The sequence below is a fragment of the Magnolia sinica genome, chromosome 2 (genome assembly GCF_029962835.1).
Source record: "Magnolia sinica isolate HGM2019 chromosome 2, MsV1, whole genome shotgun sequence".
NCBI classification, from domain to species: domain Eukaryota; kingdom Viridiplantae; phylum Streptophyta; class Magnoliopsida; order Magnoliales; family Magnoliaceae; genus Magnolia; species Magnolia sinica.
In genome coordinates, this window is record NC_080574.1 from 79,706,561 (window position 1) to 79,850,739 (window position 144,179).

Sequence of the window (144,179 nt, forward strand, 5' to 3'; positions counted from 1 at the left end):
CCTCAAAATTCAGATCTTGAGAGGTTGATACAAATGTTGTTCTAAGGACAACCTTACACCAAAAACCAGAGTTTATGGTAGGACAACCTTATTTCTAGAAAGATCTTTGTATCAAATCTCAAACCGAAGAGGAATACAGAAATAAATACAAACTGAATTAAAATAAATTGTAATTACAAATGTATTGTTCTAGGGACAGCCATACACCATAAAAATGGCAGGGCAACCTTGCTGGAACAACTTTTAAAAGAAATAGAAAATCAAGCTGATAAAGAAATAGCAGAAAATAAATTCTAAACTATTACAATATTCTCACAAAGCTTGAATTAAATAATTACAACATTCACCACCATACATACATCCCACAAAAGAATAATTAAAAATCAGAAGAATAAATCATTCAACCATAACACAAGGGATTATAGTGGTTAGCCTGTGTGTTCACCAACTGTTAAACAACAGCCACACAAAATGCTACTCCACTCCTAATATCCTCACAAAGGGGATATTAGCGTTCACTAAAAATAGGTTTTCCCAGGTTCACCCAAAACCTTTACAATTGTGTCTTTGTATGTGGGCTTACACAATTAAAAAAATCCCACTTCTGAGTTTTCCTGGCTCTCCTTAGATAACCAATACAACAAGATTTTTCTGGCAAATCTTGAAAGAAACCAAAACAAAAAGAAATTTATAATTAAATGTAAAATACCTGATTATCTCCTTCGTTGTAGCAGCCCGGTAGAACTAAGTCAGAGTAGATGATTGAATGTCCAAGTTCAATGTCCAGTACTCAATTACAATGGTTCTAATTCTAATAGATTTTAAATTAAACCGAATAGGGCTTGCCTTAATTGATTTTGATTCAAAAGAAAGGGAATAATAATTCCTCTTATCAAATCAGATTGGAATAGCAGAAACAAAATCAATTAAAATAAAGCTAAGGAAAGAGAATATTAAATAAGCACACTTAGCTTAGATGGAGCACAGAATTATCTCTCAGAAGTTCGACGAAGATTGGCTTGAATAGATTAATTAATTTGATGATTTCTTCTGAGATTCGTGCACTATTTATGAGTGAGCAGATCGCGTTTTCGACTGGTTTAGGGAGCTCTTCGACTAGTCGAAGCAATAACAGATATTTGAAAGATCTGGCGGGATAAGCTCTAACTGTTCTACGACTGGTCGAAGGTCTCCTTCGACTGGTCGTAGGTCACCTACGACTGGTCGTAGGTTTCCTTCGACTGGTCAAAGAACCTATAACATATCGTTGTATTTCGAGTCGAAGATTTACGACTGGTCGAAGATGCAGTCGATACTGTTCCTACGACTGGTCGAACAAATTCCTAGACTAGTCGAAGCCTAACAGATTTTATCCGGAATTTATAACAAACTCACGACTGATCGAGGAATTTCTTAGACTGGTCGAAGCAAGTCTAGGACTAGTCGAAGAAGGCCTAGGACTAGTCGAAGAACAGACCAAACTCATGTAAAATAACATTCGACTTATGTATCCAGAATGACCTACTTCTAAGGTCAACCTATGGTCAGTCAAACCTCAACTATGAAGTATGGACATTGAAACATTAGGAACAAGTGACCTTGAAGTATGAGCCTTGAAGTCTTGATGTAGTTGAACTCTTGATGAAGCTCAACCTTGAAAGAGTCTTGAGTTCTTTACAAATTGCCTTATACTCTTCTTGAAGTCTTGCAGCTTGAGTCTTGTCTTGTGAGCAATTCTTGCATTCAAGATTGACCCTTGTACTTGTGAGCTTTGCTTGATGTGAGCTTAGCTTGTTCATGAATGTTGATCCTTGAGAGAGCTTCACTTATGCAAGTTATATATAACATAACAGTGATTTTGGCACCACAAATTTGACAACAGACATGGATATAAACTATAGCACTTACACTTTATAGAAAAGGGAGCTAGGTGGGGCCCATTATAGAAAAAATGTGCAAGGCTAGCTAAGTGGGTCCCACCACATGATGAAAGGCTAATAAATGCTACGATGATAAGTTAAGAGGTACACGTCAGAATTATGCATGAGACGCGGTGTTGGAACCGCGGTACCAATGCGGTCGTAATGGCATAGGTTTCAAGTCGATCCGAGTCGGGTCTACGTGATCGGACTTAAAGATGATCGCAAATGCAATCCACAAGTCGCGGGTTATCGAGATGCAATCGGTATGATCGCGGGACCTAAAGGAATGAAATGGATATTTGGGTAGGGTCTTACACTGGGACTAATAATCACTTAGTTAATTATGCATATCCTAGGATAAGTTGCGATTTGGCATTAGAGTCGCTTGAGAGGGAGTGTTGGCATTTACAAAATAGGCATTGAAGTCACTTGTGAGGGAGTGTTGGATTGTAAGGAGCATACATCATTTCATCATGATATTAATATGTTTACCAAGTAGATTGGAAAAATGTTTGTTTATTATGCCATCATTACTTGCGCTTAGTTGTGTTGTTAACATGTGTAACTTGCTTAGTAGTTGTGTGTTAAGGGTAACATACTTGATTGTATTACGTGTATGAATTTGTATTTATTCTGAACTTGCTAATCACTAAAATGTCTCGAGTAACAATCTTGAGGATATTTCTTCACTATGTTGGCGTTTGACGCCTCTTTTTGACATATGCAGTAACTTAGGAAAAAGACTAGTTTGTGGTGCACTAGGGGTGCCCGGTAGATCTCTAACTTCTTTGTGCTTGGTAGTTGTTTTTCTATTCTCATTGTAATTATTATGGTTCGTATAATCCTCACATGGGTGGTCACCACTTTTAGAATTATAACTTTTGGGTGTTGCCCTATATTTTTATATTTTGTTATCTCTACCTTGCTTTGGTTTCGTTAATTTAAAATGCATTATTCTAATTATTTGTGTGTGAAATGAATGTGAATCTGAGTGAGGACACATATTCATCTTAGTAAGTTAACACATGGGAACTCGGGATCAGATTTTATGTACTCAGCTGTCAATTTTAGGTCATTACAACTTAAATTCGAATGAGGACACATGTACATCTTATTAAGTTAACACCTGGGAACTTAGGATCAGAGTTTATGTAGTCAGGTGCTAATTTTCTGGCGTTACAACTACTCAGGATTGCGTGTGTTTGGTTATGAAGCTTACTCTCATGTACCGTCAGTTGAGAGAGAAACTAGATCAAAAAGCCAAAAAGTATATCTTTGTTAGCTATGGTGGTAATGTGAAAGGGTATAAGCTATATGACTGGGTCACACAGAAAATCATCATTAGTCGTGACGTCAAATTCGACGAAGGATCCTTATTCTGTAAGGTTGAGCAAGAGGAATCAAAAAAGTTAGTTGTAAATGTGAAGGTAGATACAGATGATACTCAGGTCGATACAGATATGTAGACAAAAGTACAGGAGCAGGTGGAGCAGCCACCTGTGAGAAGGAATCCGTCGTGAGATTGTAGGTTACCGGTGAGATACATGGATGACTCGAATGTCACTTATGCCCTTATAATGGATGAGGGGAATTCGTCTACTCTTCAGGAGGCTCTTGATGAGCCTGATGCTGAAAAGTGAAAAGCAGTAATGGACGATGAGATGGACTCTTTGTACAAGAACAAGACATGGGAGCTTTTAGAGCTTCTCATTAGCCGGAAAGCAGTTGGGTGCAAGTGGATCTTCAAGAAGAAACATGATAGGTATAAGACAAGGTTGGTTGCGAAGGGTTACGCTCAGAGAGAAGGTGTATACTTTACTGAGATATTCGCGCCGGTTGTGAAGCAAGTATCCTTTAGATTCGTGTTGGCGCTGGTTGCCCAATACGATCTCGAACTGGAAAAGATGGATGTGAAGATTGCCTTCCTGTATTGGGAATTGGAAGAGCAGATCTACATGAAACAACCAGAAGGTAACAAAATAAAAGGGGTAGAGAACAAGGTTTACAGGTTAAAGAGGTCGTTATACTACCTGAAATAGTGGCTTAAGCAGTGATACAAAAAGTTTGATTCTGTCATGTTGAGTTAGAATTTACTAGGAGTGAATATGATCACTAAGTGATTATAAATTCATCATCCTAGTGTTGTACGTTGATGACATGCTTATTGTTAGTCACAGTATGTTTGAAATTGACTTACTGAAGACTTAGCTATTAGGGACATTCGAGATGAAAGATCTGGGCGCTGCAAAGAAAGTTGTCAGCATTGATATACGCAGAGATAGGGAGAGGAGCAGTCTTTGGTTATCTCAGGCAGAATGCCTTAAGAAGATGTTTATCAAGTATGGAATGGACAAGGTAAAGCTAGTCAGTGTTCCCCACATGCCTCACTTCAAGCCGTTTTCAGAATAATGTCTTAAAACCGATGAAGATAAGAGGGATATATTTCGTGTGCCTTATTTAAATGAGGTTGGTATCTTGATGTATGACATGGTCTGTACTAAACTGGATATTTCACATACGGTTGGTGATGTTAGCAAATACATGTCTTACACTGGAAAGCAACACTAGAAAGCAATTAAATGGCTACTTTGATACATTCGAGGTATGCAGGACTACATCTTATCTTTTGAGAAATCGGGGGCTAAGTTAGTTGGGTATGTGGATTTAGATTACACAAGTAGTGTGTTCACAACCCCAAGTGTAGGGCTGCGCTATAGTAATAATCTCGATGAGACTGAGGTCGAATCCATAGGGACTTACTTTGTAGTATTCTAAATTAACTAGAATTGGAACTAAAATCTAAGATCGGAGGATTTAGAGAGAAATTTTTATGAATTAAATCTATTAAAGTAATGAAAACTAGAGTGCCAAGGATCCACTTATAGTTATTAAGATGATACTTCATTTGATTCAATAAAAGCACAACTGGAATTAAAGTCCTATTCTATCTAGTCGAATGATGGAGCAATTAAAACATAATGTAGTGATGAACTTTATTGGATTAGTTCACGCATGAAACACTAATCCCATGATCGCAAGGAATTCATGCATCAACCATGCCCCTAGATGATAGTGGATCACGAATTTTACAGATCACATGATTGCAAAATAGGTAAGAAGATATTAAAAGCTTCTTGAGCATCTACTGTAATTTCAGTCATAATAAATCATAGAAAATTGAAAATATTCCTTTATTCAAACCAATAATCAATAGAAGTTTGACATAAACTTGAATTAACATAAAATAATCATCAAAATAAACTACGGCTTCACCTCTTAGCTCTAGCTAAGAGATTAGCTAACAAAAGACATGATTGAAACTAAAACCCTTAAAGAAAACATGAAAAACTAACTAGAAGAATAAGATTGGGGAAGAAGGAAGGACTCCTTGAAGTTCTCCTACACCTTGCTCTACTCTTCTAACCTTAATTCGTGTTTAGAGTCCCTTGGAGAACCCCAATTTATAGGCTTTGTCTGGCCGACTTTGAAAATTGCCTCAAATTTACGCACTCTATGCGCCTTTGATGTTATCAAATGTGTGAAAACCAGTTGAGTTCGAATTTGGAAGTTGTGCTCTTTTTTGCACTACATAAGTCGTCCATGTCATTGCCCGACCTTTGATGTCATCGAACAAGCTTCAATGTCATCGAAAATGGTCCAGAACTGTCCAGCGAGTTGAGCTTAAAAATCCTGAAATTCTCAATGTCATCGAACTGGCTTTGATGACATCGAACCTTATCTTCGATGGAATCAAGGGGTCTTCGATGAATCAAAAATTACACCTTTTAGTCTAGTAACCAAACTTGATTTCCTTTGATTTTCCGATGTGATCGAGCCTCATTCAATGGCGTCAAAGTGTGTTTGATGTCATCGACAGTCAAGTTCAATAACTTCTGAATTATGCACTTTGCAAACTCTACTTTCTTCATTCTTCACTTAGTTTTTTTTTTTAGATCTTAGACTCTTGAAATCTTCATTCTTGGCCTCCAAAGATCCATTTCTTGCTTTGGTAATTCTTGAGCATTAAATCCATGCTTTTATCATCCTTTTCACCTTAAGCTCTTGAAATCACATCGCAAGACAAACATGCATAAATATATCGATTAAGTTCTATTATGTTTATAAAACCAAAGTATAAACGAGGGAAAATATGTAATATTTAACACTCAACACAGTGTGGATAGTAAAATATCGATTTCGAGTTACTTATTTGCGCTAGTGGGTGGAGTGATCAGTTGGATATCGAAGCTTTAATCTATGGTGGATCTTTCCATGACCGAAGCCAAGTATATGACAATGACGAAGGCATTTAAGGAAGGTGTTTAGTTTAGAGGAATGATAAATTAGTTGGGGCTTTAGCAGGAAGCCGTTCCCGTTAATCGTGACAATGAAAATGCTATTAAGTTAGCTACAAATTCTGTTTATCACTCACATACTAAACATATTGATGTTCGTCACCATTTTATCTGATAGGTGCTTGAGGAAGGAGGCGTGACTCTGGAGAAGATTCACATGAGCGTGAATCCAGTGGACATGCTCACTAAGGTGGTTCCCACAGAGAAGTTCAAGTTTTGTGTAACTTCTTTGGGCTTGGCGAAGGCGTAAAAGGAAGACGGAGTATGCATGAGAAGTGATGGTGGAACTATGATGCAAGGTAGGATTAAAGAAGAAGAAAAATGAGCTATGAAGAATGATGATTGAAGACATTGTCGAGATTGTTGATTGATGACTTAAATCTATAAATCAATAGGTATGTTGATGATAGGTTCGATGCCATCGTAAAAATCTAGATTTTCTCATGTTAGTTATTGGACACTCTAGGTGTCTTGCTCGATGCCGTTTGGTCTTTAATTCGATGCCATCAAAGTGGGTTCGATGCCATTGACAGTCTACCAATGCCATTGAAGTCCCATTAAAGGTGTGATCGAACGATAGCACAAAAATATGCAGAATTGTGTAAGTGCGGGATTTTTATGAGATTTTTACGGGATTTCTCTCTTATTCTAATTGTGATTCTCCTAGAGGCTATAAATAGGGGTGTAATTGGGTTAAGACATACATCAGGAGCTTTCTAATTCCTTTATAGAGTTTCAAGGGCTTGTTAGGGGAGATTCGAGGCTTGTTTTAACCAGGTATTCTCTCTATCTCTTATAATTTCTTATTTCATATTGATTACTGTCAGTTTGTGCCTTGTTTTTTTTTTTCGAAAGGATTTTTCCATGTTAAATTTGGAGTCTTTGTGATTGAGCTTGATTGTTGCTATTGGAGTACTTTGCTTGATTCATCTTTGTGTGCTTCCCTGATCCCCCAACACCACACTGTCCATACAGCGTATGGAGTCTGATGCGGTGTGGCCAATGGCTTAACGTGATGTTTATTTTCCATAGAACCTATTGATAAGATTACACAGACTTAGATTAAGGGAAAACACAAATATAAGCTTGATCTAAAAACCCTAGTGGGCCCCACCATTGAAAGTAGTGGGGACAATCATACCCACCGCAATGTATGTGGCATGAAGCCATGCTCTCCATCTAGTGGTGGATCCCACAGTGGCACATATGTGCACTCATATCTTGGATAATCTTGGAGTTTTAGATGCACTCTTAGACGTACAAAGGGTTACATTTAATTTAATCTAATCTGATCATTTCCTCACTAAAAGATTTATTTTAGGGACCATAAAACTATCTTATGAGAATTAATGGAATGGATTTTATGATTTATGAGTGTGGGGCCCACATTGGCAGTGTGTGCTCACACCTTAGAAAACACCACATTAGAGAAATTTTTTCTCTCATTGATTGCGGTAAGGAATGAAAATGAAGAGGCATTTCAAATATGGAAACTTTAAAGGGTCTTCGCACCTCCTTTTAGCCCCTATCAACTATCTCTTTGTAAGCAAACCTATATCTATGTGGACCCTACATTTCGACTCCAGATCTAAATAATCCAATTGCTTTCTTTCTATCATATAGAGGCATGACCTAAATTTTGAAATTTTTCAATAAGTAGGATAATCACAATTGCAATAATAATGGTGGACCTTACACTAGGTCGTATCGAAGTTGCACCAAGCTTAGCCGAAGATATCTTTGCCTGTAGCCGAATTTCATCCAAATATGTCTGAAGTCTCTGTCTCCCTTAGGTCACATCAAACCCGAACATGGCTTCGGTCAGACATAAGTGTTGAGCCGAATTTCCTTCAAAAATCACACTTTCTTGCTAAACTGTTCTGTGCACCGAACCAACCTCAGGTGGGACCGAACGGTTTGTTATTTCTGTTGATGACTTTGTGATTTTTCAAGCCTTTTCTTCATCCTTTATTCTTGGTTTTCTTGGATCTTTGGAACTTGAATTCTTTATTAATGTCCTTTGAATCTCTAATTCTTCAGTAATCATTCTTTTGAGCTTTAATTCATTCTTTTAAGCATGATTTCATTTTTAGGTCCAAAATCACATCTCTTGTAGAAAACATATATAATTAAATCAAATTAGAACTTAATTGTAAGGAAAGCTACTGTAATTGAAATTATAAAAATGTAATATTTAGGCGTTATCACAGCCCCAACTATCATTTTGCTAGTCTCGTGCAAAACATGTGAAAGATATTTTGAAAATAAATGAATAAATTTCCTATAAACTTAAGCATTTCTAAAAAGAATCCAGATTATAAAAATCCAAAATACATTAATGAAGAGCATAAATTTCACCTAAACTCTAGAACTTAGTAAATATCTTAATTAAGTTCAAAGCATTAATCTTATAATTGGAAAAATTCCAAATATTGAGTTCCAAGGGTGCATAGTAAAATCTAGAGTCAAAACCAAAATTTGTCTTACAGGTCACATTTTATTCATCTAGCTTTTGATTTTTCCATTGACAACATTCACACTATTTTTAATCTTTTTTTTTTGTTAACAGTCCTTTCATGAAACTTTGATAAGTAGCCCTTTTCGACAAAAAAACTATTTTTTAGCTAGTTATTACCTTTTTCTTTCTTTTTTTGTTTTGAACAGGATGGACAAGTTCCCTAGGTTTGGATCTTAGCATTCTTAATAATCATTAAGTTAACAATTCAGTATAAAAATTAAACTTCAATGTGTAAGCTAGATGTGACATGTGAAATTATGACTCAATCAATGTTTAAAACTTTTATATCAAAGATTAATAGCTTCAAACTTAACTTTGAAATATATCGAATAACTAAAATTCAAGTTTAAAAATTTTTCAACATTAAGCATCTTATCATTCTAATCTCTCGATTATCTTCAAAATCACTTAAATTCATAGAAAATTTTGAAAATTTTGAAAATTTTAGTTAAAAAATTCGGCATAAATCTGAAGAATTTCCAAAGGAAACCTACCCCCAACCTAAATTCTATATTTTCCACAATGTATAAACATATGGAACAAGAGAAAAATGAGAGCAATGAAAATAAAGAGTAGATGAAAAGTACTTGGAAGGCAACAAACAAATAAGCTAGTGTGAACTTCCAATTAATTGCTGTTTTAACAACTAAACTAATCCTAGGAAAATAAATAAAAACTCATAATCCTAAACTAGGAAAGCAAGGGGAAACTACTCATTCTGGACAGATAGGTTTCTCCTCTGGCCAGTATCTCGATAAATTTCTCAAAAAGTTTCTCAACAAAATCATCCACAAGCCCATTCTATAGTAGTCAGTAGGCTTGGATGTCCTGGAGTATTAATGTGCAGAGAAATTCATACACCTCAGTATAAAATCTTCTCTTGTTGCCCTGGGGCATCTATCTTTTATAAAATTTGTCAATATTAGTGCACCACAATAAATAAGAGACTATAAACAATTGAATTTCAATAAAGTTCTTAGTCAGTGTAGTCTCCATAAAATTCGAAGTTTCAGACTTTGGTTCAAAATCCAACTCGTCCACCGTTAATGGTAAACATTTAAAATTGGTGGAATGAGGTTTTTCAGAATAAATTTCTTCCTGGTCAGTTTTAGGCACTAGGATAGAGTTCCATAAGGCATTCATTATGTCTCTTATAATATGGTCATTTGAATATGCAAAGTGAGCCAAGCATACTTCTAAAGGCTTGGAAATTTTAGTCGGGAGAGGCTCATCATCTTTAAATATGTCAATCAAATTCACCTCATGAATCAAATCCTCATCCTCTTGAGGTTTATGCAAATTGTACACACTCAACTTTAAGGTTATATTTCCAAAGGAGATCTTCATGATCTCATTCCAGCAATTGATTATGACATTAGCAATAGCCAAGAATGGTTAGTCTAGAATGACAGGGATTTGAGTGCTCACATTTATAACTAGGTGTGTATCCAAGAAAATAGAGTCTACCAGGTAGTAGAACTTATCCACTTGAACCAACACATCTTCCACCACTCCTCTTGGTATTCTAGTCAAGTGTCAGCTAATTGTAATGTTGTCTTGGTGGATTTTAACTCACCGAGGTCTAATTGCTCGTATATCGAGTATGGTATCAGATTAACACTTGCCTTGAGATTTAAAAGTGCTTTATCAACTTGGAAGTTTCCTATGATACATGAGATCGTAGGACTTTCGGAATCCTTATATTTCGAGGGAGTATTTTGATTTATAATGACACTCACCTATTCTGTCGAGAAGTCTTTCTTATGCACGTTCAGCTTACGCTTTACTGCACATAGATCCTTTTAAGAATTTGGCATAAGATGGGAACTATCTAATTGCATCCAACAAGGGGATGCTAATATTGATTTGTTAGAAAAGCTTTAAAATGTCATGATTTTCACTTAGCCATTTTGATGAGAAAACACGTTAGGATAATGTGGCCACAGGATTGTATTCATGCTCTGGCTCTTTGTAATGTAGAGCATTGCTAGATTCACCATCATCCTTTGAATTAATGGATTCCTCAGGTTTCTCAACCTTCTTAAGAGTCTCCTTGTCAGTCTCTTTACCACTTCTCAGGATGGTGATGGATTTAACATATTCCACATTTTGGGTTGAAGAATTTTGATTATTTATCTTGAATTGTCCCTTAGGGTTACACTAAGGTTGGGCTAGAAAGGTCCATTTCTCCCTAATACTTAGATGTGTCTCAATTCTTGAAATCCTCGAGGGTTCTCTTTGATGGGGGTACAGTAGATGGACCCTGAGGATTATTAGGTGCATTTGTAGTCGGTTCCTTCCTCCAACTAAGATTTGGATGATTTCACCAATCGGGAGTATATGTGTTGAAATTTGGTGCATTGAAGGGGTGTTGATACGCGTTCATAGAATTCACTTGAGAGTACAACGCCTTAAACGCGAGGATTATAGGACAATACTTTGTTAGGTGAACATTGCTCTCATAAATACAATAGACGATTTCAGTGACTTCTATGGGTCGGGTCACTTCTTTCCTAAATTCGAAGGCCTTAATCTTCCTTGTGAGATCTGCCAACCTTGCACTAACATCGTCCTTCTCTTTGAGCACATGTACTCCTCTCTCTTTTTGTATTGCCTTAGGATTACTATCTTGATTGGATGTGTCCCGTGATTGGGCATTTTTAGCTAGCATGTCCAGGTAATCCCAAGTATCTTCTGGATCCTTGTTCATAAATTCGTCGTTACACATCATCTATACGAATTGGCGCATGTTTGAGTTTAGTCCATCATAGAAAAATCTAATAATCCACCAAATCTCTTAGCCATGGTGTGGGCAAGCGAGAGGTATGTCCTTAAACCATTCTCAATATTGGAAAAAGGTTTTGTTTCCTTTTTGGGAGAAGTTCATAATGTCACACCTGATAGTGTTGGTTTTATGAGCTAGAAAAACTTTTTAAGAAACTCCTAGGTCATCTCGGCACATGTGCTAATGGATCTCGGCCTTAAGGAGTGAAGCCATGCTTTGGCCTTCTCCTTGAGAGAGAATGGGAATAACTTCAATTTAATCGCATCAGAAGGAACATTATTGAAGTGTATGGTTGCGACAATCTCTTCAAATTCTTTTATGTGTAAGTATGGATTTTCTGAATCAAGTCCATAGAATTTAGAGAGTAATTAGATCATCCCTGGTTTAAAATTCACGTTTCCTGCATTGGTTGGAAAAATCATATAGGAAGGTGTACTTGTTCTCCTTAGTTGTAAATAATCATGTAAAGTTTAAACCAGTGGAACTTGTTGTACTCTTTCTCATCACACACCATCCTAGCCAGTGGTGTGTTACGCATATGATTCTCATCGAAGTGTTGTTCAGTTTTGACCATATTCTTAGATGATGTTTCAGGAGTATTTAGGTATTTTTCTAACTCATCGATGGATTGCGAGCCCGTCAACTAACCTCCTTCACTCAGAAGTCTTAATGTATGGTCCCTTACCCACTTAGGCATGAACCACACAAAGCTCTAATTCTAACCCTAAGTCTTAAGTCCTACAATGACTAAGAAAGCAAGTAGAGGGAGTAGAAAGGATGTTTGATTCTACAGAATCCTTTAATAATTTATATTCTTTTGACCTAAGTATAGAATCACATTGGAAAAACAACATTTGATTCTAGAGAGCAATGAAAAAAGATATTTTGATTTCTAACCATCATTACTGTAATACATATAGGTCAACATGATCACGACCATCTATAAGAATGATTAAGATAAGTCATACATAATTTTTTTGTTTCAACCAATTAAGAAGTAAGAAATCATAAGAAAGTACAACATGATTTAATGTTGAAGAGAATATCTATCAGGTAATATCTTATAACGAACATGATAAAATAACTGACCGCTTCTAAATGATTCTTAAAGCCCCCATTAATTTAAATACATAAAATGAGATCCAAGTAAATCTTAAATAAAAGAGGACTAATATAATTTGAATCGTAAATAAGGATTTGTATCAAAAATTGTAGGATTCAAATTGTTGATATAAAAATCTAGCTTCTCCAATCGAGCATTGGTGGCTAGCACCGAGCCCTATGAACCTGCACAAGTGAAGGACAAAGGAGGCCCTGGTTAGAGCAGGGGACCCTCTGATGCTAAAGTCAGGCTAGGAATCTGGGTCTAAGTAGTGTAGCTAGTAGTTTAGAGTGCCAAATGTTGCGTACTTATTCTAATTACTTCATCTCTTATTTATACCTGTGGATCAACGGGAGCGTGGCCGTCAATCTCAGCACGATCTCTTCCATCATGCAGGAGTTATATGTGCACTGATGTCGGCCGTTATCCTAAGATCGTGCGCCAGACAAGTTTCCAATGTTCCTTATTGGGATTGATCCCTCACCTTGATACTCGACCATGTTACGCATCCGAGCCAATCTTAGTCCACGACCATCCAAGCCTATGAGCAAGTTGATCTTGCTCGGATCTTAGACTCATATTGGCATCGAGTACTAGATCTCTGGCTCTGGCCCACGGGTCGGACGCGTAATACCTTCTTTCGAGTCCTGGACTGATGTCAAAGCTCGGACCCAAGATCCAGGGCCGTAGTTCTTCGGATGAGAGTTACAGATCCAGGGTCGTAGTTCTTCGGATGAGAGTTCCAGACGTTAGTGTGGCCTACTCTGCCTCTCTTCCACAACCCTAGTTTTGGAACCATAGTTCGAAAGCACGGTTGGCTCGGATGTAGTGTTATTACTCTAAGGCTCTACTCGTCGGCTTCCCCAAGTCGGCCTTTATTGGGTTCGGCTCAGATTTTCCCATAACAGAAGCCCTCGGCTCCCTGTGTTCGAGTTTGGACTCAGGGAGTAAATGCCTGGGAAAATGAACTGCCTCCTTATTCATGATGATGGGTCAGCTAAGTCGAAACGAATCATCTTGATAATTTCACTTCGGGATTCGCATGCTGTACATCAGTTGCAGCTTTTCGAGTTCTGGCCGCTGGATGGTGGACGCGTGGTGATGTTGAGGATTTGAATCAATAGGATGAGTAGGCTGCTGTTGCGTGTCCATTAAGACGCGAGAGGCTGCCTATGTAATAAATGCTGTTCAGTACCGATGGCATTCAGCTCGGAGAGAGTCGGCCCGGACGAATTACCTGCTTCCACAAGTTCGACCAGGTTCGTGACCGAGCCGCTTTAGCTTCGAAGACAGTTGTCTGTCATGATTGCATTTGGTTTGCAGCGGCTATAAAAACCTCTCCCAGTCCTCATTTGAAGTCCCCTACTTCATTTGTATTCCTCTACGCTCCATTTTCTCTGAGAGTTTGCACAACGAGAAGCTTTCTGGAAGGCCGTTCTTTGTGAGTTCTCCTTTCCAAACTCCTTTTCCATTTCTTTTTAGAATACTATGTCGAACGGCTCGGACGAGGTCCAAGAGGTCCGAGCGATGAATGAGGATTCCTGTCACACTCCAAACTCAGAAACCGGGCTCACAGAATTCCCAATCACCGAATCCGGTGCCGACAGCCTCTGTAGTACCTCATTCTTGGCTCCCAGCACCCATACACCAGATTCTGATCTTGGGATCCTATAAGGAGGATTTTTCAACATGAATTTCTTTATAGACAAGCATAATGACAACTTTACCCAAATCACAAAGACAACATCATCATCACATATCCACTAATATAAACAGTTGAATACAGTGCAGAAAGGGAAATACATATATCGATAATGAAAGCTCCAAAAGATAGCTGCACGCTCCAAGCTCAGTGCTGTTGTGACCTAACACCACTTGCACGCATCTATTGTGCATAAGCTTATAGAAAGCTTATAGGGTGGTGAACGTGTGTGCGCAAGCAGGTGCCAAGTATTCAATACAATGCCATAAATCATACAATGTTAGAAACACTGACAAGTTCATGAGTCATACTATAACAGAGTAAGCAGAAATACTAACAAGTCCATGAGTCATACAATAATCAGAATATGCAGAAATACTAACAAGTCCATGAGTTATACAATATCAGAGTATGCAGAAATACTAACAAGTCCATGAGTCATACAATATCGGTGTATGTAATGTAGATCGACTATGCAATGCAGGGTCCTGTAAACTAAATGCCATGTGTTGGGGATGCAATACAATATGCAGTGGGAAAGAAATGACTAAGCTAGGGCGTGATGTCGGGATGATAGTACGTAGTATCGCAGGCTGTGGGGTCCATCACAAGGGACTTCTATCCAAACCAGTCCTATATCTAAATTTGGATAGCTAGACCCAATGTGGTCAACTCCTGATCTTAGGTTAGTCGCGCGCCTAACCGAAATCCTGGCCATTGCGAAGATACACATATAAAATTAGTTGCGCACCACAAGCTCGAGTGGATAGTGAATGAATGAATGAATGATTAAAATGATGAGTATGCAACTCCTGCTCAATAAGTCCACATATCAGTACCATACTTCTTTGGGATCATCACCGGAATCTAGTACACTCTACGCCACCTGCCGCCCATCAAGCGTACAACTGGGTAAGTGGAAGAGACCTCACTATCCGCCTACCAATATCGGCCTGACTCATCGATAGCAGACCCATTTATGAGCTGGTCAGACTCAGCCTAACATTGCCTACTCCCTCGTGCGGGTAGGGCCACACCCCATTCCAACCGACCACGACATAGTGGGAGACGTGGCCTACTACTATACGGCCCTCATGCGCTCATGTATTTTCACTCGGTTTAGACGTTGGAGCGTCCTCTGGTATCAAGAGGGTTTAAGGACTTTCACCCAGGGACATCTATGGCCCACACGTAGAAAAAGATTTCCAGTGTCCCATCTCACCATCCACGATATGCCTGTGGAGGCTACGACCCTGATGTCACTAGGGTGTATGGTAGTCATATCACAAAATGCGAGATGCATGAGTCATACCATCTAAACATGCATCAAACCTAAGCGTACCACACGCACATGTGGGGCAACTCCGTCTCTCAGGGAGTCCTATAAACAATCAGCCCAATGACACATGCTATGCTCAGTCACTCCTCATAACAAGCATGCAGATGATGCGTATGGGCATGTATCATGATGTAATACTATACATGTTCTCAGTGTGTCCTACTTGACTAAGTACACTTAACATGACTATCAGATAAGGCAGACAATAATAAACCATGATTGGCTTTCACCGGTATGTCACATACCAAGATTATGAACTAAACGACATGCTTCTTCTATAACTATAGGAATCCATTCGGCATGTCCCACGTTAGCCTTTTAAGGTATTGATATATCATATATTCCAAGACGAGGTCCACTGGAAGGACGACGGATCTTCCCTATACATCGAGATAGGCTCTACATAGAGGATATACTAAATCTAGTACCACATATTCTCCCATATATGGTAAGAGGTAATGGTGTACTAGCATCAAGGGTAGGCCTCACACTTGTCCCAAAGAAGTAAATAGATGGTGTGATGATATATACATGACATTGAGGTCCTAGCAACTGGATACAAGGATAAAATATGTCTCATGGGGCGATTCAAGTGGGTATACAGCAATTGGGCTTCCTCACTTCCTTTATCATGACAACTGGGCTTTCCTATGAGGGCCTGATACGAATATAAGGTGGCCCTTGGTTAGATCCACACATCCAGGACTATGTAACCCTACAAACGGTCTTGCTCATCATGTAAGTGGGCCTCAGGTTTGGATCACTAAGCTTAGACAAACGCATGCATCTAGGTGGGCCACATTCCCTACGGAAGGCTCGGTATGAACATAAGATGGGCTCCAAGGCTTAGTGGTCCTAGAGGGTATGGTAGAAAGCATCATTATCAAATGGGAGTCTAACGGATTGGAATAGCCTAATCAAGGGAAAGATGGGTAATATAATCATCAATAGGGGCCCAACAGTTTGGGTTAGCCCATTAAGGGGAGATGAGGATGGGCCTAACAACGGGCCCTAGAGAGAGTTACAATGTGGACATTTAACCATCATTGCTCTTACAAAGTGGACATTAAACCATCATTGCTCCCAAGACATGGCCCATTTAATATCAACTAAGAACATGGATGGGCATCATAAACATCATTACATACATCCTGGTGCAATTACACATCACAATGGGCCTCATATACATCACCTTGGGCCTTACACAAGGGCTTTATATACATCTCATTGAGCCTCACTCGTGGGCCTCATATAGATCACATTGGGCCTCATACTTGGGCCTCAAATACATTACAATGGGCCGCATCACATGTGCCTAATACACATCACAATGGGCCGCATCACATGAACCAATATACATCACAATGGGCCATATCACATGTACCTTGTCACGCCTCAAACTCAGAAATCGGGCTCACAGAATTTTTGATCACCGAAACCAGTGCCGATAGCCTCTGTAGTACCCCATTCTCAGCTCCCAGCATTATACGCCAGATTCTGATCCTGAGATCCTACAAGGAGGATTTTCCAACGTATATTTATCTCGTAAGAAGCATAACCATAAGGTTACCCAAATCACAAAGGTAACATCATCATCACATATCCACTAATATAAACAGTTGAATACAGTGCCGAAAGGAAAATATAAGGTAAATGTCAAAAGCTCTAGAAGCTCTGCCACACGCTCTGCCTCAGCTCGATCGCTTCCTATCGTCACTTGCATGCATCTATCGTACACAAGCTTATAGAAAGCTGAGAGGGTGATGTAGGTGTGTGCGCAAGATAAGTGCCAAGCACATAAATATTAGTGTAAGTAAAATACTAACAAGGCTATAAGTTATTCAATATCAGAGTAATGCGGAAACATGCTGGTAAGTCCATAAGTACATCGGCCTTATCCAGGCTATATAAATGCAGAAACATAGCGACCCAAATGCCATATGTCATGGATGTAATGTAATATGCAGATCCTGGCTAGTCCATAATACCATTAACCTCATTCAGAATATATAATATATGAGCATAGTAAACCAAATACTATGTACTGAGAATGCAATGCAATATGCTGTGCGAATGAAATGACCAAGCTAGAGCGTGAAGTCAGGATGATAACACATAGTATCGCAAGCCATGGGGTCCATTACAAGGGACTTCTATCCAAACCAGTCCCATACCTAAATTTGGATAGCTAGACTCAATGTGGTAAACTCCTGATCTCAGGTAAGTCACGCACCTAACCGAAATCCTAGCCATTTTGAAGGTACACATTAAATTAGTTGTGCATCACTAGCCCGAGTGGATAGTGAATGAATGAATGAATGAGTAAAATGCTGAGTATGCAACTCCTACTCAATAAGTCCACATATCAATACCATACATCTCTGAGATCATCACCGGGGTCTAGTACACTCTACGCCACCTGCTGCCCCATCAAGCACACAACTAGGTAAGTGGAAGAGACCTCACTATTCACCTACCAATATTGGGCCTAGCTTGTCGATAGTAGACTCATTTATGAGCTAGTCAGACTCAGCCTAACATTGCACACTCCCTCAGGCAGGTAAGACCACACCCCTCCCAACCGACCACGACAAGTGGGGGATACAGCCTGTGAGACTCGTATCCTAGCCCATACCATTCTATAGGCTTCCGTAGTCCTCCCGGTCGAATTTTGATGACCCGCGATCTATTATCGGTGTTTGCCCGTGATCTTGAGTCGTGTTCCATATATCAGAGTCAGCTCGACCCAATACTTATACCAGTGTGCCTCGCCGTCGCCGCAGTTCTGATGCCGCGTCTCGCACGCCGAGGCAATGCCCAGGCCAGGAGAAGTGGGCCCATGTTCAGTTCGAGGAAAAAATGCCGTGCATTGTAATCCCAAGAGAATGTCCCATCAATCATATCAAAAGTCAAGTACTCCATCCCATCAAGTCAAGTACAAGCAACCATCACCCTCTGACATCACCCTTACCTAAAGTCAACTCTCTCCCTTACACAAGTACACCCATCCATCCCTCTCTCCCATCACTCCTCTCCCATCATCTCTCTCTCTCATTCTCTCTCTCATTTTTCCTCCCAAGCAACCAATGTCCAAGCTCCCCATGAGAGAGCTAGTGTGGTCCACCTTCCTACCTCCCATCTCCACCATTCAAAGTCCATCTCAACCATTGGAATCATTTCCTTGGAGCTCTAGAGACTATAGGCGGAAGAAGGAAGAGAAGATCAAAGGTGGGTGTTTCTATAGGCCTAGATTTCATTCATTTGATGAAGGGCCAAGTGAGGCCTACTGATTGATGGTATGGATCTCACTTTAGACCCTAGGTGTGGCCGATGGCCCACCTTGATTCTCATAATCATTCCATAATGGGGCCAATATCCATGGACCCCATCATGATGTTTACTTTCTAGTTTGAATGAGGTCATCTAGACCTTCCATTTTGGTGGAGAAGGAATCTTCACCGTTGAATCTTGATTTAGTGGGCCCATATGTATTGGGACCCACTTGATGTATGATTGAGTGCAAGGGAGGGCCCATAGTGTCGGGGTCCCTCCATCACACATGTCTATTTCTCTCTCTCTCTCTCTCTTTCATATTTCTTTGGTGTGATGATGTGGCCATGCAACCCACCCGAATGGAGCCCATCTTGATGTATGTATTACCCATGCCATCCAACCTTTTTGGTGGCCCACCTGTAACATGTCTATAGGTGGGGTCTACCTTAAATGCATGTGTTATGCCCAAACCATCCAGTGTCTAGGGACACTGGACGTGAACTGAAAACAAAAATATCACCTTGATTTCAAACTTTTGGGTGGTCTACTTGTGTAGGCCCCACCTTAATGTAAAGTTTAATTCATCCCGTCCATCTCATTCCCCATTTTATTTTAGGCGTTGAGCCGAAAAATGAAGCAAATCCGACTATCTGGCGGGCCATAGCATAAAAAATAGTGGATTTACCGTTGAAATCCACTTTAATTTTTCCACACAGTGAAACATGCTGAATATTGGGCTCATTTAGATTGTCTTGAGCCATAGGATCGAATGGGTGGGGTGGATTCTTTGCATTTAAAAAAAAAAGCATGCAACAGGGCTATTGCTGTCGGCTCGCTGGAGGCAGGGACATGATCCCAGCCGTGGGCCCCACGCGATGTGTGTTAAACATCACACCTTGCATATGGTGGGCCCCTTTTTGCTGTGAGCCCCACCCTAAAAATCCAGCCGTACTCATGCTCAGGTGGCCCATGTCACAGGAAAACAGTGTGGTTGAACGGCTGCCACTGAAACCCTGTTTGGGTTCACAGAAGTTTTGGATCATTATGAAATTTATTTTTCCTCTTTATCCAGGTCTGTGTGACCTTGTTAACAGATTGGATGGCAGATAAACGTTAAGGTGGGCCTCACATGGGACCCACTGAAGTAAGTGTTTTGCCCACTCCATCCCCACGTGTGGGAGGTGGGATGGTTGGTGGACCTCACTCCAGCTATATGGCTGCTACGATGACATTACCAAGGTCTGTGGGTCCTGCCTTAATTTACGTGGTATATATCCACACCGTCCAGATCATGTGGACACCACCTGATGCATGTGTCCTTCATGCCGTCCACCCAACTAGCCCAACAGGTGGGGGCCTTCATTAATGATGTGTTGTAAACACATCGTCCCTTCATGGGACATCACGTGATTTATGAGTTTATCCACACCGCCCAATGTCTGAGACCGTGGGACCCACCCTGCACGTTTTGCACGTGTAGGGTGTGGGGCCTACCACGTGGGATGTGTTATATCCTCACCGTCCAGGGAGTGGACGGTGGGAAGCTGATTGGCCATTGTGCCTTATAACAACTATATAGCTGCTGCATTAACGCATGATTAGTGGGTTTGATTATGTGGTACGTGTTTTATCCACACCGTGTATCCATAGGCCACACATGATATATATGTTTTACCCATGCTACATAGTAGCTGTGGGACCCACACACGTGTGGACTCCACATGATACATGTGTTCATCCCAACCGTCCATCTGTTCATCTAGCTGATGGGCATGGGTCCACCATGGTGTAAATGTTTTATCCACTCTGTCCAGTCCATGGATGTGGACCACCACCACTGTGATATATGAGTTTCATCCTACCGTTCATCTGTGGCCCACCATGATATGTGTTATATCCTAACTGTCCATCTAGAAAGTGCAGTCACATGGCTGCTGGTTGATGCTAGTCAGCTCTGTGGGATACCATGATGTATGTGTTATTTCCATCTGACGGGCTACGTCGGGCACACCGTGATGCATTTGTGATCCACATCGTCCATCTATCAAGTAAACCACATTGCATAAGCAGCAAGAGATTGAATAGAAAATAAACATTATGGTGGGCCCTGTGGATTTTAAACAGTGGAAATCGTTATCTCCACTGCTATTTAGGGTGTGGTCCAGATGATCTTTCGATATGATTCATTTTTTGGGTAAATGATCTACAAAAATAGATGTATGGTGTAGATAGTTCACCTAAAACAGTGGGCCTGATTGGATGTAATTGAGGCCACCATTGTGTATTTGAAGCCCATTGGTGTGGCCCACATGTTATGTGTATTATGCCCATTTGAACGGCCCATTGTGATGTGTATTAGGTCCATTTGGTGAGGCCCACATTGATGAGTATATATGGCCCACGTAAGGAGACCCACCGTGATGTGTTCATGACTTTTGGCGAGGCCGATGTGGTTTATATAAGAGGCCCATGTGATGTATTTGAGGTTCAGGTGCAGGGCCCACTTGTTGTATATTTAAGGCCCGATGTGATGTGTGATTTTGCCATGAGGTATGTAATGATGTTCATGTGGGCCACTCATTGGGAGCAATGTTAGTTAAATGTCCACATTGATGGGCAATGATGGTTGAATGTCCACATTGTGACCTTCCCTTGAGCCTTGTCAGGCCCATTCTCATCGATGCCGATTGTCGAGGCTGATTATCGTGACTGATTGCCGATTCTGATTATCGATCGGTTTCGATTGTTGTGGCCGATTGCTGATTTTGATTATCGAGGCCAATTATCGATTGATTTTGGTTGTTGTGGCCGATTGCCGATTCTGATTATCGAGGCCGATTAATGATCGATTTCGATTTTTGTGGCTGATCGCCGATTTCGATTATCTAGGTCGATTATCGATCGATTTCGATTATTGTGGTCGATTGCCAATTTCGATTATTATGGCCAATTGCCGATTCTGATTATCGAGGTCGATTATCGATCGATTTCGATTATTGTGGCCGATTGCCGATTCTGATTATTGAGGTCGATTATCGATCGATTTTGATTGTTGTGGCCAATTGCTGATTACGATTATCGAGGCCGATTATTGATCGATTCCGATTATTGTGGCCGATTGCTGATTTCGATTATGGAGGCCGATTATCGATCGATTTCGATTGTTGTGGCCGATTGCCGATTCCAATTATCAAGGCCGATTATCAATCGATTTTGATTGTTGTGGCCGATTGTCGATTCTGATCATCGAGGCCAATTATTGATGATTCCGATAGTTGTGGCCGATTGCCGATTATTGATCGATTTCAATTATTATGGTCGATTGCTGATTCCGATTATCGATCGATTCTGATTGTTGTGGCCGATTGCCGATTCCGATTATCAAGGCCAATTATATTCCTATTGTTGTGGTCGATTGCCGATTCCGATTATCGAGGCTGATTATCGATCAATTTCGATTGTTGTAGTCGATTGCTGATTTCGATTATTGATCGATTCTGATTGTTGTGACTGATTACCGATTCTGACTATTGAGGCCGATTATCGATCAATTCCGATTGTTGTGGCCGATTACCGATTCCGATTATCAGGGCCGTTTATCGATCGATTCCGATTGTTGTGGCCGATTGCCGATTCCGATCATTGAGGCTGATTATTGATCGATTCCGATTGTTGTGGCCAATTGTTGATTCCGATTATCGAGGTCGAGTGTTGAGGCCTAATGTGATGTATATATGGCCCATATTCGAGGCCCATGTGATGTACATTTGGCCCGTGTTTGAGGCCCAATGTCATGTATATGCGACTCATATTTGAGGCCCATTGTGATGTGTATTTAGCCTATGTTTAAGGCCCAATGTAATGTATATGAGGCCTATGTGATGAGGTCCATTTTGATGCATTGAGGGCCAGGCGATGAGCCCATTGTGATGTATATTAGGCCCATGTGAGAGGCCCATCGTGATGTTGCTCTTGAGTGAGTCCCATAATGTTGTATATTTGGTCCTTGTGTGAGGCCATGGGGACACTATATGTTAGGCTCTATGTGGGCCATTCTTTGGGGGCAATGTTGATTAAATGTTTACATTGTCGAGGTCAATTATCGATGCCGGTTATTGATACCGATTATGAGTATGTGACAGCATAGCATCATGATACATGCCCATACACATCATCTGCATGTCTGTTATGAGATATAGTTAATCATTGCATATGTCATTGGGCAGGTTGATATGAGACTCCCTAACAGGCAGAGATTGTCTCACATGAGCGCACAGTATGTGCAGGATTGATGCATGACTGAATTGTATGACTCATGCATCTTGCATTGTGTGCCCTAGCGACATTAGGGCCATAGCCTCCACAGGCATATCATGGATGGTCAGATGGGACACCGAAAATGTTTGGTTCTAACATACGGGCGCTATAGATGTCCCTGGGTGAAAATTCCTAAACCTCCGTGGCCAGGGGACGCCACAACGTCGAGACCGAGTGGATATATATGAGCGCATGAGGGCCGAATACCAGGAGGCCGCGTCTCCCACTGTGTCGTGGTCGGTTGGGAGGGGGTGTGACCTTACCCGCCTGAGTGAGGGGGCAATATCTAGGTTGAGTTTGACTAGCTTGAGGAATGGGTCCGCTATTGATTAGCCGAGCTCGATATTGGCAGGTGGATAGTGATGTCTCTTCCACTTATCAAGTTGTGCGCTCGGATAGGGGCAGCAAGTTGGTGTAGAGTGTAATAGACCGCAGTGATAATCCCAGGGAGAAACCGTACTAATATGTAGACTTATCGAGTAAGAGTTGCATATTCATTCATTCACTATCCACTCAGGTTGGTGGTGTGCAACTAATTGTTGTGTACTTTTGTAATGACAAGGATTTCGGTTGGGCATGCAACTAACCTGAGATCAGGGGTTTACCACATTGAGTCTGACTATCCAAATTTAAGTATGGGACTAGTTTGGATAGAAGTCCCTTGTGATGGACTCCATAGCCTGCGATACTACGTACTATCATCCCGACTTCACACTCCAGCATGGTCATTCCATTCGCACTTCATATCACATTACATCCGCAGCATATGACATTTTGGGTTACTATGTTTATGCATTTATACGGCCTAGAAACGACTAACGGTATTCGTGGACTCATCAGGATTTGCATATTGCATTGCATCATCGGCATCTGATATTTGGCTTACTGTCTCCGCATTGTATAGCTGATTTATATTACTTCATCAGTATATGATATTGCATAGCTGATCAATATTGCATCATCGGCATCTGATATTTGGCTTTCTGCATCACATAGCCTGGATAAGGCTGATGGTATTTATGGGCCTATCAGTTTGTTTTCGCATTACTCTGATATCGTATGATTTATGAACTTACCAGTATTTCTGATATTGTATGATTTATGAGCTTGTCAGTATTTCTACTTACTCTGATTACTCTGATGTTGCTTACTTAGCACTTACCTTGTGCACACACTTTCACCACCCACTAAGCTTTCTATAAGCTTATGCACGATAGATGCGTGCAGGTGGCGTCAGGTTACAGCAGCGTTGAGCTTGGAGCTTGCAGCGGACCTCGAGAGTTTTGATTTTGTCATATGTATTTTCCTTTCAGCACTGTATTCAAATGATTATATTAGTGGATATGTGATGATGATGTTGCCTTTGTGATTTGGGTATACTTGTGGTTATGCTTATTACAAGTTAAATGTACATTAGAGAATCCTCTTTGTAGGATCCCAGGATCGGAATCTGGCATATGGACGCTAGGAGCCGAGAATGGGGTACTATGGAGGCTATCGACACCGGATTCGGAGATCGGGATTTCGGTGAATCTGATTTCCAGATTTAGGGCGTGACACAGCCTACTGGTATACGGCCCTCATGCGCTCATATATATCCACTCGGTCTAAACGTTGAATCATCCTCTGGTACCAAGAGGGTTTAGGGACTTTCACCTAAGGACATTTATAACACCCTATAACGCGTTGAAAATCGGCACCCGAGTACAAAGACTCTGATCCCGAGTTCCTGGGTGTTAACCTAATGATAATGCACATGTGTCCTTATTCAGATTGAAATTCATTTTATACACAGATAATCAGAGTAGCGTAATTCGAATTAGCGGATCCAAAACAAAGTAGAGATAACAATAGATTTAGAAATATAGGCCTTAGAGTTAAAAGTATAGTTCCAATTGTGATGATCATTCAAAATGGGATTATACAGACCACAATCCATAATATACATACCCAAGACAGTTAAAGTGTAAAGCCTTCAATTTACACTCGATTCTTCAAAACATAACAGCGTTGGCACAACCCAATATGAGCTTACCTATCTGAGGCCTCGATAGAACCTGCATCGATAATATCTCTGGTTGGTGTTTTAAAACACCGTCCCAGGTGGGAGTGAGTAGCTGACTCAGTGGTTCCATTAGTTCTAAGTTGCACATGCTATCGACACAATCAACGCAATTAATGATAAATAAGAAATTAAACAATTTCTAAATACTCTTGTTAAATGTGCATATGAAGATATGACATGATGCATGCCCTTTATAAACAACACTCCCTCACACGCGACTCTGACCACCTGTTGCACAAATGACAACATTTCCTCATCACACGATAACGACGCCTATTCACCACATTCTAATATAATGCGATGCAATGAATGATCATGTTAGCCAAGCAATTATTAAGTTCAATTCATCTAGCATATTTGCAAAGCTAGGATACCGACGTTATATTATGAGTCCTTATCCGGATCACATGGCTCGTTGCCATACATAGCGACTCCTTACCAGTGTCCCTTGATCCAAATTTAGGTGTCACCCGTTTATGTTAAAAATTAATAATTCCAAAGGTACGGTATGATACCTAAATGTATAATGATCAACCTGGTATGGATCGTCACCCAATATCGGGTATGATCACTTAGTTTCGAGGTACGGGCTTGTCACATAAAACTAAAAACACATAAAGGAAAGGGCTTGTCAGCCAATTCCATTCACGCCCGAGTCGTTCGAACGGTACTCTAGCACGCAACCATCGGCTGGGTAATTTGATGGGGATCGTTTGAACAATAGTTTGTCACCTCCATCAGTGCTCACTGTTCACTATGGGGAGGCTCGTCACCCCAGTATAGGCTGACAACTCAGACACGGTGTCCCATACCACCATGTGTCACGCCCCGAACTCGGGAACCGGGCTCACAAAATTTCCGATCGCCAAACCCGGCACCGACAGCCTCCGTAGAACCCCATTCTCGGCTCCCGGCACCCATTCACTAGGTTCCGATCCTGGAATACTACAAGGAGGATTTATAATCATCAGTCTGATTCATAATGAGCATAACAAAAGTATAACCCACGAACAATAAACACAAGAACACCACCACAAAATCCACTATGATCAAAAACTTTTTAGTACAATGCGACAGAAGGGAAAATACAATGTAATACAAAAGATAGAAACTCCAAAGCTCGACTGCACGCTCCAACTCTGACAAGGCTACAACTGCGTCCTGGCGTCACCTGCATGCATCAATCATGCATAAGCTTATAGGAAGCTTAGAGGGTGGTGTAAGTGTGTGCACAATATAAGCGTGCTCAGAACGCAAGGTCAGAGTAATGCGGAATCATGGTGATGAGTACATGAATGCAATCAGCCGTACCAAGGTTATACGGTGTAAGATATGAATGTCATCGGCCATAACACGGCCATGCGATGCGAGATGTAACTCAAGCATTCCAATCCTCATCATATATTAGTACAGTTCTCATTCTGGATAATCACCGGGGTTCAATACACTCCAAATGACACTGTCACTCTCCTAGCCGCACAGTCCAAGTGAGTGTAAGAAACCTCACTATCCACCTGGCCAATAGTCTGCCAATACCTATCCGGCACATCGATAGCAGACCCATTCACGAGCTGGTCAAACTCAGCCTAGTATTGCCCCCTACCCTCGGGCGAGTAAGGCCACACCCCTTTCCAACCGACCACGACACAGTGGGAGACGCGGCCTCCTGGTATTCGGCCCTCATGCGCTCATATATCCACTCGGTCTTGACGTTGGAGTCATCCTCTGGTACCATCAGGTTTAGGGATTTTCACCCATGGACATCTATGGCGCCCGTATGCTAGAACCAAATATTTCTGGTATCCAATCCTGCCATCCACGATGTGTCTGTGGAGGCTATGGCCCCGATGTCGCTAGGGCATACAGTAACTACAATCACACAAATGTAAGTGCATGAATCACACTATCAGTCATGCAACAGTCCTGCGTGTACCATGCACTTATATGGGGCAACTCCGCCTATCAGGGAGCCCATAATCAGTCTGCCCGAAGGCATATGCTATGATCGGTCACTCCTCACATCAGGCATACATATGATGCGAATGATCATGAGTCATGGATCTATACTAAACGTATATAAAGAGATGGGCTCTGTGCATAACGGAGATGGGCCTAGACGGCCTACTTACCACAAGTATGGGCCTATCAGTGGGCCTTAGGGAGAGTTATAATGCGGACATTTAACCAACATTATCCATTCAATGTGGACGTCAAACCAGCATTGCTCCCAAGGCGTGGCCCACTACAACAATCAACAGATGAACCATGGTAGAATCACGTTATAATGGGCCTTATAATATGGGCCCTATACAAATCAAGGTGGGCCTCAACAAGGACCACCAATTCATCAAGATGGGCCTCCACAATGGGCCTTAAATTATCTCCAAAATGGTTGGACAGTTGGATGAAACACATGCATCATGTGGAGCCCACACTAATGGAGGGTTTGGTTTACAATACATACACATGTGGGGCCCACCATAATGCTTATTTTCCACCCAGCCTAGGGCCCAATATAATGTTTATTTTCCACCCAGCTTAGGGCCCAACATAATGTTTATTTTCCACCCAACTGTTCATAAAGCCACGTGGACCCAGGTAGGGCCTACTGTGATGTTTATTTGCCATCCAAACAGTTCACGTGGACCATGGGCCACGGTAGCGTTTATTGCCATCCAATCTATTCATAAAATCATGTGGACTAGGGGAGGGCCCACTGGACTGGGGCCCACTGCCATCTAACCGTTCGTAATGTCACGTGGACCAAGGCAGGGCCCACCGTGATTTTTATTCGTCATCCAATCTGTTGCAAGGTCCCGTGAACTAGGGCCCACGGTATTGTTTATTTGCCATTCAACCGTTAAGGAGCCCCCAAATCTAGGGCCCACCGTGATGTGGTCCACGATCCAGCCCACCCATTTTGTGTGTCCCACTGGACTAACGGTCCATACCAAATTTTAGTAACATGGAGACTAACGCATAATGGGTCCATGACCTCACATAAGGGCCTAATACACATTATAATGGGCCTCTCATGGGCCGCATCACATGGGCTTAATACACATCACAATGGGCCGCATCACATGGGCCTCACTCATGGGTCACATATACATCATAACGGGCCACATCCCATGGGCCTCATGTACATCACAATGGGCCCCAACACATGGGCTGGGTATACATCATATTGGGCCTCAAACATGGGCCTCATGTACATCACAATAAGCCTTAAAGATGGGCCGCATGCTCATTATAATGGGCCTAATACACGGGCCTCATATACATCACAATGGGCCCCAACATAGGGGCCAGGTATACATTACATTGGGCCTCAAATATGGTCTCAAATACATCACAATGGGCCGCAACACATGGGCCAGGTATACATCTTATTGGGCTGCACATATGGGCCACACATACATCATATTGGGCCTCGCCAAATGGGCCATAAATACACCACAATGTGGGGTCCACAGTGTAAGACCCGTATCCTAATCTGTACCATTCCATGGACTCCCGCGATCCTCCCTGACAAATTTTGGCAAACCGTGACCTATAATCGGCATTTACGCGCGACCCTAAGTCGCATCTGGTAGATCTGAGTTGACTTGACCCAAGACCTGTACCCTAGCAACCGCGCTGTCACCGCAGTTCCAATGCCGCGTCTTGTGCATTGATGCGATACCCAGCCAGGAGTTGTGAGCCTGCGCATAGTTTGAAAAAACACCACGTATTTACAAAGCCAAGGAGAATCTTTACCAAACATCACATCAATCTATCAAGCCATTGCGATGTGTGATTCCACCATGATGTATGTAATGATGTTTATGGCGAGCCTTACCTTGGGAGCAATGATGGTTTGACATCCACATTATAAGGGCAATGATGGTTAAAGGTCCGCGTTGTAACTCTCCCTAGGGCCCATTTTAGGCCCATACTTGTAGTGTGTAGGCCATCTGGACCCATCTTCGTTATGAATAGAGTTCATCACCATATAATATGCTTAGTATAGCTCCATGATTCATGCTCATACGCATCATATGTATGCTTGATATGAGGAGTGATTGATCATAGCATATGCCTTTGGGCAGATTATTTATGTGGCTCCCTGATAGATGGAGTTGCCTTACATGAGTGCGCGGTACGTGTAGGATTACTGCATGATTGACAGTGTGATTCATGCACCTCGCATTTGTATGACATGATTACTATACGCCCTAGCGACATCAGGGCTGTGGCCTCCACAGGCATATTGTGGATGGTAGGATCCGACACCGAAAATACTGTTACTAGCATTGGGGCGCCATAGATGTCCCTAGGTGAAAATCCCTAAACCCGATGGTACCAGAGGATGTCTCCAACGTCGAGACTGAGTAGATACATGAGCGCACGAGGGCCGAATACCAGGAAGCCGCTCTCCCACTGTGTCATGGTTGGTTGGAAGGGGGTGAGGCCTTACCCACCTGAGGGTAGGGGACATTGCTAGGTTGAGTATGACTAGCTTGTAAATGGGTTTGCTATCGATGTGCTGGATACGTATTGGCAGGCTATTAGCTAAGTGGATAGTGAGGTTTCTTACGCTCACTTGGACTGCGCGCCTGAGAAAGGAGCAGTGTCATTTGGAGTGTATTAAACCCCGGTGATTGTCCAGCATGAGAACTGTACTGATATTTGATGCTCTAGTAATGAGCTGCATTGATATTTGGATTTGGATGAGACTGGTATGCTTGAGTTGCATCTCGCATCTCATGGCCTTGGTATGGCCGACATCATTCACGCCTTGCATCGCATGGTCTTGATATGGCTGATTACATTCATGCCTTACATTGCATAGCCTTAGTACGACTGATAGTATTCATGGTTTCACTAGCATATTCTGCATTAATCTAATATTACATTCTAAGCACGCTTATATTGTGCACACACTTACACCACCCTCTAAGCTTTCTATAAGCTTATTCACGATTGATACGTGTAAGTGATGCAGGACGCAGTCGTAGCTTAGCTGCAGCAAGAGCATACAGTCGAGCTTCAGGAGTTTTCATTATTATTATCATTGTATTTCCCTTCATGCGCATTATACCTTAAAGTTTTTGCTCATAGTAGATTTTGTGATGGTTATTGTTCGTGGGTTATGTTTATGGTTATGCTTATTACGAATCAAATTCATGTTAAAAATCCTCCTTGTAAGATCCCAGGATCGGAACCTGGTGTATGGGTCCCGGGAGCCTAGAATGGGGTACTACGGAGGCTGTTGATGCCGGATTTGGTGATCAGGAATTTTGTGAGCCCGATTTCTGAGTTTAGGGCGTGATATGGAACGTCCAAACCAAACTAGTGCAGATTCATCCAAATACATTCTTTCTGCTATTTTCTAGATTCATCCAGATACATCCTCCTTAGTATTTTCTAGATTCATCCTTATCCATCCTCCCTAGCATTTTTCAGGTTCATCCATATCCATTCTCCCTGGTAGCTAAGGATGGTGGCCATTGGTTTTCCAAAGCTTTGAAAATAGGTATTCTGTGGTTTTTGTAAAAAGTAATTAATGTTATTGCCATTGTCTCACATTGAATCATCTAGAATGAGGGAATTTTAGTCTTTTTACAAGGTATCAAATATCTATATAAAGGGTTCTAATGTTGTAAGTTAAATGTAATCAAATTGCAAAACAATTCAATTCAGAAAGTTTTATCCTTTCTCTATGGTGTGTATTGTCCTAAGGATTTGTAAAGCCAACATTTAGTGTAGAAACTGTAAGTTGGATTGGTCATTTAAATCCCTAAATCTGGAAAGTTGGTATTGTTTGTCAGTTGTTGCGTCTTTCAAGTGCACTGCGGTTTAATACAAAATGGGGGTTCAGAGATGGATGCTGTAGATGTAAAGCATGCTAAGAAATGTAGATTCGTGGTTGCCTCTAGCAGTTTTGATGGTTATGATACACCCCATCAACCTTTGAATATAAAGAAAGGATCGTCTATTTCCAGTGCACTGTGGCTCCCCTTCTCCTAGAATTTAATTGATCCATGCATTTTATATTGACGTTGGTACAAAACTTTAATGAAATAAAGAATAGTTTACAAAATTCTGCTTGATTAAGAAGAAATGTTACGTTTCCAGCACCCGATTCAAGGACGCGTAGCTGCGACCCATGATTCGGTGACGTCGGTGGGACCTGATCGTGGCCCACCTCAATGTATGCTTTATATATCTACACCCACCATCCACTTTTTTTTATTATTATTTTACATTCATTGTCTAAAAAATGAAGAAGATACAAATCTTAGGTGGACCACATCACATGAAACATTGATCATCGAATGACCACTATGAAAAACTTCCTAGTGTCCACGGCTACTTTTATTTGTCATCCAACCTATTGTTGATGAGGTCACACAGAGCACATGAAGGGAAAATACACATATTAGTTAGATCCAGAACCTTTGTATCCCACATAAAATTTTTAATAGTCAATGATTACTATTTCTTGTGGTGTAGTCAACCTGAGATTTACGTCTGTTTCATTTTTTTTTCATTTCTTAAAATGAGCTGGAAAAACAAATATATGACATAGATAGACAATACATACATCAAAGTGTGCCCCATGATAATGTCCCACTCACATCCTGGTATATGGGGTTGCAACAAAGTTGCATTACTTTTTCAAGACTAGATTACATGGTGTAGCAATCAGCACTCATGTCGGTGTTATGTACTAATACAAAATCTCCATGGGCACACTATGTTAGATGTGTCTTATCCATGTTGTCCAACCATTTTCACCTCATATTAGGGCATGAGCCCAAAAAATGAGGTAGATCCAAAATCTCAAGTGGATCACACCGAAACAATAGTGATTGAAAACTCACCATTAAAAACTTCCTAAGGCCCACTGTAATATTTATTTGCCATCCAACCTCTTGATAAAGTCACAAAGTCATGGATGAAGGTAAAATACAAATATCAGCTTGATCCAAACTTTTGTAGAGCCACCGAGAAGTTTTTAATGGTGGGTGTCCAATCACCGGTTTCTTGTGGGTAGTCTACCTGAGATCAAAATCTACCTCGATTTTGTGCTTATGCACTAAAATGATCCATAAAATGGATGGACAACATGAATAATATGCATACATCATGGTAGGGCCTACAATACTTTTCCAGTAGCATGCAGTCGTCCATGGTGCATGCTACCCTAGGCAATCTAAGTATCATCCCCCACAACCACCTACAATAACAAATGGTTAATTGGTGTATCAAGTGGGACTCAATGTGATATTTATATAAAATAAACCCTAACCACTACGTTTTTGACACCATGTTATGCCATGGGCCCAAAAATCAATTCGATTTATCATTCATGTTGACTTAGATATAATGTAAAGTGCTCTCTTTGCCAATATTTCCATTGGCGTGGCCCAAGTGATTCATGTCTAGTTACAATTTTTTAGGGCACATGCCTTAGCTTTTTTTTTTTTTTTTTTTTTTGCAATTTAGTGGTTCAAGTGGATTTCATACAAGTATCATGGTGAACCCTTTAAAAATCAAGGATATACATCTCTCTCCCAACCATTTCCTTTAGTGTGGCACACGAGAATCACATGTCAATACGATTTTTTGTCTTTATGCCCAATATGAGACTTAATAACAAATGGTCATAGTGGATCTTATAAAAACATTATGGTGGGCCTTAGTTCAATCAGTCAATTCCTTTCAAGCCTATTGTTGGAGCTCCTAGTTCGAACCTAGACTCATAAATATCCCGCTGAGCTAAATCCCAACTAGGTTACAACCACTGGAGTAGCCACGAGTTAACTCACCAAACCGCTGAGTTGTTTTTGAACAAAACCCTCCTCCATGCAAGTCGGGTTAGTATGATTGTGAGCTTTGATTTAGAATCAGTGTCATAGCTTTTGAATCGGCTCAAATTCAAGCATTAATTGGGTTGAGTTAACTCGTTTGCAGTAACTGTAGGAGTTGTCTGAGTAACCTCCAATTTCCTATTGGATAGGAAAGCTAAATTCAGCTTATGAATTATCAACAATCGTTGATCTAAGCCCTATCTATTGATTGTGCTCCATTTTGCCAAGAAACGGCCATGATCGATGCTGGTGTTGTTTAAGATTTTAAAAAGGGTCCAGTCCATCGAATCACAAATCAACGGTCGTGATCAATGCTGGTTTTATTGGAAGATCTAATCCATGGGATCGGGAGTTGATGGTTACAATCGATGCTGGTATTTTTTGAGATTTTGAAAAGGATTTCAGTCCATCGGATCATAATAATTAGTTAGCGACGACTCTGGTCAAATATAACACCATTTTTACCCACAAACAAAAGCCCTCAAGTGAGGTAACTAGTGGAAAGAAGAAAGTCAATCTCCCGTCCCCTCAGAAAATCCACCCTCTAGCATACACAGTATTGGTACAATTTTTTGGCGACATGCCTTTTTTTTAAAAAAAAAAAAATCTGAGTGGTTGGAGTGGATTTCATATATAGAAGTATCATAGAACCCCATCACTTATTCACTTTACTTAGGAGAACCCCATCACTTTATCTAATAGAACTTCGTCAATTTGTTTAATAGAACTATGTCACTTTTTCCAGTAATCCCTTACTTTGTGTAGTGGAATCCCATCACTTTTTCTGATAACCCTGTCATTTTGTCCTGTAACTCTGCCACTTTAGCTTGTGGAACTCTGTCAGTTTGTCTGGTAACCCTATCACTTTACCTAATAGAACCTTGTCAAATTGTTTGGTAAAACTCGTCATTTTATCTAATAAAACCTCATCACTTTGGCTAGTGTAACCACACCACTTTTTTTACAATTCCATCACTTTGTCTAGTGGAACCCGTCATTATGTCTTTTAATCATGTCAATTTTTCTAGTTGAATCCCGTCACTCTGTCCGACAACCATGTCACTTTGTCTAATGAAACCAGTACACTTTTTTCAGCAACCCCGTCACTTTATTTAGTAAAACCTCACCACTTTGTTGGGCAACCCGGTCACTTTATCTAATAAAACCCATCACTTTGTCTACTGTAACCACGACACTTTATCTCATAGTCCCATCACTTTGTGTTGGAGCATAAAAAATTATCATTATTATTATCATCAGAATAGAAATGAAGAAGAAAGAAATTGAAGAAAAAGTCGAAGAAGGTAACAATAAGTCTCGTCGGTATATGAGTTGCGCAGGAGCAACAGAACTTCACAGAGATTATGAGTTGTGCTGGACCGCGTAACTCATCACAGTTGTGCAGGTTCACACAACTCGTACTTGGTAAATACACATGAGTAGTGTCGTAATGCGAAGTGGGTCCCATAACACATGATTCGAGGGTTCACACGTGTGAAAGCCTATAAATACACCCTACCCCTTCATGTGAGGCATTGTATTGGTTAGAGAGAAGACTTTGATACCTCTGATAGGTATTGGAGAGAGCAAGGAGAGATGCACAACTGGAATGATTAGCGCAGGCCCGCGCAACTAAGCCGATGCAACTCAATAAGTAGTTACGCGAGTAGGCCAAAGAAGGGCTCATGAATCATAGTTATTCTACTTTCATGATATTGCAGTTCTTTGAAGAATTTTAGTATTCCTTTACATTATTCAGAAGAATAAATAGATCAAGATCCACATAACTCTTCTCTTATGAAGACTTGAATGATAGGAGACGAAATGCTGCCGAAATCAATATTAAGCTCATTTGATTCTTGTATTCTTTGACCATTAAATATTTTATCATGGAATCAAAGGATGAGAAGGATGTAAAATGAATTCAGAATAAATGAATAAAATGTGATGATTGTTCTCTTCATTCTTTCTTGGTTATTATTTAGTAAGATAGTCTCCAAATCAAATACTTTCGTTTCTTGTCGAAACAAAATGGTGACTTTGTTGGGGAATAACTTTATTATCTTACTTGATATTAATTTAGAAAATATTTAGAGAATTTCATCATAGTTTGGTGTCATATAGACGCCAAAATGGCAACTCTCAACAGGAACTTCCTCCCTTTCATCTCCAAGATAAAGTACATCCTTACTTAGATATTAATTGATATCATTCTATGTCCTCTAACAGAACTACGATACAATACATACGTTTAAATTGCAACCAATGGCAACCGCTTTAAGAGAAATAATTTTCTACTTCACTTCAATCAGATTCGTATTGGAGTATACCTGTAATCAATCTCAGGGTTCGAAGAATCAGTAGATCCCAAAGATGTCAGCACTAACTAAAAACAACACTTCACGAGCTGTCGCTGGAGTGATATCTGTATCACCACCACACAAGGTAGAGGAAATGAATGGATTGTTGTTTCCAATTGGAGGTCGAAGACCCAATCTCGTGCAACCGCTAAACTAACTCCGTTACAAATGATTAGGGGTCCCGGTGACAAGAAATGTGGCTAGAAAGAATCCTGCACTTACTTCTCTAGCACTTTACTTAGGGAGATCCCCCTACTCCCAAACATTGCAAGATTTCCCAACCTTGTCCATCGCAAACGTCTAATGGACAAGAAAAGAAAAGGGCATATCACCTGTAGAAGACTCACCATCCTCTATATCTCCACAAGTGATGCCTCTACAAGTTACATCGCAATCAGTCGAATCCTGTGGAAACACAAGAGAACTTAACAAGATCCCTCTCTTATCAAGCCGTATCACTTAAATACGCTCATATCCCACTCCAACAATAGCTTTGCAAAGAGTGGAGAAGCCACTATATACATGGCAGGAACAAGTCAGGGTCCACTACCGAATGTTGATGAGTGTATGGCCGAAATGGTGCAAACTCAAAGGAATCTAATGGAAGAATGTTGGAGTCTTTGAGAAGCCTTAGCCACTCCTGCTCACAACATAACTCAAGTTGTGGATCCACCAATGATGGCCGCTATGAATGGACATGAGCGAAAGCTTGAAGGTTCGCAATTGCCAAGAGCAGGATCACATGGCTCAGTCCTGTTATGAGAACGATAACCCAAGAGGAAATGCAACAAGTGATTACAAAAATACTAAGAGAACATGACCATATCGGGTTCCGTTATAGAACGCCATATCTGAGAGAAGTTGAGGATATACCATTCCCTGCTAATTTCAAACACCCCAACATTCAAAAATTCAATGGGGATGGATCTTCGGAAGGAACACCTCATGCACTTTAACACCACAACAGGTAATTTCTCCACTGTCTCACAATACTGTTTACGACTGTTTGGTTCTTCTTTAACAGGAAAAATATTCTGATGGTAATCCAATCTGACATCGGAGTCAATACGAACTGGGAACAAATGTAAAACACTTTTATGTCAAACTTCTTCTTATTAGATCGAGAAGTCAGTATCACAGAACTAGCTTTTGTACGGAAAATGGAAGGCGAGCCTGTTGAAAAATTCATAGACAGATGGAAGACATTAAGAGCTTCATGCAAACAGTTACCTGAAGAAAAGAACAGGTGAAGATGTGCCTAAATTGCATGGAAATGAGAATTTCGTTCAGACTCACAAGTGCCAACATAGGGACCTTACGAGACCTCGCTATAAAGGCACATGCATTGGGGCTAATGGCTAAGAAAATGCTAGCATTTAGAATGAAGATGATCAAATAGATCAGGGGTAAATATCAATGATCGGGAAAAGAAAAGAGCCACATTTCACAATGGACAGGAAATAAGGAGAAGAGAAAATTCAGATCGTTATAAAGGCTGTGTAAATGATAAGCGACCTCGATTATATGATTCTCACAAAGGATATGTCTTCAAAAAAGAAGATATTTTGCAGATGATGGAACAATTATTAATTGCTGGAACTATCAAATTACCTCAGCCCAAATATCCAGAGGAAACCAAAATGATGAAAGAAAAGAATTATTGTTGTTATCATCGTTTCTGGGACATCCTACAGAAGACTGCTTCACATCGAAAGATATATTACAAAAAATGATAAAGCAAGGTGAGATAGTAATAAAAAAAGATTAAAAGTAAGACAAAAAAGTAAGTATAAATGTGGTGTCTGCAAGGGATCCATCAAAGATATGGAAAGATAAAAGGAAAACCTTTATGACATGAAAACCACCATATGTTATATCTCCTACGACAAGTTCCGTTAAAAATATTCATTATTATTTTTCACTACTTTCTAAGTCATCCACTGAAGAGATCAATCCAAATGGCCTAGTTTCTATCTACCAAAGAGAAGATAAACCAATTAAAGAATTCATCAATCGATGGAGAATTCTAGGGGCATCATGCCCATGACTTACGGAAGAAGAAGAACTAGTCAAGCTATGTATAAAAGGCATAAGACCAGAAATTGCATTGGGTCTTATTGGTCCGAATATACAAACCTTTCAAGATCTAATTGTAAAAGCTTGCAATCTAGAAAAGCTCAGTGTAAAGGTGTTCAAATTTTATATGAACCGGCTATTTTAAGATTTTAAAAGGACTTCGACTGATAATGTCAAGGAAGAAAGAGAAATGAAGAACTATCAAGTTGAACAAAGTAACTCTAATGAAGGAAATATAAGTAGTTCTACAACAGAGAAAGTAAAGAAAAGATTCAGACGATTCAAGAACTGTGAAAAAAATACATTTGAAGAAGATGATTTACTTCCCATGATGAATCAGTTATTAGCTGCAGAGAAAATCAAACTGCCATGGCCGAAATGTCCTAAGGAAATGAAGAAAATGATTACTGCTATTATCATCATTTTCTTGGACATCGAACTGAGAATTGCTTCATCTTGAAGAAAATTTTACAAGAAATAATGGACAATAGTGAAATAGTTATAAGGAAAACATATGATATAAGAGAAAAAGTAATGGCACGCAATCCCGATTAAAGATAGTCATGAACATTTGATATGGACATGACTCTTCATATCTTTGTAATTAGAATGCGGAGCTATAAGTATGCATGACAATGCTTGCTCTATTAAAATATATCATCCCTGAAGATGACTGCAATTTTTGATTCTAAAGATTATCAGCATAATTCTTCCCAATTAAAAGGGGGTAAGACAAGTAGAATAAAAAAAAAAAACATCAAAAGGCAAGGCCATGTAATCTTCTCCATATGTGAATAAAAGGCAAATCCTCAAGTATAACAAAATTGAACTTATCGCTGATTATCGCCAAGCATCGATAATTATCACTAAAATTAAACTTATCGTTGAGTATCGCCAAGATTAATATTATCACCAGCCATCATTAAACGCCGATGATTATTGTCAAATTGATATTATCGCCATTGCTAACTGTCGCTGACCATTATTACAAAAGCCATTATCGTCGAATTGATGTTATTGCCAAGTTGATACACCACTTTAAACATAAATATTATTAAGAATACTATCAGCAATGGCAATATATCATTTATCGACCTATCATTTATGGCAACGGAGAGCATGCCTATATGGCCAACTACACATAAGTCCTACATCAGTGATGACAATTGTAATCGGAGATACATCAAATATTATGTGGGCAGTAGTGAGAAGCCAATTGCCCTAAAAAGCCCGCGAAGGCCATCACATGCTTAGACCCATACAGGCAGCAGAGTGAGTCTATACGGCCAACCATGCGTGAGAGAAATGCTCTCCCGTGAATGGGTCCAACTTTATAGAGGAAGAAAAAGAGGGCTGCAGTGTGCACTCTTTGGCTCATCCATAGATAGGCTAACCATACATAAGACGCCCCAGATTCCTGGCTTAATTTCAGTGGAAACTCATCGGGATGGGCCTCTAAAACGAGTTACCCCCTCATCGATGGACTTGCAACCTTGGATTTGGTACCCTTAAGGTAGCCTTGCGAGTCCTGTGAACTCTAGAGAGTTACTATGGCCAAGCCTATGCTAAAACCTACCGAGTTCACAGCCCTAGTAGCTTCACTGGGCCCCTTTGATGGATTGAGATTTGTGAACTCCCTGGCTGCAATGGTTCAGCAAACTCATAAGAGTTACAGAGACCACTTGCATAAGACCTAACTCCAACTATGTAAGAGTCTAAAAAACTGTGATTGCTCCACTACTCAAGAGCTTAAATTGTGTGTGAAGTGAAGTCAAGTCAAGTCGAGTAAAGTTAAGTCAAGTTAAGTCAAGTCAAGTCAAGTCATGTCAATTCATGTCCACTCAAAATATGTTTAGTCAAATGTATATTAGCTCCACTTCTTAAGAGCTTAAATTGTGTAGCATCAAAATTCTGCAGATACATATCATCTATTTTACTTAAGATATGCTCAAATATGCAATTGCTTGATATAATAAAATAAATCATGAAAATCTCAAACACTGATTAAACAACATACAGAATTGCATTTCTTTTAAATCAGGTTCAAATTACAGTGATAGCAAGTCTGTTCAAAATACTTGCTACTTTCTATTCAAAAGTTAAATCCTTCAAGATCAACTACGAGTCTTCAATTATAATATGTTTATCCTTCTGAAGAGAGCGATGGCATTTCTCTTGCTTTCTTGATGATGAAGGAATGTTATCTCGTAAAATTCGCAAGGATGGAGGAAGATGAAATCGCGAAGAGTCATCATTTTCTTCTGGTTGAGCTGAGAATTCAGATACATTCTTCGAATTCATTAAAGGAATACCAAATGCTATCCATCCTTCAAGGGTATCGGCATGTTTCACTTTATAAACAGTATCTTCTGAAGAAATCTTTATGCAAAGTTGCCCTGGAGAAGAAGTATGATCTATTTCTTCAAAGTAACCTATACCTTGGTATTTTTGATAATTGCTTACACGCGGTGGAGGAATCCATATAGCATGATCTATTGGACACTAAGTAGTATTGATGAGCCCACCAATGCATCCAACAATAAGAAGCATGAATTGGATAATTATAGCGAGGAACTATGAAGCGTGATCCAGTATAAACGTTCAAAAGCTGCTTCCATATCAAGACCCAATTATATGGCCCAATGCCATAACTCTTCATTGACTTTGTGACGATATCACAAGTCTCCAGTACAGTCTGATCAAATCCAAATTGATGAGCAATTCTGCTGGATAATATAGTTCACGCCAGAATGTGTTACCTTTCCTCAATGGAAGAGTAACAGACCTGATAGAAACAAGGAATGAATATTTGCCAGAAGAGTTAGAATCATCATCAGTCACTTCTATGTCCTCCGGAAAGTTAGTAAACAGAAACTGAAAGAAGTCTATAGGATCACTATGCTTTATTTTTCTGGTGACCCAACCATTCGATCTTTCGATCATCTTTCTCAATTGATAATGTTGAAGCAGAAGCCGATGAGGATTTGAATAGGCTCTTTCAGAATCAACAAAGGTCCAAGGAAAATATGCTCCTAACTAGCCTATGAAGAAATGCCAAGGAGTATAAACTGGAAAAGACTTGACGGTTGAACCTCTAGAGCCAGAAATGACATCACTAAGCACGATATATGCAGCAAAGGATTGGACGAGCCAATGAATATTTCTGACCCTCTGTTATTGCACCTGCGATCATGAAGAAAGTCAGTCTAATGATTTCTATTTATTTCAAGTTTGGAAATATCACTAAGCTCAGCCAATAAGCTAAGAAAGCAGCTAATTCATAAGAAGAATTATATTTGGTAGTGCTCTTAACATTTTCGTGAATAATCTTAAGGTCTCGATGATTTTGGCCTGCAAAGCTATTAAGATAAAGATACAGTTCTTAAAATAAGATGATATGAATGTATATAAGATGAATATTTTGAAGGAATGGAGAAAATAGGAAAATATACTGTAATTTTTAGGAGAAATGAGCCAACCAGTCAAGGGAACTAATTTTGTCAGGCTATGGAAAATTAGCCATTTCTCTGAAGAGTTCAAGAGTGGTCTTTGAAACTTCAGATCTATCATTTCCTGCAGAAGTGAGAGCAAATTCTTCGTTCAAAGGAATATATGCATTAAAGATATTGCCCACGATAGGAAGACTCACAAGGTTACACTGGTTTCATCTAAAGGAAGGTGGAATGAATTGATAATCGGAGACCAATGGTTGAGAAAACCTCTAAAGATAGCTGCATCTCCACAAAAATGTTTTGATGTGGCTATAATCACATAAAAAAGGTCAATCTGCTCTAAGATGGTAGCATATTTTCGAGCAATGGCTCGAGCCCAAGCACTATAGAAATCACGAGGAGACAAAAGACCTTTTACCAAGATTTTTTCTGTATTATAGGTTGATCTTTTAGCAAAGAAGTGTTGTTGAGCGGTCTCAAAATAATGAGTAGGAGAGGGTTACTGAGGATCATAGCATGGGTGTAGGATACATTCTCTTATAGATATCCTTCTAAAAATCTTGGTTCCATTATAATCCAGTTGTCTGCGGAAACAAGATTGTTTCGGATCATTTGGTTAGCTAGCTTGCTGCGAAGAATCGACCAATGGCGTTGCATATTTATAGGAATGATGATAATTTCATTCTTAGAAGGATTATAGAATTCAAAAGTTTCTTCGTAAATTTCTACAGTCCTAAGAATTTAGAGTAACTTGTCTGGCTTTTAGATAAGATGCATGATTCTTCTTTCTTAAAGATGTAGCTTTATTGGTGAAAGTTTTCGATTGTTTTGACATACTCTTAATTAAATCAAGAAGATGAAATGAAAGGACACCAAGAAGAATATTTGGCAGAGTTTCAGAATTTGCAGAAATTGTACTAAGTATAAAGAGTTGTGTGGATAGTAAGTTGTGTGGGCAAAGGATTTGCGTGAACAGCAAGAGTTGTGCAGGTAGAGAGAGTTGCGCGAAAGGGTGAGTTACGGGGAGAGGAGCTCTGCACGAGGAAAATGATGAAATGAAGAAATTTTTCTAAGTGCTACTATTTATAGGTTGGTCAGACCCTGAAAAAGGTGAGCTTAATAGTCCTAGAGAGGGGGGTGAATAGGACTATGCCAAATAAAAATTAAAGTGCTGAAATAATAAATAAATCAGAAAACTCAATTGCACTAGTATTGAAAAATTGATTCAAACTAGATCGTAGGACAACCTACATCGGAAACAAAGTTTAGGTAGGACAACCTTATTTCACGAACAATTATAAGAATCAAGATTTGAAACCAAGCAAGAGAAAATAAAGATATCTATTACAAACATTCACCACTTTTGCATAAATAAAATTACAACCATTCTCTACAAATGCAAAAAGTAAACATTCACCACAACACCAAGAGTTATAGTAGTTCGATGTGTACAACAACTGTTCTTAAACAGCCACACCTACTCCACTCCTAATAATTACTATCCACGTGATATTAGCTTTTACTATAAATAAGGTTTTCACAAGGTCACCTTAAAACCTGATACAGTTATGATTTTAAAGGGCTATCATAAACAGAAAACCTCTCACTGAGATTTGCTGGCTATCTTAGAAAAACCAACAAATGAGATTTTCTAGTTATCTCAATAAAACCAAAATATAAAAGATAGAATATACTTATCTTCACCTTAAAAACATATCTCTTGATGTAGCCTATAGAACCGCTTCTCTTGAAGTAGATTGTTTAATGTCCAGTCATATAAACAAGGGTTCTAGGTTCTAGATTGATTTTAAATAGATTCAAACCAAAGGCTACTTATTTGAATTCCTCAAGATCTCAAAGAAGAGTATCTACTCTCTTTAGAGAATAAGATTTATAAAATGGAAAATTTAGGAATTAAAACAAAAAAGCTATTAAAGAAATATTAAAAATACCATGCAATAGCTTGATAATAATGGGGACTTCTCTCTCTCTTGATGAAGGCTTTTATCAACTTGAATTGGTAATTTCGGATTGAGAGAAGGCCTCTATTTATACACTGAAAAGTTATTACTTCGACTCATCTAAGACATTCTTCGACTCGTCTAAGGTCTAACAAATTTTCAAATTTTGAGCGTGATCGGATAAAACAGAACTCTGACTGGTCGAGGGCCCTGTGCGACTGGTCGAGCATGGGCTTCGACTAGTCGAGGGTGCCAAATTTTAGTTGCAGGACTTCGACCGACCACTCCTCGACTGGTCGAGGGTGCCAAATTTTAGTTGCGGGACTTTGACCGAGCACCCCTCGACTGGTCGAGTAGCCTGCTCGACTGGTCGAGAAAGTAACGGAAAAATCCATTTTTCTGAGTTTAAATTTGGAGTGGTTGAAGATTTCTTAGACTGGTTGAGCCACAACTTAGATTAGTCGAACCTTAGCTTAGACTAGTTGAACTTTAGCCTAATATAAGTATAAAAACCCATATAAGTTTGTATCTTGAAAGAACCCAAGTCTAAGGTCTTTCTAGGGTCTGTTATACCTGAAAAGACTAAACATTAAAGTAGATGAGATGTTTGAACTTCATGAAACTTACTCTTCTACTTGATTCTTTAAGAGAACTTGTAGTTGAGGATGGAGCTTGATCTTCTAGTTGAAGTGTAGTAAAACTTGAACTCACTCATCTTGAACTTAGTAAAGCTTAAACTTTCCATCTTGACCTACTTCAAGACTTGAACTTCAGTAGAGTCTTGAACTTAGTAGATTTTGAACTATCTTAACTTGAAGTAAGGTCTTGAACTTTCCATCTTGATCCATATTAGACGGACCACTCCATCAGTTGTTTTGTCTAAGTGAAATTTGCCAAACAAAGGCGTACTTATACAATATAACACTTACAGACCCAACAGAGAATTGTGCAGGATCTGATTAGAGTTGTGCAGGTCTACGCAACTCGACTCTCAGATAGGAATTTTGATCCTTCAATTCAACCTGATGATCGGTCAAATCTTAGATCAAGGGGGCATCTGTTGGAGCATAAAAAATTATCATTATTATTATCATCGGAATAAAAATGAAGAAGAAAGAAATGGAAGAAAAATTCAAAGAAGGAAATGTAAGTGTTATGGTTATTTGCTCCTTTGATTGTCAAATTTTGTTGTGCCAAAACCATAGTCTGTGTCTTGTGTAGCACACTGATATATATGTTCAAGGCAATGCATCACATGTACAAGGATAATGCTTCAAGTCATGAACAAAGTTCTCCATCAAGAACTGCAAGATCAAGTACATTGTTCTCTCCTTTAAGCTTTAAAGTTCTAAGTTGTAAAGCAACATTGAGAGACAAGTCAACTATTCTCAAGACTCAAGGTGATGTACAACTCAAGTACTGCAAATTCAAGCTTCAAAAGATCTCAAGTTCAAGCTCCATTATGTGTTGAGATCTCAAGCTTCGTGTACTTCAAAGACCGTTTATCATTTGAAGAAAAGAAGGTTCAATGTTCATACTTCATATCCAATGTATGGAAGACCTTAGATTGACCTTAGGTTAGGTCATTTTGAATACATAATTCCAATTGAATTACTTCATAAATGTTTGGTTTGTTCTTTGACTAGTCCTGGACTCTATTCGACTAGTCCTAGCATTGGCTCGACCAGTCCAAGAAATTCCACAACCAGTCCTAAGTTGTTATAAATTTTCAAAATTTTTTGGTTGAGCTACGACCAGTCCTGGAGTCTGCTCGACCGGTTGTGTGAACAGTGCACAACTTGTTTACGACCAGTCCAACAGCTACGACTCAAACTCTAGCAACCATTCCAGGTTCCACACGACCAGTCGTGGACAGGTCACGACCAGTCGTGGAGGTCCCTCGACCGGTCGTGCATGGCCTATGACCAGTCGGGAATGGTTTTATCAAATCGCGCTCAAAATTTTAAAAATCAGTTCATCCTATGACTGGTTGTAGTATCCATAGGACCAGTCGTAGACGTGATTTCTTCATCTATAAATAGAGCACGAAATTCAGAGTTTGATATTCAATTCAAGTAAAATCAAGGCATCACTCTGAGAGATAAGTTTGTAATCTTCTTAAGTTAGATTGTGTATATTTAAATATTCTCTTTTTATTAGCTTTTTATATTTGATTTTGTTTCTGCATTCTAATCAGATTTAAAAGAGGAATTGTGATATTCCACTTCTTGGAATCAAAATCAAATAGAGCTAGCCCAACTTGATTTAATTTAAAATCAATATAGAACCTAGAACCATTTCATAAGAGAGTATTGGACATTGAACTTCTATTTGAACTTCTACTCCGATTTAGTTCTTCTGGGCTGCAACAAAAGGAGAAATCCAGGTATTTTACATTTGTGTAAATCTTCTGTTTTTGGTTTCTTTTGAGATTGAGCCAAAAAAATCTCATTATTTTGGTTATCTGAGGAGATCCAGAAAACTCAGTGTGAGGTTTTTGAATTGTGTAAGCCCACTTGAAAGACACAATTGTGAGGGTTTTAGGTGAACCTGAGAAAAACCTATTTCATAGTAAACGCTAATATCCACTGTGTGAGGATATTAGGAGTGGAGTAGCAAGCTGTATGGCTGTTGTTTAACAGTTGGTGTACACACAGGCGAACCACTATAAGTCTTTGTGTTTTGTGGATGTGTGGTTTATTTTCTATATCTTTTATCATTCAATATTGTGGAATGTATTTGTGGATGTGAATGTTGTAATCTTTTACATTTCAAGCATTGTGGGGAATGTTGTAATACTTAGATTTCATTTTCTTACTATTTATTTATTTATTCCTCTATATCAAGTTTGAGTTAATGATACAAAGACCTTTCTAGGAATCAGGTTGTCCTACCATAAACTTTGGTTTTTGGTGTAAGGTTGTCCTTAGAACAACATTTGTATCAATCTCTCAATACTCATACATTTGACGTTGCTTTACATTTCAGTATTGTGAATTGATTATAGTGCTATATTTCTTTTATTTGTTTAAATTCTGCTGTTATCATTTTAATTTGGCATAGTCCTATTCACCCCCCCTCTAAGACACATAGCTTGGCCTTTTCAGGTAACAATAAGTTGCGCGGGAGCAATAGAACTTCACAGAGATTATGAGTTACTGTAACGTCTCGAAAAAATCCGTACAAAGACTTGCTTACCACCTCAGGCAGAAATCACTAAGGACCGAATCCTTTATAAATTAAATGAAAATTAATTAAGTACTAAACTGAATTAATTAGTAGATTAGCTTGAACTGCTTTCTATATGAACTGAATCACTAACTCTACATTACCTAAAAATCTAGGATCAATCTCAAAACCCAATTGCTCTTGGGAGCATCTTGAAACTCCGTATCGGACCTAGACTGCGCGTCAAAAGTTCGATTACCGCAAAACTATATGGTTATAACTGCCTTATTGGGCTTGACAACCATCTCAGAAATCAAGTCCCAATAATATCCAGAAACACACAACTTGAGCTCGGAGTGAAGTGTGTGAGAAACGTGAATATTTATGAAAAATGAACTCGAACTTAAGTGAATTGGGCCGTTTACTTGCAGGTCAAATTTAAGGTTTTAGACCATCTGATTCTGACCCAACTACACCCTTGGATCAGGGAAATTTCCCTATGCATGTCAGTGTACTTGTGGCCCGGATCGAGTAACGATGACCGTTGAACTGAAACTGGTCCTCCACGGTCGATCTGTAAATTCGATCAGACCGAAAAATTAACTTGACATAGATCCACTATCAGGGAACTTTCTCTAGACCGTATGCAGGAAATGAACCTCCAGATGAGCTCCGTTGGCCCGAAATAGCAACCCTTTGACTATATCCTAAGTATATCATGGCCTTGGGGCCATGAACATCAATTCTGGGCCTATATAAGGGGCTTAACCCACCCCTCTCTCATTCCATACGAATTTACAAAACCCTAGGAGAGAGACGAGAGAAAGGAGAAGGAGAAAGTGAGGAGAAGTGAGAGAGTTGGGGTTTGCTGCCGAGATTCGATCCCATTGTTCCACATGCCGAATCATCCCTCCTGTATCACTACACTAGCGATTCCGATTCCACTTTTAGGTAAGAAATCTAAATCCTAATCTGTTTTAGGTATCTAAGTAGATGAATCAACAAAATAGCTAACCTATTTCGTGATTCAAGTAGCCATTGTGCCGTAGACGAAGGCATAATGTTTGAACTGATTTCGGTACGAGTTTTTCGATGAAAGGTGTGAACTATAAATGTTTAGGTTATAGTTTTCAAGGCTTTCAATGCCATTTAATGATTTATGACTAACTTGATTGCTGTCACATGTGCTTAGATATGATGCTTTCCGTATATTACACATATATGTAAACTATGTTGATTTTAATGCATTCCATGTGTTTGTTAAAATGTTTGAATGAATATGGAATTAGGATTTGTGCTTGCCATGATTTTTGATTGAGAATACATGATTGTTGTACGTGTGGCGAATCCTTTGTGAAAGGATTTGCTATAATACATGTTATAGCTACTTTATTACATGTATGTTGATATGTGTAGTATAAGTGTTTGATAAAATGCCTGAATGAGAAAATGCTTGTTGAAATATATTTAATTAGGGTGTTGAGATATGATTCTCAATCCTCTTATCTATAGTTACAATTTCCTTCATATAACCTATCTTACTACTACGTGATTTATGGATGAACTGCCTACGTATAATAACATGTGCACCATGTGTTTGTTGAAATGCTCAAATGAGATTTACATTTAGATTTGTTATCACATGTTGTCTTGGACTATTACATGTGAATGCTATTATTTTGGAGTGTGATTGGGGCTACGATGTAGTCCAGGCAATCGGTAATGATTTTTGAATCAGTGGCCAAGGTCGTTTTGCCACACAAGACACGTTCGATGAATTTAAGTCATACGTTATTTGTCGACAGTGGTTAAGCCATGTGGAGTGCTCATGCACTCCATGTTGATTAAGTCAACGTGCGCTCGTACCACTCGAGCCTGTTAAGTAACCTAATTGGCCTAATGTATATTCATCATGTAAGGACACTACTGTTTGAATCTAAGGTACGAACTTACTAGTGAAAAGCCCGTTTAACCTTGGTACCACGATCCGCCAAGACTCATGAGCCGGGCATGGTGGTATGGACACCGTGGTCGAGCTGTCGGCCTACGCTGGGGTGACGAGCCTCCCCGTAGTAACCAGTGAGGAACCCAAACTTGTGAGTTGAATACGGTGGTATGAGACACTGTATTCGAGCTGTCGGCCTATGATCAGGTGACGAGCCTCTCGTAGTGATCTCGAGTATACACTAAGACTATGCTAAGGTGACGAGCCTTTCCGTAGTAACCTTAAGTATAAACTAAGCTTGCACTGAGGTGACGAGCCTCTCCGTAGTGACCTAGAACTGTCTATTGTATGTGATTGACTAGGATTGATGACCCTAGATGGATCATTGTTTGGGTCAATGATATAAAAGGGAGGTACCTTAGCTTCCCAAACCTACTGTATAAATAGGTCCAATTAAGAACTTGGCTAATCATGTACATGCACTACATTACATGTGCCTTTGGCGTTGGAGTTGAGCACAGCGGGAGCGTTGCATGCACGATCGTGAGATGATGTCGCAGAGGGAGTGCAGGCGAGGGCATATATCATTAATACATATCATCCTTGCATTAACCAGAGTTTTAGGAATACTTGTTGTATTGCTTTATCATTATTGCTTGACTGAATTGATAACATGTTAACCTTTACTTTATAGCTCCACTGAGTTGATCACTCACTCCCACTCTGGGATGGTGTTTTAAAACACCAACCAGAGTCTATTGTAGTTTCAGGTGATGTCGAGGCTTGTGAGGCGAAGCCTAACTTCTATGACGACGAGGAGGAGTTCTCCTACTTGCAACTTTCTAGTAGGTCTATGTAGACCTGGAGTTGCATCATCGGGGCTACAGGGATATGGATTGATGACATTACACTTCATCATTTTATATATTTTGAAACTAAACATGTAATTATTTAACCTAGTATCATGTTCATACTCTAGGGACCTTCAACCACTTATATGCTTTATTTACTTATCAGTCTTCTGCTTGCGTATTCCAATTATCTCTAGAGTATGATATGCTATTTTGGTATAATCTCATTCATGTTTAATGCACTAATACGGACAACATTTAATCATCATTATCTATGTTGCATAAGTGATGCGTTGGAACTCGGGAGTTGGGCATCTGCTCGACCCTCGATTTTTGGGGCATTACAAGTTGGTATCAGAGCATGATTTGGATTAAACAGGACCTGTGTTATGGTCACACGATGCACACTGATGCACTTTGACTTAGGAGGGAGCGTCAAAATGTAGAAACAGTCGTAGGATTCCCAGTTTCGCCGATAAGTAAAACTGAACATTGAAATGGGATCCATAGGTATCTAAGATCATATGAGGTGATCCCAATCCTTTTCCAAACTGTCAATTGATAGGTTTAGATTATGATTGAACATTTTCCACACTCAAATAACTCGAAGAGCATAAATATACGTAAGATGGTCTCCGAAAATGACTCAAATGGACTCGGGAGCCTAAATGGTACAAATCAGGGGTAATCAAGGTGGACCCCATGCATTTTCGACACCCCGGGAGGCAGATGCCATCACCCTTGAGGTGAGCCATTGCCCCCCTATCCAGCGAATGACAATGACATCGTCCCAACGGCGAGGCCTCACCTTCCGTGGACAGCGGACAGCGGGCCTGTCGGGCCACGCTGGGCCGGTCGGGCCAGCACTTCTACACGCTAATGAGGCCCACAAAATCATGTGGGACTGCTTATATCCATTCCATTTGCTTCATTTCCTTCTCTTACACCCCTCTAAGCTTTCCAAATCCTCCAAAATTCCATCTTTCTCTCTCAAATCTCTCCCCTATCCTCACATCATCTTCATTTTCTTCATTCCATACACACCTCCCACCATTCCTTTCAAACCCATCTCTTATCTCCCTCATTTCCTCCCATTTAGGTACACAAATACTACTTTATGTCTCAAAAATCTTAAAGTCCAACAACCCGTTCTATCCCTCCACTTTATTTTACTAAAATGGTTCTTTTCGAGTTCGTGGCGGCGATTTTCTTACTTTCCACACTTCTTTCTCTCATGGGGAAGAAGAGAGCTTCCACGGATGAAGCTGGGCCTAGCCGCCCTACCCGTTCAAGAAGGCAGAAAGGCGGCGAAGCAGGTTCAAGCGTCAATCGAGAGGTCAGTACGAGACGGGATCTCAATCCTCAGCTTCCTCTCGAGAGAGCTCTATTTGCGGATATGACACATGGAAGATTTCAAGGCCATAGGGTCCTCTTTGAAGCACACGTGGACGAGAAAATGTTTGGGCTTTATCCGGTGATAGATCTCCTATTGGATGCCGGATGGGGTCCCATATTTGAGGGTAAGTCTCTTGCGAATGAAAGCACTGTCCGAGCTTTCTACGCCCATATCCGAGAGCCACTACTGGAGCCTCTATAGTTCTCTATCCTCGTGGGAAGGCGGAAAGCCATTGTCAATGTGGGCTTGATAGCCCGAATCATGGGGATGCCCCTTAGTGAGGTTCATGCTAGCGAGAAGAACCTCAGGAGTGCATGTGAAAAGGATCACTGCACGAGATTTCTTTGTGGCCGACTAGTCCACTGAAATCTAGACAATTACCTCCTGGCATCCAAGATGACTATTGACTTTCACGTGCTCCACCACATCTTCATGCATGACATGTATCCTAGGTGGAGCAATCGCAGCGAATGCATGTGTCTGATAGTAGACTTCCTATACCAAGCTAGGTAAGGAGACAAACTATGCCTGCCTACGTATGTACTACTATAGATAGTTCAGACCACACGCTCTCCTAGGACAACCATTTCGTTCCCATTCAGCCAGCTTATATGCAAGCTTGCTCATGAATTCGGCTACAGACTTGGCTCAGAAAGGCTTGCGCCGATCCATTTCATCAATGACACTACTCTCAACAACATGAATATGGGGCCACGACAATATCAAGCTCGACTCGATGAGAGTGAGGATGAGATGGAAAGTGAATAAGCAGGGAGTGATGAAAAAGGCAGAGATGAGATAGAGGAAGAAGGTGAGGAAGAGGAAGAAGAGGAGACCCAAGACACTAATGAGGGCTCTCCACCTGTTACATATGAGCGCGACAGTGATCGAGCTGCTACATAAGCCCGCTTGGCTTAGATTGAGGAGGGCCAGGTCACCCTACGATAAGAGGTCAGTGAGACTCGAGCAAAGCTTGAAGAGGGTTAGGCCTCCATGAATCAGAAATTAAAGAAGGTGTCTCGCACCTTGAGGGCTATCTTGTGTTACCTATAGGACAAGGGTGCTCCTCCTCCATCACCAGATTCTGATGACTAGTCACATGTGTAGTCGTCTTTTAGTTTGTTTAGCTGTTAGTCTTCCTTTATACTAGCCTTAGTAGACTTGTTTAGGTGTTGGTATGTTTGGTGGTTAAAGCTTGTTTAAATTAGCTCACATGCGTTTCCTGTCATGATTTATGTAAAGCTATATTTTATGTATTATGACAAATTTTATTAAATGAAATGCATGCAACTCCTTTTGCTATGAAATGTGTAGAATGCTTGAGAAATTGAGCATTGTTATGCAAAATCTTACACATGTTGCACCCTATGTTGTATATAGGGAATGCCACCTAAGGCCACACAGAATATGGCACGTCTTACACTTGGTGACTCGATTGATGGGACGCCTCCCCTCAACAATAGCCATACGGACCCCACTTTGGGCCTGAATTATGAGACTATGCTGGAGTCTCAGCCAGCTACTGGCCCCACAAATGGGCTGACACCTGTTGCACCACCGGTTCCTGAGTAGAACTGTACGTCTACTCAATGCCTCACATACCTTAGGCATCTTCTCCCCCTAATAAGCTGGAGTAGATGATGCTCCTTATGCAGTAGCAGCAGCAGATTTGGACCACTATCGCTGGGGCCCTTACCCAGAATATGAGCGCAGTTCCACCTGCACCACCTGTGCACCCTATTGGAAACGTGGGTGCTAGTGGCTTGTTTGAGCGATTTCAGCGCTTTCGACCTCCTACATTTGTGGGTACTCATAGACTTTAGGAGGTTGAGTATTGGCTTGACCGCATCTTTAAGATGCTGAAGCCGCTGCACTGCACTAAGGCAGAGCAGGTCGAGTTGGTCACCTACATGTTCGAAAAGGAGGCCAGTCTCTGGTGGGATAGCCCCCTTAGGACAGTTGCTGCTGGTTATGTATGGACATGGGAGGCTTTTGAAACTCGCTTCCATGAGAAGTATTTCCCTCTCACCTACTATAATGAGAAGGAGAGAGAGTTCCTTCACCTCCAACAGGAAGGGATGACAGTGGCAGAATACGAGAATAGGTTCACGGAGCTAGCCAGATATGCTCCTTTGATCCTAGCAAACGAGCCGATGAATATGTGGTGATTTTCTGAGGGTTTGTGGCCTAAGATCCGCTTGAAGATGTGTTGCGTTAGCATTAACAATTATGCTGAGCTAGTGAGCATGTCCCTACGAGCTGAGCAGGATGGGGATAGGCTATCCCGCACATATGCACCTATGGTTCTTAGGCCTTGACCAAACTTGTCGAGCCAACCGTTCCTCGGCAAGAGGCTGCGAGCAGATTCTCCTCCTCGGCTTATGACTCCGCTGACACAGTCGAGACGACTTGATATTTGGTGCACCTATTGTAAGAGGTCGGGCTATACAGATACCTACTGTTTCACCAGGATGAGCGACAACGGCTTTATGCCTCCTTAGAGGATCAACCGGCAGATGCCACTAGCTATCTCAGCTCCACCTCTACGTTCTGTACTACCAGCACAACTTTCTTACAGGCCACCTGCACCTCGATCTAGGCCACCTCAATGGCCTATGGCACCATAGCTGAACCGTTCTCAACATGCGCGAGTACATGCGCTTGCAGCTAAAGTGTCTGAGTCTGCAGCTATAGTGTCTTTAGCCTTCGAGGTCACTACCCTACATCCTAGGTACACCTGTATTTCTGTTGGTGGACATTGAGTCCACTATTTCGATGATATCATGTTCTACAGTTAAGCGCTTTGTGCTGAATACGACCCCTATGGTTGGGGTGAGAGTTATCGCAGCAGCAGGAACTTTTACAGATGCCACTAAGTTGTGTAAGGGTTGCTTGATAGATTTAGGGAGTAGAGCGATATGCATTGACTTGATTGTCACAATGATATACCATTACGACGTTATCCTTGGCATGGATTGGCTTACTGAAATGAGGGCCGAGATCGACTGTGAGACCTGACTGGTGACGACACACGGACCTGAAAACACAACTTTCACATTCCCCGTTCGAGTCAGTTGCCCCTTCTGAGTCCTTTACTATTCTGTCCTATTGAAAGATCATAATGGTCCAATGCTTGGAAACACGCCCGTAGTCCAAGACTTCTGAAAAGTGTTTAAGACAATACCGGGGTTACCTCCTCAGCGCGAGATCGATTTTACTATCGACCTTGTGCCTGGTATGACACCCATTTCCTTACCCACATATCACATGCCTCCATGTGAAATGGAGGAATTGAGGAGACAGATTGATGACCTGTTAGAGTCAGGTTTCATACGACCTAGCGTGTCTCCTTAGGGATCACCTGTGCAGTTTATGAAGAAGAAAGATGGTTCGTTGCGATTGTGTATTGATTATCGTAGGTTGCACCAAGTGACAGTGAAGAAGAGGTATCCTTTGCCCAGTATAGATGATCCGTTCGACTAGTTGAAAGGGGCACAGTATTTCTTGAAGATTAACTTACAGTCAGCGTACCGGCAATTGCACGTTAGGGATGAGGACATATAGAAGACAACATTCAGAACCAGTTTTAGGCACTATGAGTTCCTTGTGATGTCATTTGGACTCACGAATGCACCAGTCGTGTTCATGGATCTAATGAACTGGGTGTTTCGGCCGTATCTGTACCGATTCGTCATCGTGTTCATAGATAACATTCTGATATACTCTAAGAGTCAGGAGGATCACGAGGAACACTTGCGAGCAGTCTTTGATACTCTAAAGAACAACCAGTTGTTTGCCCAGTACAAGAAGTGTGACTTCTGAAAGGAAGAAGTCAAGTTCCTGGGACATGTCATGTCCAAGGAAGGCATAGCTGTGGACCTTGCTAGGGTGACCGCAGTTCAGGACTGGGAGCAACTCGGTTCGGTTACTGAAGTGAGGAGTTTTCTTAGCCTAGCAGGCTACTACCGTCATTCATTAGAGACTTTTCCAAGATAGCTAGACAGTTGTCTCAGCTCACTCAGAAGGATCTTAAGTTTGCCTGGAATGAGAAGGCAGAAGCAGCTTTTCAGGAACTGAAGGACAAGTTGACGTCTACCCCTGTGCTAGTATTGCCAGAGCAAGGGGTCAAGTATACGATATACACCAACGCGTCTCGTGTTGGTTTGGGTTGTGTCCTTATGCAAAAGGACAGGGTGATCGCCTATGCATCACGACAGTGAAGGAAACACGAGGAAAACTACCCTACGCACGACCTAGAGTTAGCAGCGGTCATCTTTGCATTAAAGCTCTAGAGACATTACCTCTACGGAGAGGAGTTTGAGCTCTTTTACGACCACAAGAGCCTCAGATATATATATTCACACAGAGGGACTTCAATATGAGGCAGCGACAGTGGATGAAAATCTTAAAAGACTTCAAGTTCGAGGTCTCCTACCATCCCGGCAAGGCCAACCTTGTGGTAGACACACTGAGCCGTAAGAAGACTATAGCATTTGCGGCTCCGCTGATGATAGACGAATGGAACATGGTAGAGTTTATGCGAGACTTTTAGCAAAAGCTTACGGTAGAGGAACCGTTCGAGAGCATCACACACATTCGGGTACAGCCACTTATCGATGACCGGATTATTGTGGCTCAGAAGGATGATGAACTATTGGCAAAGATGAGAGAGCAGGTGAGTGAAAGTGAAGACTTAGAATGGAGAGTTAGTACAGATGGGGGTTTATGTTATCGTGGCCACCTATGCATCCCAAACCTTCATGACTTGAGAAAGGAAGTCCTCAAAGTTGCTCACAATTCGAAGATGGCGATGCATCTTAGTAGTATGAAGATGTATCAAGACATGAAACGATCGTACTGGTGAGACAACATGAAGGCCCACATAGCAGACTATGTATCCAGTTGTCTCACGTGCTAGCAGGTCAAGGCTGAACACCGCCGACCTCCTGGACTGCTTTAGCCCATGCCCACAATGGAATGGAAATGAGATTTAATCTCTATGGATTTCATCTCAGGGTTACCGAAGATGAGGAAAGGACATGACTCCATTTGGGTGATTGTGGACTGGTTAACAAAATTGGCTCATTTTCTCCCTATTAGAGTCTCAAACTCAGCAGACGATTTGGCCAGGTTGTACATCAAGGAGATAGTGCGTCTGCATGGAGTGCCTATAGAGATCGTGTTGGACCGAGACACGCAATTCACATCTATCTTCTGGACTCGTATCCAGAAAGCAATGGGTGTAAAACTAAAGTTCAGTACCGCGTTCTACCCACAGACGGATGGGCAGACAGAACGGGTGAATCAAGTGTTGGAAGACATGTTGCGAGCTTGTGTGCTTGATTTCAAGGACAGATGGGATGACTGTATTCCTTATGCCAAGTTCGCTTATAACAACAGCTTTCAGGCAAGTATTGGCATGACCCCCTACGAAGCACTGTATGGATGTCTATGTAGAGCACTGCATTGCTGGGCAGAGGTTGGTGAGAAGAGTTTGATTGGCCCAGAGTTAGTACAGGCAACCTTAGAGAAGATCGACATTATCAAGTGTCGACTTCTTGCAGCATAGAGCAGACAGAAGAGCTACGCTGATACGAGACGGCGACTGCTAGAGTTTGAAGTTGGGGATCATGTGTTTCTTAAGGTTTCCTCAATGAAGGGAGTCCTCCGGTTTGGGAAGAAAGGGAAGCTCACACCGAGATTCATTAGCCCATTCTAGATACTAGACCGAGTGGGTGTGGTTGCATACCGCCTTGCTTTGCCCACACTACTCGTAGGCGTGCACAACATATTTCATGTATCGATGCTGAAGAAATACATTCCTGACCCTTCCCACATTATCAAATGGGAGCAGGTACAGTTGAGTGAGGTTGCTACGTATGTACCGCGACCGACACCTATTCTAGACCACCAAGAACATGTACTGCGTAGTAAGGTTATCCTGCTTGTGAAGGTACTGTGGACCCACCACACTGAAGAAGAGGCTACTTGGGAAATAGAAGCCGAGGTTCGCAAGAACTACCCTCAAATTCTCGAGTATGAAAAGGTACTAATTTCGAGGATGAAATTTTTTCTTTAAGGGGGGTAGATTGTAATGTCTTGAAAAAATTTGTACAAAGACCCGAGTACTACCTTAGGCAGAAATCACTGAGGACTAAATCCTTTAGAAATTAGATAAAAATTAATTAAGTATTAAACTGAATTAATTGGTAGATTAGCTTGAATTGCTTTCTATATGAACTGCACGACCCAAAACCAGTAGAATCGCTAACTTTACAATACCTTAAAACCTATGATCAATCTCAAAACCCAGTTGCTCTCAAGAGCATCTTGAAACTCCGTATCAGACTTGGACCGGGCGTCGAAAGTCCGATTACCGCGAAACTATACGGTTATAACTGCCTTACTGGGCTTGACAACCATCTCAAAAATCAACTCCCAATAATATCTAGAAATGCATAACTTGAGCCTGGAGCGAAGTGTGTGAGAAACATGAATATCTATAGAAAATGAACTCGAACTTAAGTGAATTGGGCCGTTCACTTGCAGGCCAAATTTAAGGTTTCAGACCGTTCGATTATGACCCAACTACACCCTTGGATCAGGGAAACTTCCCTACGCATGTCAGTGTACTTGTGGCCCTGATTGAGTAACGATGATTGTTGAACCAAAACTGGTCCTCCACGGTCGATCTATAAATCCGATCGGACCAAAAAATTAACCTAACATAGATCCATTGTTAAGGAACTTTCTCTGGATTGTATGCAAGAAATGGACCTCAAAATGAGCTTCGTTGGCCTGAAACAGCCACTCTTTGGCTATATCCTAAGTATACCATGACCCTGGGGCCATTGACATCAGTTCTGGGCCTATATAAGGGCCTTAACCAACCCCTCTCTCATTCCATACGAATTTATAAAACCCTAGGAGAGAGAAGAGAGAAAAGAGAAGGAGAAAGTAAGGAGAAGTGAGAGAGAGTTGGGGTTTGTTGCCGAGATTCGATCCCATCATTCCACGTGCCGAATCATCCCCCCTATGTCGCTACACCGACGATTTCGATTTTACTTTTAGGTAAGAAATCCAAACCCTAATCTGTTTTAGGTATCTAAGTAGATGAATCGATGAAATAGCTAACTTATTTTGTGATTCAGGTAGCCGTTGTGCCGTAGACGAAGGCATAATGTTTGAACTAAGTTCGGTATGAGTTTACTGACGAAAGGTGCGGACTATAAATGTTTAGGTAATGGTTTTCAAGGCTTTCAATGTTAGTTACTAATTTATGACTGACTTGATTATTGTCACAAGTGCTTAGATACGATGTTTTCCGTATATTACACATATATGTAAATTATGTTGATTTTAATGCATTCCATGTGTTTGTTAAAATGTTTGAATAAATATGGAATTAGGATTTATGCATGTCATGATTTTTTATTGAGAATACATGATTGTTGTATGTGTGACGAATCCTTTGTGAAAGGGTTTACTATAATACCTGTTATAGCTACTTTATTACATGTATGTTGATATGTGTAGTCTAAGTGTTTGATAAAATGCCTGAATGAGAAAATTCTTATTGAAATATTTAATTAAGGTGTTGATATATGATTCTCTATCCCCTTATCTATAGTTACAATTTCTTTCATATAACTTATCTTACTACTACGTGATTTATGGATGAAATGCTTATGTATAATAACATGTGCACTATGTGTTTGTTGAAATGCTCAAATGAGATTTACATTTAGATTTGTTATCACATGATGTCTGGACTATCACATGTGAATGCTATTGTTTTAGAGTATGATTGGGGCTACGATGTAGTCCAGGCAATCGGTAATGATTTTTGAATCAGTGGCCAAGGTCGTTTTGCCACACAAGACAGGTTCGATGAATTTAAGTCATACGCTATTTGTCGACAGTGGTTAAGCCATGTGGAGTGCTCATGCACTCCATGTTGATTAAGTCAACATGCGCTCATACTAGTCGAGCCTGTCAAGTAACCCGATTGGCCTAATATATGTTCACCATGTATGGACGCTACTGGATGAATCTAAGGTACCAACTTACTAGTGAAAAGCCCGTTTAACCATGGTACCATGATCCGCCAAGACTCATGAGCCAGACATAGTGGTATGGGACACCATGGTTGAGCTGTCAGCCTATGCTGGGGTGACGAGCCTCCCAATAGTGACTAGTGAGCAATCCAAACTCGTGAGCTGAATACGGTGGTATGCGACACTGTATTCGAGTTGTCGGCCTACGATTAGGTGACGAGCCTCTCGTAGTGACCTCGAGTATACACTAGGACTACGCTAAGGTGACGAGTCTTTTCGTAGTAATCTCGAGTATAAACTAGGCCTGCGCTGAGGTGACGAGCCTCTCCTTAGTGACCTAGAACTACCTATCGTTATGTGATTAACTTGGATTGATGACCCTAGATGGATCATTGTTTGAGTCAATGATATAAAAGGGAGGTACCTTAGCTTCCCAAACCTGCTATATGAATAGGTTTAATTAAGAACTTAGCTAATCACGTTTATGCACCTTATTGCATGTGCCTTTGGCGTTGGAGTTGAGCACAGCAAGAGTGTTGCATGCACGACCGTAAGATGATGTCGCAGAGGGAGTGCAGGCGAGGGCATACATCATTAATACATATCATCCTTGCATTAACCAGAGTATTTAGGAATGTTTGTTGTATTGCTTTATCATTACTGCTTGACTGAATTGATAACATGTTAACCTTTATTTTATAACTCCACTGAGTTGATCGCTCACTCCCACTCTGGGACGGTGTTTTAAAACACCAACCAGGCTCTGTTGTAGTTTCAGGTGACGTCAAGGCTTACGAGGCAGAGCTTGACTTCTATGACGAAGAGGAGTTCTCCTACTTGCAACTCTCTAGCGGGTCTATGTAGACCTGGAGTTAACGTCACCGGGGCTACAAGGATATGGATTAGATGACATTACACTTCATCATTTTATATATTTTAGAACTAAACACGTAATTATTTAACCTGGTATCATGTTCATACTCTGGGGACCTACAACCACTTGTATGCTTTATATACTTATCACAGTCTTCCACTTGCGTAATCCAATTGTCTCTGGAGTATGATATACTGTTTTGGTATAATCTCATTCATGTTTAATGCACTAATACAGACAATATTTAATCATCATTATCTTGTTGCATAAGTGATGCGTTAGAACTCGGGAGTTGGGCATCTACTCGACTCTCGATTTTCAGGGCATTACAGTTACACTGGGCCGCGCAACTCATAATAGTTGCACAGGTTCGCGCAACTCGTACTTGGTAGATACACATCAGTAGTGTCGTAATGCGAAGTGGCTACCATGACACATGATTCGAGGGCTCACACGTGCGAAAGCCTATAAATACCCCCACCCCTTCATTTAAGGCGTTGCATTGGTTTGAGAGAAGACTCCGATACCTTTGACGGGTATTGGAGAGAGCAAGGAGAGATGCACAACTGGAATGAGTTGCGTAGTCCTACGAATGAGTTGCATAGCCTAAAGAAGGGCTCATGAATCATAGTTATTTTGCTTTCATGATATTGCAGTTCTTTGAAGAATTTTAGTATTCCTTTACATTATTCAGAAGAATATACAAATTAAGATTCGTACAACTCTTCTCTTATGAAGACTTGAATGATATGAGCCGAAATGCTACCGAAATCGATATTAAGCTCATTTGATCCTTGTATTCCTTGACCATTAAATATTTTATCTTGGAATCAAAGGATGAGAAGGATGTAAAATGAATTCAGAATAAATGAATAAAATGTGATGATTGTTCTCTTCATTCTTTCTTTGTTATTATTTAGTAAGATAGTCCCCAAATTAAATACTTTCATTTCTTGTTGAAACACTTTGTCTAGTAAAATCTTGTCTCTTTGTCTAGCAACTTCATCACTTTGTCTAGTGAATCATGTCGCTTTGTCCGTTAATCTCGTCACTTTGCCAAATAAGACCCCATCACTTTATCTGATGGGACCACATTACTTTGTCTGGAAACCCTGTCCCTTTATCTACTAGATTCCATCACTTTAACCCATAATCCTGTCACTTTATCTGGCAGAACTTTGTCACTTTGTCCAACAATCTCGTCACTTTGTCCAGCAACCTTGTTAATTTTTCTAGCAACCTCGTCAATTTGTCTTGCAGAATCCCGTCACTTTATCTAGTGGAATCTTGTCACTTTATCTGGTAACCCTATCACTTTGTCTAGTGGAACTCCTTTATCCAGTAATCTAGTCACTTTGTCTAGTGGAACCCATCATTTTGTCTGGTAGAACCTCTTAAATGTATACGGAGTTTACTTAGGAAAAAATATTTGTATGGGACATATCTATTGACTTAGATTGGGCCCACCGTTATGTTTTTGTAAGATCCACTATGACCATTTGTTATTAAGATTGGGTATAAAGATAAAAATCAGATCAAACCATATTCTTGTTGGCCGCACTAAAAGAAATGGTTGGGAGAGATGTATGCCCTTGATTTTTAAAGGGTCCACCATGATAGTTGTATGAAATCCACTTCAACCACTAAATTGCATAAAAAAAACTTAGGCCTATGCCCTAAAATTGTTACTGGACATGAATCACTTGAGCCACACCAATGAAATACTTTGGTAAAGCCCTTTACATTATGTCCAAGTCAATGTGAATCATAAATGAAACTGATTTTTGGGCCCATGGACTAACATGGGGTGAAAAACCTAGTGGTTGGGGTTTATTTTACATAAATATCACAGTAAGTCTCACCTAATCCACCAATTAACCATTTGCTCTTGAAGGTGGCCGTTGTTCACAACCCCAAGTGTAGGGTTACGATGTAGTAATAATCTTGGTGAGACCAAGGTAGAATCTACAGGGACTAATCTCGTGTGTATTCTGAAAGCAAATATAAGTAGAACTAGAAGAAGATGTAAATCTAAATCTGAAATTAAAAGGAGTAATTGTGAGAGATTTAATTAGAAACTTAAGAAATTCAAAGATGGGAACTAGGGTTTCCAAATATCCACTTGTAGCAATCAAGGTGATACTATGCTTGATTTAAGGACATAATTGGAATTAGGGTCCTATCTTATCCAGTTGGAAGATATCTCAATTAAGATCAAATGCCTAGGAGACAATGACAAACAACAAGATATACCAATTACGCAACCAATCATAAGAGAATTAAGAAGATTAGAAGGGATTCTATCATTCAACCATGCCCAAAGGACGATGGAGAATAACAGGATTTTCTAATTTCACAATCTCAAAGCATGAAAAGAAAATACTCAAAACTATTGCAGATCTATTGTAATTTGAGTCACAACAAACCATTAAAAACTGAAAGTATTCCTTAAATATCAAATTAGAATCAAAGAAAATTTAACATAAATATAAATCAAAGCAATAGAAACATCCCATCACGCTACAAGCTTCACCTCTTAGCCCTAATTAAGAGGTTTAGCCAACCATAGACATGATTGAACCAAACTCTTTTAAATAAAACATGAAAACAACTAAGGAGGAAGAAGAAAAACTCCCGGATGGTAGCTTCACCCTTTTACTCCACTCCTTAAACCCTAGAAGATGCCTAGGAACATCCTAGGGACTCTTATTTATAGTTGTACAACTCCAACTTTCGCACCGAGTTGGAAAAATCAGGAAACCGCCTCAAATTTACATAGTCTGTGCAACATCTGTGTAACTCTCGACTAGTCGAGGACAGCCTTCGACTGGTCGAGAGTCACCATCGACTAGTTAAGGATCGCGTGAAATTAGAAGTTCATGTTGCTGGAGTGCGAGTCGAAATGTCTTCAACTAGTTGAGGAAAAGCTTCGACTGGTTGAGCGAGAGCTTCGATTAGTCGAGAATTATGCAAATTCTCTTCAAATCTTCGATTTTCTTCATTCCTCACTTGGTTTTCTTAGATCTTTAGCATGTGAATTCTTCATTTTTAGTCTTTTAAGATCCAACCTTTGGCTTGGTGATTCTTGAGCATTAAATCCATGCTTTTAACATTCTTTTCAATCCAAGCTATCAGATTCACCTTGCAACAAAGACATGTATAAAATAGACCATTAAGCATTATCATGTTCATAAAACCAAGATATAAATGGGGGATAATATGCAATATTTGACCCTTAACAACTATAAGGGATGACACTCAGATTGCCTAGGGTAGCATGCACTGTGGACAGTTGTGTGCTACTAGAAAAGCTTTGTAGGCCCTACCATGATGTATGTGTATTATTCATATTATCCATCCATTTTTATAGATCATTTTAGTGCATGAGCACAAACACGGGGTTGATCTAGATCTCAGGTAGACCACACCACAAGAAATGGGTGATTAGATGGCCACCATAAAAAAAAAAAAAAAAAAAAAACTTAGTGGCTACAAAAGTTTTGGATCAAGCTCATGTTTGTGTTTTCTCTTCATTCATGACTTTGTGACTTTATCAAGAGGTTGGATGGCAAATACACATTACAGTGGCCCTTAGGAAGTTTTTAATGGTGAGGTTTCTTAATGGTGTGATCCATTTGAGATTTGGATCTACCTTATTTTTGTGCTCATGCTCTAATATGAGGTGAAAAATGGATGGACAACATGGATAAGAAACATCTATCATGGTGGCCCCATGGAGATTGTTTAGTATCACACAATACAGACATGGGTGTTGCTTGCTACACTATGCAATTTGGTTTTCAATTACTTAATGGTGTGATCCACTTGAGATTTGAATCTACCTTATTTTTGTGCTCATGCTCTTATATGAGGTGAAAAATGGATGGACAACATGGATAAGAAACATCTATCATGATGGCCCCAAGGAGATTGTTTAGTATCACACAATACCGACATGGGTGTTGCTTGCTACACTATGAAATTTGGTTTTGAAAAAGTAATGCAACTTTGTTGCAACCCCATATCCTAGGATGTGAGTGAGACCTAAGCATGGGGCACACTTTGATGTATGTATTATATATTTATGGTGCTTATATGTTTTGCTAGTTCATTTTAAGGAATGGAAAAAAAAATGAAAATTGATACAAATCTCAGTTGACCACACTACAACAAATAGTGGTCACTGTTAAAATTTTATGTGGGATACAAAGGTCCTGGATCTAGCTGATATTTGTATTTTCCCTTCACGTGCTCTGTGTGACCTCATCAACAACAAGTTGGATGACAAATAAACAAAGCCGTAGACTCTAGGAAGTTTTCCATAGTGGTCGTTCAGTGACCAATGTTTCCTGTGATGTGGTCCACCTAAGATTTGTATCTTCTTCATTTTTTGGACAATGAATGTAAAAAAAAAAAAAAAAAAAAAAAAAAAGAACGGATGGATGGTGTAGATATATAAAGCATACATCGAGGTAGGCCAAGGTCAGGTCCCACCAACGTCAGTGCAGGAAACGTAATCTTTTTTCTTAATCAAGCAGTATTTTTTTTTTTGTTAGCTTGTTAGAACACCCCACTGTCAGTTCACACTTCACTGTTAGCCACCCCCACTAGGGAATCGATACCAAGACCTCAGTTTTGCAACAAGGTATCTTTCACTCAGTCTACCACTTGAGCTATGGATCAGGGTGTAATCAAGCAGAATTTTGTAAATCGTTCCTTATTTCGTTAAAGCGTTGTGCTGACTTCAGCGAAAATGGCTTGGACTAATTAAATTCCGCGACACTGGGAGCCACAGTGCGCTAGAAACAGAGGATCCGCACAAGTCCCTTGATTTCATAACCCGCAGGCTATTTCCAGAGGTGCAGTATAGCATCTGGATCGATGGAAAGATGGAGCTTATAGTTGATCCACTACTTTTTCTTGAAAGGTAGTGTGATCTTTGCCATTTTTCAACTTCAACATTTACATTACTGAGGTGGACAAATGCATTGCATTGGACAAATGAAGAATTATATGGTCTTTTTTCTGTTTAATTTTCAGGTATCTCTGGCATGGGAATTACTTGTTCGCTATTGCACTCCATAAACACCACCAAAGTATTTATTAGGAGACTGATGCCATCAAAAGAAGGAAGGTATGCTTGGCCGCTGATTGATCTTCATGTGAAAATATACGGTTACGAGGGAATGAAACTATGGAGTCCGATGAAAAATACACTTAACAGATAGAGAAAGAAACTCCCAGCACATTTCCCTTGTTTATTTCATGATATAATGTTCCATAGTATCAATAAAAGATATTATTAATCCTCAGACTTGGTTTAATTTACAATTTAAAAGAAATTTTAAAGCTGATAAAAATTACAATTTTAAGGAAAGCCTGATTTCTTTTAGGAAAAAAGAAAAAAAAGAAAAAGAAAAAAAAAAGAGGCTTGATGACAATTGTCTTACCACCATCTATATTAAAGTTGAAAGAATAGAACTCTCAAAATTTTAATATTTATATTCTTGAAAGACTAATAAAATACCAAGTGTCCTAGTGAAGATTTGGGCCAGTCTCTCAAGCCGACCCCTCAACTCAGCTGGGTATGAGTTGAATCAGGTTTTCTAGTTTTCGAAAATTGATTGATGATGCAGTGTCAAAATGCAGATGTGCCAGAGTGGTCCATCATCATACGAGAGCACACTGGCTTAAACAATGTTTTCAGTTGCCTGTGGTTCAGCGAAGTAAACCTCTTCTGGCCATATTGTTTACAGGTTAGGCAGGTCCTTCAGGTTCTCTGTGTTTCCCAACTGTGAGTACAATTGGCTGTTCATATTGCACAAGCATTACAGGGAACATTCATAGGTGGTTGAGTGGGTGAAGTCCTTCGATTGAATTTCTTGAGAATACAACTGGAGGGAAAGAGTGGGGGGTTTACGCCTTTGGACTCCTAACCCTGGAGACCTGAGATCAGTTGTACTTCCATCCATTCCAAGGACATCGCTGTTGGAATTTATACATAATAAAATATTTCTGTAAAATATGGAAACTGAAAAATCACGATGATCTGAACTAAGGATAGGCTGAAGCACATCTGAAATGTTGTCCTTAAAGCATCATTTGCCCCTACTCAAGTGAATTGAGTATGCTGATAGGTTACAGGCAAACCGCTTCTAGGATACGACGAGCCTAGTGTGGGTCTGCGTTCAGCAAATACGAAGGCCCACCAAATGGAACTCTGTTACACACTATCTGACAGAATTACAATAAAGAAAAATCCCAAAAGAGAAAAGAATATGTAATTTTAGACCACTGCACTGGTCAGTTCTCCAGCCATTGGTTCAGTTGAACCGTTCTAGACCACACCGTTGGTCTGTTCTTCAAGCAATGACTCTGATTAACCTTGCTATATTGCTGATATTTTGGTCTCTAGGAGAGGAGATGCTTTGATTCGTATTGGTATTGCTGGAGTGTGGTGAGATGGTTTGGAAACTCATCCAAGCCTTATTTATATAGGTTATGATGGCTGGGGGTTATGGTCCAGGGAAATAAATCCTATGACCGTTTTCTAGCTATTGGAGAGAACTAACCGTTTTATGGCCGTTTTTTTACTATTGTGCATGGGCCATTAAGTTGTTGCATGCTTACTGTTGTGAGACAGCAGCTAGCCGTTTTTTAGCTGTTGGGCTAGCCATGCACCAGTTACAGCTAGACCCTGCACTAATGGCACAACTGTTACAGATCTGCTGCAACAACTCTTTTTTCCAGCTCTCTATATATTCAAAGGGACTCTCATTCAGTCCTCTAGATTTCGTCTAGCCATCCATTCTCCTTAGCCACTTAGACACACCACGACTTGTACACGTCTCGCTCCAGTTCGCTCAAGGTCGTGAAGGAGCGACCCTCTGCGAAACGATGCGGACGTCTGAAGTGCAAAGTGCACCACTAGTGCCTCTACAGCCACACTGCCTCACATGCCCATGCCCTCGCTCCAAGCCCGTGCCCGAAACCGAGACTGAGACCGTACTCGTGCCCGTGCCCGAGCCCGCGCGCAAGCGCGCGCGCACTGGAACACGCAAGTTCCATTCTCCTTTGGACCATGTGGGTAAGTATTATAATGCTTCACTATTCTCATATAAACAACTTTTTCTTCTTCTATTTTTCCAATGTGGGACTATTCCCAAAAGAAAAAAGTGTTTTTTCAACACATTTTATATATTATATATATTATTTTTAAATTTAAAATATATTTAAAAAATCAATATTTTATAACAATCCTCCACTTGATTTTTAAAAATATATTTTTCTCGATTAAACATCTCTGCCAGAGTAATCAGCATATATGCATAAAGAAAGATATCTTTCGATTTTAATCTTCCTTTAGTATAAGTATCTCAAAACTTTATCGAAATGAGTGGTAGCCGTGGCGTTAAACCAGTTATTCCTATATAGCAGAGTCGGAGAAACTACACATATATTTGCTATGTGTTTGTTAGAGTTTTCACAATCTTGCTCAGCACAATTAATGGCCATATGCATATCTTAATTCGTGAACGATCCCGAGAGAAAAATCTTAACTCTCATGAGAGACGACACCATCTCTACTTTCATATAGGTGAAATCCTTCTAGTGTCTTCGTTACTATGAGACACTTGTCCTTTAGATTGAAATTCATTAAGAGTTCCAAGACTCAACCCTCTTTCATAATGCTTAACACTTATCTATTATGGATGAGGTTTTATAATTTAGTGTTGAAAACTTTCTACATATCAGTGACTTGTTCTTACCCATTAAACCCGAAATTAGAGATTTTCTGACTTTAGGTTGGGTTACTATCACTGATGGAACTTTGGTTGAAGAGTTTTAACCCCATCCCTCTAGATGTAGCTTCTACTACCTCTCTTGGTAGAGGTTTAGTGAAAGGGTTTGCTAGGTTATTGCTTGATTTCACATAGGAAATAGTATTGATTCCATCTCGAATCAATTGTCTGACATAATCATGTCGAAGACTGATATATCTAGACTTATCATTATATGTGCCGCTATAGGCTCTAGCTAATGTAGCTTCACTATCATAATGTAGTGACACAGCCGATATAGGCTTTACACAGAATGAGATTTCTAATAGAAGATCCCTTAGCCACTCAGCATCTTTGCCTGTTGCAGTCAGGGCTATAAATTCAGACTCCATAATCGAGTGCGTTATGCAAGTCTGTTTTTTGGATCCCCAAGATACAGCTGCACCTCCTAGGGTGAATATTCACCCTGTAGTAAACTTGTTGTTCCCTACACTCGATATCCAGCTCACATTGGTATATCCTTCCAATATGACAGGAAATTCTGAATAAAATAGTCCTAAGTCTTTGGTTGCTTTTAAGTAACCAAGGACTCTACTGATTGCATTCCAGTGTTCAGTACTGGGGTTACTAGTAAATCTACTGAGTTTACTCACAACATATGTGATATCCGGTCTAGTGCATTGCATAGCATACATAAGACTCCCTATAGCACTCGCATATTCTAATTGTGAAACTGTTCTTCTGTTATTCTCTTTTAGCTTGATACTTAGATCAAATGAGGTCTTTGCATCTTTTATATTTAGATGGTTAAACTTGTGTAATATCTTCTCAATATAATGAGATTGACACAAAGCATAACCCCCACAATGTTTTTTAACTTTGATACCTAGGATGGTATTAATTTGTCTAAGATCCTTCATTTTGAATACGGAAGATAGAAACCTCTTTGTTTCAACAACACCTTCAATTTTATTACTTATTATTAACATGTCATCAACATACAGACAAATAATAACGATACAACTACCATCTACTTTAGAATATATGCATTTGTCAGCTACATTATGCATGAAACCATGAGATAGTATTTTGGAATCAAACTTCTCATGTCATTGTTTTGGTGCTTTTTTTAATCCATACAGAGATTTGACTAATTTACATACTTTTTTTTTCATTTCCTGGTCAAACAAATCCTTCAGGTTGTTCTATGTATACCTTCTCATTGAGGTCATCATTTAGGAATGCGGTCTTTACATCCATTTGGTGGATGTGAAGATGATGTATGGAAGCTAGCGCAAATAATATCCTGATGGATGTTATCCTAGCTACAGGAGAGTATGTGTCAAAGTAATCTATCTCTTCTTTTTGTCTAAAACCCTTAGCTACTAGTCGAGCTTTAAAGGTTTAGATAGTCCCATTAGTGTGATATTTTTTTCTAAATACCCACTTACAACCTATGGGTTTAGAACTTAGAGGTAAGTTAACTAGTTCCCATGTTTGATTTGACATTATGGATTTTATTTCATTGTTTATAGCTTCTTTCCAGAAAGCTGAGTCTCTAGAGGATACAGCCTCTTTATATGTTTTAGGATCATCTTCTATAGTCAACACTATAGGTATTTTTCTTATAACATTTTCTCTATTTCCTTCTATAAGATGGAAAATGATGCGTTGTGAGTCTATGTAGTCATCTTCTAGACTCTTCTCTATTCTTGTCCTTTGACTTCTACGAGGTTCAATAGGAGTTTCCACTATTTGTGGAGCTGTGCTATCTGGTTGTCTATTAGGAGTTTATATTTCATTATCCTTTGACTCCAAGGATAGTGAGTTCTCAAAGAACTCAACGTCTCTTGATTCTATTATTGTATTAGACTCTATATCTAAAAGTCTATAAGCTTTATTATTTTGTGCATACCCTACGAAGGCGCACTTAATAGTTTTTGGTCCTAACTTAGTTCTTTTTTTATCAGGGGTTTTATAATATGCAAGACACCCTCACACTTTTAGATATCCTATGTTAGGTTTTCTACCTCTCCATGTTTCATATGGAGATATTTTTTATTTTTTAGATAGAATTCTGTTTAATATATGGCACGCTGCAAGCAGTGCCTCACCCTATAAACTTAGCGGCAACTTTGCTCTTATTAGCATTGATTTTACCATCTTTACTAATGTTCTATTCTTTCTTTCAGCCACTCCGTTTTGTTGAGGTGTGTATGGCGCAGTGCATTGATGTATTAGTCCATATTCTTCACAGAAGTTATCGAATTCTTTGGAGAAGTATTCTCCTCCTCTATCACTACGGAGAATTTTTATCTTCTTATTTCGTTGATTCTCTACTTCTGCTTTATATATTTTAAATATGTTCAATGCTTCATCTTTGCTCTTTAATAGATAAACATACACATATCTAGAGCAATCATCTATAAAGGTTATGAAGTACCGTTTACTTCCACGAGTAAGAATGGTTTAACTCACAGATGTCACTTTGAACAAGATCCAATATTTGAGACGATCTTTCAACACTTGGAAAAGGTCTTTTCGTCATTTTGGATCGTATGCACACTTTACATTTATCTGTTTCATTATCTATGTATGAGATTAAACCATTCTTAGCCATGAACTTCAAGGTACTATACCCTATATGGGCTAGTCTATCATGCCACAGTCCAGTGGATTCAACCATATACGTAGAAGTGTTACTTTCATTCAAAGAAAACTTAACCATCTCATTATAAGCATATCCCTTTCTGACAAAATTCTCATTCTTGGACAGAATCAATTTTCCTAACTCGTATACCACCCTTCTGCCTGGTTTACCTAGAAGATCCCCATAAACTATGTTTCACCGCATGTCTGGGACATGCAGTACATTAGTCAGAATCACTTTATTCCTAGAGGTGAATATCGTTTGATAGTTCCTTTGCCGACTACCTTCGATCAAACTTCATTACCCATTTAGACTTCTTGACCATCGGTCAATTCTTCATAGGTTTTGAAGGCCGATTTGTCGTAGCACCCATGTACTGTAGTGGCAGTATCATACCACCAACTTAGAACTTTGCCTTAGATGGTATTCACCTCAGTGATCATAGTCACAATATCGCATTCTTCTACTGCACTTGCTTCTTTTTTAGATTTGCGATATCGGCATACTCGAGCATAGTACCCGATTTTTCCACAGACATGGCATGGGCCTTTGAACTTTCCGTTCTTCTTTTGGGCATTTTTCTTGAATTTTTCTTTATTGGGTTTTAGGGAATCGTCCTTCTCGGGATTCTTGTTATTAGTGTTCTCTACTGCATGTACCTTGGACGAGGTATTCCCGTTATCATTCTTTATGTCGTGGTTATAGGATTCTTCCTCAATTCTGTGGTGTTTCTGGATTTATTCCAGTGTATAGTTCTCAATTTTATGTAGCAACTTCTTTCTATAGTCTTTCCACATCGGTGGCAATTTAGCGATTATAGTCCTGACTTGAAATGATTTAGGAAGATAAATTTTGATGACTTTGATTTTGTTTACTATTAGCTGCAGTTTTTGGATTTGGGGCAGTAGCGGTTTGTTATCTACCATGTTGAAGTCAAAATACCTGGCGATGAGAAATTTGTTAGTACCTTCTTCTTCAGCCTTGTATTTGAACTCCAGAGCAGCCCAGATCTCCTTTGCTGATGACATCTATTGGTACAGATTGTACAGGCGATCAGAGAGTGTGTTCAGTATGTGTCCTCGACACAAGAGTTCGTCTTCAGCTCGTTTAGTGCAGGCAGACACCTGTTCAGGTGTGTCTTTATCAGATACTTCAGGTAGTGCTTACAGATTTAGATCTAATATGTAGTAGATCTTCAGCACCATCAGAAGAAATTTCACCTTGTCTTGCCATATCGTAAAATTGGTTCCATCGAACCGATCAAGACGTATCAAGTCCTGATTCATCAACTTGATGGATGAAACACTGTCGGCTTTCATCAAATAACGCTTTAAGATTGTTGAAATTTATATAGAATAAAATATTTCTGTAAAATATGGAAACCAAAAAATCACAATGATCTGAACTAAGAACAGGCTGAAGCACGTCTGAAACGCTATCCTTAAAGCGTTATTTGCCCATACTCAAGTGAATTGAATATGCTGATAAGTTATAAGCAAACCTCTTCTAGGATACGACGAGCCTGGTGTGGGTCTGTGTTCAGCATACACGAAGGCCCACCAAATTGAACTCTGTTACACACTATCTAACAGAATTACAATAAAGAAAAATCCCAAAAGAGAAGAGAAAAGAATATGTGATTTTAGACCACTGCACTGGTCAGTTCTTCAACCACTGGTTTAGTTGAACCATTCTAGACCACACCATTGGTCTGTTCTTCAAGCAATGACTCTGATTAACCTTGCTATATTGCTGATATTTTGGTCTCTAGGAGAGGAGATGCTTTTATTAGTATTGGTATTGTTGGAGTGTGGTGAGATGGTTTGGAAACCCATCCAGGCCTTGTTTATATAGGCTATGGTGGCTGGGGATTATGGTCCAGGGAAATAAATCCCATAACGGTTTTCTAGCTGTTGGAGAAAACTAGCCGTTTTGTGGCCATTTTTTTACTGTTGTGCATGGGCCATTAAGCTGCTGTATGCTGACTGTTGTGAGACAGCAGCTAGCCGTTTTTTAGCTGTTGGGCTAGTCATGCAGCAGTTATAGCTGGACCCTGCACTAATGGCACAACTGTTACAGATCTGCTGCAACAGCTCTTTTTCCATCTCTATATATATTCAAAGGGACTCTCATTTAGTCCTCTAGATTTCGTCCAGCCATCCATCCACCTTAGCCACTTAGTCGCATCGCGACTCGCACACATCTCGCTCCAGTTCACTCAAGGTCGCGAAGGAACGACCCTTTGCAACATGATGCAGACATGTGAAGTGCAAAGTGCGCCACTAGCGCCTCTACAGCCACACTACCTCAAATACCCATGCCCTCGCACCGAGCTTGAGACCGAGCCTGTGCCCGTGCCTACGCCCGAGCGCGAGTGCACGACGCACTGGAACACGCAAGTTCCATTCTCCTTTGGACCATGTGGGTAAGTATTATAATACTCCACTATTCTTATATAAACAACTTTTTCTTCTTCTCTCTTTCTAATGCGGGACTATTTCCAAAACCATGAAAAAGTATTTTTTCAACACATTTTATATATTATATATATTATTTTTTAATTTAAAATATATTTTATAGCAATCACAAGCAGACTGATGAAGAAATAATACATGCATTTTTTATTTTTATTTTCAAATTTCTTTTAATATCATATTGGTGTGTTTTAAGCCTTTTACCCATCAGGAAAGAAGCTCTTGATCTTTTGGTTGAGCTTGTTTTTGCTTGAGGTACTGCAAAGTATAAAGAGATACTAAGGCTACTTTCGATTGTGGGCACACTTGTTGTCAGGAACGTGTTGGAGATCTGGGTCAATTGGGCCCCACTATGTACTATTGCCAAAATCAGCTTCGTCCAATTATCAGGTGGCTGTCTTTGCATGTTGAATGTTGACCCTATGTCAAATTTTTTTCTAACCATCCATTTACAAGTGTGGCCTTCCCATTGAGTGTGGCTGGTCTGATTTTTTAGGCGAGGGCAGGGACAGTTGGGGGCCCATCCACAAATTGAATTTTCTTGGAGCTTCACATGTGCCACATTGGCACCTTCTCATGCAAGTAGCCCTCTCAGGGCTCTTACTAGAGCTGTTCCACACCTTAAACATGTTTTAAATGGACTAATAAGTTGAGACTTAAGTTTGCTTGCTTTGAATGACCAAAAAGAGTCAAGTGGCTGCGCAATCTCACAAAAATCTCATGAATCGAGGGAAATTACACTGGGGTCTGTTTGTTTTTTCTTTTACACCGTAAATTGATTGTAAATGAATAATGATTAACTCCCACTAATTAGGTCGTTACTCATGCCTCATGGTAGAGTTTCAACACGAGGTCATGGTTTCCGAGTACCCGTTTTGGTGAAATCCCACCATGTGGTGTGAGTGTGTGGGCTTGTGATTGCATTCTTGTAATTGAGCTACACAAACATGGAGGAAGGGACAACGTAAAAATCAGCTTGATCCAAAACTTCTGTAGGCTTAAGAAGTTTTTTTCAATAGTAGGCGATCAATTCCCCCGTCCCGACCTCCAATAAAAATTGAAAAGACAAGTGGTTTTGGGATTTTGATAGTTGGGAAGTACCTGGCTTGACTTTGCACCGTGGCTTGGTTCCCACCACATTTACTGCTCCAGGTCGGCTTTCCTCGGACTTAGCTCTTCTTTGGTCATTTCTCAATTGGTCGATCTTTGGTGTTAATAGTTCATGCATGCCTTTTTTGATGTAGATCTTCCCAAACACCCTTCCCTCTTAGGAGACCACTCTCTTGCTTGGATCCAGGGAGCAAGGTCATTAGGAGAGGAAAACTGTAACACCCTGAAAATCGGGGGTCGAGCATATCTTAGCTCCCGAGTTCCAAAACATCACTTATGCAACATATGTAATGATGAATGTATGTTGTCTGTATTAGTGCATAGAACATGAAGTAGATTAAGCCAAAACTGCAAACATAATCCAGGGGCCAGTAAAATATGCAAGCGGAAGACTAAAGGAATATATATATATATATCAATATAAGTCCCTGAGATATATATGCTCTGCCAGGTCATAATTACAAGTGTTTGTCTCAAAATACAAGTATCAGAATGAAATAAACCATTACAAAATAAGCCCTGAATCCCCGTAGCTCAGGACATGGCTCACATGAACCCACCTGAGAACTGCATAAAGGAGAACGCCTCCTCATCATCCTCAAACTCCTGCTCTGCCTCATGGGTTGCATCATCATCTGCATCTAAGACAGAGTCTGGTTGGTGTTTAAACACCCTCCCAGAACGTGGGAGTGAGTGATCAACTCAGGGGAACTATACAGTAAAAGTTAACATGTTATCAATTCGATCAAGTAGTAATGATAAAGCAGTACAATCAAACATGTCCTAATTACTCTTGTTAATGCAAGGATGTATGTAGAAATGATGTATGCCCTCGCCTGCACTCCCTCAGCGTCTTCATCTTACGGTACGCATGACAACCTCCCGCAGTTCTCCACAACATCAAGGCACATACAATGCGGTGCATGAATATGATTACCAAGTTGTTATTAGTCCTTTTCATACAGCAGGATTGGGAAGCTAAGGTACCTTCCCTATATCAATTCCCAAATAGTGATCCATTCTAGGGTCGTCAGTCCTAGATAATCTCATACGATCATATGGTTCTAGGTCGCTGCAAAGGGCTCGTCACCAATCAATGCATGCCTAGTCATACCTTAGTTACTACACTAAGGCTCGTCACCTCAATGCTGTATCAAGGTATGCTCGAGGTCATTACAAAGGGCTTGTCACCAATCAATGTAGGCCGACAGCATGAATATAGTGTCTCATACCACCATAATCAGCTCACGAGTCTGGTTTACTCACTGGTCACTACGGGGAGGCTCGTCACCTCAGCGTAGGCTGACAGCTCGACCACGGTGTCCCATACCACCATGCCCGGCTCATGAGTCTTAGCGGATCGAGGCACCATGGTTAACGGGATTTACACTGGTAAGTTTGGTACCCTAGATTCAAACAGTAGCGTCCATACATGGTGAACATACATCGGGCCAATCGGGTTACTTGAAGAGCTCGACTAGCACGAGCACACGTTGAGTTGAACGACATGAAGTGCGCAAACACTCCGTGTGGCCAAACCACTGCCGATAACCCTAATACGACTCGGGTTCGTCAAACACATCCTATGTGGCAAATGAATCTCAGCCACGATTTCAAAGCTGTTACCGATTGCCTGGACTATAACGTGGCCCCATACACATTCAACCATAATAGCAAACATATTATAAGATACAGGATAACGAGTATCCATACACATGCATTTCATAAGTAAAGCGATAACATTAATAACTTGCATGGAGGAAATCATACACATGGTTAACATGGATAGTTAGACTAAGAAATTCATGGAGGAAATAGTACATATAAGGAAGATAGTTGGGATTTCACATCTCAACTCCCTCATAATTCACACCTTACTAAATACGAACTTATTCAAACATTTTCACAAGCACTTAAACTACCCTTAGCAACATACATAACATATGTCATCCATATTACATATTAGGACAAATCCTTTTGACAAGGAGTTGTCACATAGATAACAATCATATCCCTATGACAAATAATCATGGCAATCACAACATCAAATTCCAAATGCATACAAACATTTCAATAAACACATGAATCACACTATTTACAACATAGCTTATATATCTACGTAAAATGAAACAGATATCGCATTTGGCATGTGAAATGGCACCCATGTTAGTAATAAATCATTAACTAACATTGAAAGCTTTGAAAACCATAACCTATACGAATATAGTCTTCACCTTAAACTAGAAAGTGCGCAACGGATCTGATTTAGACGATAAGTCTTCGTCAATAGCAAAAAGATAACCTAAGGCATGAATTAGATTAGCTACATCAACACTTAGACTATTCTAAGTTCCAAATCAAGTTAGGGTTTAATTGACTTACCCAAAAATGAGATTAGAATCATCGAGATAATGATTCAAAAGCGACGGGTTAGGAACGCAGAGTAACTGGAAGGAATTCCAAGATGATTCACCAACTTCTCTCTCTCTTCCTCTCTCTTTTCCTCTCTCTCTCTCTCTCTCTTAGCTAGGGTTTGGAAAATTCGTATGGAATTAGAGAGTGAGGGTTTAAGGTCTTTATATAAGCCTAAAATTGATGGAATTAGCCCCAGGGCCAAGGTATACTTGGTTATAACCAAATCGGGTTTATTTCAATTCAATGGAGCGTTTCTAGAGGTCCTTTTACTGAATGCGGTCAGACTTAAGCTCACTAATAATGGATCTTAAGCAAGTTAAGTTTTCAGTCCGATCGGGTTTCCAGATCGTCCATGGCGGACCAATTTCAGTTCAACGGTCACCGAAACTCGATCAGGGCCACAAGCACTTTGACATGTGTGGACCATCTTCCCTGATCCGAGGGTAAATTTGGGTCAGAATCCAATGGTCAGAATACTTATAAACTGCGTGCAAGCGACACGACTCAGATTACTTAAATTCATATTTATTTTCTAAATAAATTCACCTTTCTCACACTCTTCACTCCGGACTCAAGCAAATCGTCTCAGGACATCATCTAGACTTGATTTTTGAGGTGATTTTTAAGTCTAACTAAATGGTCATAATTGTCTAAGTTCATCACTATCAGACTTTCAACGTGCGGTCCAGGTCCAATATGAAGTTTCAAAGCACTCTTGAGAGCAATCGGGTTTAGAGTTGAATCCTAGGTTTCTAGGTAATGTAGCATTAGTGGTCCTACTCATTTTGGGTCTTGTAGTTCATATTTAAAGTACTTCAAGCTAATTCTACCGAGTATTCAATTTAGTACTTAACCAAATTCTACCCTAATTATGGTAGAATACGATCCTAGGGCCATTCTATGCCCCGTTTTTGGCACTTCTAGTTATTATATTATTTTAATTATTTTTATAGTAGTTCATCATCAAGTTTACCCTATCTCCACCAAATTTTATGAGATTTTGTGTTGTAGAAAAATTCTAAAAATTCCAGAAGCAGTAGCTGTCCAACAAGTTATTTTTGGATACTTGTCACAACAACCTACTTTAAACTATATTAAATATTTTATTATATTTTTCACATATTTTTATATAAAACTAGACTCATTTATCTTCAATCTGATTTTTGAATCACCTAATCAGAGTTATAATGAGAGAGATATGATTTTTCAAAGTTGGACAAAATGCGCAGAAAAATTATAGAAAATGGGCTGTCCAATCCGCTGTACGGATGAGGCCTCGCCAAACCGGCGAGCCCCTCGCTGGTCACTAGACATATGGGCTCGGGCTAGCCCTAGGGGAGATGTCCTCCCCCCCCCCAGGGTTGCCGGAAACATGTGGGACCCACCTCGGGTCCCCCCGAATTGAGTCATTTGGGCCCACGAGTCCATTGAGGCATTATCGGGTCTCATTTGCAAACGGGAATAGTTACGCGACATACAATATATGATTTTGGGGTAGGAGAAGCTAATCTATCTAATTAACCTATCTATATTATGAGATTCCAAAAATTCAATAGTCAAAATCCCATTTTATTCATGTATATACCATTTACAGTAAGTTTTAGTTTAAGTATAGTCCTTCACCATTTAAAATTTAGGATTTGTGTCTAATATGAAAGTACTTGGAGAAATTTGAAGAATGAGGTGATGAAAGGTGAGATTTTGAAGGAAATGGGTTGAAAATTGATTTTTTTTTTGACTTTGGGATTGAGCTTTGAGAGTGTTATGGTTGACCCATTGCCTAAGGACGTCTAACTCTAGGTTGACAAAAATCCGGGGTGTTACAAAAACTAATCTTGAAGAAGACTTCTTCAACCAGAGCTCCTGCTCGAGTCGGGTCTTGATACCGAGCTTATAGGTAAAAGCTTTGGCCGATCTTTAGGACTTAGAAAATTTATGAATTCGTAACTAAATCCCTTTTCACTCTAACTAATGTTGAAATGTTTGAAGCTCGTCCTTTGCTGAAGCCCATCTCAAAGCGCAAGGCACCTCTCTTCGAAGAGACTGTGCCGGTGAAGAAGGTGAAGACAACCTCCAAAAGTAAAGAGAGAGTCGGTCCCTCATCTCCTGCTATTGTGGAGGTTGAGGATAAGGTGACGATCACTGAGCCTACCTCTGCTGCTGAGGCGACAGTCGAAGCGACCGCCCACGAGGAGGCTCGTCCTACCGAGGTGTGGGGAGCTGCTGAGCCTTCTACCGAGGCTCGACCCATAGAGGCTGGTGAGGCGAGCGAGCCTCCTGCTGGGCCTTCTGAGGTTCGGGAGGAGAGACAATGTCCTTGTAGGATGACGCATGGGGTCATAGAGGAACTCATGCCTTGGGCAGAGCGGCATATACCCACTGCTGAATTCCTGGGCATGTTGGACTCTTCACCAAACGCGATCCTTACGTCCACAATGAAGAGTTTCCTTAGGGTGAGTTAATCCTCTTAAGTACTTGTTGTTTTCCCTTTCTCCGTTTGAGTTCTGACACCTTCTCTCATTCTTTTGGTAGTTCGCCCTTTGCTTCCTGAAGGTACACCGTGATATTATGCGCTTGCGAAAGGAAGTGTGGGAGAGCAAGAATAAACTCTTACAAAAGGGAGTTAAAGCTGAACAATTCCACATTGCTGTCAAGGAGTCTTAAGTTGCGGTCGTTACGGCCGACCAAGCCCACTCTGCTGCGGAGGCTCGAGCTTTAGATCTGACGGTCGAGCTGGAGGCAACAAAGAAGCTTCTTGTCGAGGCTTTTGATAGGTCGGCTCAATGGGAGACCGACAATGCGGAGTTGAAGGTAAAGCTCAAAAAGGCTGAGGTAGAGGCTGAGGCGGCTATCTGCTCGGCTCGAGTGGCCTTCATAAAGGAATTTAAATCCTCCAAAGAATATTTGTTAGACAGTGATGCCTTACACCAGATGGCATTCATGAAGTGCATTGAAGAAGCTAAGGAGGCCTATCCAGAACTAGACCTCTCTGGCTTTGAAGATGCTAGCTCTGAGTCTAAGGCCCCTGGCGAGGACTTGCCTTCCGAGCAGCCCCTTGAGGCTTAAAGACAAACTTCCTTTATATCTTCAATTTTGTAGACTTTAATGTAATGTGTTCCTTGGAGCTTTATCAATATGATTCACTTTTTGACATAGTGCTTGTATGCGAATTTCTCTGTAGATAGATCGAATCAAGTAGATATATCGGATTCCGAGAAGAGGGTCGATCCGTCGAAGACTGTAGTTGTGGTAGCCATCGGAAGTTTGCTCCTTTCGAGGTCCGATCAGTCGACTAGGTTTTTTCCCTTTTTTAGTAGGGAGAACCCTTAATAGTGTTCCACTTACTATGTAAGTGCTAGTAGTGTAGAACTCGACCTTCACTTGGGGGGTCAGCACATTGATAGGGGCTATTCTTCCCAGTTATCTTGGGAAGCCCTTTGTACATTTGTTTCGACAAATAGTCATTTTTAGGCACGAAAATAAGAAATGGACTGTAGGATTTCATTGCACTAACTTGAACGCAACCAGTGCACATAAACTATGTAATCGATATGAATCAATTCCTTGGGAATGGTAGATCTTGAGGTGTTGGGCATTCCATGGATGGGGTAAGAGTTGACCTTCCAGATCTTCTAGACAGTATGATCCAGGTCGACTAGTACTTGTCACCACATAAGGTCCTTCCCAATTAGGGCCCAAGGTCCTCGAGCCAAGTTCCTTAGTGTAACACCCGGCCCAAAACTAGAACAGTGTCTTGAGGCGCTCACGTGCAAACTGACGCAGGACCGTACAATTCGATCTCATGTGTAGGCTTATTACTAGTAAATTAATCCTGATTGGGCCACTAATGTGATTAGATCAAATTGTGTTCAGGCCGAACATGGGCTGTAGATCCAAACGATTGAATTACACTTGGCGACTGTCCGTACGAGCCGTGTATCACCTGAAGAAAAAATAAAAAAAATTCTAAAATTCTGGTAGACCATGGGTATCACTGGGCTTGTGGTCCATCACGAACATTAGGCTCAGGTGGTGCCCAAAAATGAACGAATCATGCCGTCTAGTCGATACTGGGAAAACGCGAGTCACCAGGCCTAAAGAAGGAAGATCTGAAAATTTAAATTATTGACCTTATTTCTTGAGTTAGAAAATTCAAACATTTCAGCCATTGAATCTCTTTAATATTTACACCCAAGGCTAGGAACATTTCCCTGCCCTCGCCCACAAAATTTGACCGTTGATCGAAAGTCGGTAACCATTGATCGTAAATTGGACCGCTGCGGTAAAACCCCGCGTCCATTTGCCATCAAATTTCACCCAACCCTTCATCAGGCCATGAGCACCTGATCCCTGAATTAGATGGGCCAGGGGCCCATCAGGGTCACCCCAATAGCTAAAAATGGGCTCCACAGGGATATTGGTGGCATATTAAGAAATTCAGGGCCAAGGGATATAATTCCAGGGTATTTAATGCCAACCCTCTCTCATTTGCTGAAAATTCCAGCAACTGAAATCTGAGAGAGAGAGAGAGGAGTGAGAGGGAAGGAGTGAAGGTGATGCTTGGGGACTAAAATTCCCCACACCCACGTCCCTATATTGCCAAGAATTTCGGCCCGATTGCCGTAGAACTGAACTACGCCCGATCTAAGGTGAGAATTAGACTTTAATCCACTCTTTCTTAGCAATCAGCCACATACATGCATCTTACCGTCGCTTTCTTGCAACGCAGGGCCCCGACACGTCGAGTTTGCAGACCCAGCAATGTTAGGATGCTTGCAAAGGCTTCTGGTCAACTATAGGTGCGGACCATTACCCTTAGATGGCCGATCTTTGTGGTTAGCGTGGTTTTTAGTAAATGTGTTTGATGAAACTTCCCTGCATGTTGCTGAAATTGAATTGGTTGAGTTGATTTGTGAAATTTAGGGTTTTCTCCAAATGAAAATGGGGTTTAGGTCCAAACATCCCCAAATATATGAAATGCTATGTTGAATGTTGAATTAGGGTGTATACACTTAGTTTACTGAATAAATGCTGAATTTGCTAGTTGATTTCGGTTGTATGTGAAACATGCTAGGCATAGGAGTAGTGCATTGTAGTTGAATTGCTGAATGTCTAAATTAATTGCACTAAGTTTCTGATGTATTGCTGAATTTCCTGTTTTATGTTGACATATGTGAATTCGTGTTGACATGCCTAGGTACATGGCTGCCCCTTTGGTAGAAATTGTTAGAACATGTGAACATGACTCTCTCATTTTATGAAAATTATTGTGTTGCTGTCTATGCACTTGGAATGTTAAACTTTATTCCGCATTGGTAGAGTTATTTTAGAAGTGCTGAACTTATACTACCTGTTTATGAATTTGTCCTTTCATGGATTGACTGATTAACCTAATTATTTTGGAAAACCCTTTCGTTGGTTTATCCCACGGGCAAACCTGGCCTGATCAGTTAAGCTGTGAATTGACGGCCATAGTTGGACTACACAAGACACCGTTCTCAGGCCGTTTGGTTTATGGTGCGACTTATGGGGGCATATTGGCTCACAATCGACTATCCTTATATGTTAACCATGATTGCACGCCTATGTAAGAACCCGAGATACCTTGAGACCTTTGCGCCCACTGTTAATTATAAGATTCAGCCCATAAGACTCATGAGCCGGGGATGGTGGTATGGGAAACTGTGCCCGTGCTGTCAACCTACGCTAGTGTGACGAGCCTCCCCATAGTGACCAATGAGCACCAAGACTCGTGAGTCGGGGACGGTGGTATGGGACACTGTGCTTGTGATGTCGGCCTATGTTGGGGTGATGACCTCCCCATAGTGACCCGAGCAGGACCTGGAAGTCCTAATTGATTTCATATGAGCCTAGAGCTATGGGATTGACGAACCCACAAGGGCTAAGGACCGCGAGAGCCATACGGCCACGACCTTGAGCCGCACGATCAGGTTAGGGCAATGTTTCTGCTAAGGGTGTTCTGGTTTCCCCAATCTGTTGGATGGATGAACATAATTAATCAACTCGGCTAACATGTTCATAACATTGCATCACTTATTTTGGTGATTCAGTAGTCGAGGTCGCACTGAGGGAGTGTTGGTCATTGCGATCATTAGATGTTGTCGCTGAGGGAGTGTTGGTGGTGAGAGGCATGCATCATTTCACAAACCATACATTTCATTAACAAGCGTAGTTAGGAATTTATAGTGTATGTTGTTTACTAAATCTATTCTATGCATGATTATTTGTGTGATCTATTGCTAATGGTACCACTTTGTTAGCTACTCACTCCCACTCTAAGATGGTGTTCTAAAACACCAACCAGAATCTAGCATAGATGCAGGAACCTTGGAGTGAGACACGTTGGAAGATGTCGGTGTGGATGACAATGAGGAGCGGGTGTATTTCCAGACGTGTGGCGGACTCTACTAGCTCGATGGATGATCTCGGGCCAGGGCCAGGGCCCAACTCTTTACAGGGAGTGATGAGAGGATGGGACTAGGTCCTTAATGGATATTTTATTTCTTTGGGTTATGGGGTTTATGTTGGTTTATGACTTTATTAGTAGCACTTGGATTTGTGAATGGTTTATACTTAAATCTTTGATGATCAATTGCTTTATGTTTTATTTAATAATCCTTTGATTTCATGATACCGTCATTTACATGCATATGAGGCCCATTAGGGTACATGTAGCACTCAGGAATCTGAGAGCCGAGTTCCTACTCGACCCTTGAATTTTAGGGTGCAACTATTTGTTACGTGTACCTTCGCAGTGGCCAGGATTTTAGTTAGGGCGTGCGACTAACCTGAGATTAGGAGTTTACCACATTGAGTCTGACTATCCAAATTTAGGTATGAGACTAGCTTGGATAGAAGTCCCTTGTGATGGACTTCATAGCCTGTGATACTACGTACTATCATCCCAACTTCACACTCCAGCTTAATTATTTTATTCGCACCGCATATTGCATTACATCCGCAATATATGATATTGGCTTATTATGTTTTTGCATCGTATAGCCTGGATGAGGCTAATGATATTTATGGACTTCTAACATGTTTCCGCATTACTCTGATATTGTACGATTTATGGATTACTGGTATTTCAACTTACTCTGATATTTATATGCTTGGCACTTATCTTGTGCACACACTTACACCACCCTTTAAGCTTTCTATAAGCTTATGCATGATAGATGCGTGCAGGTGGCGTTAGGTTGCAGTAGCGTTGAGCACGGAGTGTGCAGCTGTCTTCCGGAGCTTTGATTATTTTTTTAATATATGTATTTCCCTTTCAGCATTGTATTCAACTGCTTATATTAGTGGATATATGATGATGATGTTGCCTTTGTGATTTAGGTATACTTATGGTTATGCTTCTAACGAGATAAATGTATATTAGAAAATCCTCCTTGTAGGATCCTAGGATCGGAACCTGGTGTATGGGCGCTGGGAGCCGAGAATAGGGTACTACGGAGGCTGTCGGCACCAATTTCGGCGATCGGGAATTTTGTGAGCCCAGTTTTCGAGTTTGGGGCGTGATAGAAGTTGGTATCAGAGCATAACTTGAGAATACCTAAAGATAACATCCCATATCTACTGATAGCTACCCGACACTCTATGATTGTTGAGAACTTAGAATGGTTAGATCCCCGAGTTCGAATAACTTAGAGATTTTCTGATATAGCTCCCTACCATTGAGATTGTGATGCTGCATAGTATTCTAGTTTCGATTGTTTTCGATCCAGGATCCGAGGTTTAGTGAGGTCATCATAATGCTGAGGAGGCATCTTGGGAGCAAGAGGCTGAGATTTATTGGCATTATCTCTATCTCTTAGGTATCTGATTATGTTGGTATGTTGTGTTCTGATTATATTTATAGTGATAGGGTTTCCCTCCCTTGTGAGCTCTGTATTAGTTGTGTTGTGGATTAAATTTCAAGGATGAAATTTTTATTAGGAGGGGAGAGCTGTGAGACCCATATCCTAGCCCATATCGTTCCTTAGGCTTTCGCGGTCCTCCCGGTCGAATTTCGACGACCCGCAATCTGTAACCGACGTTTACATGCGATCCTAAGTTGTATCCCATATTCCAGAGTCAGCTCGACCCGAGACTTGCATCCTTGCGATCGCGCCGTCGCCGCGGTTCCGACACCGCATTCCGCACGCCGAGGCGATACCTGAGCCAGTAGATGTAGGCCCACGTTCATTTCGAGGAAAATGCCGCACGTATGAATTTTGAGAGAATCTCTATGACATGTCACATCAATCAATCAAAGTACACATCCTATCATAAGTACAAGTCAAGTACAAGCAACCCATCTCTCTCCCATTCCCAAAGTTAACTCTCTCTCTCTACCCATCCCTTCCTTACACCACCATACCTTTCATCCCATCACTCCATCCATCACCACTCCTCTCCCTCTCATTTTCTCACTCCATCCCAAGCACCATGAGAGAGAACGTCCAAGGGAGAGGAGAAAGCTAGGTGTGGCCCACCTTCCTACCACCCAATCCAACCCTTAGATTATCATCTCTACCATTGAAGGAGCCTCTTAGGAGCCTTGGAGCACTAGGGAAGAAGAAGAAGGAAAGGTGGGTGTTTTATAGGCTTAGATTTCATGTTTGATGATGGGCCAAGTGGGGCCTACCGATTGATGGTATGGATCTCACTTTGGACCCTAGGTGTGGCTAATGGCCCACCATGATTCATATATCCATCCCATGATGGGGCCATTTTCCATGGACCCATCATGATGATTAATTTTCTTGTATAAAAGGGTCATCAAGACCTTGTATTTTAGTGGAGAAGGGATCTCCACCGTTGATTTTGATTTGGTGGACCCACATGTAAAGGGACCCACATGATGAATGTTATATGCATGGAAGGGAGGGCCCATAGTGTCGGGGTCCCTCCATCACACTCATTTTCTCTCTCTGTCTCTCTCTTTGTGTTTGATTGTGGCCCACCTAGTATGTGTTGATTGACGGTGGGGACCACAGCTATACAGCTGTGGTATTGATGTTAGCAAATTTTGTGGGGCCCATCTATGATATATTATTTTATCTGTAATGCCCATCAGCATGGCCCCACACACGTGTGGACTCCACCGTGAGGTATGGTCACGTAGGACCCACCGCATGTAGCAGATAGGCTGGAGTACGTGCACAACAGCAATAAGCTGTTGTATTAATGTTTGCAAGTTCTGTGGGCCCCACACATGATGCATGCATTTAATCCACACTGTCCACCCTATTTCTGAGCTCATTTTAGGTGTTGAGCCGAAAAACAAAGCTAATTCGAAATTCTAGTAGGCCACACCATCTAAAACAGAAATTTTACAGTTAAAAATCTGTTAAGGCCCATTGTAATGTTTCTTCACATCAAAACATGTTAAATATTAGGATCGTTAGGTCTGTTACGAGCCATATAATCCAACCAAAGGGCTTGATTTTCTTGATGTGGGCCCCACCTATGAAATACTTCAAAAAAATTATAAACAGCTGACGTTGCAGCAAGCAACGTCCACTGCTTGGTTTGGATGCAGGGTCAGTGGGCCCCCATCATAGGCCCACCTTGATGTGTGTTAAACAACAACACCATCCATTTGATAGGTCCCCTTTAATTATTGGTACATCCCAAAAATTAGCTGTTCACGGCACTCAGGTGGTCCACACCACCAAACAACAGGGATTGAACGTCTACTATTGAAACCCTTCTTGGGTCATAAAAGTTTTGGATCTATATGAAATTAGTTTTTCCTCTTTATTTAGGTCTTTGTGACATTATGAGTAGATTGGATGGAAAATAAATGTTATGGTGGGCCCCATGTAGGACCCACCTGTGAAGAGGAGTGGCTGGTGTACGTTTACACCAGCTAATATAGCTGCTGTGTTGACGTCCCAAGTTTAGTGGGTCTAATCATGAGGTATATGTGATATCCACACGTTCTAGTTGTTCGGGCGATGGAAGCCACTGTGATGTGTGGGGCATACCGTGATGTATGTGTTTTATTCCAACCGTTTAGATGACTGGATGGTGGACCACTATGATATATATGTTTCATTAATGTCGTCCATCTATTTTATATGAACGCCGCCCATCTATTTTATATCAGCGTCGTCCATCTGTTTTATAATCCATGCCTTGCATCTATTTTATACCCACACTGTCCACCCATTTTTTTTTAATCTGAACCATCTAGCTATGTGGGCCCTACCGTGGTGTATGTATTTTATTGGCACCATCTAGCCGGGATGGGACCCATCTAATGTATGTTTCGTATGCACACCGTTCATGGGCTGCGGTCCATCATGATGTATTTTATCCACGCCGTCCACATCAGGTAGCCCATTATGATGTATGTGTTGTATATCCATGTTGTTTATCTAGTGGGCCCATTTGGAGGTGCTGGCCCACCTTGGTGTACGTATTCTATATTCACATTGTCCAAGGGCCTACCATTAATGCTTGTATTGTATATCTACACCGTCCATTTGTGTGGCCCACTGTGATGAATGTATTGAATTTCTGTGCCGGCCCATTAATGCAGCCCACTTGTTGTATATGAGGCCCATTGATGTGGTCCACTTGATGCATATAATGGCCCATTGGTGCGGCCCATTGATGCGGCCCACTTGTTGTATATAAGGCCCATTGATGTGGCCCACTTGATGTATATGATGGCCCATAAGATGAGGCCCATTATGAGGTATTTTTGGCCCATTTGGTAAGGCCCAATGAGATGTACTTCAGGCCCATATGCCATGGCCCATTGTGATGAATTTTTGGTCCATGTGATGCACCCCATAGTGATGTGTATTAGGCTCATGTAATGCGGCTCGATGTGTGGTATATGAGGCCTATATGATGAGGCCTGATGTGATGTATAAGGCCCACATGATGCGGCCCACTTGATGTATGAGACCCTTGTGTAAGGCCCATTGAGATTGTATGTGGCCCATTGTGATTTTATGCAGCCCATTGTGATGATATGCGGCCCATCGTGATTGTGTAAGGCCCATTGAGATTATATGGGGTCATTGTGATGTAATTGTGGCCATTAATGAGGCCCGATGTGATGTATTTATGGCCCAGCGTGATGTATATTAGGCCCTTGTGTGAGGCCATGTGCCCACTATATGTTTGGCTTTATGTGGGCCACTCCTTGGGAGCAATGTTGGTTAAATGTCCACATTGATGGGCAATGATGGTTAAATGTCCACATTATGACCTTCCCTTAGGCCTTTGTTAGGCTGATTATCAAGGCCGATTGTTAAGGCCGATTCTGATTATCGAGGCTTGTTCCGATTATCGAGGCTGATTTTGATTATCGAGGCCAATTCTGATTGTTGAGGTCGATTCTGATTGTTGAGGCTGATTATCGAGGCCTATTCTGATTGTCGAGGCTGATTCTGATTGTCGAGGCCGATTCTGATTATCGAGGCCGATTCCGATTGTTGAGGCCGATTATAAAGGCCAATTCCGATTGTTGAGGCCGATTCCGACTGTTAAGGCTGATTCTGATTATCGAGGCCGATTTCGATTGTACAGGCTGTTATCGAGGCCTGTTATCGATGCCGATTGTCGATACCGATTATGAGTATGTGACAGCATAGCAACATGATATATGCTCATACGCATCATCTGTATGTTTGTTATGAGATGTGATTGACCATTGCATATGTCATTGGGTAGGTTCCTATGAGACTCCCTGATAGGCGGAGATTGTCTCACATGAGAGCATGGTATACATAGGATTGATGCATGACTAGATTGTATGACTCATGTATCTTGTATTGTGTGTTGTGATTACTGTACGCCCTAGCAACATCAAGGTCGTAGCCTCTACAGGCATGTCAGGGATGGCCAGATGGGACACCGAAAATCTGTTACTAGCATCGGGCTGCCATAAATGGCCCTGGGTGAACTCCCTAAACCCTCTTAGTACCAGAGGATGCCCCAACGTTGAGACCAAGTGGATATATATATGAGCGCGTGAGGGCCGTATACCAGTAGGCCGCGTCTCTCACTATGTTGTGGTCCGTTGGGAGGGGGTGTGGCCTTACCCGCCCGAGGGTAGGGGGTATAACTAGGTTGAGTTTGACCAGCTTGTAATTGGGTCCACTATCGACGTGCTGAGTAGATATTGGCTAACTACTGGCCAGGCGGATAGTGAGGTCTCTTTCACTTGCATGGTTGCGCGTCTAGTGGGAGATAATTACATGTAGTGTACTAGACCTCGGTGATGATCCCAAAGATGTACAGTACTGATATGTGGACTTATTGAGCAGGAGTTGCATATTCATTCATTCATTCACTATCCACTTGGGCTAGTGGTGCGTAACTATTTGTTATGTGTACCTTCGCAATGGCTAGGATTTCGATTGGGGCACGTGACTAACCTGAGATCAGGAGTTTACCACATTGAGTCTGACTATCCAAATTTAGGTATGAGACTAGTTTAGATAGAAGTACCTTATAATGGACCCCATAGCCTGCGATACTACGTACTATCATCCCAACTTCACACTCCAGCTTGGTCATTTCATTCGCACTGCATATTGATTACATCCGTAGCATATGATATTGGCTTATTATGTTTTTGCATTGCATAGCCTGGATGAGGCTAATGATATTTATGGACTTACCAGCATGTTTTCACATTGCTCTGATATTGTACAATTTATGGATTGCCAGTATTTCCACTTACTCTGATATTTATATGCTTGAAACTTATCTTGTGCACACACTTACACCACCCTCTAAGCTTTCTATAAGCTTATGCACAATAGATGCGTGCAGGTGGCATTAGGTTACAGCAGCATTGAGCATGGAGCATGCAGCGGTCTTTCGGAACTTTGATTTTTTCTTTTTAATATATGTATTTCCCTTTCAGCATTATATTCAGCTGTTTATATTAGTGGATATATGATGATGATGTTGCCTTTGTGATTTGGGTATACTTGTAGTTATGCTTCTTACGAGATAAATATACATTGAAAAATCCTCCTTGTAGGATCCTAGGATTGGAACCTGGTGTATGAGCACTGGGAGCCGAGAATGGGGTACTACAGAGGCTGTCGGCACCAAATTCTATCATCGGGAATATTTTGAGCCCGGTTTCCGAGTTTGGGGTGTGACACGAACCCTGTAGGCTAGCCTAAGACTTGTGAGTAGAAAGACATGGGCTATATGAGGTGACCCAAGTCTCTTCTAATTGGGGATAAATGAATTGGGTCGACTCAATTTTAATACGTCGTGATTAAGCCGCGCGAGTAACTCACGAGACTATAACGGCCTAAACATTCAAACTTGATAGTTCGACATAACATAAAATCCCTTTACATTCCCAGCCCAATTGAGGTAAAGAGTCTTTGTATCAACTTAAAGGACTTTAGGCTCGCCTGAATCATCGTTTGTAGGGTTTTTCAAGGCCCAAAAATAGACCTAACAACGCAATGAAACGATCCTTGGATTGCGATTAATGGACCCGACCAATCAGGGGGCCTAACAAATGCATTTAGGGGGACCCAAGGGTCACACAGACCGTGAGAGAGGACCCAGGGTGGCTGGCCACTGCCGAGTGGTGGCGACATTGCCAAAAGCTCCCAAGGACGGCAGTAGCACCGCCATTTTAGCGGCGGGCCGCCGCTGGCCCGGCTATGTGGGGTCCCTCCCACGTGTGGGGCCCCCCTTTACTCGTCCCTTTATCCCTTTTAAGCCCAAAAGCACTCCTCCCAACCCTTTTCTATACTCCAAACCACTCCCAAACCCTTCCTCACCCCCAAATCTTCATTTCCAAGCTCCTAGGTCCATCTTCTTCCTTGTATGCTTCATCCCTAACCTACTCTCAACCCTAATCATCTTAAATCTTCCTTACACTCCCTTATTCTCACTCATTTGAGCATAAAACCCTCCTTCTAGGGTCCCACAACTCTCATTCCTTCAAATCCATTACATTCTCTAAGCATTCTCACCTCAATGATCTTCTCTATCTCCATGCTTCTTTCTCTTATGGGGAAGAAGTGGGCGGCCTCCGATGAAGCTGGGCCAAGCCGAGAGAGAAAATCCAAGAAGAAGCTGGACGCTGGTGCGGGCCCAAGCACCAAGAGGAGGTCAAAATGGGATCTTGATCCCTAAATCACGCTAGAAAGGTCGCTACCGTTGGGCATTGAGTACTGTAAGTTTTGACATCGTAAGATTGTATTCGAGGCCTGCATAGACGAGAGGTTGTTCGATGAACATTCACTGTTGGACCACCTTCTCGAGAATGGATGGGGTCCGATGTTCAAAGGGAAGTATCACGCTAGTGAGGACCTTATACGGACCTTTTATGCGCACATGAGGAACCCATCCCTCGACCCTCTTGAATTCATCATTCCTCTAAGAAGATAGGAGGCATGAATCAATGTAGACATCGTTGCACGCATCCTTGGGGTGGAGCGCAATGTCGTTCATGCCAGTGAGAACAATCTTACAAAAAGGCAGGAGAGAGACCAATGTACACGCTACTTATGCGGCCGACTGGTCGAGTGGAGGTGAGAAAACCACCTCAAGCCGACAGACATGACCCTCGACTACCACCTACTCCACCATATATGCACATATAACATGTATCCGAGGTCGAGCAACTGTATGGAGTGCACTAGGTTCATGGTGAACTTCCTCTATTGAGTGGGACAAGGAGAAAAAGTTTGCCTGCCTCCTCTTGTATTGACTCAGACCGTGAAGGGGGCACAATCCATCCGGGAGAACCAGTCTCTCCCGTTCGGCCGACTGATCTGCAAGATTGCCCATAATTATTGGTACAACTAGCATGTGGAGTGTCTTGTCCCAATCGAAATGATTGATGAGAGCACCCTCAGCAATATGAAGATGGGCCCTAAACAGTGTATGGCCCGACTAGAAGAGTTCGGGGATGAGATAAAAGAAGAGAGCGAAGAGGAAGAGGACAATGAGGCTGAAGAATAGGAAGAGGGTGAGGCCCAGGACACTGACTGGGAGCCTCCCACCACTTATAGTGGGCGCCAGAGTCAAGATGCGCTTGACTCCCGCCTAGCTAAGAATCTGAGGTTATTGACTACTCCCATGTCGGGAGTAAGAATCATAGTAGTAACTGGAACCTTCACTAAAGCTACATTCGTCTGCCGAGGTTGCCCCATTGATTTGGGAAACAAGAGAATATGCGTGGACCTTTTAATCACAAGGGTCTTCCACTATAACGTGATATTGGGTATGAACTAGCTCTCCGCAATGAGAACCGAGATTGATTGTGAGGACCGGACGGTGACAATCTATGAAGACGGTAGCTCTACTTTTACATTTCCAATTCAGGTTAGCTATCCACAGTGAGTCCTCTGTTATGCGTTGTTAGAAGAGGCCGATGAAGAACTTTCATTAACGGACACACCCATGGTCAAGGACTACGTCGATGTATTCAAGCAATTACCGAGACTCCCTCCTCGGCGGGAGATTGATTTCACCATAGAATTGGTGCCATGTATTACGCCCATTTCTCTTTCAACCTACCGAATGCCTCCATGTGAAATGGAGGAACTTCAGATTCAAATAGATGATTTGCTGGACTTGAGTTTTATTCGACCTAGTGTATCCCCTTGGGGAGCCCCAGTTGTGTTTGTAAGAAAGAAGGATGGCTCCTTACAACTGTGCATCATTATCGACGGTTGAATCAAGTCACTGTGAAAAATAAATACCCACTGCCTCGAATTGATGACCTATTCGATCAACTGAGAGGTGTCCAGTACTTTTAGAAGATCAATTTGCAATCCGGGTACCATCAACTTCGAGTTAGAGAAGAGGACATACCAAAAACGGCATTTAAAACCAGCTTTGGGCACTATGAGTTCTTGGTTATGCCTTTCGGACTCACGAATACACCAGTTGTGTTCATGGACATGATGAACAGAGTTTTCAGACCTTTTTTGTACCGATTTGTCGTCATATTCATTGATGACACCTTAATATACTCCAAAAGTCGTAAGGAACATGAAGGACACTTGCGAGCGGTTTTGGAAATGCTCAAGCGAAACAAGTTTTACGTTAAATTCCAGAAGTGTGACTTTTGGAAAGAGGAAGTCAAGTTCTTGGGCCACGTAGTGTCCAAGGAAGGCATCTCCGTGGACCTAGCTAAGGTAGCAGCGATACAAGATTTGAAGCGACCGAGCTCAGTTACGGAAGTAAAGAGCTTCTTGGGATTGGTAGGATATTACTGCTGGTTTATCAAGGATTTTTCTAAAATCGCCCGACCTTTGTCCCAGCTTACCAGGAAGGGCCAAGGGATATAATTCTAGGGTATTTAATGCCAACCCTCTCTCATTTGCTGAAAATTCCAGCAACTAAAATTTGAGAGAGAGAGAGAGAAAGAGAGGAGTGAGAGGGAAGGAGTAAAGGTGGTGCTTGGGGACTAAAATTCCCCGCGCCCACGTCCCTATATTGCCAAGAATTCCAGCTCGATCGTCGTAGAACCGAGTTACGCTCGATCTAAGGTAAGAATTGGACTTTAGCAATTAGCCACATGCAAGCATCTTACCGCTGCTTTCTTACAACGCAAGGCCTCGTCACGTCGAGTTTGCAGACTCAGTGATGTTAGGACACTTGCGAAGGCTTCCAGTCAACTATAGGTGCGGACTATTACCCTTAGATGGCCGATCTTCATGCCTAGCATGGTTTTTAGTAAACATGTTTGATGAAACTTCCCTGCATGTTGCTGAAATTGAATTGGTTGAGTTGATTTTAAGGTTTTCTCCAAATGAAAAAGGGGTTTAGGTCTAAACATCCCCAAATATATGAAATGCTATGTTGCATGTTGAATTAGGGTGTATGCACTTAGTTTACCAAATAAATACTGAATTTGCTGGTTGATTTCGGTTGTATGTGAAACATGCTAGGCATAGGAGTAATGCATTGTAGTTGAATTGCTGAATCTCTGAATTAATTACGCTAAGTTTCTGATGTATTGCTGAATTTCCTATTTTATGTTGGCATGTGTGAATTTGTATTGACACGCCTAGGTACATCGCTGCCCCTTTGGTAGAAATCATTGAAACGTGTGAACATGACTCTCTCATTTTATGAAAATTATTGTGTTGTTGTCTATGTACTTGGAATGTTAAACTTCATTCCACATTAGTAGAGTAATTCTGGAAGTGCTGAACTTATACTACCTATTTATGAATCTGTCCTTTCATGGATTGGCTGATAACTGTAATTATTTTGGGAAACCCTTTTGTTGGTTTAGCCCACGGGCAAACCTAGCTGGATCAATTAAGCTATGAATTGACGACCATAGTTGGACTACACGAGACACCGTTCTCAGGCCGTTCGGTTTATGGTGCAACTTATGGGGACATATTGGCTCACAATCGGCCATCCTTATATGTTAACCATGATTACATGCCTATGTAGGAACTTAAGATACCCCGAGACCTTTGTGCCCACTGTTAATTATAAGATTTGGCCCACAAGACTCATGAGCCGGGGATGGTGGTATGGGACACTATGCCCGTGCTGTCGGCCTATGCTAGGGTGACGAACCTTCCCATAGTGACCAATGAGCACCAAGACTCGTGAACCGGGGCCGGTGGTATGGGACACTATACCAGTACTGTCGGCCTATGCTGGGGTGATGACCTCCCTGTAGTGACTGTGAGTAGGACTCAGAAGTCCTAATTAATTTCGTATGAGCCTGGAGCTATGGGATTGACGAACCCACGAGGGCTAAGAACCGCGAGAGCCAATGGCCACGGCCCTAAACCGCGCGATCAGGTTAGGGCAATGTATCTGCTAAGGGTGTTCCGGTTCCCCAACCTGCTAGATGAATGAACATAATTAATCAACTTGGATAACATGTTCATAACATTACATCACTTATTTTGGCGATTCAGCAGTCAAGGTCGCACTGAGGGAGTGTTGGTCATTGCGATTGTTAGATGTTGTCGCTCGAGGGAGTGTTGGTGGTGAGAGGCATGCATCATTTCATAAACCATGCATTTCATTAACAAGAGTATTTAGGAATTTATTATGTATGTGGTTTACTAAATTTATTCTATGCATGATTATTTATGCGATCTATTGCTACTGGTACCACTGAGTTAGCTACTCACTCCCCACTCTGGGACAGTGTTCTAAAACACCAACTAGAATCTAGCATAGATGCAGGAACCTTGGAGTGAGACGTGTTGGAAGATGTCGGTGTGGACGACGACGAGGAGCGGGCATATTTCGAGACGTGTGGCGGACTCTACTAGCTCGATGGATGATCTCGGGCTTGGGCCTGGGCCAGGGCCCAACTCTTTCCAGGGAGTGATGAGAGGATGGGACTAGGTCCCTAATGGATATTTTATTTCTTTGGATTATGGGGTTTACATTGGTTTATGACTTTATTAATAGCACTTGGATTTATGAATGGTTTATACTTAAATCTTGGATGATCAGTTGCTTTATGTTTGATTTAATCCTCCTTTGAGTTCATGATACCCACATTTACATGCATATGAGGCCCATTAGGGTACACATGGCACTCGGGAATCCGAGAGCCAAGTTCCTACTCGGTCCTTGAATTTCAGGGTGCTACACTTAGTGTTTTAGAAGGTTTTTTGAAGAATTAAGTCCCCAGCTTGGAACCTCCTAAGTTTTACCTTGGCGTTGTAGAAACTAGCTACTTGTTGTTATCGGATTACAGTCCGGATCCAAGCTTGTTCCCTTGTTTCCTCGAGAAGGTTGAGATCCAAAGCCATTAGCTTAGATTTTTGTTATTCATTGAAGAATTCAGTCTGAGTAGTTAGTAGCCCGATTTCGACTGGAGTGACGACTTCCACTTCGAAGGCTAAAGAAAAGGGAGTTTCCTTAGAAGCCGTTCGGGCTGTAGTTCGATATGCCCAAAGAACATTGGGGAGTTCTTTTGTACATGCTGCCTTTTCCTTTTCGAGCTTGAACTAGAGATGGTGCTTGATCATCTTGTTGACGGCTTCGACTTGCTCATTAGCCTGCAAATGTCATGGCAAGGAATAAACATTCTGAATCCTGAGGTTTTTGTACATTCCTCGGAATTGCTTGTTGTCAAACTATTTTCTATTATCAGAGATGATCATGCGGGGAATTCCAAACCTTCACACTATACTTTTCCAAATGAAATCTATTATTTTATGCTTGGTAATCTTTGCCAGAGGTTTGGCTTCGGCCTACTTTGTAAAGTAGTTGACTGCAACTACAACAAACTTGGTCTGGCCTTTTCCAGTTGGGAGGGGACCGATGATATCGATGCCCCATTGTGGAAATGGCCATGGCCCAGCCATGAGGAGTAGTTCTTCAAGAGGTTTTTGAGGTATGTTTGCGAAGCGTTGGCAATTATCACATTTCTGGGTTACTACCGAGCATCATCCTGGATGGTCGGCTAATAGTACCTTGTCGAATGACCCTCATGGGTTTCCTTAGAACATACTCTGCTTCATCTGGTCGGAGGCATCCAAAATATGGGAGATAAAATCCTTTCTTGTATAAGATGTCATTGACCATGGTGTAGCGTGCTACCCTGGTCCGCAGCTTACGCGCTTCCATTCGATCTTCAAGTAGCTTATCTTTCTTGAGGAAATCGATAATTGGATCCATCCAAGTTAGTTTCGAGCTTACTGGAAGAGCTATGGCAAGTTCGAACTTGCTAATGCTTGGTTTGGTGAGGTATTCGATGGGGATGGCCCTTCGGATATCATCTTCATTTGCGGTGGCCAATTTTGCTAACATATCAGTCTTAGAGTTCTCTGATCAAGGGATCAGGCTGACTTTGCACTTCTGGAATCTGTCAATGAGCTCTTTAGCTGCTTGTAGATATGCTTTCATGCGCTCCTTCTTAGCTTAGTATTCCTCGGCTATTTGATTAACGACCAACTGTGAATCGCTAAAAACTTCAAGGTGTTGGGCTCCCATGTTGGCTACCAACCTAAGTCCAGCAAGTAGAGCTTTGTATTCTACTACATTGTTGGAGGCTTGAAATCCAAATCTCAAGGCATATTGCATGCACACTCGATCTGGAGTCTCCAAGACTATCCCGACCCCACTGGCTTTAGAGTTGGATGAGCCATTAACATATAATGTCAACCTAGGTAGGTTGGGATTAGCCAGATAACCGAATATTGCTGGGGCAGAATGCTCGGGACAGGTTCTAGCCCAGTTTGATCATTCAGATCAGCCTGAACGGTTGGATCAGAACTTGGTTCAGATTGATGGTTCATCTTGAATCTTTGTTCGAATGTTGGAGTAAGCTCGATGATAAAGTCTGCCACCGCTTGACCCTTAAAAGTTGTTCGGGGTCGATAATTAATGTCAAACTCACTTAGTTCGATCGTCCATTTGGTTAGCGTTCCCGAAGGTTCAGGCTTTTGCAGCAGTTGGCAAAGAGGTTGATCGGTTAGGACGATGATGGTGTGGGCATCGAAGTATGGTCCAATCGACGAGAGGAAATGACCGACGCCAACACCAATTTTTCTAGGCCTGAGTATCGTGTTTTAGCTGAGACTAATGGCTTGCTCATGTAGTACACTGGGAGTTGCTTTCCTAAGTGCTCCTTGAGCAAGGTCGAGCTGATTTTCGCATCTGAAACGGCCAGATACAACAACAACGGTTCTCTTTGTTTGGGTTTGGAGAGCAATGGTGGTGATCCCAAGTATCGCTTGAGTTCTTGAAATGCCATTTCGCATTCCTCTATCTAGTCTATGACCTACTTCCCTTTCAACTGTTTAAAGAAGGGGAGATATTTGTTTGTAGCCCGGGATACAAAGCGATTGAGAGCGGCAATTCTTCCTGTAAGGCATTGGACATCTTTCATCGTTTTTGGTGAATTCATGTCGAGCAGAGCTTTGATCTTTTCAGGGTTCGCTTTGATTCCTCGTTGCCTAACTAAGAAACTGAGGAATTTTCCTAAGCTAATCCCGAAAGCACATTTATTTGGATTCACCTTCATCTGATATTCCCTAAGAATCAAGAACATTTCCCTGAGATCAGAGACATGATTTGTAGCTTTAATACTTTTGACGAACATATCATCCACGTAGACTTCCATTGTTCACTTTATCTAATGGGCGAACATCTTGTTAATGAGCCACTGGTAAGTGACTCTAACATTTTTAATCCAAAGGGCATAAATCGGTAACAATAAAGGCCTTTGTCAGTGACAAATGTTATTTTTGACTTATCATATGGATGCATTACAATCTGGTTATAACCTGAGTAGGTGTCCATAAAACTTAATAGCTCGTGCCCTGTTGTGCTATCAACAAGCTGATCAATTCAAGGAAGGGGGAAACTATCTTTGGGACAGGCCTTGTTCAAGTCGGTGTAATCGACATATACCATGCCATTTTCCATTGGACTTCTTAACCAAAATGATCTTGGCTATCCAGTCCGGATAATAAACCTCTTCAATGAACCTAGCTTTAAGGAGCTTGTTGACTTCTCCAATCACTGCGTATCACTTGGGGCCGAGTGCCCTGTGCTTTTGTTGAATTGGTTAGTGATTGGGGTCTACATTCAATGATGAACAATGATTTTTGGGATAATGCTGGGTATATCTTCATGGGACCACGTGAAAATGTTTGCATATTGTTGAAGGAGGTTTATAATCTTGTCCCGCAACAGAGATGTTAGGGACGACCCGACCTGGACCGTTCTAGATGGATCAGAGCTGTCGAGTGGAATGGGAATGGGATCTTCCACGGGACAACCCCTTTCTCCAGAATCTTCTCAGGGATCTAGCGAGGCAATGGTCATTGTTTGATGTGTGGGTCTTAGTGCCATCGTATAGCACTCTCGAGCTTTATGTTGGTCTCCTCTAACCAATCCAATGCCCTGATCGGCCAGGAATTTCATTGCCAAGTGATAGGTTGAAACTACCGCTTACAGGGCATTGAGAGAGGGTCGGCCTAGGATTGCGTTGTAGACAGATGAGCAATCCACCACCAAAAAGAAAGTCGATCATCATGGTCACTTGGTTCTGCCCGTCTTCGGTGGTGAGCGGGAGTTGTATTGACCCTTCTGGTATGACCCTGCCACCAGAGAATCCGAGCAAAGGAGTTTTGATGGCTTAAAGTCGAGACTGACCTACTCCCATTATAACGCCCAAAATTTTTGAGGCCCGAGTCTTTGCTCACCCTGGGAATTCTGTCGTTAATTCTGTTCACACGTCGTTTAGATAGTGTGATTAAATTTATACATTCTGAACATTCAAGTACCAATTCATGAAAAATAAATTCTCTGTATTTATCATTCCATTTGATAGGGAAGAAAAGTTCAATAAATCATCGAATAATCACTCAGATGAGAGCTTATTACAAAATCAAGTTGCAGCAGAAATGTAAATAAAACTAATGTATGAAACTATTTTCTTGTTTATTCAATATAACCTCCTCAGGGAAGTGATTCTCCGGGTCTTCAATATGTTCATCACGTGCATCATCTATACGGTTGGAGAGGGTCAATGCCCTACTCATAGTGATGATTATTCCTTTAAATTTTACAATAATTAGATCAATTCACATGGATATTAAAAAGGGCACCAATATTCCTCACATTTCACATATACAAGGATATCGATATGCACAACATTCTATATGGTATGTATGCTTAGCAAAGTACGTATGATCCATCACACTCAGTAATCATGATCACAATGTGGAAATCAGTTTAATATATATGACTCACTCCGCATTCTCAAACTACGGAGATTCGCTGGCGTGTCCCACGTTAGCGTGAATTTACGTGAACATCTTAAGGCTACACAACAACATGGTTGGGGGATTTACATAACACAATGTGTTCATAGAGCAACTATTGGCGACATCCAATCCTGAGAAGTGATGTAACACGCATGGCCTTTTACTTACATCGATTGTGCATCACGCCAACCAACCCACGGAATTACATATCGACTAAGAGGGCCACTACCCGTAGTGCATTACTTCCATGATATTATATTGATTACTTGAGATGGGATGTCCGACACGATACTTGCGTGCAAGTTAACAAAATGATATGAATCTCTATGGTGTTGGTTCATACGGAGAATATCTATAGTAAAATAACATTAAAACAGGGAAAAAGGGTGTAACCAGTTAAATTATGAAGTTTAAAGGAAAGATCCTCACCTTTAGTAACGTGGTTGTCCAATGTCAGATTTTAATGCCAGGAGACACGTCTTAAGGTTAATTCTTATCCTAATTCATAAAACTTGAATGGTTAGGGTTACAATTAGACTTATAAATACTATTCAGAATTGACTAAGTTTGGTGAACCCAATGGAATCCTTAATAAAGTTATGGTTCCTTCATGGGTTTTAACTTAGAATCCCCTTTTAGATTCTAGGTTTGTCATTTTACCCATTTACCTTATCGATTTAATTTGGTGAGGTGAGGCTTAACTTCTTTGTTGTCGAAGAAGTAAGAGGGGAAAAGAATTCCGGAGGGAAAAGAATAAAAAGGAAAGGAGGAGGAGGGAAAGAAGTAAAAGATAAGAGAGAATAGTTGCTTTGGACCCTTACCGAACACGCCTGGGAAGTCGACATCTGATCTGCTCTCTTTCTTCTTTCTTCACACGTTCTTGTTGTTCTCTCTCTCTCTCTCTCTCTATATATATATATATATATCCTCCATGCTTTCTATAATGAAGTAGGGGTCTCCAGACGTTTCCTGTGTAACCTGTATGCAGAGTGCCTTGCGCGAACAGGTTGCGCAGGCATTTCATGCGTCTCTCATTTTCCTGTGTAACCTGTTTACAGCTGGTTTCGTCTCTCATTTTCCTTTCTCTTTTTCTTTCTTTTCTTTCCTCTTTTAGAAGAGATATAATGAGATTGGGTGGGCCATCAGCTGGGATGTTTTTATCGTTATATCAGCACCTAACGTTCAGCGCCTGCTTGACAGATGGGTTCCTATTTTAATGGCATCTTTGGCCAGACTCGTCCTTCGCCTGATTAGTTCCTTTGGACGATCTGGATCCTACTGCCTCATGATCTCTGGCCCTAAAATCAGTGGCCCGGATTGTTCTACAGTGGTTCCTTCGAGAGGGGTTTTTTCATAAGATGAAATACTGGAGAGAAAGACGGTTTGTGTCTCTTCTCTCCCGCTCGACCCGACTCCTTCTTTGCCGGAAGGGATTGGGACATCCATTCTCAAAGATCGGACGGTCCAGATCATCTTTGGCCAGTGACGTGTGTCAGTCTAGAGCCCCTCATTCTCATCGTTCTTCTTAGCATGAGTTCTTATTCGTCCGCAGAGATGGGGCCATTCTCTGGTTCTTCTTGGTCGAGATTTTCTGGGCTTTGATCAAATGCGGGGACCACATTCGATGGACAGTTTAGATTCCCTAATGGCCCCTTGGTGGTGGGTCTCATCTCCGTCCGAGTTGCGGACAGTTTAAACCTTCCCAGTGTGGGAGTGTGAAAGACGGATTTTTAACTTGTGTAATCTGTGGCTGCTAATGTAATAGGTGCACACGCACCTTGTTATGGGTCCTTCGGTTATGGTTTTGGAGGATTCACTCTGTCCATTCGGAGTGTAGGGTCCTTTTAGGGGTGGAGTTAGATCTGAGCTCCAAGTGGTTACGTTTTGGCAGCTTAAATAGTAGTTTGTAATTTGTTTTTAGTGTATATTTCTATTTTGGTGGTTGGAATTTGTCTCGAGTGGTTGTATGTCCGAGGAGATGTATATCTATACTTTGTCAGGTCTTTGTGAGGATGTTCGAGTCTTAATTAAAAAGCTTTTGGGGTGTTACAATCTTGTCAAACTCTTGTGCTAAGAGGATATCAGCGGATGATCCAGTATCCACAAGATTTAGGAATACTTTTTGATTGGCTATGGTCATTGTGACCATGAGCTCATCGTTGTGCAGATGGTGGACTCCTCGGGCATCCTCTTCGGTGAAGGTTAGGCTGCAGGTTTCTATTTTTTGGTCTTTCGAAGGCCTGCTTGTGGCAAGGACTTCTCGTTCTGATTCGGGATGACTGATGCTCCTTGTGTGGGCTCTCCAGGCTCTGTTTGAATCTCCTCCATCGGCAAAGCCTCTAAAAATGATGCAAATTTCCCCAGTTGGCTCATTATTAATGGGCTGTTCGACCTTTGAGGTAGCCTGATCTCCTCGATGACTGACATATTCTCCAAGGTGCCCGCTACGGATGTGTGCTTCGATTTCCTATTTGAGGTCAAAACAATCGCTCTTCGAATTACCGTGATCCCAATGAAAGTAGTAGTATTGTTTTTGCTCCTTTTATCAGGATTAGATTTCAACTTATTCGGCCACTTGAGGATGCATTTGTCCTGAATCTCTATCAGGACTTTCTTTGGGTGTCTTCTTAAGAAGAGTGTACGTCTTGAACTTACTATCGGGTCGCTCGCTCAGACGCTGATTATCCTACGATCAATTGTCCTTCCTCTTCTTGCTTCCACCGGCCGAGCTAGGCTCTACTTTTGGTTGCTCTTCTTTACCCGTCGTTCCTTTGCTCTGGACAACCTTTCGTAGGGTAGATGCCTCCTCAGCATTGGAATACTTTTGAGATCTGTTCAGTAGGTCGGCTATCATTGTTGGCAGATTCTTATCCAACGAGAAGAGAAACTTGGGATCCCATTATCACGGTGAGAGTAAGTTCTTCGGAGTGCGTTCGTACTTGCATTACTTCAAGATTGAAGCGCTTGATGTAGTCTTTGAACAACAACTCTCCGTTTTTAACGACGTGGAGAAGGTGAGAAGCCGGTTTAAGTCTCTCCTTCCCTCGATAAAGTTCGTGACGAACATTTGACCGAGTTAGGAGAATAAGCTAATGGAGTTCGGCTTCAATTTTTTGAACCATAGTCGGGTAGCTCAAGTTAAGGTTAATGAGAATGCTCGACACATCATTGCAATGGATGCATTGTGGAGCTCCATCCAGACCTTGAAAGACTCTAAGTGTTCTGACAGGTCTGTAGCTCCTGAGAAGGGAGTGATTTATGGCATATGGAAACTATCCGACAGTCGTGCCTGCATAATGTCAGTGGTGAATGGAGGCTCGATTTCCTCTATTATTGCTTCCATTAGAGTCAGAGCATTTACATGGTAGGCTTGCCGTATGGCCCCAATCTGACCTCGTAAGTCCTTAAGCTCAGCTTCCCATGGTTCATCGCTTTCGGCCATAGTTTCCACCAGAGATTTTCATGCTTCTTTCGGTCCAGGTCGTGGCATAGGTCGAAAACGGGTAAAGGTACAATCTCATAATTGTGAGAAGGGGCCGGTCTAGTGATCTGACTGCCAACTTCTCTGAGAGGCGGAAGGCATATTGGAAGGCTAAGAAGGGTTATGGCCCACTTACTCAGCTTATTGGGCCGCCCTCTGTACTTATTAGGATTGTAGTTGTTCCAACAATTGTCTCATGGAGTTCATGTTATTATTTAGCATTTCGAGCTGCTGCTCAAGGGAGTTCAGCCGCCCTCCCCTATTGGGAGATCGCTGAGCTTACCTTGTAAGACTGGAGTCAACCTGCTGTTGGGAGGTGGAGCCTCGGTGACTTTCAGGTTGTTCTGGTGGCTAAGATAAGGCGCAGCAGGGGAGACTCGAGTTTTCTTCTTCCCTTTAGTCATCGTGATTTATCTGGTAAAGCAGGAAACGACTTGGATGTCGCTTCCCACAAATGGTGCCAAACTATTGATGCAATTTCCGGGTAGACACTTCTTAGTCCCTTGGGTGCCCTTACATGAAATAAACAAGGAAGACCCTGGCTTTTGTGGGGGACCCTCCGATGCCAAAGTCAGGGAACTAGGTTTTTGTAGAAATAATTTTAAAGGAAAAGAGTCATCAACATGTAAATTTTTTTGAGTTGTATTCTTGTGTGTACCTTTCACCTTTTAGGGGCTTCCCTATTTATAATAGAGGGAAGATCACACAGTCGAAAGATCTTTTCTTTTAGAGGGAAGATCACATCGTTAGAGATCCTATCTATTAGAGGGAAGATCACATTGTTGGAGATCTTTTATGTCTAAAAGTCCTAATATCTCAGAGATCTTCCCGAGATCCTCGACGTCTGAGATCTCTGGGATTTCGATCTTATCCCTCTAGATTTTAGGAGAGACCTTCGAGCCATTTCCGTTGGATAGGATCAGGCATCAGTTGAAGGCTGATAGACTCGTCCGACCCATAGATAAGGTAGAGGCAAACATTGTGACGCCCCATCACTGTGGTCACATGTGGGCGGGTGCTGATGTGGGCGGGACTTGAGGGTCTGGGCAAGCTACTAGTGGCTGGAAAGCTACTATGTACCCTGTGAGAGGTGGAACCTTGTCCCACATCAGAAGAGTTGTCGGAAGTTATGATGGTTATATGTAGAGTTGTCACCTTATATTGTATGAGGCCTTTTGGGGGAGAACCCTGAGAACAAAACTGTGCAGGCTGTGTCCAGAGTGGACAATATCATACAGTGTGGGCATGGGCTATTACAAATGGTATCAGAGCCGAGGACGACTCTGCCCTCGGTGGGAGATATTGTGATGCCCTGTCATTATGGTCACATATGGGTGGGCATATATGGGCGGACGCAGATGTGGGCAGGGTTTGAAAGGACCTGGGCAAGCTACCTGTGGTTGGCAGGCTATAGTACTGGCAGTGGGGGTAAAACCTTATCCCACATTGGAAGAGTTGTCTAAAGTTGGTGGTGGTTATATGTGGAGTTGCCACCCTATACTATATGAGGCCTTTTGGGGGCAACCTTGAGAACAAAACTATGCGAGCGCACTTGCGTGCCCAGAGTGGACATATCATACAGTGTGGGTGTGGGCTGTTACAAATAGTATCAGAGCCAAGGATGGCTCTGCCCTCAGTGGGGGATATTATGACGCCCCGTCACTGTGGTCACATGTGGACGGGCGTTATGTGGGCGGGACCTGAGGGTCTGGGTGAGCTATCAGTGGATAGCAGGCTACTGCGTACCTAGTGAGAGGCGAAACCTTGTTTCACATCGAAAGAGTTATCGAAAGTTATGATGGTTATATGTAGAGTTGTCACCTGTACTGTATAAGGCCTTTTGGGGGAGAACCCTGAGAATAAAATTATGTGAGCTATGCCCAGAGTGGATAATTCATACAGTGTGGGCCCAAAGCGGACAATATCAGTCCTTACTTGGAGTGGCGCATTTTAAATCTGTGAGCTTCGGCAAAGCGAACAATATCACAATGGTGGGGTGGGTCATTACAAATAACGCCTTGGAGAATGACAATACCAAGATATCAGTAGGTCGGTATCGTTCCGATGATAATACCGACCAAGCACGTTTGGGATGTCCTTGACTTTAGTAGTCTTTAACTTCCTTTGCTGGGTCTGACAACCCCATTAGGTCACTCTTTTGGGAAGTTCGTCAGAGGTCGTACCGACCTATGCTTATACCGACCTATGGTCGTGCCGACCTATCTCTAGGTCAGCCCTTCTCTGACAATAGTTGTAAGACCCTATCCATTTCGTGCCATTTTCTATGCCTATGTGTACGATGATCGACGCCCTTGACGAGACCTAAACTAGCCATGTATAGTGTACACCCGCTTGACTGGAACCCCAAGGCCTCGAAACCTATTTCATATTAACGCCCCATCATCGCGATCACAGAGGTACCACCCGTGCATTTGTACGACGCTCCGTTAGTGAGATACGCCGCGAAGAATTGTTGGTGTATCATATATGCATGACGCCATATATTCCATTCCACACATGTGCACAACATATGCTATGCACACATGCACCATGCCATACATGGGTGAGAGAATCTCTACCCATGTGTGTGATGTCACACACCCCCATACCACTCCTCTCTCATGTGTATCCTAAAGTCAACCCTTCTCCATGCAACACCTTATGCATGATGTCATCATGTCATGCCACCCCATGTCTCATTTAATCTACCATTAAGTCCTAATCATACGTTACTTGTCATAATCTTTGCATAAGCTAATGATAACCACATTAATCTAACCTAACCACAATTTTAGCAAATTCTCTACAAATACCCTTTCAATCCTCAACATTTTCACCATGTTCCTATTATAAGAGAGAGAGAGAGAGAGGAGTGATCTTAGTGGGCCATCAATTCCATCCCTTCCATCCATCTCAACCATCTATCTAATCCATCAAGGTGAGTACTCCCTCCTCACTTATTCTTATTTTGTTTTCCTTGTGTTTATGTATGGTGGGAGATGGTGTTGATGATAATGATATGATTAATGGTGTGGATGCATAGGAGAAGACATATAAATTAATTTTTTTATAGATCTCATGTGGACCTATTGATAGTAGGCCCATTGTAATGTTTGTATGCCATCCAAACTGTCCAAGTATGGGGGCTGGCCAAACTCACACACACCCATGCACACACGTGCACACAACACCACAATATATATATATATATATATGTATTTGATATATATGTATTTGATCCACACCGTCCATCCAATTTCCCAACTCATTTTAGGCCTTGAGTAGAAAAATGAAGCCAATCGAAATCTCTGGTAGGCTGCACCATTGAAAATCATTTTTAATAGTGATATTTACTATCAAATCTGTTAGGGCCCGCTGTGATGTTTCTGTATGACTAAACATACTGAATATTAGGCTCATTGGACCTGTCACGAGCTAGAGAACCTGATAGATGGAGTGGATCGTCTTGATGTGGGCCCCACCTATGAAAAACCATAGAAATAAAAAACAACAAGAGGGCTGGATGCCCCTTGCTGTCAACGTCCAGAGGACACTACAGAAAGCAGCATCCTACTACTTGGAATGAGGCAGGACCATGGGTCCCACCACAGGCCCCATTGTGATGTATGTCGAGCATCAACACCGTGCATTTGATGGGTCCCTTTTAGAAAATGGGATACCCCAAAAATCAGCCGTACACGGAACTCAGGTGGCCCACACCATCTAAAATCATGTGGAGATATGGCTAAAATATATAAAAACACTTGATGGGGTCCACCTGAAATTTGGCTGCATCTGAAACTTGGAATGACCCCTCAACCAAGTGGGACACACATATTGGATGGACTGGATTCATGAACCATGTCTTGGTGGGCCCAATAAATGATTATGAATGTTTTAATGGAGGGTAACCGTCTCAACTTTTGTGTGTGGTGTGGCCCACACAAGCCACAAATTGACTTGATTTTAAGCCCTAGGCCCACCATGGATTGGTGCATGTGTAGCCCACTTAGGTGTACATGTTGCATATCTACACTGCTCATCCATTTTATAGCCATTTGGGAAGTGGACCCCACCATTTCAGTGGACCCAACCCTTCATTTTAACTCAAAATAAATTAGATGCAAATTTTAGTATACCATGTCCACGGGACAATAACATTTACCTTTAAAAGACATAATCAGGTCCATTGTACTGCTTATGTGCCATCAAAACTGTCTAGTCATGGGTTCACTGTAGATTCCTTGTGAGGCATGTGCTTCATATCAATGTCGTTCATCCACATGTCTGCTTGTTTTAGAGTATGGTACAAAACTTAGAGCAGGCCCAAAGCTAGTAGCCCGCACTGTCCAGTAGGTGGGCCTGCAGTGATGGTTCTTTATCTTTCAACTTGTTCCTAAGGTGACGTAACCTTGATGGAGAAGATATCAAGACTTTTGTGGCCCTGAATTTTGGGATCTGGTAATTTGATGTGGTCCACCTTGCATGTGCAAACTTGTAATTGTATGTGGCCCAAACTACATGATCATGTGATGATTAGGCAACTGCTAAGTTATGTGAACTTGTCATGCATGAGTCGTCCCTAATCCACGTGAAATTGTTCGGCATGAGTGGTCTAGCACCACATGATCATGTGATGTGCCATCTACCCTAAATCGTGTGGGATTGGGTTGCTGCCCTAGATTAGATAATTATATAATGAATGGACAACCCTTGACCACTTGGCACATTGGTTGGAGTGCGGCCCCAAGTAATAGAATCATGTGACTTGTGTTTAAATCCTTAAACATGTTCAATTATAACAAATATGTAGACTCTAGTGGTGTGAGGTTGCAATGGAAATAATTGTCTAACCCTTAATCATGAGGTCATGTGGTGTAAGTATGGCCACCTAATCATGCGCAATGGTGGTGTATATGCATGTACCATATAACTGTATGATTGTAAAATGTGCACATGGTCATGTAGCCGCATGAAATCAAGTAGCATTGAGGGCCATCCAATGACTCAACCACGTGCTTATGAGCATAGGCATGACCTCTCGAATCATGTAAAATCAAATTGTACGTGTGGATTTTCTAAGTCATGTGAATTATGAGGTACACCTTGATGACAAAGTGGACCTCAATTTAGTATAGCGTGACATAATTATGGACCTTATAATATGCTCATTAATAAGGTGGAAGTAAGGACCGGTAAACTATATGTGATGTGATTAAATGTGGCCCTTGGTCCACTCATCACATGACACTAAACCAGGATTATTAGCCATGTGAAGTGTGGGGCGGTTGTTGCCTAAGATTTACCATAATTAGTGTAGCCTTGTATTTGTGTGTAGGATTATGATTGTTCAATTATGTTTGGATATTTTGAAATGTGGACACTAGATCTTGATAGTAATCATATATATTGCTGACGAAATCTGGATTACTCTCCGCTCGGATCTCTGAACTCCGAATTGCTTCAGAGTCCTGAACCTGCACAACAATGGTGAGCAAAGGAGACCCTGGCTTAAACAGGGGACCCTCCGATGCCTAAGTGAGGTAAAGGGAATCTGGGTCTAAGTTGGGTTGTAGAGGGAGAGTGCGAGATGTTGTGTACCTGTTTCCTCCCTGCAAGATGCTATTTATACCCCCTCACCTAAGATGGGCATGTTCGCATAACTCAGCGCATCCTGGGGCATTTACTACGTCCTGCGGAAGATCCGGCTATCCTGTCATCGCGCGGTCATGTAGAAGTGGGTGGTTGAGTAACCATAGCTAATCGTGTGATAATGGGACAACTCGTGGTCCTCATAAGTAGACTCTGGCCCAGGTCTCAAACCGGCTACCTAGGCATCGGATCATTCCAAGCTGAGTACCGAGACCTCGGATCATTTCGAGATCCCACCCTGAATCCTAAGTCAATGGCTTCTGTCTGGGAGCTTGGAGTAAACACACAACAGTAATCGGCTCTGGATCACTTCAGACTTCGGAGCTACGACGCCTCTGATCTTCCAATAACAGAAGCCCACTACTCTCCGAGTATGATTGTGGACTCAAAGAGTAAACACAAGCGAAAGATCGTAGCATCCACAATTGTGCCCTCAAAGTGTACGGTCGCAATCATGGTTTCTGTATTTAGATAGGTGCATACTCGAGGTTTCTTGTATGCGGGTTAACCTCCAAGCGCGTGGTGATGGTTAAGATCTCGAATCGTCACAAAACCTATGATGGATCACCACGTAAGCCATGAGAGATGGTTTAGGGATGCTTTCACTGCTCAGAGCTCACCGCCCGATGCCAGAGGTACGCGGCCTGACAGTGCTTGGGCCGGTGACACTCGACCACGTGTATTCTGAAGTCGGCTCACGACGGTTCGGCTGTGGTCATCACATCTCGCCATTAATGAGAGAATCCTCCATGGGTTTATAAAAACCCCAATGCTCGGAAGTGCTTCTCATTTTCACATTTTGAATCCATGTTGTTGTGGCCTACTTGAGGAGGTGATTTCCAATGAAGGTGATTTTCGGTGATTGCGATTTCTGACAAAGGCGATTCCAACCGACTAATAGTTTTCGGAAGAAGTGATTCCCATTGACCGTCCATTGAGTCTTCCCTTTCATTTTTGGTTTACCACTATGCCTTCGGTTCTGTGGGATGGCGGACGATTCAAATATGGTCCGAGGCGATTACAACATCGACGATGACTCCGGGACGGGAAGCTTGGATGTAGAAGAGGGTTCTTCGAAGGCCCCCTTAAAGCAGTACCCCTCTTCCCTGCGCCCAGGAGGGGAGGTGGGGGTTCGCACACTCTACAAAGGTGGGAAGAAAACCTCTCGAGCCCCATGAGACTTGACGGGGAGCGGTGCAGAGATGCCTGCGAGTGGGAGGGCCTTAGAGACCATCCCGAGAGGTTCTGTACTAGTTAAATATCAGATGGGATAGATCCGATTGGAGTTCAAAATCTCGGACTCCGTGTAGAAGCAGGCATCAGAGTCCCTCGATGTCGCCGGAGCTCCTGTCGAAGGGGAATTTGCGATCTTCCTCTACGAACTGCAATGTGGGCTATGACTTCCCATGCACCCCTTCATCCGAGCCCTGACAGCCTATTTAGGATTGGCTCCGGGCGAGTTTACCCCCAACGCTTAGAGGGTTTTGATATCTTCTTACATCATCTAGCGCCAAGTCTGGAACCCAGAGCTGACACCAGAGGAGCTGATAAGCTTATACTTGGTCAAGCACGATAGCCAAGAGCCGTCATATTACTTTGTGACTTGCGACAGCAAGGGTTCAGGGCTGGTCCTGCAACTTCCATCCTCTAATAAGGATTGGAAGAACAAGTGGTTTTGGGCTTCAGCCGAGTGGGAGGTGCCAGCAGTGGAGCTCGGGAACCTAAGGACTCAAGTTCTTACCCGATTCACCCTTCCAGGTCAGACCCTGAACAGCCTTCTCGCGATGCTTCCTTATCTGTTGTGGTCTGACTAAAGCCTTCTTTTCATTTTTACAGACTTCTCGAGGGGCTCGCCTCTCATCACCTCAGGCCAAAAGAACCAGATCGCCAAGGCCAGGGTGCGATCGAAAGACTTACGCTCCTGGTCGGGCTTGCTCACTACCGAAAATCTTTATCAGTTTGGGCTCTACAAGTCTAAGCCACTCCTCACTTCATTCAGTAACTTTCCCTTCATCTTTTACTTTAAAGGAACTGAATATCTCTCAGCTCGGATATTGATTCATTATTCTGTATGTAGGCATGGCCGAGGCCTTTGGATCCCGAAAGAGGAAGGCTGCTCCGTCTGTCGAGGAGATGCTGAGGGCCGAACTACGAACGAAGATGACTGTTCAGAGGAGGCAAGCGACTCCCCGCAATGGAGGCCGCTTGGCCCCAATTTTTGTTGTTGCGGCTCCAATTTCTGTTACCGCAGCTCCGCCTGCAAACATCGCGTTTGGGGTCGCAGTTGATAATGCCCCGGATCCAATTCCCCCTCCAGTCGCGCCTCACGTTCCTGATGCACCTTTGTCAGCTCCCGAGCCTTGCATAGCCATCCCATCTTCTGAGCGAGAGGAGGCCATTCAGATGGCCGACATGATGCTCTTTCCTCCCAAAGCCGGGAATGACCCCAGAGCTAAGGCCCAAGCTTCAGCAAGCAGCGAGACCAGAGCAAGGGGAACGATGGGATCAACTTAGGTCGGAGAGAGGGGGACGAACTTTCGTCGGGCTATCATATGTTGGGCTTAGTTCATTGGGCCGCGAAGCATGTTCCAGAGAAGGAGATAATGACCCTTCTTACCAAGTCGGAGGAGTCCTTTGTCAATGATATGGCCTCCGTCTTCTACTCGGTATTTTACTGACCTTTCCTGTCTTAATTCTCTTCTCATCACGTCCGTATGCTTGTATCCTTTATCATTATATACATATATTTTTTTGACTCAGTCCGTGCTGAAGCTCCTGATGACTCGAGAGAGGTTGAGGGAGATCACATGGAAGGATAAGGAGATAGTGGTTCTCAAGGGCGAGGTCGAGGCCCTCGGAGACGAGGCTGCATTCCTCCAGATGGAGCAGGAGGAACTACGTCGGCAGCTTTATGATAGAAAGGTCCGAGAGCTTCAACTGAAGGGGGTCGTCAGTGATCTTGAAGCCCGATGCACTACCGCTACAGCTAAATTGTCCCAAGCCAAGGCCCATGCCGACTCGCTCGCAAAGGAAAACGCCCGATTGGGAGACGTGCTGGAGCAGACCAAGGTCGAGGTGGTGGAAGAGTAGCACCAAGTAGTCACCCTGGCGAAGGAGGCTCAGCGGGACGAAGAAGAGGCCTCTTTGGCCTTGGCAGTGGTAGCTGCAGTGGACGCATTCAAGTCCTCGGAGGAGAGGACCATCGAAGCCACCAAGTTCTATAACTGCAGCTTCGACATTTTCATCGACGCGGTCTAGGAGCTCTATCCGAACCTCAACCTTGAGCCTCTACTACCCGAGGACGCAGGGGAGAAGTTAGTTGGAGACGCCTGCCCAGACCAAGCCCTTGCCTCTCAAGATCCTCCTCCTTTAACCGAATAGCTTCCAACGTTCCTTCTTTTTTATACATTCCTTTTTTATAACTCTTCTAGACAATATTTTTTACAGATAATTTGGTGGATGATATATTTTTTGACCCTCTGAAGAGGGTGTGTTAATCATGGTTGATTTTTTGGATGATGATTGTTAAATGTTAACTTGTCGATTGCCGAACTGATTCCTTAGCAGGTCAGCTCACCTCAAGGTTGTTTTCCCATACTCAAGGGATTAGGCCCCTTGGCCATTTGTAGAATTATACGATGTTGAAATTATAAGGGCCGACCCCCTAGGGGTTCAATTCCTCCAATGAATGGCGAGTGACTTCTAGTTGATCCGTTAGCCGGATGATGAGCCGACTCCTTTGTCAAGGAGTCGGGTCATCCATGGGCTTTTCCTCTGAATATGAAGGGATGCCTTGGTGAACTTTCGTGGGATAACGTACTAACCCCTTCTTTAAGGGATCAGTCTGTTAAGTCAGCCCCTACTTGTGAGAGGCAACTTTTTATTAGTCGATAATTCGTTCAGGTAGATATGAAGAGATATGGATTTTATTGAAATCCTTAAAGGCTAGTTGCTCAAAGATATACACTTATTGAGGGCCTCCAACATCCATTACATTAGGGGTAATAGACTTTCAGGTACTCGGTGTTCTAGGGGTGGGGGAGCTGACGGCCTTTGAGATCCTCTAAGTGGTAGGTGCCAGGCTTGGTCGATCGAACCACACGGTATGGCCCCTCCCAATTGGGTCCGAGTGCTCCAGCCCCCGGCTCTATGGTATTCTGGAAGACTCGACGAAGGACTAAGTCTCCTGGATAGAACTGCCTAGTCTTGACCTTAGAATTGTAGAATCATGTTACCTGCTGATGCCAAGCCGCAACCCGGAGTCTGAAGATATCTCTGGCTTCCTCAAGTAAGTCCAAGTTAGCTGCAATCTGCTCAGTGTTTTGATCTTCCTGATGGTTCCTGACCCGAGCTGTAGGGAGGCCAATTTCAATTGGCACCATCACCTCCGAACCATAGGAAAGTGAGAATGGGGTTTCCCTAGTAGATGACTGAGCCATAGTCTTATAAGCCTAGAGGATGAATGGGAGCTCCTCGACCCAGTTACTTTTCACTTTCTCTAATTTTGTTTTGAGATGGTGCTTGATGACTTTGTTAACTATCTCCACCTTTCATTGGATTGCGGATGCCAACGCGAAGAATACATGTTCGAAATACCGAGCCCCCGACACATGCCTCAGAACATGTCGTTATCGAACTGTCTGCCATTATCAGATATGATAGTGCCCGAGATTCCGAATCGGCAAATGATGTTCTTCCAAACAAAATCAACTACCTTCTGCTATGTGATTTTTGTGATAAGTTCAACTTCAGCCCACTTGGTGAAGTAGTCAACTGTAACAATAGCGAACTTGACCTGCCCTTTCCCTGTGGGTAGAGGTCCGATGTTATCAATCCCCCATTGAGCGAATGACAATGGTCCACTCATGGGAGTCATTTCTTTCGCAGGTCGCCTTAGCACGGTCGCATACCACTGACACTTGTTGCACCTTTGAACGTAGTTTTTCGAATCCTCCCTGATGGTCGGCCAGAAATATCCTTGGCGGAGTATTTTCAAAGCCAGGGCCCATCCACTAGAGTGATTTTCGCAGATGCCTTCATGAATCTCCTGAATCATGTAGTTTGCTTCATCGGGTCGGAGACACCTGAGGTAGGGCTGTGAATGTCCTTTTTTGAACAAGATCCTGTCCAAGACAATGTACCATGCCGCTTAGACCCTTAAGCGCCTAACCTCCAACTTGTCCAAGGGGACCTCACCAGATGTGAGGTAGTTGTAAATTAGGTCCATCTAGCTTAGAGTGTCTTTTACTGGGTTAACCGTTTTCTTTTCTGTTTGGTCAATGCTTAAATATTCTATGAACTCCATGGGAATCACTCACAGGATCTTTCCTTCCGTGGCTGAGGCTAGCTTTGCTAGGCGTCGGCCCAGGAATTCTCCGCCCTAGGAATCTAACTGATAGTGCAGCTCCAGAACCTTTCTATCAGTTTCCTTGCTTCAGCCAGGTAAGCCACCATCCTAATTTCCTTGGCTTTATATTTAGTGGAGATATGATTCACTACCAGTTGAGAATCACATCATACCTTGAGAGACTGGACCCCCAGACTGGCCGCCAACCTGAGTCCAGCCAGCAAAGCTTCATACTCCGCCTCATTGTTAGAGGCCTTGAAACCGAGTCTGATCGCTTACTGGATGGGTGTAGAATCAGGCACAACCAGGACAATTCCTGCCCCGGCACGCTTGGCATTGGACGACCCATCCACATAGAGAATCCATCCCAGCTGTGATACTGTCTCTTGATTGCTTGGAGGAACAAGTGAAGGATCCATCTCTACTTCGACACTGATCCCCTCTTCGCTCGGGGCAGTGAACTCCGCAATGAAGTCAGCCACAGCTTGACCTTTAATCGCGGTCCTTGGTCAGAACTGGATATCGAACTCCCCAAGTTCGATTGCCCACTTAGTTAGCCGACCTGACACTTCGAGCTTCTAGAGGACTTGGCTGAGGGGAGAGTCAGTCAAGACAATAATGGAATGGGCCTGGAAGTATGAGCGTAACCTCCGAGCTGAGACAACGAGACAGAGCACCAACTTTTTCAGAGCTGGGTACCTTGTCTCGACAGGTACCATCGATTTACTCACATTGTATATAGGGTGTTGTTTACCCCCCACCTCTCTAATCATGGCCGAGCTTATGGCTAAGGCCAAGACCACAAGATACAAGAACAAGGGCTCGCCTTCTTCAGGCTTGGACAGTAGGGGCGGTGAGACCAATATTACTTTGACTGCTGGAAGGCTTGCTCACATTCTGATGTCCACTCGGCCTTTTTATGACCCTTTAACTGCTAAAAGAAGGGGAGGCATTTGTCAGTGGCTCTGGATATGAACCTCCCGAGTGTTGTTACTCGTCCAATGAGGCATTGTATCTCCTTAATAGTCTGAGGCGAGATCATGTCGAAGAGTTCCTTGATCTTGTCAGGATTTACTTCAATGCCCCTTTGACTGACCTGAAACCCAATGAATTTACCGGAGCCAACTCTAAAGGCACACTTCACAAGATTCAGCTTCATCTGGTACTCTTGGAGGATGGAGAAGGTTTCTCCGAGATCTCGTAGGTGGTCTAACGCCTTGATGCTCTTAACGAGCATGTCATCGACATAAACCTCCATAGTACGTCCGATCTGCTTGACGAACATTTGATTCACTAATCTCTGATATGTGGGCCTAACATTTTTCAGGCCGAATGGCATGACCCAGTAACAGTAAAGTCCCTTGTCGATGACGAAGGTAGTCTTTTACCTGTCTGGGGGATGCATCGCGATCTGGTTATACCCGGAATAGGCATCTAGGAAGGAGAGTAGTTCGTGCCTTACTGTACTATCTACCGGCTGATCGATCGAAGGCAAGGGAAAGTTATCCTTAGGGTAGGCCTTGTTCAGATCCTTGTAATCCACACAAACCCGCCATTTCCTATTGGCTTTCTTGACGAGGACCACATTTGTGATCCAATATAGATAGTGTACCTCCTCGATGAAGCCAACGCTGAGCAGTTTAGACACTTCTTCGGTTATGGCTTCATACTGCTCGGCATCGAACGGTCTCCTTTTTTATTTCACAGGTTTATGATCTGGGTCTACATTCAGCCTATGAACTATGACATCAGGAAAGATTTCTAGCATGTCCTCATGCGACATGCGAAGACGTCTCTGTGTGGTTGCAAGAAGGCCAACATTTAGGACCGTTGCTCAGAATTTAATGATGTTCTGAGATGAACGGTTTTGCTCAGATCTGTCTCGTCGAGCGGTACTGCCTCAAAGTCTTCCACAGATGAGTCCCTGTAGGTCCCCTGGGATCGAGGACATTGATGGTGAAGGCTTGCTTCACTAACCCTTTCTTTACTGCTATTGCATAACATTTCCAAGCCTCGCGCTGATCACCTCAGAGGTGCCTATTCCGCCCTCAGCGGGAAACTTCACCATTAGATGGTAAGTGGAGACGACTGCCCTTATTGCATTGAGAGAAGGTTTGCCCAGAATGACGTTATGCACTGATGACACATTAACAACGAAGAAGTCTACCAAGAGGGTGACTTGATGTTGTCCTTCTCCCGCGGTCACAGGGAGGGAGATGGCTCCTTCGGAGATCACCCTTTCTCCGGCAAAGCCGTGTAGGGGGTCTTCATAAGTCCGAGGCACGACCTTGGAATCTCCATTCTTTAAAAAGCTTCGAAGTAGATAACATCAGCTGAGCTTTCGGTGTCGACCAAGATGCGATACACCTTGTGGTTGGTTATGGTCATAGTCACTACTAAGGCGTTGTCACGTGGATGCTAGATTCTATGTGTATCATCTTCCGTAAAGGTCAGGCTGCACAGGCTGACCTGGAGTTCTTTACTTGGCCTCTCGATCATGTGGATGTAATGTTCCAAACCAGGCTTCCAAGAATGGGCTTTATGGGCCCTGTTTGAGTCTCCTCCACCGGATGAACCACCAAAGATGGTATAAATTTCAGCTAGCTCTTCCGTAGTATTGCTCGGCTACTCTCGTTCTTCTCTCCGAGTTATCCTCTCTTCCTTGGTATATCGGCGCAGATGACCCTTACGGATAAGGGTCTCGATCTCATCTTTGAGATCCACGCAGTCGGCCGTGTTGTGGCCGTGATCACGATGGAAATGACAATACTTGCACTTGTCTCGATGATCTGGGTCGGCCTTCATGCAAACAAGCCAATTCAGGAGCTTCTGGCCTCTGATGTCTAGCAGTATTTGTTCAGTAGATGTGTTGAGGGGAGCGTAGGAATGAAATTTTCCCTAATCTTTTCTTCTCAGATGACGATCGCGAGGAGCGTAATCATCTAGTTTTTTTACTGGATGACTAGGGTTCTTCGTTCCTCAGCCTCTTTCCCTTGCTAATCGGCTCTGCTGCTTGGACATTTTTACTAGAGTTAGAGAATTCCTTGACGTTAGTGTATTTTTGAGCTCTGGTGACGAGTTCAGCCAATGTCTTCGACGGATTCTTTCCAATGGAGAAGGTGAACTTCCCCTCTTTCAAACCGTTAAAAATGGTAGAGAGCGCCATTTTTTCGTCATAGTCCTCCACCTGCAATGCTTCCTCATTAAAACGGGCAACGTAGTCCTTCAACGATTCTTTAGGCCCTTGCTTAATGGTGAATAGATGAGTATTTGGTTTCCGACCTTCTTACGACTTATGAATTGGGTTAAGGAATAATCTGCTAAGCTCTACAAAGGAACCAATGGAATTGGGTTTGAATTGCTAGTACCAAATCTGAGCGGATCCGGGGAGCGTGATCGAAAACCCCCTGCACATCATCGTGTCCATTGCTGTCTGGATTTGCATCTACCAGTGATAAGCCTCTACGTGCTTGGACAGGTCGCCAGACATGGAGCATTGGATAACGGGAGGTATCCGGAACCCCTGTGGCATCACCTCGCTTATGATTGTAGAGGTGAAGGGAGGTTCGGTCTCTTCCATCATCGCTTGAACGGTGGTGGGAACTGATGAAGGCTACTGATTCTGCTCTAGTATCAGAATCTTATTATTGAGTTCTGCAAACCGTGCCTCCCACGGATCTTTGTTTTCAACCATTATCTCTTGTATAGCCTCCACCTCAGGAGTTCTTCTTCCCCTCCTCCTTTCTAGCTCATGACGGAGATCCGTCTGTGCTAGAGTTGAGGTGACTGAGACATTCGTCGGAACTTGGGTCGTTGTGTTTTGAGCTGGAACTCAATTTTCGGTCAGGGAAGGGTTCTGAACTAAAGCTGGAGCTTGAGCGGATTGATGTTGAGACCCCTCAGGTCTCATACTCCACGACGCGGACTGGACTTCCACCACTGGTCCGACCATTTCCTGAATAGGATGTGGCTACGGCTCCTGTCGCTGTTTCATCTGATTAATTTCATCGCGCAGGGCTTGTATCTCGCTTTGCATAGCTCGATATTTGCTTGCCTGATTGTGAGAGTGCTGGGAAGGTCCTGAGGTTGATTCAGCGTGAAGTAGTGAGGAAGACTGAGTCTGATCATTCTACTCCAGTTCCATAGCTGCGGATTTCTTCTTTTCTCTTGCCATTGTACTTAAGAATAGAAAACTGACTTTTCATATCAGATTCCCACAGACGGCGCCAAAAATATTGCTGACAAAATCTGGATTACTCTCTGCTCGGATCTTTGAACTTTGAGTTGCTTCAGAGTCCTGAACCTACACAATAATGGTGAGCAAAGGAGACCCAGGCTTAAATAGGGGACCCTCTAATGCCTAAGTCAGGTCAAAGGAATTTGGGTCTAAGTTGGGTTATAGAGGGAGAGTGCGAGATGTTGCATACTGTTTCCTCCCTACAAGACATTATTTATACCCCATCACCTAAGATGGGCATGTCCACATAACTCGGCGCATCCTGGGGCATTTATACGTCCCTCAGAAGACCTGGCTATCCTGTTGTCTGCGGTCGTGCAGAAGTAGGTGGTTAAGTAACCATAACTAATCGTGCGATAATGGGACAACTCGTGGTCCTCATATGTAGACTCCGACCCAGGTCCCAAACCGGCTACCTTGGTGTCGGATCATTCCGACCTGAGTACCAAGACCTCGGATCATTCCGACATCCTGCCCTAAATCCTAAATCGACGACTTCCATATGGGAGCTCGGAGTAAGCACACAACAACAATCAGCTCTGGATCACTTCAGACTTCAGAGCTGCGACGCCTCTGATCTTCTCATAACAACATATATACTAATCTATGTGAAATTATGGTACTGGCCGCCTGATCATGAGAAAGTTTAATAAAGTGGTTGCCCCATTATGCGAGCTATGGTGTAATAAAAATAAGTAACCATCTGACCTTAAATCCTTTATTGTGGCAAATAGAGTGACATTTACGTGACCACTCAACCATATGGACTTTTAATAATGGAGTGGCCACAAGATCATGTGGGCATATGAGAATTGTGTGGTCACTCCAAACTCGTGGACCATGCCGATGGTGTAATATCTTGGGTATGTGAACTTAGGACGTGTGTCAGATTGATTGTTAGACCCATCTCGTTAATAGTATTGGGCTTGATTTGTGGACTTCACTAATATGTTTACAATGGCGTTAGAGTGGTGGGCCTATTAGCCTTAAAGCCACCTTGGGTGGATGCCTTGTGGGCCCATTAGTGGTAAATCTATTGGGCCCATAGGTTACTTCCTCTTAGTATATGTTACTTCCTCTTACTAAGAACATAAGACTCCATGAGAAGTGCATGTTGGGCCTATGTTTGGGCTTCTTGGTAAGTGCATGAGACTCCTTGTGATGTATGTATGCCATGTCTCATTTGGGCCTTGTGAATGATTTATGATTGAGTCCTCAAATGAAACGTTTGTGGTAATCAAATGGACCACCCAACAAGCTAGAAGAATGGTATGTATCAACTCACTAACCAGCCCATTCAAGTGTGGCAATGAACTAGGCCTTAGTCCACTTGAAATGATAGTTAGACATGTTGAGGCGTTCGATTGAAATCTAATTATGCATGTGGTGATGGCACATGTGTGGTGATTGTGAAATGTGATACTTGTGGTGATGATGATGCGTGTATGGTTAGATGCGATGATTGTATTGTATGGTAATGCTAATTTATGTTTATATGCTTGGATGGTGTTCAATTAGACATAAGGACTAAGTGGACCATCACATGTATTACCTCGAGTCATAGATAGTGCGCTGTATAATGATGTGACACTTATGTACCAACTTCTTATGAAACTGATGAGGTGAACCACTTAACTGTTAACCGTGAATGAGTATGTTGGTGATACGAACTAGCTTTCGAAAAGCTATGTATCTTTACATGCGGAATTGAGACATGTTATGGTATGTGTGCATCACTTGCATGTGTTTGATATACAACTTGTTTTGGTGCCACTGTATGAGGTTTCGACCATGCGATTGCTGCCGAGTGATGGATTGATCCTAGGATGGCAATTTTTTTTTCAAAATGTCAAAAGTTTTAAAAATCTCAATTTATTTAAATCTCAATATTTTTTACAAAATCACAAATTTTTTAAACTTCTCAATTTTCTTTCTCAAAATGTTAATTTTTTGACAAAATTTTGGATTTTTTTTTTAAATCTCTCTTTTTCTTTTTTTTTTCTTCAAAATCTCAATTTTTCTCAAACATTGTCAAATTTTTTCATACTTCTCAACTTTTTTTTCTTCTAACTCAATTTTTTTTTTTTTTTAACTTTTCAATTTTCTTATTCAAAATGTCAATATTTTTTCAAATTTTCATTTTTTTCAATCTCATTTTTTTTTTCAAAATGTTAATTTTTTTTCAAACTTCTCAAAAAAATTTCAGTCTCATTTTTTTTATTTATTAAAACATCTGAATTTCTTTTTAAAATTTATTTTAAAAAATTTCAAACTTATCATATTTATTCAAACTCCTTAAATTTTTTTTTTTCAAAATACATAATCTATTTTTTTTAAATCTCAATTTTTTTAAAAAATCTCAAATTTTTGTCAAAATCTTGATTTTTTATTTTTATTTTTTAATGTCATTTATTTTAAGTTCAAAATGTTCAAATTATTTCAAACTTCTTCATTTTTAAAGTAAACTTTTTTCAAACTTCTCATTTTTTTTTTCAAAATACCAAATCTCTTTTTTTGAAAAAAAAAAAAAAAAATCTTTTTATTCAAACTTAACAATTTCATTCAAACCTCTTCATTTTTTTTTTTTCAAGATGCTATTTTTGTTTTCTAAATGTCTCTCTCTTTTTTTTTTCTTTTTTTTTTTTTCTTTCTTTCGTTTTTTTTTTATTTTGCAAACATTGCCAAATTTGTTTTCAAACTTTTCACTTTTTTTTCTTCTTTAAATCACAAAATTTTCAAACTTTTCAATTTTCTTTTTAAAAATGTCAAAATTTTGTGAAAATCTAGCCTCTTTTGAATGTTAATTTTTTCTTTCAAAATCTGAAATTTTCTCAATCATTATCAATTTTTTTCAAGCTTATCAACTTTTTTTTAATCACATTTTTTTTTAAACTAGTCGATTTTCTTTTTCATAATGTTATTATTATTATTTTTTATCAAAATCTCAAATTTTTTTTGTTTAAAATTTCAATTCCTCTTAAAACTTCTCCCTTTTTCTTTTTCAAATTTTTCTTCTTTTTTTTTTTTTTTCAAAATCTCATCTTTTTTTCAAAATACAAAATCTCAAAAAAAAAAAAAAAAAAAAATCAAAATCTAATTATTTTTAAACTAAGAAATTTTTCAAAGTGCTAAATTCTTTTTTTTAAATGTCAATATTTTTCAAAATCTCAATAAAAAAGAAATCATTTCTTTTTTTTTTTTTTTTTTTTCAAAATCTCAAATTTTCTTAAACATTTTCAAATTTATTTATTTTTCGAACTTCTCAACCTTTTTTTTTTTTTTTTTTTTAAAAATATAAAATTTTTTTTTTTTTTTTATAAAAATTTTTAATTTATTTCAAAATACCAATTTTCATATCTACTTTTTTTTTTTTTTTCAAAATCTTTGTTTTTTTTTTAAAAAATCTCAAATATTTTCAAAATCTCAAAATTTCTCAAAAATTGTCATTTTTTTCAAAAATTTGATTTTTTTTAAGACTTACAAATTTTAAAACTAGAATTTTTCTTTAAAAAAGGCCTTTTTTAAAAAATTTGACAGAGCTAGTAGAAAAGTCTGTTGTTGGATGCGAAAATTTGCTTGGTGCGTCGCTAAAATATGATTTCTAGTTGGGCAAATTTGTTAGACATACATTGTCCGTCGTTAGACTAATATATATATATATATATATATATATATATATATATATATATATATATATATATATATATATATTGGCAAATTTATGATTTTGACATAATGTTTGGCCTTCCAGGCAAGAAGGGGCGAGCTTATTCTACCTTCATGTCCACTCAGCGTAAATCTCATGACATTGTTGATGACCAGGAGCATACTGTTTTTTCTATTAATGTTGATTTGCCATTAATTGCTCTATGTATATGTTGTTCAAATAACCAAAGAGTGTTTATCTTGCCGAGGCGCTAGCTAGAGGATGACAGTTAGCTCTCGCTCCATTTGTGTTTGGCTACTTATATCGCAACATGTTTGATGCAACCACCAAGGGTTTTTAGCATAGCAGAGGACATCACTGACTTCTCTAGATATGGTTGCATGAACACTTCTGCTTAACTCTTGTAAATCCTATTCGCTCTCCAGATTTTTTACTTCCTTCGGCTATCAAATATCTTTTACCTTAGAGCCATCCATTCTTTCGCAGATTATATGGAATTCTTCCTAGCCATTAGTATCAATAAACGCAACAGTTGTTTTTGCAAATTTTGTAATAAAAAGTTAGGTCTGGCTTGGTTCATAGAAGAATATGAAACAACTAATGCGAAGATGGCCGAGCTCCAAGACGAGGCTTGGGAGAGCTACCTCCTCCATAGAGATCTCCCTTATGGCGAAACCGTAGAAACAAATATCAATGCTAAGGCAGGGGTCGAGCAATACTGCCACAATCTCCTAACTCGCCAATTCCACCTCGCTTAATCCTTCCCTACCCATTCACTCACAAGGATGGCAACTAACCTTCCTATAACCATACGCTTGTAGATTCAGTCAGAATTTTCCAAACACTTAACAACAATTTCGATACAATGCATGCGACTTTTAAACCTCCAATTTTCCAAAGCTGTCCTCGTTGCATGCACACTTTTTGTGAATGGTGGAAAATTCATTATAATTGATTACTTATTGAATCCATTGAGCTTATCATCACCTGACTCTTTCCTTCCGCAATAAGAGGAGAGAAATGTGGCCGAGGAAAACAAAAAAGCATCAGTGTCGAAACCAGCCACACGTCCAAGTCAGAGAAATACACGACTGCAAAGAACGACATCAGTCAGTTCGATCATCCCTCCTCCAACAACAACAAAGGTAGTCGATCAACTCCTCCTCAGCCAAAGTGTCAAAAGGTTACAGTCGCAGGTTTGATCAAAGAAAATTTACCAATTCAGTTAGCCCAAACACCTACAACTTTACTCAGTCCTAGGAAGATTTCTGGCCTTGGACCTCTTCCAGGTCCTGTCCCTAAACCTCATGTTCCCCCAGTTGTTCAAGCTGCACCAATAAATCCTTTAACAATAACCACTAGAAGCGGCCGAGTTGTAACACTGACTTCAGGTATCTCTTCTGTAGCTGAGGCTGTCTCTGCCTTTGAAATATATTTCAAAAAAAAGTATCAGTCAGGACTCTCACCCTCAGACTATGCTTGGAAAATAAAAGAAGCTCGTAAAAAACACGAGACATCCCATTTCAACCAAGATTTCAACAAATGGATGAAAGATATGGAAAGGCTGAATGATCCCAATTTTCCTCTTAATCGTTATATCAAATCTTATCAACCTAGTCCAGCGCCTTTTCCTACTTCTACTTAGCCTCTGACGATAGTTATCGGTGATCCTACTAAAATTCAACAAATGATCAACCGTTATTCTACCATTGCTGTTTGTTCTGACTTAGGTGGATATCTTCATTTTTCTCTTTTCTCTTTGCTTTTCTCTACTTTCTTTACCCTTTCTAACATTTTCTCAGCCACATATGTAGTGACAAGAGAAGTGTTAGCCGATGAGAAACAAGTAATCCTTTCAGCAACGCTGCAATCTCAACCAAAATTACTAGCCATTATTGTTGTCGCATCAAACAAATCTAAAACTCCCATGATGGAACTTGATGAGTGTTGAGACTCAAATATTTCATATTTAACCCTTCAATTACATTAGTTTTCCTGATATTAAATTGATAATTTGATTTAATTATATACATTTTTGTCATGTGAGGTGATTCAAAAACTTATGATAAATATATGTTTAAAAGGTTGGATTTAGATCTAAAAAGAATTGAAGATTTGGAAGTCATTAATGAAGAATTCACATGCTAAAGATCCAAGGAAACTAAGTGAGGAATGAAGAGAATCGAAGATTTGAAGTGAAGAAAAAGAATCCTGAAAATCATCCTGAAAAAAGATATTCTAAAATTCCAGAGCCAGAAAAATATTGTTATGAAAAAGTGTCATAATAGACTTCGATTCAATCGAAGAATCTTTGATAACCTCAAAGGTGCAATCGAAGATTGTTAGATTAATTGAGAATTTCAGGATTTTTCAAGCCAAACTTATTAGACAGTTCTAGACTAAACTTCGATTCAATTGAAGACCCTTTGATAGAATCGAAGGTGCAATCGAAGCCAATTCGATTAATCGAGAATTTCAGGATTTTTTAAGCCAAACTCGCTGGACAGTTCTAGACCAAACTTCGATTCAATTGAAGACCCTTCGATAGCATCAAAGGTGCAATTGAAGATGTTCGATTAATCAAGAATTTCAGGATTTTTCAAGCCAAACTTGCAGGACAGTTCTAGACAGTGCAATCGAAGCCAGTTCGATTAATCGAGAATTTCAGGATTTTTCAAGCCAAACTCGCTGGACAGTTCTAGACCAAACTTTGATTCAATTGAAGACCCTTCGATAGAATTGAAGGCGTTATGCAGAGTTATGCGGAGTGTGTAAATTTGAGGCGGTTTTTAGATTTTTCCAACTCGGTACGAAAGTTGGAGTTCCCCAACTATAAATAGGAGTCCCTAGGATGCTCCCAAGCATCTTCTAGGGTTTAGAAAGGTTTCTAGGAGCATAGAAAAGGGGTGGAGCATCCGCCAAGGAATTTTTCTTACTCTCTAGTTTATTTTTTATGCTTTTTTAAAGAGATTTGGTTTCAATCATGTCTATGGTTGGCTAAACCTCTTTCCTAGGGCTAAGAGGTGAAGCTTGTAGTATGTTTGGATGATTATCTTGCTTTGATTCTTGTTCTTATTAAACTTTATTGATTTCTAGTTTGATATTAAATAAATATTTTTAATTTTCTATGATTTATTGTGACTGAAATTACAATAGATGTTGTGATAGTTTTAGATATCTTCTTTTCCTATTTTGAGATTGTGAAATTGGTAAATCCTATTGTTCACCATCGTCTCCTAGGCATGTTAGGGGTGATGGAATTCCTTCCAATCATCACAATTCTCCTCCATTGAGAATTAGGTCAATGAAAAGTTCAGATTTGATTTAAATTAGTTTATCTTCCAATTGGATATGATAGGACTCCAATTCCAATTGTGTTCCTTGAATTAAGTAAGTTAGCATCCTGATTGCTACAAGTGGATCCTTGGCACCATAGTTCCTACCCTTAAATTTATAAGTTTTAATTAACATTATTCACAATTTCTTCCAATTATTCAGATTTCAATTTAGATCTTTTTCTAGTTCTAGTTCTAGTTATTTTCAGAATACGTATAAGTTTAGTCCCTGTGGATTCCACCTCGGTCAAGTTATTACTATATCGCGACCTTACACTTGGGGTTGTGAACAATGAGATGATTCTTAAGTAATGACAAGTGATATCCTGTAGCCTGATCATTAGGCTCATGAAGATATGGAAACTGTTTAATCAATAGAACATTTTCATGTTTCCATTCATTCTGAGGCTTTGTCAGCTGCTAATTAATCAAGATGATGATGAACCCCTCGTAGTGACACCACAAAGTTCTCACAGAGCTATATCTTCCCACTTTACACCAATGTTGGCAAGCGAACATGCACCATCATTGGAAGCAACTGAGCAGATGGTTCCGAGCACGGTTAGTAGGCATCAGGTACTAGTCTTGGATGAAGAAGAAGAACCATCTTGGTTGTTTACAACTTACCCTGGCTGAGTAACAATCACTGAGGCTCTCGTGACTGACGACATTATAGCTCTCGTGCCTTTGCCAACCGACACATCAACAATGCCTCCTTCAACACCCAAGGAAACACTTCTTGTCGAAGTACTCTCCTCCCTTGGTCAAGTGTTCAACAGTGAATATCCAACCGTATAGATAATGTAGGCATTAACCTAAACAGAGGGGACTATGACATGGATCTCGAAGTTGATATAGCCAGAGGAGCAGAAGAATCCCATGCAGAGGAATCCCCTCAAGATGTAATAGAGTTTTATGGGATTAATCAGTAGATTTTATATAAATTTTGTAAATTCCTAGTAAGAACATTTTCAGTTTTGTATCAAGTCCCCATCTGTGTGGACATGAACTTGATATTACTTATTATGTGATGGGTTACCATGTTTTTCTTATCTCTTGCGCTCTAATATTCTTTTGCTAAATATCTTTACATTTGGAATTAACTCTCTAGTTTTTGAAAATTTGAGTTTTATACTCAAGTTTCTAAAAATCGGGGCATTACAGTTGGTATCAGAGCAGAGTCTGAGATAACTAGGCCTGGGAAGTAGAAAGTAGTACTATCCCAAGAAACCTAATACAAGATTCATAAACTTAAAATTAGGAAGAGATTCCTTAGGTTGACCACACTGAGAACTTAGAAATTGAATTAGGAATTCACACATGTATCACGACCATTTAGACCAGTTAGAATTCATAATGATCATTTCAGATAGGTAGTCCTCTCATAGTCAAATAATTAGATAAGTGTGTTGAGTGTGAAATATTGCATATTTCTCCCTATTTATACCTTGGTTTTATAAACATGTTAGTGCTTAATCGATTTAATTATGCATGTTTTCATGTGCGAGGTGATTTTGAGAGCTTAAGGTGAAATTGATGCCAAAAGGAAGATTTATGCACAAAAGATTACTAAATGAAGATTTGGATATTTGGAAGTCATTAATGAAAAATTCACATGCCAAAGATCCAAGAAAACCAAGTGAGGAATGAAGAGAATCAAAGATTTGAAGTGAAGAAAAGGAATCCTGAAACTGTCCTGAAAACAAACATATTCCTAAAATTGTTCTGAAAAAGCATATTCTGAAACTCAGAGTATATTTTAACTGTGCAGAGTGAAGTATATTTTGGAAAACTATGTAGAGTGAAGTTTAATTCAGCAAATGCCGAAGAGTGCATAAATTTGAGGTGGTTTCTAGATTTTTCTAACTAGATGCAAAAGTTGGAGTTCCACAACTATAAATAGGACTCCCTAGGTGTTCACAACCCCAAGTCTAGGGTCGCGATATAGTAATAATCTCGGTGAGATCGAGTTGAATCCACAGGGACTATTGTAACGTCTCGAAAAAATTTGTACAAAGACCCGAGTACCACCTCAGCAGAACCACCCAAGGACCGTATCCTATCATAATTTAGGTAGAAATTAGTTAAGTATTAAACTAAATAATCAGTGGATTTAGCTTGGGCCATCGTTTCCACAAATAGGAAGGCCTAAAACCATTAATACCACTGACTCAACACTACATAATGACCTAGGAAAAATCCCAAGAGCCTGTCGCTCTCAAGAGTACATCGAAACCCCATATCGGACCTGGACCACATGTCAAGAGTCCGATGACTGCGAAATTATGCAATTATGTCCGTCCTACTGGGCTTAACAACCATCGTGGGAATCAAGCCCAAATAGTGTCCCGAAACGTACAACTTGAGCCCTGAGTGAAGTGTGTGAGAAATGCGAATATCTTTAGAAAATGAAATGAAACTTAAGTGAATTGGGCCATTCGCTCACATGCGAAATTGAGGATTTCAGACCGTCAGTTTCTAACCAAACTTCACCCATAGAAAAGGAAAATTTCCCTGTACATATCCGTATAACTGTAGCCCTGATCAAGCAAGTATGACCGTTGATTTAATACAGGTCCTCCATGGTCGATCAACTTATCCGATTGTGCCAAAACCACATCCTGGCATAGATTCATTGTCAGGGAACTTACCTTATAACATAGGTGAGTAATGGGCCTCCCTGTGAGCCCTGTTTGTCAAAAACAGCTGCCCAAAGGGTATAACCCATGTATATAGTGGCCCTGGGGCCATTTGAATCACTTTTGGGCTTATAAATAGCCCTTATATCACCCCACCTCTCTCATATACGAATTTTCCCAAAACCCTAAGGGAGAGAGAGAGAGAGAGAGAGAAAAGAAGAGAAAAGGGGAAAGAGAGAAGAAGGATTGTGGGAGATTGCTGCCGTGATTCTCTCCCACGACTCCACACCTCGAATCACCTCCCCTTTATGTTACACACTCTGATTTGGCTATGATTTTGGTTAAGAAAACCTAACCCTAATCTTGTTATAGAGATCCAAGCTGATTGTTTGCCAATCTAGCTAACTGTTTACGTTATTTAGGTGCTCGACGTTCCGTTTTCAGGAACGTAGAATTTGAACCGAGTCTGAATCGAGTATTCCAATGAAAGGTGCGAACTATAAACACTTAGGTTATGGTTATCAATGCTTTCAATGTCAGCTAATGATTTATGTCTGACTTGATTGCTGTCATATTGTCTTAGATACGCCGTTTTCGATATAATATACAAGTATGAACTATGTTGAACAAAAGATGCATCCCATGTGTTTGTTGAAATGTTTGAATGAACATGTAAATATGATTTGTTCTTGCCATGACTACTAATCTAGGATTAATCGTTGTTATATGCATGCTGACCTCTCTATATGAGGATTTGCTAAAATATACGTTGTAACTAACCTAGTCTATATATTTGGCGAAGTGTAGCCTAGGTGTTTGATAAATTGTCTGAATGAGAAATTGTTGATGATTTGTATTTATTAAGTGTATTAAGATAGGATTCTCAATTACTTTATTCATATGTAAAGTTTCCTTCATGTAATCTTATTTGCTTCTACGCGATTTATGGATAAAATGCAAGTATTTGGTAACATGATCAAGGTGTTTGATGAAATGCTCAAATGAGAATTTCACTTGGATTGTTTGTTAAATGCTGAATTAATTATGACATGTACTTAATTGTTGCATCTAAGTAAGATTAGAGCTGCAACCTAGCCCATGCAATTGGTAACAATTCCTGTTCAGGTGGCCGAATTAGTCTCTCCACATTGGGTATACTTGATGAATACGAGTCGCACGACGATTGTCGACAAGGCCACGAGGGGTGCTTATGCGCTCCATGTCGATTAAGTCAGCGTGTGGTCGTACCAATCAAACTTGCCTAACAAACCAATCAGCCTATTATGTGTTTACCATGTATGGACATTATTACTTGAATCTAAGGCACCCCCTACCAATGTAAAGGCCCACTTTAACCATGGTATCACAATCCGCTAAGACTCATGAGCTGAGCATGGTGGTATGGGCCAACATGACCATGCATTGCACTACATTAGTTAGGACGTGCTTTAAACGCGTGGAAGTCGCACAGGAGGCAATGTTGTCATATGCAAAATTGGGTGTCGGAGTCGCTTGTTGAGGGAGCTTTGATGCGAGGGCATACATCATTACGTGCATTCCATTCCTATATTAACAAGAGTAGTTAGGAAGTGATCGTTAATTTGCTTTATCATTACTGCTTGATTGACTTAATAACATGTTAACCTTTGCATTATAGTACCACTGAGTTGATCACTCATTCCCACCCTGGGACGGTATTTTAAAACACTAACCAGACTCTGATTTAGATGCAGGTGATAATAACGTTTATGCGATGGAGCAGGACTTTATGGATGAGGAAGAGGAGTTCTCCTACTTTCAGCTCGCATGCAGGTCTATGTAGACCTCGTGTTGATACGCGGAGAACACTGGGGCATTTGGCTTAGTTGGATATCTTACAGTTCCACACTTTATATATTTTGAAACAATACTTGTATATATTAAGCCCGGTTACATGCTCATACTCTTGAGATTGTGAAACACTTACATACTTAAATATACATGCTTTAGACTTCCGCTTGTTTAGTTTACTTATATCCGGAGTATGATGTGATGTTTTAGTATAATCCCATTCATTTTAACTCATTAATATAGACAAAATCTGAACATCATTATCAATGTTGCATACGTGATGTGCTAGATCTCAGGAGTAGAGCTTTGCTCGACCTTCGAAATCCAGGGCGTTACAACTAATCTCATGTGTGTTCTGAAAGCAACTAGAAGTAGAACTAGAAGAAGATGCAAATCTAAATATGGAAATAAAGGGAGTAATTGTGATGTATATAATTAGAAACTTAAGAAATTAAAGGTGCGAACTAGGGTTTTCAAGGATCCACTTGTAGCTATTAGGATGTTTCCTTATTTAATTTAAGGCACTCAATTGGAATTGGAGTCCTATCCTATCCAATTGGAAGATACTCAATAAACTCAGATTTGAAGTTCCATTGACCTAATTCTCAACGAATGAAAGTCGTGAGGATTGGAAGTGATTCCATAACCTAACCATGCCTAGGAGACTATGGTAGATAACAGGATATACCGATCTAACAACCAGCATGGGAGAATTGTGAAGAATAGAAGGGATTCCATCACTCAGCCATGCCCAAGGGACGATGGAGAACAACGGGATTTCCTATTTTCACAAACTCCAAACAGAAAAAGAAGATACTTCAAGCTATTGCAGATCTTTTGTAATTTAAATCACAACAAACCATTAAAAACTAAAAGTATTCCTTAAATATCAAACTAGAATCAAAGGAGTTTAACAATAATAAGAATAAAACAAGAAAAATATCCCAGCCATGCTACAAGCTCCACCCTTTTACTCTACTTCTCCAAACCCTAAATATCATGGAAAGACTTAGGAAACCCCTATTTATAAGCCAAGTTCCACAAAATCGCAAAATTGGATCAAATTTACACAGTCTGCATAAACACCGCGTAATCGATTCGATGTCATTGAAGGGGTTTAAATCTGGAAGTCGCGCCTTTCCTTCTTTCGCACTACGTAAGTATCTGTGTCATCGAAGCTTCCTCCAATGTCATCGAGCGAAGCTTTAATTCAACGAACATGTCTTTAACTCATCGATAAAGTGTCCAAAATAGTCTAGCTAGTTGCTCCATAATTCCTCAATAAATTTGATGTCATCGAGCACCTTTCTTCAAGTCATCGAACATGTCTTCGATTGATCGAGAAAAACACCCAATATGTCTAGCAACCAACTTGATCTTCCTTCATAAATTCAATGTCATCGACCTGTGTTCAATGTCATCGAGAAGTTCTCGATGACACAGTCTTTATGATTTCTGCGCTTGTTCTTTTGACTTCCTTCTTCACTTGATTTTCTGGGATCTTGGAGTCTTGAAATCTTCAATCTTGGTCTCTAAAGGTCTCTTCTTTGCAATTCTTAAGCACCAAATCCATGCTTTTAGCATTCTTTTCAATCCAAGCTCTCAAATTCACCTTGCAACACTAACACATGTAAAATATACCATTAAGCTATATTATGTTTGTAAAACCAAGAAATAAATGGGGGATAATATGCAATATTTGACCCTCAAAACAACTCCCAACCAACATTTTGCTAGTCCCGAGCAAAATATGCGAAAAATATTTTTCAATCTCAGTTCAAAACTTTTTAGGAAGACAATCTTTTGTTTACTCAAGTATGAGTGGGTAGAGATAAGATACAAACGTGAGATTTGAAAACCCTAGAGCCGAATCACATAGGTAACCAATCAAGTAAGTTCTTTGTCAATCAAATCAGAGTATAAGTCTATATACCATACTTTTCAATGTGCTCAGTGAAAATCAACTTACTTTTCGTATGAATATTATCGTTTCATAATGTTAGCCATGCTCATCAATTCAAGATTGGTTTGAACTCAAGTACTAATTCTGAACTCATCATCTTCTACTTCTTTTTTCAGTTTTTGATTTTATATCGATAGCCAATTTCTATTCATTCTTTATTTTTGCATTTTTTTCCATATTTTTCATTCTTTTCATTCTTTTTCATGACCTCTTTGTCTATCTCCTATTTTTTAACTGGTTCTTTTCTTCTTTTAAGGTGGATAAAATTCTCCAGACTCGATTCTCACCATTTATCAATGATTCACGTACTAACAATCAGAACTTCTAGCATGTCTTACAGAAGACAAATTGAATGTGTCTCGTGATCTAGATTAACATGATATTCAAACTACCTCTAAAATAATTGCGCATAAGAACTTAGGTGGTAGATTACTTAGATGATTAAACTCCAACAATCCCAAGTTCAATCTCTATCTTATCATACTCAGAGCATTCTTAGTACACAATTCATTGCTTCCCAAACAGATTTCAACCTAAAAATATTGAGAAATTTTTAAAAAATTTGCCCAAAACTGAGGAAAACACTGATTAGGTTACCTAATCCCCCACACCCCCCACAAAAATTCTACATTGTCCTCAATGTACAAGAAATAAGCATGTAATGTAAAAGAGGCAAGGAAAATAAAGGAGATGGTGTTAGAAAGATAGTACATGGAAGAAGGAATTTTGAAGCTTTTCTACAGATCTCTGCATAAAATGGGTTAGCACAAAATGAAACTCAATAGAGTATAAGAAAACTATCATAAACAGTAAAAGTAAACTATCCTAAACATAAAATGAAAGTAATAAACCTAATTATACCCCCGTCAGACTAGGAGGTCAATCCTGGTACATAGGATTAGTTAGAGGTATGGTCATGTCCTCTGAATTGAATTTCTCAACAAACGGCTTCAACCGATGTCCATTCACTTTAAACGCATTGCCATTGTTGGGATTTGTTATCTCAATGGCCCATGAGGATAGACGTTTGTGATAGTGAAAGAGCTGGACTAACGAGATTAGAGCTTCCAAGGAAAAAGATGTAATCGAGAATTGTACAAAAGGACTTTTGGCCAGTCAAGAATGATTTTTGAAGGATGTTTTTGTAAGTGCTATGGTTTTCTAGCTCCTATGATTGTTAAATTTTGGAGTGCCAAAACCTTTAAGTTTGTAATGCCAAAATCTCTCTTGGAATCTATGTCTTATCCAGCTCATAATGAAGTCTGTACATCTCTCAAGAACAAGGGTCTTTTGTATAAGAACTTCAAGGGCAAGTGTACTTGTTCATATTCGTGTACAACATCAATTGTGAATTTAAAAGCTTTCAAGAAGAATTTAAGAATTTCAAAGATTCGTACAAGTCAAGACAACGTTTCTAGACTTTGAAAGTTCAAGATACTCAAGCTTTACTGTTAGTCGTTCTCAAGCTTCAAGAGTCTCAAGTTTAAGCTTTATCCTTTGACAAGATCTTAAGCTTCGCGAACTTCAAAGAACGTCTATCATCTAAAGAAAAGAAGGAGAAGGTTCAATGTTCATACATCATGATCAAGGTATGAATGACCTTAGATTGACCTTAGGGTAGGTCATTTTGAATACATAATTCAATTAGATCATTTTGTAAGTAAACTGTTTCTAGACTAGTCCTGGACTCTGCTCGACTAGTCTTAGCACTGGCTCGACTAGTCCAAGAAATTCCACGACCAATCCTAAGTTTGTTGCAAATTTTCAAAATTTTTTGTTAAGCCAAGACCAGTCTTGGAGACTACTTGACCAGTCATGTGAACAGTGCACGACTCATTCACGACCAGTCCTGTAGCTATGACTCAAAGTCTAGCAACTGTTTCTTGTTCCACACGACCAGTTGTGGAGGTCCCACGACCAGTCATAAAGGTCCTACGACCAGTCGTGACACGGCTTTATCCGATCACGCTCAAAATTTCAAAAATCAGTTGGTCTTACGACCAGTCGTGGTGTCCACGGACCAGTCGTGAACATGATTTCTTCACCTATAAATAGAGCACGATTTTTAGAGTTTGGTATTCAAATCAAGCTAAATCAATACGACACTTTAAGAGATAAGTTTGTAAACTTCTTAAGCTATATTGTGCATATTTAATATTCTCTTTTATTAGCTTTATTATATTTGATTTTATATTCTGTATTCCAATCTGATCTGAAAGAGGGATTGAAGTATTCTCACTTCTTGGAATCAAAATCAAATGGAGCTAGCCCAACTTGATTTAATTTAAAATCAATTTAGAACCTAGAACCATTTCATATGTGAGTGTGGACATTGAACTTCTATATTCGAACTTCTACTCCGACTTGGTTCTTCCAGGATGCAACAAAAGGAGAATATCTAGGTATTTTATAGTTTTGTAATTTCCTTTGTTTAGGTTTCTTTGAGATTAAGCCAGAAAAATCTCTCAATTTTGGTTATCTGAGGTGATCCAGAAAACTCAGAGTGTGGGGTTTTTTAAATTGTGCAAGCCTACTTGAAAGATACAATTGTGAAGGTTTTAAGTGAACCTGGAAAAACTTATTTTCATAGTGAACGCTAATATCCACTGTGTGAGGATATTAGGAGTGGAGTAGTTGTGTGGCTGTTGTTTAACAATTGGTGTACACACAGGAGAACTACTATAATTCTTTATGTTTTGTGGTTTCCTTTCTTTATTCTTTTTGGTTCAAGATTGTGGGATGTATTTGTGGATGTGAATGTTGTAATCTTTACATTTCAGCATTGTGGGGAATGTTGTAATAGCTTAGATTTCCTTTCTTGCTATTTCCTTTTTATTCCTCTTCAGTTTGAGTTTTTGATACACAAATCGTTATAGTAAGGTTGTCCTGCCATAAACCCTTGGTTTTTATGGTGTAAGGTTGTCCTTAGAACAACATTTGTATCAACCCCTCAATACTAGAATTTTGAGGTTGTTGCTTCCTTTGATTATTTGCAATTCATTTGGCTATCTTATTATTTAATTTTGCTATTAATTTTTAATTTGACATTGTCCTATTCACCCCCCCTCTAGGTCATATAGCTCGACCTTTTCAGTTTTTATCATGTAACACCTTCATCCTATCCTTGTAAATTCTCGAGTTCTCGTATGCATCATTCCAGATCTCCATGAGTTCATTCAATTGTAGCTTACGCAACGAGCCAGCGTTGTCCAAATCGAAGTTCAAATTTTTAATTGCCCAGTAGGCCGTATGTTCCAACTCCATGGGTAAGTGACAAGCTTACTCATAGACAAGTCTAAAGGAGACATCCCAATAGGGCTTTTAAATGCGGTACGGGCCAGTAAAGTATCAGTCAATCGGATTGACCAATCCTTGCAGTCAGGGTTAACCATCTTTTTCAGAATGTGTTTAATCTCTCTATTGGAAATTTTCACTTGCCCACTTGTCTGTGGGTGGTATGGGGTGCTCACCTTATGAGAGATGATATATTTTTCATTAGGTTTGCAAATATTACAGAAATATGAGCCTCCATCACTAATGATGGCCCGAGGCATTCCAAACCGGGAAAGGATGTTCTCTTTTAAGAATTTAATGACCGTTTGATGGTCATTGTTCTGGCACGGGATCGCTTCGACCCATTTAGTGACATAATCTACCGTTAGCAGAATATATAAGTTTCCATGAGATTGGAGAAATGGTCCCATGAAATCGATGCCCCAACAATCAAATGCTTTAATTATGAGAATGGGGTTCGAAGGCATCATATTTCGATAGGATAATGCCCCCAATTTTTTACAATGCTCACAAGCTTTGTAAAACTCATGAGTGTCGTTGAACATAGTGGGCTAATAAAAGCCGCACTGTAAAATTTTGGCTGTGGTTTTTTAGCAGAAAATTGACCACCACAGGCCTGAGTGTGACAAAAGGAAATGACACTTTGGTGTTCATTGTCTGGCACACACCTCCTTAAAATATGATCTGGGCAATATTTAAATAAGTACGAATCATCCAAGAAGAATTTGTGTACCTAGGTGAAAATTTTCTTATTATCTTGTGCAGCCTAATGTGTTGGCGTGAAACCTGTAGCAAGATAATTAGCAATATCTGCAAACCAAGGTGAATGGGAGACTTTAAACAGTTGTTCATCAGGGAACATGTCATTTATATATGTCGTCTGAAGGGAATCAGAGAGATCAAGATGGGAAAGATGGTCAGCCACTACATTCTCTACTCCCTTTTTATCTTTTATTTCCAAATTGAATTCTTGGAGTAGTAGGATCCATCTTATCAGGCAGGGCTTAACATCATTCTTAGAAAGAAGATACTTGAACGTCGCATGATCTGTGTAAATGACGATCTTGGATCCGATCAAGTAGGACTTAAATTTCTCCAAAGTGAACACTACGGCTAAGAGTTCATTTTCCATAGTAGAGTGTTCACTTGGGTAGGATTTAGAGTTATACTTACGTAATGAATAACGTAGGGCTTGTTCTCTTTTCTCTGGCCTAAAACCACCCCAAGAGCATAGTCAGATGTGTCACACATAAGTTCAAAAGGAAGGTTCTAGTCGGGTGATAGATGCAGTGGTTAACATGCCCTTAAGCTTAATAAAAGCTTCCTGGCATTGCTCAGTTCACTCGTATGGCACATCCTTTTGAAGTAGATTGCATAAAGGACAAGAGAGGTGACTAAAGTCATTTATGAATCTTCTGTAAAATCCAATGTGTCCTAAAAAGGATCGCCCGTCTTGTATGTTCTTAGGTGGAGGTAAGTTAGAGATAAGATCAATCGTAGCCTTATTTACCTCAATTCCCTTAAATGAGATGATATGTCCAAGGACAATTTCCTTACGAAACATGAAATGGCACTTCTCCCAATTTAGTACCAAATTCTTTTCCTCACATCACTTCAGCACATTTTTTAAAATTTCCAGGCATTCATTGAAGGATGGACCAAAAATCGAGAAATCGTCCATGAAGACCTCTAAATACTGCCCCACCATATCAGGAAAAAATACTTAACATACGCTGAAAAGTGACAGGGGTATTACACGGTCCGAATGGCATCCTTCGGTAAGAAAAAGTGCCAAAGGGACATGTGAACATAGTCTTTTCTTGGTCTTCAAGGACTATCTCGATCTGATTATACCCCGAATATCCGTCAAGGAAATAGTAATAGGAATGACCAACCAGCCTTTTTAAATTTTGATCGATAAAGGGCAAAGGAAAGTTGTCTATCCTCATGACGGTATTCAATTTCCCGTAGTCAATGCACATTCTCCAACCAATAGTGATTCTACTTGGCACGAGTTCATTATCAGCATTAGCTACGATGGTGATTCTGGACTTCTTAGGAACCACCTGAGTTAGACTCACCCATTGACTGTTGGATATAGGGTATATGATACCCACATCCAATAGCTTAAGAACCTCAGCCTTAACCATTTCCTTCATGTTTGGATTTAACCTACATTGTGGTTGCCAGGAGGTCTTCCCATTATCTTCCAGATAAATGCGATGAGTACGAATCGAAGGGTCGATTCCCTTGAGGTCTGCAATCGACCATCTAAGGGCTCCTTTATGCTCAATGAGAATAGATATGAGCATACTCTCCTATTCTTACTCAAGGTGGGAAGAAATTACAACCGAGTATGTCTCATCTTGACCTAAATAGACATATTTCAAATCAAAGGGCAAAGGTTTTAGGTCAAGCTTCTGTGCCTTGAGGTTAGACGGTAGAGGCACTACATCAGTTTGGGGTAATTCTTCAAATTGTGGCCTCCACTGGTTAATTTCAAGTACTGCTATAGTATCAAGTATGGCACATGTCTCCCTAATCATATCATCACCCAAATCATGGGAGTGGGCCAAGCACATCTCTAGGGGGTCAGAGGATAAGGTCATCAGATTTCTATCCTCCATGAAAGAATCAATCAAGTTAACATCGTGGGCTTCATTATCATCCTTTACCTGTTTGCCCATATTGAAAAAAGATATTCGACTCCAATGTCATATTTTTTAAAAATAAACTCATGACTCCATTCACGCAATTAATGATTGCATTTGATGTGGCAAGGAATGGGCGACTAAGAATGACAGGAATCTGAGTGCTCATGTCCATGATGGGTTGAGTATCCAAGACGATAAAATCTATCGGGTGGTAGAATTTGTCAACTTGGACCAACACATCCTCAATTACCCCTCCCGATACATGACCTGTGCGATTAACAGGTTGTAATGTAGTCTGGGTAGGTTTTAATTCACCTAGACCTAGTTGTTCGTAGACCGAGTATGGGATCAGATTTACTCTCACTCCTATATTATGATTGATAAGCTCTTGGTTTTGAATGTGTTTCCAAACCGGATCCTCTTGAGCTTTCCCTCAATTCAAGGATTGGTTAGGGATTCCTTAAGGAGCAGCAGTTTGTCCATTCCTCCAACTAAAGTTCGGATGATTTCTCCAATTAAGATTGTATGTGTTAGAGATGGGACCACTAAAAGGTCTTTGGTAGTTGTTCACGACATTCGATTGCTCGTTCAGTGCCTCTTGAAAAATAGGTATCGTTGGGCAATTTTCAGTTGTATGTATGTTGCAAGCACAGATACCGCAAACAACTTCCTTAAGTCTTATCTTTCTTAAGTTCCATGACCTCGACCTTCCTTACGAGACTGGCCACTTTAGCATTTATATCGTCATCCTCTTTCAATAAGTATATCCCACCTCTCTTCCTTGCTTGAGTAAGCTTAGATGTGGTGCTAGATTTTGGAAAGATGTCCCATGATTATGATGTTTCAACAAGTTTGTCAAAGTAATCCCACACCTCATCGACATTCTTATTCATGAACTCCCCATTGCACATCGTTTCGACGAAGTAGCACATGAAAGATGTTAGTCCATCGTGGAAGAAAGTTGTTATGCACCAAATTTCAAAACCGTGTTGTGGGCATGAACTGACGAGATCCTTGAACCACTCCTAACATTGGAAGAATGTTTCATCTTCCTTTTGGGCGAAGTTCATGATCGACTTCCTGATGGTGTTCATCTTATGGTATGGAAAGAATTTTTTTTATGAACTCCTTCATCATGTCATTCCATGTGCCAATAGATCATGGACATAGTGAGTGCAACCAGGTCTTATCTTTTTCTTTCAGGGAGAAAGGAAAGAGTTTCAACCTGACCATGTCTTCAGACACGTTAGGGAAGTATAGAGTGGCTATCACCCCGTCAAATTCTTACAAGTGCAGGCATGGACTTTCAGATTCAAGTCCAAGGAACTTTGGAAGGAGTTGGATCACTCCAGGCTTGATATCCATGTTTCCTGTGCTTCTTGGAAAAACCATACATGAGGGTGTGCTCACCCCTGCCGGTTGTAAGTAATCTCGTAAAGTGCGAGGCAGGGGTGCATGGTGCACCTCATTCTCATCCTGGACTTCCACAACTCGAGGTTGCGACTGATTCATTAGTTGATTTACAGGTTGATTTGTAGTCATAACCTCAATTAACTCTGAGGATCTCAAGTGGTATCTAATCCTGTGATGGATAGATAATGTAATATCCCATACTTTTCACCGCCAGAGTTTATACTCGTGCCTGAGAAAACCGGGTGTTAATGATGTATAAATTGGATGCTTTTGAAAATCGTACCTTATTTTTTTCCATTTGGATCACATCCGGATATATTCATGAAGGTAACATTCACAAGAATAAAATCAACTGTATTGATTATATTTCATCAAAGTAAAAAAGAATAATCAAATGCCTTCTCAATGGAAGCTTATTACATATATTTCATAAATTATCTTCTTAATCTTTCAATATAATCTTCCTTAGGGAGATTGTTCACTAGGTTTTCAATCTATACGTCACCTGCATAATCTGTATGGTTGGGAGAGGGTCAATGCCTTACTCATAGTGACAATTATCCTTTAAGATTAACTATCACGCCCCAAATTTAAAAACAGGGCTCGCAAAATTCCCAATTGTCGAATTCGATGATGACAGCCTCCGTAGTACCTCATTCTCGGCTCCCAGCATGCATACTCTAGATTCTGATCCTGGGATCCTACAAGGAGAATTTTCCAACGTACATTTATCTTGTAAGAAGCATAACCATAAGTTTACCCAAATCACAAAGGCAACATCATCATCACATATCCACTAATATAAGCAGTTGAATACAGTGCTAAAAGGGAAATATACATATATCGAAAATCAAAGCTCTAGAATATAGCTGCATGCTCCAAGCTCAACGCTGCTGTGACCTAACGTCACCTGCACGCATCTATTGTGTATAAGCTTATAGAGAGCTTAGAGGGTGGTGTATGTGTGTGCGCAAGGTAAGCGTGCTCAGAATACAATATCAGAGTAATGCGGAAACATGCTAGTAAATTCATAAATACCATCAGTCTTATCCAGGCAATGCGATGCAAAAACATAATAAGCCAATATCATTTATTGAGTCCATGAATACAGTCAACCTTAATCAGGTTATGCAATATAAAAGCACAGTAAACAAAATCCTATGTGTTGAGGATACAATGCCATATGCGATGCGAATGAAATGATTAAGCCGAAGTGTAAAGTCGGGATGATAATACATAGTATCGCAGGCTATGGGGTCCATCACAAGGGACTTCTATCCAAACCAGTCCCATACTTAAATTTGGATAGTCAAACTCAATGTGGTAAACTCCTGATCTTAGGTTGGTCGCGCATCCCAACCAAATCCTGGCCATTATGAAGGTACACATAATAATTAGTTGTGCACCACCAGCCTGAGTGAATAGTGAATGAATGAGTATGCAGCTCCTGCTCAATAAGTCCACATATCAGTATAGTATATCTTTGGGATCATCACCGGGGTCCAGTACACTCTACAAGTGAAAGAGACCTCACTATCGGCCTGGTAAGTAGTCAGCCAATATCTACTCGACATGTCGATAGCGAACCCATTTACGAGTTGGTCAAACTCAGCCTAGCTATGCCCCCTACCCTCAGGTGGGTAAGGCCACACCCCCTTCCAACTAACTACGACACATTGGAAGAGTGGCTTACTGGTATTCGGCACTCGGGCGCTCATGTATCCTCTCGGTCTAGACGTTGGAGCGTCTCCTGGCTATGGAGGTTTAGGAATTTTCACCCGGGGACATCTATGGCGCCCGTATGTTAGAACCAAATATTTTTGGTATCCCATCTGGCCATCTACAATATGCCTATAGAGGCGACGGCCCTGATATTGCTAGGGCGTACAGTAGTCATATCACAAAATGCGAGATGCATGAGTTATACCATCCAGTCATGCATCAAACTGCGTGTACCGCATGCTCATGTGGGATGACTCTGCCTATCAAGGAGTCTCATAAACAACTTGTCCTGCAACATATGTAAAAGTCATCCACATCTCATACCAAACATGCAGATGATGCATATAGGAATGTATCATGATGCTATGCTGTCACATACTCATAATCAGTATCGATAACCGGCATCGATAATCGGCATCAACAATCAGCCTCGATAATCGGCCTCAATAATTGGCCTAACAAAGGGCCTAAGGGAAGGTCACAATGTGGACATTTAACCATCATTGCCCATCAATGTGGACATTTAACCAACATTGCTCCCAATGAGTGGCCTTCATAGGGCCAAACATATAATGGGCCCATGGCCTCACACAAGGGCCTCATACACAACATAATGGGCCACATACAATCTCAACGAGCCTCATACAATCATAATAGGCCTTTTCATATGGGCCTCACATATCACAATGGGCCGCATCACATTGGCTTCATATACAACACATCAGGCCTCATCATATGGGCCTCATATACATCAGGTGGGCCGCATCAATGGGCTGCACCAATGGGCCTCATAAACGTCAAGTGAGCCACATCAACGGGCCGCACCAATGGGCCTCATATACATCAAGTGGGCCACATCAACAGACCACACCAATGGGCCTCATATACATCAATTGGGCCGCACCAATGGGCCTCATATACATCTACACCATTCATCTATTTTTAGAGATCATTTAAGAGCATTTCCCACAAGAATTGAATCATACCGGAAGATCATCTAGACCATACCACAAATAGCAGTGGAGATAATGATTTCCACCCTTTAAAATTCCCGGGGCCCACCATAACATTATTTTCCATCCAATTTGTTCATATGGTCACAAAGACCTAAATTAAGAGGAAAAACAATATCATATTGATCCATAACTTCTGTGCTCCCAAAAGGGTGTAATGGTGGACGTTCAATCCTCCATTGTTTGTGGTGTGGTCGACTTGATAGACAGTTTGGATATAACAACTTATACGTCAAGGTGGGTCCCACCTGATCGGACCTTGCTACTGTCCAAACAGGTGGACAATTTAGATGTAACAAATACATATATCAGACCCACAAAGCTTGCTGACGTGTACAGCAGCTAGGAGGGCTGCTGGCCCATTATCCAAAAGCAGATGGACGACTCGGATATAACGCATGCCCATGATCAGTCCATAGCTTGGACGGTTGGCGTGGATGAAACCCATACATCTAGTGGGTCCCACGGAACTTGATGATGTCATTACATCAGCTATATAGCTGGTTAATCCCCATCGTCCAATTGATGGTTGGGATATAACACTTATATCAAGGAGGATGAAATACATACCATGGTGGGACCCTCAAAGCCTGGTGACGTCATGATAGCAGCCATGCTGCTGCTGAGGTGGATGGACGGTATAGATAAACATATGCATCATGTGGGTCCTACACGGATGGACGACATAGATAAAACACTTACATTATGGTGTAGTCCCACCGTCCAACAATCTGGATGGTGGAGATAAAACACATATATCATGGTGTGGTCCACTGCACGGACGGTGGAAATGGAACCCATGCATCATGCCTGGCCCCACAACAAAGATGGACTATTTAGATCAACACATGCATCCACGTGGGGTCCATATTAGTGTGGCCCACCCAGTTTGGAATCAAACTGATATTTGTTAATTTCCACTCGCACGGTCCAGCAGCAAAGGCTATTGGATGTCAGATGGTTGGACAGTATGGATGTGATACATCCATCAAGGTGGGGTCCATGTACACGTGGCCCTCTAGTCACATATATATCAAGGTGGCCACACGGACGAATGACTAGATGCAAGGCAGACATCAGGTGGGTCCACACGTGTGGTCCACCTGTTGTAGATAAAGCAGGTATTTGTGTTTCCTCTTCATCCAGGGGCGCTGGAGGATGAACGGTACCAATCCAAGTGGCTGAGCCCAATCCAATCGGGCCCATTGATGGACGGCCTGGCCTGGTAAAGTACATACATCAAGGTGGGCCATCATACGAAAAAGAAGGAGAGAGAGAGAGAGAGAGAGAGAGAGAGAGAGAGAGAGATGATGATGATGGAGGGGAGGGGCTCTGCCAATATGAGCCCTCCCTAGGTGGGCCATGCAAATACAATACATACATCAAAACAGGTCCCATCACAAGTGGGCCTTGCATTAAAATCAGGATCTAATGCTATGAACACCCACCGATTTCACTTCTTTAGGCTCCATGGACTCCTTAGCTCCTAGGCTTCAACTTTGATGGAAGATGATGGAGATTGAATGGCTAGGATGAGAGATGAGAGGGGTATGAAGTGGGCCACACACAAAGCTCTCCTTGCTCTCCTTAGAGCTTGGACATGCACTCTTCTTAATTGCTTGGGAGTGAAGAGAGAAATGAGAGAGTGATGGGAGTTGTAAGGATGGGTGACATGGAGTGTATGGGTGAGGGATGGGGCTTGTTGACTTTTTTTTGGCATGAGATGATATGGGGTATGGGTAGCATTGCTTTGTTTGCATGAAAGGTATGGGAGAGGTAAGGACTTGGTTAACTTCATGGAAAGAGGGAGTATGGGTAGAGATTCCATTCTCTCAACCAAGAATCTTCCTGGAAACAGCGCACACGTTAACCGCGGTGTTTCCTCGATTTATATGCGGGCCCACATCTCCTGGCCTAGGTATCGCATTGGTGCGCAAGTCACGGCGTTGGAACTGCGGCAATAGCGTGGTTACAATGGTACAGGTCTCAGGTCGGACCGACTCAGATCGACAGGATGCGACTCAGGGTCGCGTGCAAATACTGATTACGGGTCACGGGTTACCGAAATTCGACTGGGAGGATCGCGAAACTCTATGGAACGGTATGGTCTAGGATAGGGGTCTCACATTAACAGTAATTCAAGTGATTCATAAAATAATGTAAAGGTTCTGATACATCTCGTACTCCACAACTACAAGAGGTATCAATGCACAAACAATCTATATGAGATGCATGCCTACCAAATGATATGCAGTTTATCACACTTAGTGATCACCACAATGTGGAATATGATTAGAGTTATCCGACTTGCCCCGCATCCCATACTACGAAGATTCACCGTCTTATTCCATGTTTAACATGTATTTATGCAGTTATCCCAAGACAGACACAACACATGACCAGGTGAATCATGCAACCCCGATTGGAGCAACTAATTGTAACAACCAACCCCAAAAAAATTAATGTAACATGTAAAAGAACGATTCACATACACCAACTGGTGCACCATCACCCTTCAAACATGGAATTATGTGTCACCCCAGGGCCGCTGTTGAAAATGCATTATGTCCACAATATTTATTCGATCGCTAGAGGAGGGATTCCTACATAGTACTTGCACCAAGAGAGAAACCCTTGAACTATGGGAGTTTAGGAATATCAAGACACATGCTCGAGCCTTTAAGGTAAATAAGAGATGAATAGCAATGACCAGCTCAAATAAAAGGCAAGTGACGAAGGTCAACTCAAATATGAGACGAGTGGCAAAGGCCAACTCAAATAAAATTAAAGGCAAGAGAAAGGCTCGTATCCATAGCCCCACATAATTCAGGAAGACTCCTTGCAGTCAACATTATACTTCAGTTATTTGATATATGCTAATAAGGTTAAACGCCTCAACTAATCCTATGATCAAAACCCGCTTTCCTGTCTTGAACTACCATCGAGTAGCAACTCAAAGGCTAACTTGGCAACTCAACTCATCACACCACCTTTCTCTCTCTTTCTTTCTTTCTCTTTTCTTTTTCTTTCCTTCCTTTCTTCTTCTTTTTCTCCTTCTCTTTTCTTTCCTTTTTTTTTTCTCACTGCTATGTCCAACAGAGAGCTAGACGTCTCTCTCTCTCTCTCTCTCTCTCTCTCTCTCTCTCTTGCTGCTGTCAGTCGGTAGGACCTCTTCCCTTCTTCCACGTCTCTCTTCTTTTCCTTCTCATTTTTCTTTTCTTTTGTTCTCTCTGGCAGTGCTTCCTCCAAAGACAGATGAAGTGCCTATTTATATTGATGCAATGAGTCTTCTAAACTCTTCTTGCGAACGTTCTCGCAAGTCCTGTTTACGCAGCCTTATTTCCTATACAGTGAGAGCAGGAGGATATTTGCGTGCGATCGGAATTGGAGTGAGT

The 144,179-nt window shown here is 41.1% G+C and overlaps 1 non-coding gene and 1 pseudogene across 1 annotated transcript; both read left to right on the forward strand.

The window, feature by feature from the left end:
• The first annotated feature begins 13,879 nt into the window (after positions 1–13,879).
• Positions 13,880–65,398, forward strand: LOC131226049 (uncharacterized; annotated as a pseudogene).
• Positions 65,399–137,617: 72,219 nt separating this feature from the next.
• LOC131238405 (small nucleolar RNA R71) lies at positions 137,618–137,724 on the forward strand. The gene has a single exon (XR_009167813.1). It is a non-coding gene; the product is annotated as a small nucleolar RNA R71 (small nucleolar RNA).
• The last annotated feature ends 6,455 nt before the right edge of the window (positions 137,725–144,179 follow it).